Genomic DNA, 120637 nt, shown 5'->3' with positions numbered 1-120637 from the left:
CTGTATGGTCTGCACAGCTTCCAAAACATTGTCATGAAAAATGGAGTGAACATTATGCATGTTTTAATATGAGGTTCTGCAGCTTTAGGAAGTGTTTCAAACATATTCTGTCATTTGTCATGTCTATATATTTTAATCCCACATATTGAAATATGTACGAGTGTTCTTAGTGCAGATTTGTAGGTAAAAAAGGAGGCAGTCATGTTGCATTAGAAACTTGTATTTGTTTTAATTAGGTTTCTGCAGATGAATCTGCTTGCAGAATGGAGACTGAAACTAGTAATCAAAAGTAGTTTCTGCATAAGTAGTTGTTAGAAAATTTTATTGACTGAACTTTTCATCCTATTCTCAGTGCCAAAAAATCTTAAATGTTTGTGTTTTGGTTTTGATTTCTAGTGCATAGTTCTTTCCTTTTATTTTTTTTTAACTGCCATCTCCTTGTGTGGTGAATTCTAACATTACCTGAATAGTATTTTTAAAGATGGTGTGAGCAAAATAGAGCTCTGCTGTAGGTGAGTAACGGGCTTAGAGACCAGTCCAATTTGAATGAGACTTTTTTTTAGTCTGTAAGATACTGCTTGCTGATATCAAACCGCTACACAAATTGCTGTTTGTACTGGAGTATGAGGCCAGAGCCCAAGCAGCATAAACTAGCATTATTTTATCAATAAATACACACTCTGCAGCATAAATGCTCTATAGCAATACTTTTTGGAGGTACAAGTGGTTTTGTAGTTTAGGCATAAGATTACAAGTGCATAGATGTCTCATTTAGAAAGTGGATGGACACCAAGCTGGGTGTTATTACACTGATACATGGCCTCATGCCATATGAATAATAAATTTTGAAATATGACAAATTCCACTGGAACCACTCAGCTCTCCAAAAAAGGGGGATAAAAGAGAGCTTGAGCACTGGTTTGAGATACGAGTGACACTGAGTAAACTCACTTTGGTCTTGAATCTGAATTTGACCTTTAGTGGGCTAGTATATTTTTCAAATCCCTAAATGTTTAACCACAGAGCTAGAAAAACGGGCAGTAAAAATGCCTGCAGACTGTTAAGGTTTGGTATATCGACATTTATCTGTAATTCCACATCAAACCAAAAAGGGTTTCTGTTATCCAGCTGGTTATGCTGGATAATCACAGTGTTTTCTTCTGGCCTCAGTGTATGAATGAATTTATTTTAAAGAACTGTATTTGTGACTGCCCATAAATACTGTTCAAAGGTGAGCTGGCATGGAATAAAGCTATTCTCACTAGCTAAAATACACAATATATAGTGTAAGTGATATTTGTGCTCACTTAGCTTTTTATGCTCACTTAGTTTCTTTTATGTACTGGCTTCCTATTTGTTTCCCGCTGCAGTTCAAAGGGTTGATTCTAGCCATGCAGAAAATACCTTTCATCATGGTTGTCATACACATCACTTCCCCATGCACATTTAATGACATCCAATGCAAATATATACACAATGTGCATAATATGAACTACCATTTTATCCAGCTACCAATCCCAAAGTTTGTATTCCAGAGGATCAGCCATTTTGATCAAGTTTTGTTTCAACTGGTCTAACCTGCAAATTACAGAGCAGTGCACTGTAGCTGAGTAAACAAGCTATGAGAGTCTAGCTGTGACAGCAGAAGCCTCAGCCCACATGCAATGCCTTGTGGTTGAGTATATCAACCTGCAGGCAAGTGTCTGTCTCCTGGGCTCAATTGTTTCTGGCAGTAAAGGTAGTTTGGTTACTCTTTCCCATATGCCGTGTCTCTCTCGGCTGTTTCCCTGTCACCAGCTTTGAGTTAAGTGAGGTTTAGACAGGTGGTTATGCTGGTGGATGAGAAGCTTTTGACAACAGGATGAAGTGTGGCATAGCAGCATGTTTGGCATACACTGCAGGCTTACAGGCACCATGGAGGGGGGATAAGATGGATACTGGCTCAACAAAGCTAATGCTAAAGTTGGCAGACTGCAAAGTTAGTGGCTGTTTCTCCACGTTCTTGAACTCCTCAGGTCAGAAGCCTGCTACTCATGGGTGATGTGCTGGTTAATTCTAAGTAAAACAATTATATAAGAGAGAATATTACAATTCTTGTACTGTGTTATTTAAAAGGCCAGATTAGAGAGTCACTGCTTCTTTTATACCTTTGAGTCCAGGAACCTATGACACTGAATCTAAAGGAGGACTGGAGAAGAAGCTGCTGTGCACTGTTCCACCTGTTCCATTCACTCTCTTCCAGCTGCAGGGGACAATTGGGAAGCCTTAGGGACAGTAGGCTTGGTGCAGGTCTTACCATGGCATGAGATGAACTTTAGGAATAATGTCCATTCCGGTGCTGACACCTATAGACAGTGGGGAAAGTAGTGCATAAAGTGGTATGCTTTTGCCCTAAGTATTGCCTACAGTTTAGTGACTGGTGGACTAAGTCTCCAAAGCTCATGCGAAATGAAGCAGTGTCTCAGAAGGACTCTGCAGAGCAAGAAGGCAGAGATGGAAAAACTGAGCAAATCTTGGGGCATTTCCATGGAATATATTCAATACTTGAATGTGGGCTGGGCAGAAATAGTTTCTGTAAATTTCTCCATATGATTATGATGGTGAGAAGTTGTGTGGAAATCTGGTGGTGGAAGGAGATAAAAAGAAATTGGAAAGTAATTTGAGAAAACTGTTTACGAGCAGAGTGTTAAAAAGGTAGAGAAACCCAAAGCAACACGACCAGAAAACATGAATTAGCAAATGGATTATGAGCTGACCTTGTTCTAGAAGCTAAAACTGCGTAGTTTAGCAAAGGACAGAGAAAGGTCTCTGTTTCTGGATAAGAGCAAAGAGTGCTGAATTTTTCCTACCAGATGTTTTGCTTTCTAAAAGGTGGGATAAATAATGAGTTATTTTGATTCTTTTGGATTCTTAATAAAATAAGTAAAATTTTGGTTTGGTCAGAGAGTGAAAATAACATTCTAAAGGAGGACTGTAACATAGCAGCTGTGTTACCTTGGAAACAGTGTGAGCCTTTATCAGGCAGGTTGCATTAATAAATAGCTAATTAAGAGTACTTGCAACAAAGCATACATCATGTGGTATTGCATCACACTAAGTGTGTATTACCCTGAACTCTAGCTCTACTGGGACAAACCACTAGCTAGTAAAATAAATACAGGTTCAGTCATTTCAAAGAGCATTAATAACTTAAAACAAACGAGGTCAGGAGCTCTCTCATATCAAGATTGCTATGAAAGGTTGTCCAGCTCTGCCAGGTTGCAATATTGTACAAACTAGGAAAAGAAACAGGATGAGAAGAATAACATGTTCTTTTGCTTCAATAAAATATAGAAGTTGCATTTGTGACAATGCCTTACTCAAAGCCACCATTGGTTGACCAAGAAGAAGGAATCCTTAGTATATGAAAAGCTATACCATAGGTTAAACCAAAGGTCTTTCTAGTCCAGCACTTTATTCCTTTCACAAGTAGGTGTTTAGAGAAAGACTAAGAACAGGGCAGGGATTAGTTAATCAATAAAGTAAAAACAGTCTTTGAGGATCAGAAGTTTAGAGGCTTTCTGAACTTCAAATACACCCAAAAATACTTTGGTCAACCTTGTTTAAAGGTTCTTCAAGAACAACTGGCTTTTTAATCCTTCTAGATGTTTAGCATCTGAAACCATCTCCATAAAAATGAGTTTTATGAGTGTAAATCATGTGAAAAAATAGTTTCTTGGGCTTGTTTTAAACCAGTTACCCTATAGATCTTGTTTCATGAGAAACAGTAAAGAATGACTCCTGTTAACCTGAATATCATTTTATACACTCGTGGTTTCTTTTTCAACTGAAAACCCTGCTCAGAGAACTCTCTCTTCATATAAAAGCTGGGATTTACACTTTTCTCTTTCTACTCTGTCCTTTTTGAAGGAATATTATAAATGCAGGGTTCTATAGATACTGGCTGTACTATGGATTTATATAGCAGCAAGCTGTTATTTCTGTTTTTCCTAATGAGCTTATCACAGCTGTTTTGTTTGATTACCCTTGAAAACTGACTGAGATGGAGTTTTCAGAGGACTATTTAAAATGTCTCCAGGATCTCCTGCCCGAGAGGCTATAGCTAATTTATAGATCATCATACCTGCATAGTAAGAGCTATTTTCTCCCCATGTGCTTTACTTTGGTTTTTAGCAAGATTAAATTTCAGGTGCCATTTTATTAGTGATTTAGTCACTACTGTGAGATCCTTCTGCTCTTTTTTCACATTTGATTCTAGTTTTAACTACAGGCAAATGAAGAGATTCTGATTTAAGAAGATACTAAACAACACAGAACCCAACTCACAGTGGTTTCTCTCTATTTGAGAAGTGACCATTTATTCCTGTGTTTCGTTTCCCATCTACTAACTAGGTTATAACATACCACAGGGCTTCTTATGTTACCACATCACAGCAATCCTTCCAGCAGCAATGAAGCATGTTTTATGACTTGGCAAAACTCTCCTAGGGCATAACATACTTACAGCCTGCTACCCCTTTTATTTCAGAAACTTCCTGATGAGTGCACCATTGTTACTTGACTTTTATTGTACAGAAAGATATGGAGAGGCTTCTCTATTCTTGTGTAAGGTGGCAGAATTATCTTCCAGTGAATTCTGTGGAAGGCAGAAAATACTAGATTCATTACCTATAATGTAAACATACATGTAATGTCTTGAAGTGGCTCATGTGGTGACACTGTTCATTAAAGCATATCGTTCCCCAATTTCGGCCTGTCATTGTAACATTATGAAGACAAATGAAGGGGCCACATCCTTATCTCCACCAAGCAGGATTTGAGCTTCCTGAAGGAGCATTCCTTGCTCATTCCCATGTTTCCTGAAAACATGGGGAAAAAAAAATCAGAAGTAGAGTTGAGCCTAAGAATGAGGATTTTCAGGTTATGTGGTAATGGAGTTTCTTGCCATAATAAACAAAAATTGGGGAATTTTACACAAACATCTCAAGCACCAGACTTAAAATAGTTACTCTAAAATGCTTGTTTTTAAAAATGACAAAGTTCTTAATCTTTGTCTGTACTGCAAGAGTTGTGCATTATATGTCCCACCAATGAAATATCAAAATTCAAGTTTCCAGACTGCAGTGCCTTAGTATTTAACTACAACATGAGAAGTTCAACACCCAAAATTCGGGATCAGGTTGCCCAACATTTCAGCTACCCAACCACAACACATATGGTCAGATTTTCTAGAGAGAAAACTGGGAGAATCTAAGTTAGGATTCCTCCTCTCTGTGCTGATTTATATGGGAGATGTACATACCTAAATGTGTGTGGATTTGGATAGTTTGAGTAGCTTCTGAGGTGCAGAATGGAGGGAAGACATGATACTCAGTACACTCAAAAAATCTCTACTACAAAGGACTGTTGAAAACTTTCCACAGGGTTAAAGCACAAGAAGTAAGACTCAGTTTATACTTTTCAAAGACTCTCCGAGTCCCCTCCACATTTCAGGTCTACAATTATAAAATGACAAGAATAGTTACATCTCTGGTATACTGGGAAGATACACACGGTAACATAACTGAGGCACTTGTCTAAGGCAGCAAGGGTGGCAACAGAACTGATTCGTGGATCTGGGCTGACTGTACAGGATCTGCTTAGCTTGTTATGGTGGTCTTGAGGTTACATCCTTTGCTTTCAGGAGATGTGGGCTTATAATGGTATCTTTTTGAAAAGTCTGGATGAATGACATGACTGATGTGGTATGTTGATACACATCCTGCTGTGGGTTGAGCAAGAATATTGTGTTCCTGACTGCAGGGCACACCACCTACCTCATGAGTGCGGCTACAGCTGTGCTGCTGGCGTACTGTACCACGGACGGTCACCTCCTCGGTGTCACGCTCGGTGGTGACGGGGCACAGCTTGTGCGAGCCTCAGCCACACGCTTTGTGGCGCGGGCAGCCCGCTGTCCGCCGGTGTCCCAGCGCACATCCCGCCGCTGCCCGGTTGAGTGCGTGTCATGTGGCGGGCGCGTCACGGGAGGCGCGGTGCGGCCGCCGGAGGCGGTCTCGGTGTGCGCTCTGCCCCGGCCACACGCGTGGGTCTGCACGCCCGCCCCACACCCGGGCACCGTGTCCTTTGGGGTCACTCCCCGTGTCGCACGGCGTGTGCGTGTGTGTGCCGGCCGCGGGCATCATGCAGTCCGTGTGCGTGCTGTGCCTCTCCCCGTTCGCCCTGTGCCTCCGCGTGTGTCTGTGCGGCCCCCGCCCCTGCGCGGCCCCTGCCGCCGCCGCAGCAGCGCCCTGCCCCTGGCTCGGGCGGGCGGGGCGCCCGGGGGGGCGGCGGGCGGGACCCCGCGGAGCCGCGGGGCGCCGACCGCCGCCCTACTCCCCGCAACGCCTGGCGAGGAGGAGGCGGCGCGGCGGTTCCCTCGCCCGGCGCGGCCCGGCCCCTTCTCCCCCGGGCGCCGCCCCTCTCCGCGCCGCCTGTGAGTCAGGGCTTTGCCGGGCACGGGCGGTAGCCGCGGCCGGAGCGGGCGGGCAGCCTCCGCCGCGGGGCTCCATGGAGAAAGCGGCGGCGGGCGAAGGCGGCGGCAGCAACAGCAGCAGCCGCAGCAGCAGCCGCCCCACGTCGGCGGGCTCGTCCCCCTCGTCCTCCTCCGCCAGCCGCGGGCTCCCGGGCCGGGCGGCGGCCGCGGGCAGGCTGGATGGAGGCGGGGGCGGTGGCAGCAGCCCCGGCTCGGCGGCGGCCAGCCCGGGGGGCGCGCAGGCGCCCGGAGGCGGCGGCAGGCGGCGGGAGCCGGTGCTGGAAGGGACGCTCAGCAAATACACCAACCTCCTGCAGGGCTGGCAGAGCAGGTAAAGCGCCGGGCCGGCCCCGGGCGGCGCTGCGGGGCCGCGTCCTCGACCCCGGCCGCCCCCAAGATGGTGCCCGGGCAACCGGTGCTGCCGCCTGACCCGACCTCAGCCCTCCCGGCCGCCGCGTCCCGAGGCCGGGCTCCATTCCTCTCTACGCCCGCTCTCCTCCCTTTTGTTTGACTTGTTTATTTTCCCGGCCGAGTTTGGCATAAGGGCGGGCGGGGAGGTGGTCCGGCGCAGGGTCGGAGCGGTGTCCCCCGGCGCGGCCGCCGCAGGTGCGGGCGGGGGGAAGGCTGAGGCTGCACATGCTGCTTGTCCCTGCCTGACAGGGTTCCGTTTTTAAGCTCGTTTTTCTATCACGTTAGTCTCCGTCTGTGAAGTTAGCTTGGATAACTAAAGAAGGAAAAACTGAAAGCTTCCCAAAATAAATGGGGGAAAATGCCATGCTTGTGATTGTTACTATTATTTTTTTCGTTATGGGGTGGGACAGCGGAAACAGTTACCTTTGTGTTCAATAAAATAACTTAGGTTGCTGTATCCTACCTGTTTGACAAGTCCTAATTTATGCTGATACGGTGACAGGCCCAGGTCCTGCAATTTGTTGGGCGTGGACAGGCTGACGTGCATCTGTGGAAGTTCCTAGGACGGTCCGGTTTTGGTCAAGTTGTAGTGCAACATTTTTACAGATTTGGAGCCCGACTGTGGAGTTAATAGTGCTGTATTGGGTATCTGTTGAAAGCAAGAGAGAAAATTTCGTATTAGTGTTTTGCTTGTTGTTACTCCACTTTGTTTTCATAGTGGATGGATGAAGATGTGTGTCCAAAACTCAACTTTCAAATATAAGGCATCACTGTGGTGATTTTAAAGAGAAGAAAATGCTATAGAGAGAACAAGTACAGGACTAGTTACAAAGCTCTTCACAGACCTTTAAAAAAACCAAACAGAACGATCAAAACCTGGTGTTACTTATGTTAGGTGATCCCAAGCAGTAAGAATGCGGGAATGGCTGAGATCTTGATGTTCTGACCGTAAATGTAAAATATTTATAAGTGACAGAGTTGCATAAATGCCAGTGATGCTCTAATGCTGACTCGTGTGTGGCTAAATCAGTGCTAGGACTACTGTAGCAGTACTTCCTGAAGAATTTCAGGAGCTGGTCTAATTGCATACATTGGAGGCTATGCGTAGGTGTACCAGCTGTAAATTACAGTGAAAAAGTTGGGTGTGAACTGGAGACACACTGATTTCTATTAAGCTTGACTGCTTCAGCATAGACATAGAGAAGGCCCTTTACTGTCATTTGGTTACCGTAGTTCTGTTCTAGATGCACATTAGACTTTTATCTATTTGTCGGTGTATTTAGTCCTCCTGTAGTTTTGTTTAAAAAACACACACATTTTGATACCTAAAATGTAGAACTGAAATCCATGACAAAAAATTAAAAGCCTCTCTTCTCCCCTTTTTTTTCCCCCTGACACCTCTATCTCGTTTTGTAGAGACAGTAGCTCCTTTTCTGCATGTGATTTTAAGGGTTGTTATCTGAAATTATGAAATAGGGGTGATTGCTTATAAATCTTTGGGTCTAAAGCTGCCTGCTTTTTGCATTTGGAAACAGATTAAATCTTTGGTAAGGCTAGCAGCTGGAAATGGTGTGTATAGTCTGTGCATATCCAAAAAATTTTACCTGAAAACATTATGGAAAAAAGACAAATGTCACTTAAACAGTTCTACCACAGCACTTGGAAATTAATGTTGGTTTGCTTTTAGCAGTCTTTTTAAATGCTGCTTTATTGTGCTTTGTCAATTGCCAATTTTATTTTCTGTAAGTCTGGCATTTTGAGCAAGTGGTTTATGGTGACACAGAGCTTTTAGGATAAGTAACTTTTTTAGTTTGCTCACTTACTCCGTTCTGTTGATGTGTGCAGCTGTGGTTTGGGATGCGGAATCTGATACAAGTTCTAAACAGATCAGCTGAAACTTGAGGCTTACAGAAGTTGGTTTTATTATATAATGTTCAATAAATGAGTAGTGTGATCCATGGGTTTGAGCATGGTTCTCCGTTTGGCCTTCTGGATATTTGTTATGGAATGTGTTTACTGTGCATTGGAGCTCATTCTGTACCAGTCTCTAAGTGACTTCGTAGCTGGCACCTGCAGCGTATTTGTTAGCAGACAAATTAGTTTTGGATTTACTTCATTTGAAAAAACACAAGATTGTTTAACTGCATGATCAATACAACCAGATGGCACGAATATAAATAAAACGGAAAAATAAAGCAAAAACTGACACAGTTCACTTATCATGGATTTGGAATGTTCTTCTTTAAAGCTCCTTATCTATTAGCCTAAATAATTTAAATGTATTTAATGTAGCTCTTGCCGTGTGATATTGGAGTTGAAAGGCTTTCCTAGGTTATCCAACACTTAGCGTGCAAAGCAGCCCGTACAAGTCTGAAGCAATTACTGTAATTTGAATTATAATAAAGTAGTGTCACTTCTGAATAAATGTTTCTTTAGCAGGCATATGCAAGATAGTCTGATTTTGGACGAGGCAACTGAATATGATTACTGAAGCATTATGCTTCATTTATAAGCATTAATGGAAGTAATTGAAGGCCTCAAAATCGGTCAATCTGGATAGCTGCATTACTTTTTATTTTGAGAATTCCCAAGGGTTTGTTGTTTCTTAATAATGAAATCTCTTTTTTCTGCTCTAGCAGATCAGGAACAACTTGATCTGGAAATGAGTGAGGTGATTCCTCACCTTTATGACAAGCAGAAGGAAACTGTGTTTTCCTGTTTGGTTGTTTTGAAGCAGTTTGTTGTGCGATAAAGGTGTGAAGGGGCCCAGGCATTTGGAGCGTCTCCACTTAAGTCTGTAACTTTCTGTGGATTTATTCAGGTATGGATGCAGAGAGCAGAGCTTAATCTGAAACAGACTCTTTGGCATAAGAATGCTTGTGTCTGGTCTGAGACGTCAGGGCATCTGGCTGTCTTTACTATGAAACTACAAGTAATTGTGTTCTCAATTGAAGTACTGTTACAAATAATTTCTATTGGGATTTACTTGTTACGTGTGTATTGGAGGATAGAGCTTGTATTTTAAGCAGCAGTTTTGTGGATTTGATGGACAAATATGTCTCTGTGGTGTCATCTCATGTCACGCAAGACTTATTTGTTCATTAATCAATTTGAAATTATTGAAATACTTATTGCCTGTGACGTTACTATCCTGTCTTTTGACTAGATTGGCAAAATGTTGTAAAAAATCCTAAAACCCCCATTTGCCCAAGGTAGTGGGAAATTCACGGTGTCTGCATTCCCCTCTCCGCTTTTTCCCTGAAAATATGTAGTACTTACACTTGTAGGGTTTTATCCTGCAAGCATGTATAAAGTCTTGGATCATCTGCATTTGAATTGGGACTTAAATTTGGGTTTGTAATAACAAGAAATGGAGCCCTAGCTGATGGATGTTGTTGCTTTTCTGAGCTGGCCCGCTCTGTGTAAATTGTTCTCTAGCCCAGGTGTTTTCTAAAGCATTATTTTGGACTACTCCTGTTTCCTCTCTCAGCTGGGAAACATACTGTGTTACCAGCCTGCATGAATCATGCCTGACTTCTTGTCAGGCACCACCAGACTTCTTTTGGGGATTAGCTGCATTCCCTGTAGGTCAACAAAAAGTGTGCTTTGGGGCAGTCTGGGGATTTTTTGCACTCAGGATCTTTATCAGGCTCTCCAGTGCTGTGGTGTAATCTCTTTCCTTGTGTAGTTGCACAGAACAGTTGCAGTCTGACTCCTGCCACAACAGAAAGACTCTTTCTTATTACCAGTGTCCCAAGCAGCAGATAGGATACTGCCAGAAGAGCAATCAGATTTTAGTGCCACTTTAGGGGCTGATTTCACTGGCTCCCAGAGCTTTTGCTGCTCTGACTGCAGCTATTTTGGGAGGGTTTTCTCCGTATGCTGACAAAATATGTCAACACTGTATTGTGCTGTAGCACAAAAATCTGTGTGTAACTTTTTTATTATTTTTTAAAAAATTTATATATATATTTTTGTGAAACAGATTATGACCTCATAGAAGAATTGACAGTTATCTTCAAATACAGTAATTACCTCCCTCTCTGTTTTACTGAGTTAGCTAACTAGTCTTTCACAGAATTTTGTGATTGACACATCTGCTTGTGGATTTTTGGGGTAGTTAGCACCTCTAGTATTTGCCAGTTCTTCAGTGGTACCAGTCAAGTTGTTCGAGCAATGAATTGGGACATTTTCCAGTATAAAATACTAGTAGATGGTTACTGAACAAACTATATGACTGTTGTTGTTATGTACACCTATATAGCTGCAGAGAGGGAAGTCTGTCCTAGAGAAGTTAAATTTAAAGAAGCTTTGTTTTTAATATAAGAATAAACCACACTGTCAGGATTCTACCAGTAGACAGTGTCTGAGAAGGAGAAAATGGCCATGCACTTAATGTTTGCAAAGTTTGTTGAAATGGGAGTTTTTTGTGTTCGTACTGGAGTTAGATTAACACCAGCTCCTCCACTGCGTATTTTTTCATCTTAGTGTGATTCTGTGGCATGTCTATCCAGGGATTTGTGTAGTGTTGTAATACCCTCCAGGATTTATTTGCAGAGTCTGTGAATGGGGAGACTCCTTTTTTAGAAACTGGAGATGCAATATATTCTGTTTCTTCTATTGTTGGACATCTCCTACTTGAATTTTGGAACCTTGCTTATAATTTGTTAGGAATTGTGGAAACCTTAAAATTTCAAGGCATTTTTATAATATGGTGCTAACATTCTATTAAAGATTTTACTTGCAAAATAGATTTTACTGGAGACTGTTGGCCTTTCACTTGTGGGCTCTCTTTATAGTAAGAGGCAATGTGAAAAGGAAGAAATCTACTTAAACCCACCTTATTTTAGTTCTTTGGAGCAAATGATGTTTCCTGTGCTAAACACTTCGTAGCTGCATATTTTACATTACTGAAATCAAGGTGTATGTAATTAGTCTTAGATAAACTTGGAATTTAAAATGCCAGAAAGTCAGTTATTAGTAAATTCTGTTTTGGATTAAGGCACTAATCTGTTTTCTTAATCCTGAAATCTGTGTAGCAAAAATAATCACATTGAAATGTAAGCTTTCTTTTTTCTTCCTCTCCTTCCTTCACTTTCTGTTGTTGAAACTTCTCTCCCTTAACTGTCATGAATGCTCACTTAAAAAAACAAACGAAAGTAAAAAGAAATAAATCAATCTTTTAAAATGTATATCTAGTTTCTTTATAGGAAAATTTAAGTTAAGGTGTACTTTCTCTTTGTTTAGTTAGTGGCTGATTAAACCTAACTGGTTTAATGACAGACTGGTTGATTAGTTTGAATAGCTTTTGCTGTTGCCTCTAAACCAGCTCTGTTGAGAGAATGGAGGTATTTCAAACAGCAATGTCAGATAAAGAATTTTAACAAGGTAAGAGAGAGGCTGAGAAATCCATCATTCTCTGCCCTTCAGTGATGCTTGCAGGCTACATTTGGAAGAAGACAACTTTGAACCTCAGGCTGAAATTAAAAAAGATGGTCTTTCAGTTAAGGAATTGGTTTGCACTGTGGGGTGTGGATTCTGGTTGGAGAACTGCCAATGGACATTTCTCTTGTCCCCAGGCAGGTAACCCAAGCTCTTTGTTCCTCAGCTGCTTGTGTCACATGGTGTCAGGGCTGCTTATGCGTATGCAGAGGATAAATTCATACAATGGATAATAACCTAATGCAGAAGATGCTTGATGATAATGCAGGAAAAATCTGTTTGAAACAGATGAGACTTGGGCATTTTCACTCAGGCAGTATATTTGGGATTTGCAGGTGCTCTTCAGAGCTGAGCAGCAGTCTTGTACCAGAGGGGATGAAGTGACAGTCAAAATAGAGTGTGGTCTTCCTTTTACCCAGATGTCACACTTAGCTCTCAGGCAGTGCAAAGAAGTGGCACTTGGCACTAGCATGGAAACAGGCACTTGCCCTGATCTGGGTTTTGTTATTACTGGCTCATTTTGCTGCTAGCTTTTTGAATGGTGATTTCTGTGCTTAGCAAGGCAATGATAAATGTGGTTAGAGGGAGCACACATGCACTTGCTGGCTCATTTATAAAGCCCCACCAGTTTATGAATATGGATTTTGTTCATGTAGGAGAAGTGACAGTAGGTTGTTAAACTAAGTAATGTGCCTGGAGTAATTTTGTGAGTGTATAAGTATTCAAAAATTTTCCTCAGTCATTATATTTAAAACCAATTGTTCAGTAAGAATCTGTTTGGGCTTTAGCTTCTCCTAATACTATAACTTTGTTCTTTATGATGTATTTAAAAGGCTGAACCTCCTAAGTGAAAAGGTTGCTAAAAATTACCATAACTATGGCTTTTTAATGTAAAACTACATTTGTTAAATATGTATTATAATGAATGATGAAACAGAAAGCAGTGAATTTGGTTCATTGAGAAATGCAGAATTTGTTTTCCTATAATAAACTAATGTAACTTTATTTTCAGGTATCTTGGCATTGTGCTTTAGATCTTGGAGGCTTTCATGGATGTCTTCCTGAGATGTTTGATTACTTTTTGGGACATAATCCAGAGAGACAAAGTTTGCTTAGTATTTATCTGTTGCATATAGAAATGTTGCCGTAAATGCTGTCTAAATGCACTTCACTTTCCAAGATGGCATTTAATTAGTAGATAATTTAAAACTGAAGGATGGAGATTCTTAACTACTCAGTTGTATAGCACAAGCCGTGCTTCTGTTCTCTCTAGCCTTGTGTTTCTCTTCGGATATTGATCTGAGAATTTATCTTCTGGTGATAGAGGATTCTTCACCATAGCCATGGGAACAGTTTGCCCAGAGTTAATCACTACTTAAAAAACTGCCTATTGTACTTAGTGTGCCTTAAGAGTCTTTGTCTCTTCACTGAATCTCATTATGCTGGACTGAAGACACCTCTTATCACATTTGAGCTCTATGTTCATTCTTTTTGGGCAGGCCAGGTGGTTATCTTTTGTCTGTATTTGGAGACCAACGGAATTTTCTTGCTGCAAGTCAGCTCTCCCAGTAACTTTAATAATTTATCATAGTCCTGATCGTTATTCAGTGTTCCAGAGTTTTTATTTACACGGGACACCAGCACTGCGTACGCTTTCAATTGTAGTTGCACTTTGAATCAAATACAAGGATAATGTGTTTGGTTTGCTCCAACTCAGTATTTATTCCCTGCTTAAAAAGTTGAAAGACCACTATCTTTTTAGGTCTCTGTTGGTTATTTTTTAAAAATTAGGTTGTTAGATTTGCCTCATAAGTTTAATTGTTAGTTTCCACACCCACACTCTTGTTATTTCCTATTTACTAAAGCTGCAACATTCCTGGTGCTTGTTATGCCATTTTCTCTTGGTATCTGGTATACTTCTTGATCCAGGAACATATGGTATAGTACTACCCAAGTGAGTGCCAGAAGTGTCAAAATGAAGGGTAGCACTTCACTAACCTTTTTTTGTCTGGGAAGGTGTTGGAAAGGATTTCTGTGCTAGCTGTCAATCTGAAGACTGCTCTCTCCACAGTTAGCATGTTTTTGCATATCCCCCCATGATCTTTCTTGGGCTTTCTCATGGTGCGTGCAGGCCCTGTTTTTTGAGGGCAGCTAATTATTTGTTTAGGAAGACAAGAATTTTAAAATATAGTTGAGGAAAGTTATTATTAGTTGGAAGAATTATTTGACCAAAATAATCAGTAGGTTTTCCTTACCCTGAATTTTTGTGAGTCAGTTCTTTTCCAGGTGAATCCTCTATCTTGTAATTATGACCATTTTGTCACTAGATATATAATTTTGTTTTGACAGTATTGGAAAGCATGATGTTGGCTGATGATAGCCTATTTTCGTATCATCAGCAATCTTTATGGAAATTTTTCCTTCCATGTAGGTCATTGCTAAGCACTCCAAAGTCAAGTACCGATTGCCAAAAAACCTTATTAGAAATACATTCACTCAAATAACCTCATTTAGTTATATTTTGAGGCTAGCTCCATCTTTTAACTGTTTTTCAGTGTATTTAATGTGTAATTTTCTGTGGTTTGGGTGCTTCCCCATTGTTTTTGATGAAAAGGAGCTGGATGCACCAACTATTGATGAGCCTTAACCTTTTTTTGTCATTCACTATATGCTTGGTGTAACCTCACAATTTTGTTGGTGGTATCTTTTTGTTAAAATGGCAGTTTGAAATTTGGAGTATGAATCTTCAAAATAAAAGGCAGGAATACGCTGATGTGTCGTACTAATTGCTGTATGCTCGGTGCTTATTTAGGACCCTCCTGCAGGCTAATGTGGTTGCTTTTGGGTAGGAGCATTGGCAGGTGCCCTAAGAGGTACTTAACTGAAAAGATCTTAGGCTATCAGTTGGATGGTTCTAAATTGAAATCCCAAAATTGCTATTTTTACTGTGTTTTGAGTAAGTTACTACGACAAGTTCATGTATCAAGTACATATTTTTCAGTGACCGAGGAAATGGCTTTTTTCAACTGCACAGCCTTTCAGGGGTTATTTGTCTCAGTGTTAAAAGCTGTGCCTTATATAGTATGCATTTAGTCAGGTTTACAAGATTTTTTGTAAAATAAGTTGATGTTTATTTGATTTGCTTGAGAATGGACTTGGAGCACATTTAAGAGTAGTGGTGAGACAAGAAGTACATAAATGTGAGTTGGGGCTGTGTGTTGATAAAGCTTCGGTGTTTACCTTACAGAATTGTGAACCACACTCCACTTACAGCTGCGTTGGTTGGTACACCTTTCACTGAGGTAGGGCACGCACACTGCAGTCGGGGTAGTGTGTTTAACCTCAGCAGGAGGGGGGTGTGTGTGTTTTTCCAGCTTTGGAATATGGAGAAAACCTTTCTAGTAAAAGGAGACTTGTTTAAACAAATGCAGGCAAGACCAGGCATTCTGCTATTTGTTTGTTTGAATTTATGAAATGAAAAGAGGAGGGAGGAAGAGAGGAAATGGCCAGTTTCCTGTCTGTTGCCATTATTTGGAGTTGTGTCAAGTTTCTGTGTAGTGCTTTTATCATGCTGGTAGGAGGAAAATAATGAACTTAATCGTGAAGAAGATACCAAAGTGTAGACAAATAAACTCTCTCCCAGCCCAAACCTGCACAGTGGAGGAGCAAAACATTTGGTGGTGTTGGTTGGTTTGGTTTTTGGGGTTTTTATTTTGGTTGTTTTTTGCTGGAAGGTTTGCCTTCCACACCATAAAGTGTAGTGTGTTTTGTCTCTCTTTTCTTCTCCTCTCTGCTTTTCTCCTGTTTTATCTTACCTGCTTAGTGAGCTTTGTTTTATGATCGTTGTGTTCATGTATCAAACTTAATCCTATTTTTATTATCCAAGTACAAGGAAAGGGTAATTTGGCAATAAAACAAGGGAGGAAAGAAAAGAGAATGGCTGTAGAGTTTTAGAAAAGGAGTTAAAGCCTCTGGGGGATGGACTGATGGAGGCAAAGCACATGTAGTGACAGGACAAGAGAGAATAGTTTTCACACAGGGAGAGAGTAGGTTTAGATTAGATGTTGGGAAGAAATCCTTTACTGTGAGAGTGACGAGGCACTGGCACAGGTGCCCAGAGAAGTTGTGGATGCCCCATCCCTGGAGGTGCTCAAGGCCAAGTTGGATGGAGGTTTGAACAACCTGGTCTACTGAAAGGTTTCCCCCCTATGCCAGGGGGTTGGAACTGGATGATCTTTAAGGTCCCTTCCAACCCAAGCCATTCTATGATTCTGTGAAAGGGAAGAAATAGGGATGAGACAGAAGTAGATGCTCAACTGAAGACAGCACAATGCTGCTAGACCTTTACTTCTTAAAAAAAAAAAAAATCTGGAAATTGTATAACATGAGTTGAGAATGAAGTCTTGGAAAGCCAAGTGAGAATTTGCTCTTGTTTATAAATTTTAATACTGCCATTAAGATTGGCACACAAGAAGTAGTGAGGAAAGTAGTACTTTTTAAATTGCAGAATGCGTAGTGAGGATTTTTCTGGTTGTGCTTTCTTCCCTTTGCCACCTTCTGTAGCAGAGCTAATTTCAGGCAAGTAGAGGACTGATGTAAATAGCAGCCAGAGGAAGCTACTGACAGTGTCCACCTGGATGTATATTAACGTGCCAGGCTTACCTTTGCCCTTTTAAACACAGTATTTTTTATGTGGGAATTCAAGCATCTGCGATGGTGAACCTGTTTTCTTGTTGAAGTTTATAAGTATTGTTTCTTCATTTTTGATTAAAACAGTGATGATCTGGATTTTTGTAGAACAGTATTTCTATATAGAAAAATATATATGTGTGCAAAGCAGCAACCTAATGTGTAAAGGTCTTGAGAAGTAATGGTTGCTCACAAATCTAAATACTCTTTCTTCAGAAGGATCAAAGCTAATGCTCTACTTATCCCACAATATATTGATGAAACCACCCTCCAGTGGATTCTGTGGACTCTGTACATACGTTTCTAAGAGACAGTGCTGACAAGATACTTGGTAAAGGTAGCTTCATATCAGCTGTCAGGATAAAGACCAAACATAGAAACTTAAACTTCTTTTTTCAGTCAATGAATTGATAGTCCTAAGAGTAAAGGCAAGGGAAACACTATTGGATTGTAAAGTATTGGCACAGAAAGCCGAAAAGTTCCAACTATCCCAAGATGATATAAGAAAGGTCTGGTTTCTGCAAAGCTTTGTTTGAACAAGCTGGGTGCAGAAGAGCTGGAAGGAAACCAGCATGCTGATCTTGTTATCAAGATTCTTACTTTGTGTATCATATTTTCTTCCGTATGATGTGTAAAGAAAATAGTACATTGGATATGTTCGTTCTTCCCAACCGGGAAACTTTTTAGACTGTGGATAAACAGAAAAATTTTAAATGCTAGGAAGAACAAACAGAAGGGAAGACATAAAATTGAGAACTTCAAAAATTCCCAAAGTAAGGCCTTAACTTGCCTTTTGCTTCTTTTTTCTTCTGTGTGTGTCTCTCCCTATATATAGGTAGTATATGCAGTTCACAAAAATGGCATTAACATAATGGATGAGTTCTCAGCCCCTTGTACGTGACAATGAAATGAATACTTCTTGTTCAACAGGTTTTTCCAGTGAAATAATATTTTAAATGAAACTTACAGTTGGGACAAATGCCAACATTCATGTGGTTCAAGTTTGAGAATCTAGATGATAAATTATCTGCATTTTGAAAGTGAAAATAACAGCTGCTATGAACACTGCAGTAAAAACACAGAACAAATTTAAAACCAGATGTTTTATTCCATCAACTTGCACAAAAATTACTGTTGAAGTAGATGTGTTCAGAAACCTTCTATCAGGCAAATGCTATCTGGCAGTTCATGTATTCACTTAGAATATATCATAATACTTTGTGTCTAGAACAGCTATAGAGAATATACCCTCAATTAATTATATGAGAAGTACAGAGTGGAATGGAGGAATGAAGAATTGGTTTGAGGACTGGTGTCTCCTGACATCATGTATATATCTTTTTCTCCTGGAAATGAGCTTTAAACTTTTTGTTTTCCTTTCACAGGTGGTAATCAGATCTTATTATTATTAGTTTCTTCCACATAAATTATATGAATAATGTAAATATGTCCACAAGCCAAAAATAGCTAAATGACAGTGAGGCAGGCATCAGAAAGTCAGATTCTTGAATACAGAAGCTTTGTATAGGCATTATAACTCTGATGGCCTAGATTGATGAAGATAAACACGCTTCCAATAAAAGGTGTTTCAAACTATTTCACTTCTGTTTTGTTAGAAATGGTAAAGGGAAAAAAAGGCTTACATCCATGACCTTGCGTCCTTGTCAGCATTGCAATGCATTACTCAATAAAAATAAAATACTTATTAAAACTGGGTTGTAGCACTATTGTTCTATTGTTTAAACTTTTAACACCGTATTTCATGGTGATCGTGTGTTCTTAAAAAAGCCCAGAGTTTTTTTTTTTAAAGTTTTATTCTTTATCTGAAAACACCATTGTACTTCACAAAATTTGAAGCATCAGGTGTGATGCTTAACATTCCTGAGGTTAGAGTGAGGTGCTGGATCTCTTAACTGACCACATCTTTCCTCATTAAATGATTGCTAGATTAAGTATATATATATATTGTTTGTTTTTTCTTGGTGTAGTGGTGAGGTCTACAAATGACTCTCATTGATTGATTACAAGATGGTTTTCAAATCTAAACATTAATTTTTCAGTTTAGAGGAAAGTTATTTCTTGAGGTCTTTTATTCCTTGATGTTTTTAGCTGCAGACTAGAAAGTAACAGTGAAGAGTTTCTATCTCCTGGCAATGATTCTTGCTGAGGACAGGGCATTGCAAAACAAGGATGAACTCTGAAGGTCTGGCAAAGAAGTCGGTGAACTGTGATACAACCTCAGTAAAACTCTGCTGACTCAAGGCAGCTAATTGAAAATTTATGCAATAATATCCTATGATGGGAAGTGGTTATGCTTTGAACCTCATTGGATTGCATTATTGTAGTACAGTACAGTCAGTATCTTTCTTTGACAGGTTCTTGTTCTTAAAAAGTTGGCTTCAACAAAGTAGCTTCTGAATATTGAAAAGATGTCAGCTTGAAATCTAGTGGATCTAAAAATAAACTAGGAGTAGTCTTGAATATACTTGAAACTTTTTCTGCCATTCAAAAAACATAAATGGAATGCTTACCAGTCCTTAACATAACATGTACTCAGAAAAAATAAATTCTTACGTAGTATGGCAATCTTTATTAATACAGTTACATCCTTTTGTAGAGGATCACTATGTAAAATCCAATTAATTCATTTAAATTAGCTGTGTAATCATGCTATACTTCCCTGTCCACCCTTCTGTTGCCAGTACCTCTGTTCTCTTTTATTTTTTTCAAGCTATTTTGAACATCCTAAGGCATTTCTGTAATTCCATATTCTGTTTGTAAAAACGACAGTTATAATTGATGCTGATGCAAGTCCTGTCCAGTTAAGTCTATGTATACATTTAATACTTACCAGGCATCATACAGTATATCTGCAATTGTTCCACACTCAGTAAGGAATACAGTTTACTGTGCCAAGTGAGGTCATCGTCAGGGAGATGGTGCAAGGGATCTGGAGGCTCCTGGTAAAATGTGTGGTTCATATTTTTCTTTTGTATTCCTTCTTTTCTCTCTCCGTTTCTCTGTGGGATGGCACTTTAATCTAAATACGCTTTTGAGGCTTATTTCAGAACTACCTCTTCTCCTCCCAAGTCCCAAATTGCACTGGTTAGGGGAAAGTTGGTAATTTTCCCCAGAGGTGAAAGCTGGTACACCTGATCTGGGAGTAGTTCTGTCTAGCTGGGTATCTTTGCTCCTGGATGAGAAAAACACACCCAGAGACTGGAATACTAAAAACTTCTAATTCCTTGTTTTTCCTTCTGTCATTAAATAACTTGCTAACAGGACTTCTAGTTTTCCCCCAAGTCGTTATATCTTGATAGTAAAAACCCTAGTGAAAATGTAATTATGCTGGGAAAAGCACTGGCACTCTTATCCTTCTTTTCTAATTAAGATACTAATTTAGACTTGATAGTCACAAGAAGCTGTGAGAACAGCCAGGATCTTAAAGCAGAGCTTTCAGATGTGAGCAGAGCTCACAAATGTGAGAATGGGTTGCAGGGAGCAATTGATAACCTGTGGATTGTGACAGCCACGTTCAGCTGCTCTGTCCTTGCCAGGGGGTCAGGGGTTCAAACTGCTAGTTTGATTCTTCAGCTTTCTGGTAATTTTCAGTGCTTTTCCAGCCTTTATGTCCTTGCAAACCCTATGCTGCTTATGGGGTGTAGGCAGGTGATGGCTGCGTTCTGTGACATTCGGGAGTGTTTTGCTGTGGTGGTTTGTGCTGGCTGCCCACAGCCCTGCTTTGGTGAACTCAGCACTACGTGGCCTGGGGTTCATCTGTATCTCTGAGCTCACTGGTGAGAGTTGTTGAGCTGTACTGAGCAGATTCACAGCCCCTGGGCCCAAAGGATAGGTTGCAGGCATTGCACAGCTTACTTCATTCAGTGGTTTAAATGCTGTTGGCCAAAGGAAATCGTGTGACAGATAACTGTAATTTCGCTCTGCTGTGAACCTGAAGGCTGTCAGACTATTCAAATCTTGCTCAGGGCTTCCTGTAGCACACTGTACTCCTGTCCATGAAGAAAAATTATTGGAAGTGAGTGTCTCTCTGTGCTTTGACCTTTTGTAGAGGGGTCAGATGACTGTGAGAACTGGTGGGAGGCTTAGCTGGCTGCTCCTTCGGCATGGGGTTTCTAGTAGGAGTCCCTGAGTTGAGGGACGAGCTGCAGAAAATAGCTGGACTGTCTAAGCAGACTGTAGCAGCTTACAAGTGCTCATCACTTAGGTTTTTATCTTTTCTCTATGCTAGTTTTTAAATGGAAGAATTAAAGCCTTGAGAAGAGCTGAGCAGCTGCCAGCTGTAGTCTTGCTCCTTGAGCTGAACAAACAGGTTGGCAGTGGAATATTAAGCTTTTCTGTAGGATTGGAAAGATGATACGAGTCCACCTGTCCTCCTTTCCATGTTCTAAGGATCTATCTCTTTCCCATTTATTTGATCTTGTTTTTTGATACTGTGACAGCAAGTATAGGAGATGGACTGAAGAGAAGAAAACATTTGAAAGTAAGGAGATCAGATACGAAAATATTACAAGTGCTGAAAATTAGAGGTAGATGAGCTGTGACCTCAGGTTCCAGAGAGGAGGCTAATGACATGATGCTGTTTGTAGGTTTTATTCCCCTTGAGCTTAAGAATTGATTTTTCAAAAGTGGCACTTGAACAGATTGAGCCTAAGAGATGGGAATAGGTGTCTCAATTGAGGGAGCTGGAAAGCTTAGGGAAACTGTCGCTGCTAATAGAGAAAGCAGCTGGTATAGGCAAAAATATAGTGCAGTTTCTCACAGATATTTTTTTACTTGAGATGGTGTCAGGACATCAGGAACAGATGTCTGAGAGACTGAAAATACCTACTCTGAGTACTCATGTTGAGTTTTAACTTTCATTAAATAATTCCCTCAACTGGATTTAATTATTAGAATGCTGAATTGCCTGCTTTTTAGCAGAAAAAGAATTATGAAATTAACTTGGTTCTGGAAATGTGAAAACTGTTTCTGCTCTGGCGATTTATTAATTAACTCCATTTGTTCTGTGCTTACATTTTTCGTTTGTTGGTGGTATTGTCTTCTGTTAGGTACTTGGACTCTTGGATGGGTCTCTTCTGTTTAGAAGAGTATTTTACGCTTGTGAGTTGGTTTATTCCACTCCCCTTGCACCTTCTTTCTGTACACATTTGCCAGGAAAGGGTTCAAAGGTTCACTTAAATTGTGTCATGTTTATACTGCTGAAGGAAAAAATGAAACCACCTTTTGTCTTTCCCTTCACATGAAAAAAGTTCTGTTTCTTGAAATTCCTGCTATTGAATTTTTTCCTGAAATTCTTTCTGTGCATTGTTATCTGCTCGTTCATTCTTTCAGAGACTGCATAGTAGGCAAGCTGGCTACTGCAGTTCTAACAGCAAGCATGAGGTTTACTCTTAGAGGAGTCTAACAGTATGCCTAAAATTATTGCTGGTGTTTTAGTCTGTTCTTAAGAAGTTTTTTCTTGAAGTAAGTTGTGGGTCTTTTTTTTTTCTTCCTTTTTTTTTTTTTACTGTTCTTTTATATGCTGTCTGCTTGTCAGTGCTCAAAATGAAATGAAGAGTAGAGAAGGGTACCTTATCAAATGCTGCGGGGCATTTGACAGGACCAGTGTGAGTACTGAGGGGTGTGGTGAAGGCAAGGCAGTAGGGTACCAAAGACCACTGCAGAGCAGGAGTGACCTTCGAATGTCAAATCTCTGTTAGGAAAGAGACTTAAGGGTTTGTGCTCCATGAAGTGCATGAATAATACTTCTTTACAGTATTCTATTTTGAGATATAGTAATTTTTTTGAAATGTCTGTAAAAAAAAAATGCATCTCTCCATAGTTCAAATTTTCATTTGGGATATTTCTTTTTGGACTTTTCCCCGCCTGCTGTTTTTTTGCTTGAGCATTTCTGATTGTAATCTGGATGTCTCAGATACAATAACCAAGAGGAATTATTTTTCTGGGGAAGGAAGAAGTGGAAATAATGGAATCATATGTTGTCTATTTGTAGTGTCAGGTCAGAGAAACTATCAGCTAAGGAGCAGCATCTATTAAGACTGATTGCAAACAGTTAATAACATTTGAGAATAAACTAGAAAAAGACTACAAACAAGTGGAGAAGTAGAGAAGTACTTAACACACCATTGATTTTTTTAATCATAATTAGGGACAAGGGAAAAAGCTAGATGGAAGAACTCCTTAAACTACATTTGCAGGAAAGACATTGAAATAAATTCTAAGTCATTACTGAGGAGAACTTGGTGTGGTTGAGTAATTTTTCTTGCTTCTGTTTTTTAAAGCTGTAGACTTTTGGTAACTGAAGGAAAACATACTGCTAGTTGAGGAAATGGTTAAAGTGTAACAACTTTCCTTCTTCCAAATCTCCCTGTAGCATTTCATTATTATGACTGTGGAGGTTCATGAAGAAGTTTGAAATGTAGCGTAAATGTTCTGGCACTAAAAGTAAGATTTGAGGTTCCAGCTGTTAGTAGAACCAAGTCTAATAGATATCTCACAACTTGATGTTACTTCCTGTCATGTGGAAAAAAGCCTGCTGTTTTGCTATATTTGATGCTGGTTTTTACCTTTGCCTAAAGGGGGGAGCACAAACCTGACCTGAGACACTCTATAAAAATCTGAAGTTGAACTAGAAGCAGACTCTAAGAGATGTTTTATTTGTCTCATTAAGTTAGTTAAATGTTCCATAGTTTTTATCTTTTCTGGGCAGGTCATTCTGCTCTATGTCATTGATAAGCAGAGACATTGACAGCATGTTTAAAAGAATTTGATTTTGCTATAATACTGCCATTATTGGCCTAATTTCTTTAATGCCCGTGTACTAGTTTATTGCAAAAGGGAAGAAATTAAACTTTCCTTTTGAAGCTGTTGGTTCATAGCTGTTCATAGCTCAAAAGTTCATAGTTTCAGTTATGGCAAAGGAGTTATTTTTGTGTGGGAGGGTGGATTAGGTCAGCAGTTCCGAAATTGTCTTTAATACTAGCATGACTGTAACCATAGGAATGACAGCAGAAATTGTTAGGCTTTAAAAAAGTTGCTAGTGAATTTGACTTTTGTAGAGCAGACTGATTGCTTTTGTATTAAAGAATGACGTCAAATTTTATTTGAAAGTATTTACCTGCCAGCTGATCAGCCAGTATGACTCTTCTCAGTAATTCAGTAAGATACAACAGTGAACTTGACAGAAACGTATGTAATGTAATGTAGGAGGCTCTTGGAAAAAGGAGTTTCGTAATTTTAAAATGTGAGCACAGTGGAGACTAATTTGGCAGGAGTGCTGTTGCTGAATGGTGCAAATTGTTCTTACTATTGGGTTTTTTTGAATATCTGTCTAAGATTCTTGTTAGTAAAGTAGTTGTTGTTGTGGGGCAGGCTGTGTTTTCAGCCTGGGAGAAAGTAGTTGTGCATAATTACATAAAAGCTTACTTCCCAGGAATTTGGGGTAGTTGGAAGTTGGTAGTGGGGCAATAAGTGAGCTTCTCTGTGCTGTCAAGTCAAGACTGCTAAGTACAATCACAAATGCATGCGACCTTGTTGTGGATGAGTAGAATATGCACCTCATTCAAAAGAGAGAAGCAGCAATACGTTTTACTGAGGCTAAATAATAATTTGACAGAGTTAAATAAATTTGATGGAATTTAAAAAGGTTTAGCAATGGTTTGACAAGGCTCAATGAGCTTGATGGCAAGGTTCACCTTATTAATTACTGAATGGAAGAAACATACTCAGGAAAAGTTGAGTTAGAATCAAGTTAGAATGATTCACATGTAGACCAGAGATGCAATGAGTAAGGAGGACCCTCATGTTAAGACATGAGGTTCAGAGGGGACCCTCTTGCTTACATAACTCCTTGTGGAGAGTATGTGGCGCTGGATCCAATCTTAGTCTCAGACTTGGACAAAAGTTTATCTATAATGGAATTATCCATACAATGTTTATTACAATATTAAGCAGCTCTGTGGATTAGCAATGTTTCATTAGAGTTAATTCAGCATGCTATCAGTTGGTGTCCAAGAACCTGTCACAGGTAAGGGATCGCTCTGCTTTGTGTAAGGAAAGCTCTCTTGGTCAGGTAAGGAATCTTAAACCTTGAGAGGCATCCCTGCTCAAGGGGAGAGTCACCTGGCATGCAGTTCAGGGAGTGCTCCAGTTGGATCCATCCTGATAGAATATTTATGCAGTGAAGTAGTTGGCTGCTTGGCAGTAGTGTAAACTGGATCGTTGTCTTCATTTTAGCTGTAATCTTGTTATGTACTTTGGTTATTTTGCATTTTTGGGTTTTGAAACCACCTTTTGAAATACTTTTCCTGGTTTCCTTCACTTCCTTGTACCTGAGCCAGGAGCTTTCCATCTCACAGGTTCACCACAGGGCATGAGACCTACTTGTTGCTTCTTAGTCAGCGTGAACCAAATTACGGCCTGGGATCAAGTGTATCCACACAGACCTACAACTGGAAATGCTGAAAATCCAGTGGTTTCCATGTGATGCTTGAGGTTGCAGAGGAATTGATTGTTTTCCTGCTGTATCGATGACTCTGCTAAGTTTCCCTTCTACCCAAAGACTGACCTGGCTCTGTTATTCTGACTCCAGCTTTCATTACTGGATTGGCTGTACTGGGATGTGTTGCTGTGTGCTGCTACTGGGCAGTGATGGGGACAGAGAAGGGAAGGTGACAGAGCAATAGCTCTGCGTGACATCAAATAGGGGAAGGCTAGTTCAGCTGAAGTAGGTTTCTAAAGAGCAAGTCAGTAATTCATCCTTGAGGAGGGAGAGAGAGAAATTATGGCTGAACTCATTCGTGCTTTCTAAGGGCTCCTTTTTTCACTTTGCCCATCTAACATTTCATTGAGATTTTGGGGGAACAGTAGCTGCTTATTTTGCACCATTGCTGTGGACTGTGGTGTAAACATGTTTCTGCCTAAATCAAGTGGTTGGAATTTGGAGATTTAAGTTGGACTCATATCTTAATGTTTAACCTTCTTTTTTTCTCTTCATTAACTGATCATAAAGGAATGATATATATGTATATTGAGAAATACCAAAGCTACTTTCATGTATGCAGTAAAGTAGTTTTGGAATGGAATTGTTCACACAGAATGCAAGCAATGTTAAGAGGATATCTGTGCTTATTCCTAAGTCTTCATCCATGGAGATTACATAAAATGTAAATAAGATTAAATATAGATTTTGAAAGGGTTTTAGCTTCCAGGGGAGTGTCACGTTCTTCAGAATTTCATATCAGTAACTTGAACAGAATTAAATATCTCTGAGATTTGTGAGAAGTAGCAAAACCCCTCAATTTTCACCAACCTAATAATTAGCCTAATGTACGTATAATCCAGTGCAGTAAAGTGTTTTGTTCTGGATGGTGGTTGGAAGTCTAGCTATTAAAGTGCTTTTTTAGACTGCAGTGTCAAATGATTCTTCAGACTTGTGTTTATTTGGTTTTAGGTAGATTTGATGAAAACCTTTTGGCACATCCCATTGCCAGACTGTTCCGCTTGTCTGCTCCTTCATCCCTCCACTTCATTTCCTCTGTAAATTGTCTCTCGCTTGTTGGCAGCAGAGTGGTTGTAGTAAAACTGATGTTTGTCTCAAAAAAATGATGTGTGACTGTTCTAATTAATTTTCAGCAACATCTTTCTATTGAAAACTTTTAGGTTGGTGACATCTTTTTAGTAAGAGAGTTTATGAATCCTATCTAAACTTCTGTGTTTCATGTTCAAAAATAAAAAAAACAGGGAAGAAGTAATAGTGAAGATAGTTCAGTGATTTAGCTATTTAGTTCAATAATTACCATATGCAAAATAGTGCAGTTGTTAGAAGAGAGTTTACGATAGTTGCATGTCTTTCCTGTGACTGGGGTTTTTACAGTGTGTCTTAAGGCAACCTTGGTTTCCAGTAAGCAGTAAAAATGAGTTTGAAAGGACTCCAATGGCCATTTTGCTTGCACTGACATTTACTCCTTTTCGTTTGTGTGTAGGTCAACTCCCTGATGATTCCTGACTTACCACTACAGGCTGTTACTGTTGAATGTGGGACCATATTCACTCGAGCAGCATTAGGTTTTACCTGCATAGATAATTTCCCTAGTTTTTAACATGGAGACACGTAGGCCAAATAGTTTGGGCTGAGATAACAGACTCCTTTTGTCTCTGTAATTGGCTTAAGATATGACTTGAATGATCCTCCTAATTTCTGTACTCTCATTGTTAAATTGAGCAAAAAGCAGTACTTGAAAGTAGCTGAACTACTCTACAGCTACTCTAATTGAAGGTAGTCTTGTCATTTGAGCTACTTCTATTTGCAGTCTCTTTGCTGTCTGTTTTGTGGTCTGATTACCTGAATAGTTTGCCTGATATTCATGCCTGGAGGTGTTAAGCCATCTCTTGGTTTCTCATCCAGTGCTTGTCTCCTTCTCAGCTTCAGCATTTGTGCTGTTGTCCAGGGTCACTCCCTGTGCCTTTGTTGTTTGTTTCATTAATATTTCAGTCCCTGCAAGTGTTTTATCTCCAGGTGAAATCCTAACTAACATCAGGTCTGGCATAAAAGCTTGGGGTCATACTGGTTTTCTCATAGCTGAGTGCTTTTCTGTATACAGTCTGTAACTCTTGGGAGCAAAAGAGAACTCCAAAAATCTACAGATATCTGAAGGTGTTTCTCCTAGATGGGACGTAATATTGAATAACAATAGTGCTGGGTTAATTCTTAATCAGGGAGGAATGCAAGTTGTTGGAGAAGAGAGGGGAAGAGTTGGGATGTATAAATGAGGGAAACATAAACCAGCTTTACCTCTGCAGATAAGGGTTCAATTCATCACTGGTACACCATAAAAGGGAAGTGGTAATAAAGCTTAGGATGCAGCCAGTGGAAGATAGTGTGTATTAGACACAGGGTGTGTGACTACATGGGGGTTTACTGCTTCCTTCATACATTTTGTGACATTCTAGTAATGTAGTTCAGAGGACAAGCTCTAGTTGCTGGGGTGAAGGAGAGGGTTGTGGGGATATTTCAATTGAACATAAGTTTTTTGTTCAACAGCCTTTTTCAGGGGTGTTTATGTTTGGGATTGCTAAAATTTAGTAGCTGCAAATTGTAGAGAATTTGGATTATAAATGGTAGTATTTTGAGATAAAACTGTGATTTAGACCTGGCTGACTCACACAAATTCGGTGGGATGTGGTTTTCTTCCCACTCTGTTGCATGGTAATGCTGATACAAAACCAGCAATTCCAGGCTCTGAGACTGTGTGTTGTGGGGGCATTATATTAGGGGACTGAATTTGCTGCGAGTCTCTCATTATGTTTCATGGGAACCAGGCTGTCAAATGAATATATTTGATTCATTTGTGGATGTTGTAATAGCAAGTAGCAGAAAGACCAAGCAAAGGTCACATCCTCTCTAGTCAATTTGTGAAGTCTCCTGCAGGATGTGACAAGTAGCAGACAGAAATCTCCATAAAATACTGCCCTTGGTCAAATCTCACTTCATTATTGATTTGTCTTCATATATTACCATCTTGGAAGTGTGTTCTCTGTGTGTGTGTGTATGTTCCTACTCAAAGGAGAGACTGTTGAGAGAATAATACATAGTAGTGTCAGTCACTGTTGGACTCATTAGTGCTCTGAGCAGCTGCCTTCACAGTGGCTGCCTTCAGTGCTGCCTTCTTTTTGATTACTTTCCTTCAAATTTGGTGTTTAGTTTGTTGGAGAGTTGTATGTTTTGGTATGTTAGGCCAACCTCTAAGCTGTTTATTTATTCTGTATTTTTTAGAAGTACTTTGTGAAAGATGAATTGATGCTACGCACCAGGCAATTTTTGATGCGAAGTGTGCTTGCCAAACCTGTCAGATCTTTTGAAACGTATTACAGAAAATGTCAAGCAAAAAAGTGACATGTTTTTCGGAAGGTCAAATATTTCTGTATTGCTTGCAATTTTGGTGGGGTTTTGTGTTACAGAAAAGAATAGGCAATAAGATTTCCTGGCGTAGCTGGTGTAATTTTGGGAGATGTTTAAAGCTGTGTGGTGATGCAGCTGTTTGCTCAGTTATCAGTTGTGATAACTGCTAATGTGAGTAGAGAGATTTGCAAATATTAGTGTGTAAAAGCTTCTTTCACAAGCTAGGCATAATTGATTGTCTCATTGCATGTATATTTATGTTTTCTTTAAATTTCCAGTTCTTAGTGTGTGTGTCCCTTTCCCCTGTCCCCCAGTGTTTAGGTTTGCAGGGCTTTTTGTGTGTTTGCGGTTTTGGATTTTCTTGGTAGGTGATTTGTTATGAAAATGAAAGCAAATTAGTTTTTGTCATTTACTTACTGACTCTCAACTTTGGCAATAAGTTCTTCTAACAGTTGTTTCTCTTGGTATTCTTAAGGTACTTTGCAACTAGAATATTCCTTGACTAACTACATGCATTCTACTTCTTTGCATCCTCCTGAGCATGACTAGGTGAAAGCTAAACATCTAAATATAAAGCCCAAATTAGCCAGATTTTGGGATAACAGAAGAAAGTGAAGCACTTGATGTACTTTTCCACAGTTCTCTATGAATTCAAAGCCTGATGGGTACAAGCCTTGTTTATTGGTGGGATTTTTATTGCTAGTTGGGACAGTACAGTACTGCACACAGACTTGGAACAGAGAAGCAGTTGTCCATACAGGCTGCAAAGTAGGTGTCTGTAATTTTACTTTCTCAAAGGAGCAAAGCTTTGCTCCTGGGTAAAGTGGAAAGGGGGGACTGGGAGAAGATGAACCAGACAGCTTCCTTCCTTTTGGTATCCAGATGACTGCAAATAACTCCTGTGGACTTGTCTTCAGTGAGAACCAATTTAGCTACTGAGCCTTGTGTCATGCAGAGCACTGCCTTCCCCTCAGATGGGGAATGAAGTTGGTGTGTGTCTGGCTAGTTGTCTCGTGTGTGTTTCCTTCATCTTGTTTTAGAATCTCATAGAATTGTGTCTTTGTAAAGGTTAACATCCTTTCATTACATGCAGATCATTAGAAGTGATGTGTAACTACTCAGTTCTTGTTTTGTTTTAGGTCTTTGTTGTTTTTCTTATGAAGGAAAGCATATTTTCCTGCCTGGAAGCTCTGTTTTTAATCTGTGATCTGAATCGAGCTGGATAATAACATTTCCAGAATTCAAATTACAGCAGCCCGTTTATTCCCCCAGTCATGTCCCTTTTCTCTTGACCTGCAGTACAAAAATTTGCGTCTGTTTAGTTGTTAAGTAGTAGTGAATTTGGAGCAAGGAAAAGGAAGGTGGCAAGGGCTGCTAAATGACACAAGGTAGCATTGGGTAGCCAGCCAGCGTGATGGGCTGTGGGCAGTAGGTGCTGCTAATGGTGTCAAACTCAACTGTGTACCTTTTGTTTATGTTTGCCCCTAAATTGCAGCTGTTACCTCTCAGCATGGCCATGTTGTACTGAAGCATAGATGAATGTACTTTTCCACAATTCTCTATGAATTCAAAGCCTGATGGGTACAAATGGATGCATTATTTTTAGGCGTATTCTTCCTCCCTCCTTTCTAAGAAGCAACCCCTAAGCAATTCTCAGTGTTTATTCTTACTGTAGTCTCTTTTTTCTGTAAAATCTGGGCAAAATAGCCATTCCTGCCACAGAGAAGATCAGACAGTTGAAAATAATTGGCATTGTCAGCAGAAGTTGATGACCTGATGAGCTGGTCAGTAGCAATTGTTTCTTCACTGAGAAAGAAGTGACATTCTGGCTCATAAAGAGAGCTTGCTGGGACTTGACAAAACAGGAAAGGAGATTTCTCTTAATACTTTATTTGTGCGAGAATTCTGTGGATGTTAAAATCATAAAGGGCATGATCAACAAAAACAAGCTGCTCATCTATTAGCTGTGGATAATACTTCTATTTCTTTACTGCATTTTAGATGTGGAACATCTCTTAAAGTATCCAGCAAATTGTAGTTCATCTTGACTGAATTCCAATAATGCAGAAGAATTACTGTTCTAAAAATCCAGTTTTCATACAGAGATGCTCAAAGTGAGTAAAGCTTTTAATGAATACTGTGGTTCTTATGCCTTCTTATGTTAGAAAATGATAAATTGAGGAACCTCAGTGCAGAAAGGATGGTAGAGTTACTGAAATGTAAGCATGTTCTCCTGATCATCAGTCTTTAAATGACAACTTTGGAGATAATTTTTAATAATAAAGACCTTGGCTGTCAAATGTGTGCGTGCCATGCATTATCTTTCTTGGCTTGAATAATTCCATTAATTTTATGGATCAAGGTAAAGGAGAAAAAAAGAAACAGTTGTTTAAATGTGGTGTTCAGGATGTCCTAATAAGATAAAGTTTCCTAAAAATGAAATATTTCTAAGCAACATTTCATTCAGTTACTGGAGCCATAAATTTTGCTTTTCTTTGACACAGTAATTTACTTTCTATCCCACAGTTCTTACTTATTTTAAAACTACTTTTTTAAAAAAGGAAGAAAATTGCAGAATAGTTTGATTCTTTATTCTTGAAAATCTTCATTTAGAGGGTAATGGAATCACTGGAAAACGTGCTGGCAGTGACTGGGGGGAGATCGGAATGGAGCAAAAGGAAAACGTGTTTGGAAACTCAGAAATGTTGAGAACAGTGGTTGAAGAAGAAGGTAGGGAATTCTATGGAATTCTTCTATTGTGGGCTGCTTCTGTTCTTGAGTTAATTTGGTGCTGAAGTATGGAGTAGAGCATAGTATTTGTCATGTTGTCTGGAATGATGAGTTCAGCAGCCTGAGAAAGGAAAACACAAGAATTGTTACTTTTCCAATGTGGTAGGGAAGGTGATGCTGCCTATTAGGATTTTAAATCTGGGTGAATACTGTCCTGTTTCAAATAAATATATTTTATTTAAACAATTTGCATTTTTGTGGCTAAAACAAAATAAAAAGTAGATCATAAAGTATGTATTGTGAGACTGGCTTAGGAGGAAAGATGTCTCCAGAAGACCTAAAGTGGTGTTTTAGAAAGAAAAGTTCCTCTATTCATCAATGAGTTAAATAGCTAGGAAAAAATCTCCAAAAAGGTAAAACAAAGCTAGCCTGCTGTAGAAACAACCCAGCATCCCTGTCCATCCAAAAGTACTTGCTGTGTTAGGTCATTATATAATGAAAAGAATTTTATTGTTTGGAAATGATGGAAAAATGGAAGATTTTTGTCTTTAGTCAGAAGGATTTGTCTGCGCTAGTGTGCAGTATTTGGACATCCATACCAGTTTTAAACTTGAAGTCTGGGATTAGACAGAGTCTGACTATGAAGCATGGACTCCAGTGTAGGCTACCTCTATGAACCCAAGGACATAATTAATACAATACTGCTTTCCAAAAGAGTTGAGGTTGTTCTAGAAGACTGAGTCAGAAACTGAATTGTAGTTGTCCAGCTGAAAATATCTGTATAAAAAACCTCTACACGTTATGGATTCAAACTGGAAGTTGTACAAAATCTGGTCCAGAAAACTGACTTAACTGGGAAAGAAGGGTGTGAGGAGTATTCAAATTGCTAGGAATGCATTACACAGTGGAAAGATTTAGCAACCCTACATTGAAAACTTCTTGGGATTACAGAGTAGTGAAAACATGGGTTCAGATGGTTGGTTTCTGGGATATTTTCAGAATAAGGGAAGAAAAGGAGAAACTTATTTTGAGGTATTTTTTCTGTTGGGAGCATACTTTAGGGTGTGTTGTGGGTTTGCATCCAAGTGATAGCTTCAAGGAGCAGTGCACTCTGTTATAATGTGTAATTGAATGATGAAATATGTAGAAATGTGATTTATTTTTTTATTATTTACTTATCAAAGTATTAATTTCCCCTGGAGAATATGGAAATTATTAATTTGACTGGAAATGGGAAAATTAAAATTCTTCAATCCAGTGAGGTGAGTAAATTACATGGGAAATGTTCGTATGATGTGCTTCTGATACTTACGTGTGTCTTTTAAAATTTAGAAAAGAAAGTTCTCTATTGCCTCAAATCTGGTATACTGTTGAAATGTCAGTTTTTCTCATGGAAGACCTGCTTAGCTGATGTTCTTTGTTGACAGGCTCTAGTGGTAGAGCACTTCCATCTCCTGCTATACTACCAGCATTTTATCACTCCTTAAAGCATAGTCATTGCTTTTTCTTAAAGTCTTCTTGCATAGGGAACTAATAATGAATTATTGTAATACTGTATGATTATATGAGCATCTTATGATTATTACTATAATAAATGCTCATACTAGTGGAAGCAAACCCGGTTGAAGTAGTTTATTAGTACAATGTTTGACCCTTCCCTTCTAAGAGTTCAGAAGGCAGCATAGTTACACTTCCTAGCTTGTCATGCATGTTCTGCTTGACATCTTAAAATTTTTTTAAATGACTATGAATGAATGAGTGAATGGATGAAGGGCATGGTGAAACACAATGAGTGTTTAATTAAGACAGTTGTAGAATTTATAATACTTAGCATTTATGCAGAGAGGGATTTGATTTTGAAATATGGGAAGTAAAAGAGAATTAAACTGTCGTCAGGCCATATTGACAAACTCCTGGGTGGCTTAAAATGTAAGAATTCTGGTAGTGTCAGACTTCAGCTTTGCAGAGTGGGGTGAATGTTTTCGCTTGTAATTGATGTCAGTTGGTAATGGCTCTGCATTTGGTTGGAATGGCAGAGGATCCTGATGGATCCGAGGAGTTTGAGGGAAGCTGGGCCAGAGGATCAGGAAGCTTCTAGTCTTTGAATGGATTTGAATCTGAAGTGAGAAATCTATTGGCTTTTCTTTTGTGAAGTAGCCTGCATTTTCTTGCCTGTAATTTTACATGTCTCTTCTGAACTGTGCTTAAGAAGTTAAAACTGCTTAAAATATGCTTAAGCGGTGATTTTCTACCTTACCTCTAGATGGACTCTTTTAATGACTATTAATTAAAAAAAAAAAGTTATTCTGGTTTTGGAATAACAGAAAAATTCAGCTGTGTTTTGGAAATGTCTTTCAGTAACAGTTATTTCACAATTTCTCTGTAGCACTAATTTTTTGTACAAGAAGTATGACATAACTTGGCTCTGCTACCTCCTGCCTGACTGTTGTCTAAAGAGTACATTTGTTTTTGTCAGTGGTATCTGAGATTTAATTACAGAAATATGACATCATGGGTAAATGTGAGCAAGGCCAGTAGAGAAATAATGGTAAGGTGGCAAGATGAATCAGCTGTAGAGAGGTTAGTGCTGTTATTTCCCTGGTAGGCAGAACAAATGACTTTTAGAAGTTAAAAGAGATCCCTGTCCTTTTGATTCAGCTGCACAGCGCTTCTGAAATGGGACACATATCCTTCTGTTCTGCTTTATACGTGTAATGCTTTTCCATCCTCAGTTAATGAAAGACTCTGGCCTCTGTTTCTTCTGTGTTTTTGTGATGGTCTGAACTGGGTCATCGTTTGGTCTGTGATGCGAGAAAATGTTCTTGAAAGATGCTCCTGTTTTTCCTATCTCTTTGTGTTCCTCCCTCCTCCACCTCCTTTGTATGAAGCCCTGCACTGTTTGATTTGACACTTAATTCCTTATTCCTTCTCTGGGCTTTTTTTATCCTTTTAGCAGTTTTCTAAGTGTGTTATCTCCCTTCTTCTTTTGTGAGGCTATGGCTGTCTGTGCAGTTTATTCTTGTCTTTTTGTGTGATATCACTTTGTGGAAGGTGAAGAGGGGAGTTGCACATCAAACCATAACCTTTGAAAAGGAAATGCTTGATTCCATGTGATGTGAACAGTGTTGCGGCCAAGATGCTTGTGAAAAGTTCCTGGTTCTTTTGGGATAAGAAAGAAGGCAGGATACTTGAGGGTGATGTGAGGGCTTGTTGAGAACTGGTTACCTTTTTCTTTCTTAAAATTACTGCTTGATTTCTACTGGAAACATTGCTTGCTTTTACAGGCTTCTAAGACATCATCACAAAAAACCTAAGGTACAGGGCTGGTGCTGATGTTCTGTACATAAAATAGGTTGTGGTTGGCTAGAAGGTCCAGTTAACACTGCTGCTGTAGCTGTGATAACAAGGATGTGGAAGGATGCTGTCTCTGCGTTTGGGAATTGCAGAATTTGCTGCTGTCTGATGTCATTATGCTGGTAAAGGTATATTCTGTACTTGAATGGCTGGTTTCCTTCCCTGGGGTAGCTTTAAGCCAATGCAAAGCCCATTTTTGTGGAGCTTACAGTCGTTCTGGGAGTGCTTTGCTGGTCTAGCATGCAAAAGTTTCTGAGCTGAAGTGCTTGTAGTGTTTATGTAACTTAATAGATTCTGTTCTAATAGACTCAGAGGCACTTTTTTCCCCAAACCCTTTGGTCTTAATAGGAGAAAAAGAGACTTTTTCTTGCCTCTCCTCTTCTTTCCTTTTTTTTCTCCTCCAGCTGTTGTTCCTCCTTTTGTTAATTGTAGAGCTGTGCTTTAGTAACCACAGTGGTGATTTCCGAGGTAGTAACCAATTAAAAATGGCCAAATAACAAAGGCTGAAATAAATTATTTGTACCTGAACAATAGAAGGACAATGAAATTATAATGAGGATGGCACAGGTTCGGAATGAACATCACTGCATGTAAAGTCTAGACTTGTTTGCTGAGCTCGGAGATGATGGGGAGAAGCATTAGCTCTAGGGTCAAGCTACTGTGTAATTTCCTCAGGGGCATGGCATCACTTCTGTCTAGTGCTCTGTTTTTTCTCTTAAGTATGTAACAAATATTCCCAAAATGGACAAGGAAAAATGAGAATGAGCAAAATTAAAATTTACTATGAAATTTACAAGTCTGACTTCTAAAAAAAAAAGTTTTCCAGTTCTTCTGTCTTCCTCTGCAGTTAAGTGCATTGTTTTCTCCTACTAAGCAACCTGAAGAGAAAACATGCTTTGTGAGTGGGAGAGTAGTATTTTAAAATAATTTAAGAGTCAAACACAACAGGGAGGTTATGAACTGGTACAATACAAGTCAGTAAGGTAATCTGAAATGTTGACAGTTTCCTTTTAGGGCATCCTTATTTTTAACTCTGCTAATGAAAATGTGGTTGGCATTCAGCCTGCCATTCCTCTAGTCCTTCTTTGTGGTGAAGATAACCTGTAGAGGGAAGGTGAAGTGATGTGCTACATGATTAGAAAAGGGAGGCTTTCCATTTGTTTCCTGAGGGAAAGGATGCAGAAGTGCTTGTGGGAGATGGAGTCAGGGCAGAAGTGAAGGGTGTAGTGATGCCCTACCTTAAAATTCCTTGGGAGAGGATTGTTAATCTGTAAGAATTGGCAGAGAATTTGATCTTTGCTCTGATGCGAAGGCAGTGGCAGTAGAGTTAAACATAACCACGGCAAAGGAAGGGGTCCCAAGCAAAATGTCTGAAACTCTATAAATCTTAGGCAGTAACTGCCTGCATAACGTCCAGACTTACTTAGTGTGAATAAAGAGAGAAGCAGACCAGCACCAATAACCGCAGGCTGTGAAGACAATCCTGGAAATATTCTGCGATGGGAAAGGTTAGAGATATTCTGCATATGGGGATATTGTGAAACAGCTGAGACAAAATGCTTCTTTCAAAACAAAGTGGGTAACTTGAGCAAATTTGGGATATACAAAGCTACAAGAGTCTGAATAATCACAGTTTCCAAAATATTGACCTGTGATAATGTTATCTTGGAGGAACAGTCACAAATAGTATGTATTACAAATGCTCACATTAGTGGGATTAGCCAGATTGTTAGGGGTGTTTTTTTTAAGAAGCTAAGGGGGTGGCCTGCATTTGTGTGATCTTTGCTCTAGTCTGTTGAGGGTCATAGCAGACTGACCTCCATGTGAGCCAGGAGGTTGCTGTCTGTTCCCCCTTGGTCAAGGGTTACTGTTAAATCATTGTTCTGTGTAATAGCATAGAAGATTGCCAGAGGGAAATGGAATTTAGGATCTGTGCTGTTGTGAAAAATAGGTATATTTGTGGGGGGGAAAAAGTTTTCTTGGGGCTGACCCACCAACTTTGAAACACTTTTACTTTCATTTAGTGCACTTGGGCAACCCAGTTAGTTTATTTTTTGTTTGTGTGATCTTTCGGTCCTAGCTGTTGGTTTATTGCGCAATGGCTTATGTTATGAATAAAAGAATAGATCACCTATCCCTGAAAAGCCTAGCCTAATGATCAAAATAAACATACCTTATAAAATTGTGACTACAAAAATTACTTTACCCTCATTTGTATATTTATGATCTTGATTTAAGATCAATGTGTGCCCTTCTTTGGGTAAATGCATGAAAAACTTCTGCAGAAACACAATATGCTTGTAATTTCTTTCAACAGGTACTTTGTGCTGGACTTTGAGACAGGGATTCTGCAGTATTTCATGAATGAACAAACTAAAAACCAGAGCCCGAAGCCACGAGGAGCCTTGTCTTTAGCTGGAGCTATAATATCGCCCAGTGATGAAGTGCCACACATGTTGGTGGTCTACTCTGCTAATGGAGAGATGTACAAGTTAAGAGGTACAGTGCTGCTCACAGTGCCAGCTGAATTGTTCTCCTCTCCCACTCCCACTTCTGCATCTCTTCTCTCATGTCTCATTTCTCTTTTACTTCCCTGTGCTGTCAGAAAGTAGTGGCTATACAGCTCTATTATACTATACATTTTTTAAAACACAGTGGAGGAGTGACCTGGAGTTTAGTACATGTGACTTTACAATGTATAGACTTTCAGGGCTGGAAGGTACCTCAAGGTGGCTTCTGTAATCTGTTACTGTGGCATTTTGATTGAATGCTATATCTTATTTGCTTCCAAAGGAAGAAGCTGCTTTCATTGCTGTCCACAGCATAACATTTGTTTTCTAGTATTGTTCTCCCCTGCCACCACCCTGCAGATAACATGCAGTAATGAATCTGATGATGGGTCAGAGAAGGGAAAAATGTCAGTGGGAGGCTGCTAGAATGTTATGTTCTTATCAGTCTTGGAGTAATTGAGTGCACCTGTAACATGAAATTTTCCCTTCCCTTGTTCCCAAGTATAAGACAGACAATATATGGCATACAGAAGTGAAGTTACTTTGGAATATTTACAAAAAAGGAAGAAAAAAAAAAGAAAAAAAGCAGTGTTCTGATTGTAAGGTGTTGATTGATCATGATGCTTTCATATCAAAGTAATATATAAAAAATAAACTGTTATTAAAAAAAAATGACATGTAATGCACTGTAACAAAAGTATTCTTAGTTTTATACTGACCACAGTGTATCAGTTGTCCAGCAGGACCGAGTATGCAGAAGTCCCCTGTGGTACAGTGTGTTGCTCTTTCATACACAGAACTGAATTCATGAACAGCCAGGGAGAATTTCTGTTAAAATGCTTTGAAAGTTGCACAGCTAGAAATCATGAACACTTGTTGTTTCATGATGCTTTTCCATCACTTGAAATTATCAAATGCTTACAATATGCTGCTTTAAATTTAATGATGTCTGTGAATTTGATTAAAATCAGTAAGCAATTTTTATGCTGAGTCACTAACCATTAAGATACTCAATAGCAGAGGAAGTAAGAGAAAATACTGAAATTATCAACTCTGCATTGTCACTTAATGAGGAGTCCTGTAGTAGTTGTTTGTTTAAGAAAAAAAAAAAAGCCTCTCTCCTAAACAGAGTTACTATATTACACAGGAGCCATCTAAGAGCAGACAAACTCTTCAGTAATTTTTAAAGCTGGTTTTTAAAGATGTGTGTGGGGGAAGTAGTGATTTTTATTCCTGTGTCTTTGTGTGTTCATGACATGGGTTTAGGGAGAGATTTAGTTGAACTCCATTAAAGGAGCAGCACTTAAGTATCTGGGGAACTGGTAGCTTGTCTGGTAGCTGATTGACAGCTACCAGAGTGTAGAGCTTTTATGGATTCAGATACTATGGTGTGGCCCTTGTCTGTCACAAAGACAGACAAGTAAAACAAAAGTGGATGAAAAATTTTAAACAAAAATGTCATCTTGAGGTAGGTAGTTCTGCTTTTACTAATGTAAAGGAGATAACTATGAAGAAGACTCATAAGCTTATCTCTTCCAGCTGGCCATAGCCTTTTAAGTACAGGTTTAGATTTGTTGTTCTGAAAAACTTAAGCGTACTTAACGTAGCATAACTTAGGATTTATACTGCATCCTAATCAATAATTAATCTTTCCCCCTCTGCCCTGCTCTGTCACCTCTTGTGCAAAAAAGAGTATTGATTTATGTGGGATCCCCTGCATTTTCTTGTTTCTGTTCTAGCTGCTGATGCAAAGGAGAAACAATACTGGATAACTCAGCTTCGATCCTGTGCCAAACATCACAAGGAAAGTGATTCTAAGGTAAATAATTAAGAGTGAGAAGTAGCTATCAAGTTTTAAGTGGTGTAGGTGAAGAACAGCATGATCTGGATGATAGATTGACTGCTGTAATTAGTGGGTGGATGTTTAGAGGGTTTTGAGTAAAAGCAGCAAGTTGTCATTTGTCACTAACTGGAACAGGCCATCTTAATAAATAAACATTGTCCTATTTATGAGAAATTAATGAAGTGCATGGTTGAGTACCGAGTGATGTCCTGATTAGTATTTAAAAGTGTTAACTAATATTAGTTTAATTTTATAAAATTTAGTGACTTTTATTATAGGAAACTTCAGATAGATGTTAGCAGCAGTCAGTCTTCATCTTTGTTACAGAATGGGAAAGAGCTCATCTTATGAAGATTTATATTATTTACATCTCCTTGGAAGTAATTGTCCACAATTTTGTCCTCAAATAGCTAAATATTTTGGACAGGTAAAACAACTAACCATGTAGACTTGAAAAATAGCAAAATGATGGATTGAGGCTGTCTCCTACCTCTAAGTAAAAATGGCATGAATCTGTTTAAATTCTAATACGCTTTGAAAGTGGAAGATATTAAAAATAAACAAAATCCTCCATTAGAAATAAGTAATTTTTGTCTTCATTTATGGTTTTGGTGTTAATGCTAAGCCTTGCACACAAAAATTACTGCTCTTCAGTCCTTGAAGCATTTCTGTTGATATCTTTACAAGAAAAAAAAGATTGCTTTTCTCATGACTAATTGTTTGCTATATTAAGAAATGAATATAGCTGCAAGCTGAAAGGATTCCTCACTGCTCTGAGATGTTGAGAATATCAGTGTTCTGTTAACTGCAGTCAAAGTTGTGATCCTGAGTATCTTTAAAAGCTGGGCTTTGAAAAGATGAATGGTGTTTTTAGGAGACTTCCATTTATTGAAATTAGTGAAGTAAAAGCAGCCTTTTCTTGTTCTTTTTGACTGATACAGACTTTTCATGAAGCAACTGGGGTACAAATAAAACCCTTTTTGAAGGAGAATTAAGTAGCTTGAGTATTTCAGTACTTTTAAAGTTCTTACGCATGGCAATTCAATATTGTTTTTATACAGATGTGGCCCAGTACTAAGAAAGATGCAATGCTACTTGATCAGGGTACTCTAACACTTGCTGTTGATTTGCAGCTCCTGTGCCAGTGATATAAACTTTTTATACTCAATTCTCACCAATGAATTATTCCTCAGTATGTTTTCTGTTCACTTCTTAAATGCATTTAAATGTTTAGAGCATCTATAATGTAACTGTGATGAGGAGGTAAAACTGCTGTGATATGGTATGGGAGACTTGTGCAATGGCATACGGATTCTTACTCTTCTACACTCTATTAATTTCTATAATATTTCCTTAATACTGGCTTTGTTTTTATTCTTTTGCCTGCTTGTGAGAAATTATTCTATTTTAATAGCAAAATCTCATTTAGAATGGCAGTAATTTAGTTGAAGCTGATGTTTGTATAACTGAAGTTGGGATCACATTTCCTCTGTAGGTAAAAACTGTTGCACTTAGTAATAGTTTAGTAATAATTAGTAATAATTTCTGTTCAGGCTACTTTTCCACATTGAACTCCTTCAGTTAGTAGTAGTATCTTCGTATTTTGATTTGTTCTGAATTAATTAGAGTGTCAAGAGAAAAATCATGGTGTTACAACAGTGAAAATAAACAGCAGTTAGTAGTGGTCCAAAGAAAGCAAACAAAATTTTAGAAATTGTCAGGAAACAAAAGGGATAATACTTAGACTGCTCTAACTCTGTCAGTACTTGCCATGAATACTTTTATCAGTCCCCTTCCACTTCTGAAGTGAAAAATCGGAATGGGAAAAATGAAGTACCTTTCATCATACTTGTTATTCTTCTGTACAGGATGAACTCTGTGTGATGAAATTTGACTTCATTGTAGTCTTTTTTTCTGGTCATGAGAATGGAAAGGGCAAATCAGTATAGTAAGTGCTCTGCAGTGGCTGAATAGGAAGTATTTGCTAGCTGTTAATAATAATATTGGTGTGGGGAGCTTCAAAGAAAAGGAGTTGAAAACAGGCAAAACAAAGAACCAAAAAAAACCCCCAAAAGGACATGAATAGAAAGTGGAGATTATTTTGGGATGCTTTGGATGGCAGAAGTGTTTATAGTTTTGAAAAGTATTTGAAAAGCAAAATGTTATTAGAAAGTCTTGGCTAAATGAGTGGGAAGCTAGTAAATACAGAGAGTTTCTGTCACAGAAGATCTAAGGCACAGCTTTTGGAAACAGGAAGGGTTTAGAATGGGGAGCATCTCACTGGACTATTTGTATTCTTGCATAGTGACCAACAATGCTGTGGTTTGTTCCTGGTTCCTATGCTCATTGTGCAAGAAAATAAAAGGATTTCCGTGTCTGAGGGGTGGTGGACATATGTACCAGAGGAACTAAATGAAAGAGTATTTCAGATAATAGGAAGAGGGTTCTTGCATTTTTCTTAAAGACCGATGAGTTACAGAAACTTGGCATAGGAAGTTGGAGTATGGATACACTTTGGAATAGAGGTGTTTTAATTAGCTTGAACCTTGAAAATAGAAACGCTAAAGAAAACTGTTTTTCTTAGATCTGTGTTACAAATCAGGCTAGGTCACTTTTCACGTGTGAAAAGTGCTTTGTTAGTGAAGCACTTTTAATTCTCTACTTTTGTAAGCCGCAGAGCAAATAGAGGATATATATCTTCTGTATGTTTAAACTTAACAGTCCAAAAAATAAAGTGTCGGGAATTTATGTGCTTTTGATGATACCACTGATGACTCTGCTTCTTACTCCAGAAGTGGACTGTACTTGAAGCAATTTCGTGCTTACCTGTTCCTAGAAACCTTTCTTGTGACAAGATATATCTCTTGGTTTTAATATGCTTGTTTCTTTTCCCCCTCCTATCTTCTCAGTATTAGAGTATTAACAGAGAAGAATATTATACCTGGTTTTAGCATTGCATGTAGTACTAACTTGAATTTCATCTACAAGTAAGTTTAAAAACTTCTCTCTGCTTTTCTTTAAAAAGGAAGGAATCAAAAGCTTTAATGCTGCAATGATTAGACTTTGGAGGTCAGATATTGTTTACAAGGTAGTAATCCTTCACAGAAGTTCTAGAAACTAGAAAAAAAAATTTTTTTTTTTTTTTTTTTTTTTTTTTTTAAATTTTCCTCAGAGTTTCTTACTTCAAAACCACTGCCTGGTAGGAGGTAAGAGAAGCAAGAACTGCTTCATTTCTTTGTGATTTTTTTTTTTCTTTCTTTCTCTTGTAGGTGATGGTAGTTTATACTAAATGATTATTAGCATGGGAATGGAAACATGCTCTATTATATATTTTAAATTTACATAAAATAGCATTCTGCTGTTTTTAGCCACCTAACTGTTTCTTTTGTGTTTAGCGAAGGGACTGGAATTACATAGAAAGGTCTGTAATGACACAGAGAAGGGTATATGTTGGACTTACTCTGGCATAATGGAGGACTTCACAAAAATCTGTGGGTTTGGGTTTTATTAAAATAGCTCTACCATTAATAGGACTGTCATGGTGTTATTTGTTGTTCTGCTGGCAGCAGGGCTGGATCTCTTTATTCCTCCCTCTCCACGTACTTTAAGGGCTGTAGTAAGTGAAAACTGCAAGTTACCTGTCTCTCATAGTGCTGTTAGGAACAGGCAGATACTCATGTGTTCTGAGCTTCTGGAGTTTGAACAGAATCCAGAATCTGTCTCTGCTGGGAACAGCATCTGGAAAGTTGGAACCTGAGTGTGTGTGCCTAGCTTCTACAGATTAAATTCACCTTTTTCACAGGAATACTGAGATGCAGAAATTTTGAGCTGTTCTTTAGGATTCATACTCTTGAAGGAGGTAGAATGGGAAGTGAAAAATATGCAGTGATGGGTATATTTTATGTTATGCAAGTGGGATATAGTTTAAATGTGAAAAAAATAGTGGGATAATCAGGCAAGCAGTGGGAATGTTCCCAAGAATACCAGTGAAGTAACTCTTAGTGACAGGTCTTTCATACTGGAGAGAGAACACATTTTTAGATCTTGAATAGATATTATTGGAAGGGAATTCATAGAAAAACATGATAATTTGGAGGATGTTTTTCAAAGCTGAAGCTGTGTCACTGTTTCTGTGAAATACTCAGAGAAGAGCATTCCTTCTTGCTGCACTGGATCTAGATCAGCGCTGGTTTCCTTTCTTTTTCGCAGCTACTCCCTGCTTCAAAATGCTACTGAATGACTTGCTGTCGTGACTGTTCTTAAAGCTTCAGCTGGGGATTGGAGTGGTGAAAGAAATTAAATAGAGAAGTGATTGAAAAAAGAAAGAAAACGTTGTATACTAAACACTAAATTTAGTTGTATCCTAATGAATGGTCCAAAGGTGAGCTATACAGTTAATGGATGTAACACAAGCTAAGTCTCTGACTTTGTTTTAATTAAATTTTACATGGTAATGCTAAAAAAAACAGTAAAAGGAAAGTGTTCTCTGGCAAATAATTCCCATGCTGTCAGATAGTCTTAATGTTCTTCCCATGCAAGTTTCATTTCACTTAATTACAGATTGCTCAACCTCCACAAGTGCCAAATCAACTGTATTGGAAGAAATCTATGTCTGGATAGGATTGCTGGTTCTTTTAAACTATTCTAAGTGAATATTTTGTACAAGCTTTAATTAAGCATTAGTCAAATTTGAATTCAGTGATATAAAATGCTTTCAAGAAGGAGTAGGCTTATGCATAATTTTTGTGGTAACTTCCAAGAATAATTTTGTATCCAGAAATTGTCACAAGCTTTTTAGTTCTTCTGTTTCATACTCCTTTTTTCTTGAGTGTTCAATGATTGTGGCTGTAAAAGCACTACTGAAAACAAACACCCAGGTTTTTAAACCGGCTCTTAATGCCAGTGTGTCGACTGGTTGCTGGATTTGCATATAACCCTTTTATATCTCAGTGTGTCTGTATCAGGAATGTGACAGGGAACAGAACCTTTATCTTGTGAAGTAGCTTCTGTGCTCAGATGGTAACTTTCAGCTTAGGTCTGTGTTAGAATAAGGAGACAGACTCTCTGTTGCTTCAGCTTTTGGTTGGAGCTGCACAGTAAGCTAGCTGCTTAAAACTGCATGGTGTGGATTCATCTTTAAGCTGAATTCATTTGCTGATTCCGTGCAGCTATAAATTGCAGTCCAGTTCTCTTCCTTCTGCTGCCACCTTTTGTATGGGTTTTGTGATGTTTCTGGTTCTGTGTTAACTTGGGCATCAGAAACAGAAAAAATGGCATCTTACTAAGAAGGGCTTAGCTCTCTGACCAGCTCTCTGAGGAATGTGTCTCTCTCTGGTTCTCTACTTGCTTACCTCTTTGGAATAATGGTGGGAAAAAAAAAAAGTCCAAACCTGCCCCTTTCAGTGTCAACTGCAGTAGCAGTTTAGCTGTAATGTGAAACAGCACCTGCAGTAATGCCTCAAATTTAACACTTTTATCAAATCATTATGAGGCAGATGTGTAATTTTTCTCCACAGCTGGAAGAATGGCTATCATAGAACTTTCGTTTTTATTGGGTTTCTTCTTGCCTTATTAATGAATGGCCTCAGAGATACCTTTGCATTTCTAAGTGGATCATTGGCTGTGTGTTTTTAACATCTGCATGATAACTGTTTTCATAAAGCCAGATTAGTGAAAATTTTCAAGTCTTTCTCAGTGTTGTTTTGGTTCTTCTGTGCACATCAAATTGCTTTGCCTTTTGAGCTTCGCTGTTCCCTCCATTGGTATGCTTGTCTGCTTCCTTGTCTTATCCCTGACCTATAGAAGTCAACTAAAGAATCGCACTTCTAATTAAAACATGCACTGGAATCCTTAGAGTAGTGAGGCTGAGAAGGAAGCAGTGCTTGGCTGTTGATAGGTGTGTGTTTGACATCTTTTTTTCCTCCCTTTGGAAGCTACGTGAAAGGAAGAGTTGCTTCCAGAATTTTTCTACAGAAATAGAAGAAAATCCATTTAGAATTGAACATGAACTAGCTCAAATGATTCTTGATGAAGAAAAGATTTTATGGTGGAATGATTATCATAGTCTCTTGCTTAAGAAAAAGACATATATTGCCTTACTGAAGATGATGAAGCACTATGATATTCTATCAGAAAAGTTAATGCCATAGGTGGTGCTTGACAGAAATGTGCAAAACATCATAAGCTGGTCCCTTTGCAGTGCTGAAGTTTGAATGTTATGTAGATTCTGTCATTTGCATTTTAATATTTGTGAATGATTATAATGTAAATGAAGCAGAACTGTGTCTACATTTATCTTTTATCAGTGTTTGTTTACTTAGGATGCATTGGAAAAGAAGTAGATGGGAATTAAGATACTGAATGGTGGTGTCTCAAAATTGTAATTACTTTCTAATAGTATGTGACTTCCCATAGCTCTAAAACTGCATGCAGGGATTGGTTTTCTGTGCTGTATATATGCAGAGGAGTAAAGGAGTGTCATTTTGTTATTTAGTGTTTTGAGAAAAACATCTGTGGCACAGTGCCTGTGAAAATGATGATTATCAACCATAAACAGATATGACAATTCACTTCAGAAATTATTTTGTTGATCTCTGGAACATTGCATTTACTTTCCAAAATAAACAAAACTGTTTGCTTCTGGTAAATGGTGAAAAACACTTCAGCTTCTTTGTGAGCAGGAAGGGCAATCTCCAGGGAGAATGAGTCATGAAAACAGGAGTATAGTTCAAACTTACTGTTCTGTAATTCCATTATTTTAATTGTTAGGATTTTTGATATCCAAATGGAAGCATTTGGATCAAAAGCAGTATCTTTTTTGTCTTGGGGATGGACAGTCTGCTAAAATAAAAATCTTAACCCAAATCTGTGTTAGCTAAGCATACTTTAGCTAGCTTTAGGTCATAAAACCTGTATGAATGCAAGTTACAAATTAATCTTTTATTAGCTTCTTTATTATTCTTTTATTTGCTTCATTGTATTAGCAGACGAAATGTTGGTGCAATGGTAAAGTGTAGCCTCAGGAAAGAAAATTTGCAGTCCTTTTGGGTTGCTTCAGCCTGTGGATTTCTTGATTCATTATTGGCACTATGCACTAATTGTTGAAGAGCTTATGACTTCCTTTCATCAGACTTTTCACTGTCTTTTTATTTATTTAGTTGTGAGCCAGAAAGCAGTGAGACCAAAGAAAATCATATGTGATAATAATTAGAGGGGCAGATCGGTCATACGAGCAGTGCTGGGGGAAGAGCAGGGGATTAGGCATACAGGCCCATCATTGCTTTGATTTCCTGTGAGAGTGACTTTAATGACTGTTGTGGTATGATGTATAATTAGAGTGCTTTTAGCAGTGGAAAACTTCACATAGGTTTTAACGTTTTAACAAAAACGGAAAATTCTGATTTTTGCACAGCTGTGTGTCAATGCAAAAGGGATGCTTGTCATTCCCAGTGTTTAATCTCAAGAAATTCTGCAAAAGAGGAGTCAAGTATTTGGCTAGGACATAGGTGATGACAATGTGCTGTAAAATTCAAAAGTGCCTGAGGGTCTGAGTATGCAGTTCCTGGAGTTCTCTTCTGGCAGTGACAGGAAGAAGCTGTCAGAAGGAGTTGGATGCTTCCCCTGTTTCCTTGGATGCAGCAGGCACAGTGCTCTGCTGCTGTTCTCTGGGGCAGTGGGAGGAATGGAGTCCAACTTGAAAAGGTTTTGAGTCGTTATAACAGCTGCCTCCTGCAGACATTCACATGCATACTGACTGTGACTGATTTTGCAAGTTTTAAGATGCAAATGTTTATGTTTGTCTGGGGCCTTGCCTAGAGATAGCTTCATGGGTAGCCAGAGGTCCTGGTGCTAAGCTCATTTAAGGTTTGTATGTTACAGATACCCTCTAAAGAGTAATACCAAATTTAGGTGCTGGAGTATTTGTGTTGTGGGCTGGTGGAATTTTCTGGCACATTGTTTGGAAATGTTGGGTCACTATAGGTGGATGAAGGGTATAAAGGGACAGAAAACAAAGAGGTGGGGAGAACTTGCTTATAGACCTGTAGGAGCTGATCATGAACCAATGTATTTGGCTCTGATACTTTTCACAGACTGTATGTGCAAATTCCAGAATCCAGTCTCTCCGACTGGATGAGCTACATAGGATTGGTAACTATTCTGTGCTGCGAGGGGAAGCAGGGGACTCTAGGAGACTTGCTGGCAGAGGTGATATCTCCCTGGAGATCCCGTAGCTCCATGCCTTGCCCTACAACAGAGCTGAGTGTCACACGCACTGGGCAGGGGATTATGGGCAACCTTTGCCAGGCTGTGTGCTTGTGTATGTAGAGATTTGAGTCTACCTAGTGTCCCTATAGCAGGACAGCCTTCTTGAGCTGTCTGAAACTAGAGCATTCACCCATGACTGAAACTAGAGATGGGCTGTTTTTTCTGTTTTTTCTCTCCTGCTCCACTGATCCCCAAACTCCGCACCCTAAATGACTGTTCACCAGAAGTTGCTGTAAGCTGCCACATACCTTGGCAAAACTTAGGAAAAGCCATCTTAAATGCACTGTGGTCCCACAGTCTCTTCTGTCTCTAGTCACAGTTCAGGAGCGTAGGTGATGTAGCCCTGTGAGTTCTGAACTAGAGCAAATGCTGCAGGGGAAAAAATCCTGATGTGGATTAAGAGACTCAAATGATGGACATGCCTGTTTCTTGGAAGTGTGTTCATTACTTACATAACCAGTTAAAAAAAATGGCAGCTAGCTAGCAACTTTTGTAGTAATAGTTCACTATCAAATTTATGACTCAGGTGTAAATGGGGTTTGGTGAAAGGCATATCATGTTAGTTGACGTGGGAGAAAATGTAGGGCAGGAGCTGCAGTCAGCAGTTGTCTGTTGTGATCCATGGGTCAGCTGCAGATGGTTCACTGCAGCTGGAAACCCTATCTTGAGGAAAAATAGCATTGTATTACCAAATAATATAGTGTAGATACTAACTTTAGAATGTGTATGCATTTCAATTTATGAACGTATTTCTCAAAAGTGTGCGGGTTAAATAAGATTATTTATGCAGGTTTGTTTTTTCCTGAAAGCTGACTTGTTCCTAGAATACCTTCTTGATTGTATATTGGTTTTTTTGTGCATGGATTTTTCAATATATGTTTTGTGTTACTTTTGTTATGTGCAGATCTATGGCTCTCCATCAAGAAAATCAAAACATAATAAAACTCTACCTCTCGCAGAATTTTTTTTGTTTTAAGTGAAACTAATGGGCAAACTCACTGTTTTACACTGCTGCTGTTCATCTGAATTTTAGGATCTGTTTAGCTATATGAAATTAGCAGCTGTGTATTTTTATTATTGTGGTAGTATAATACTAAAATGTCAGTGATTCTCAAAGGATTTCATTCTAAAACAAAAATAACTCATATTAACCTGGAAGATAAGTTGATTTTACAATTAAAAAATTAAAATGATCTTGTTTTTCCTCTGCACCTTAAATTTAGTTTAGAAGTATTCTGATGCTAGTCAGTTTGAAAAACAAACCTTAGTGAAGTATATTCTGCTCTTATATACTAGGAGTACCCTTTTTCTGTGGAACATGCGTTTAAAAAAGGAAATTCAGTCTCTCTTACCCCTTTTTTCTCCCAAATAACTTTTCATCTGGCTCTTATTTTAACTGTAGTTATGTCTAAGCCATGCTTTCAAATGGAAGATGAATTTTAAACCTGGCAACCTTCTGTGCCCTTCTGACAAATTACACCTCGTGCTGCTTTTTTGCCTTAGAGTCAAATCCAGTTTTAATGCAATTGTGATTTATCAGCCAGGATGGATAATTTTTGAAAAGATGCTTATTATTGGTAATCTTATTGGCCATGGTAGCAAAGAATATATTCATTTCAAAAACAGTCAGACCATCATTCTTGGAAGCATTTGTAAATGTTAAGTCTAGACCAATGGAATAATAATGATTTCTATGAGATTAGCAGCTCTTTGCACACTGGCAATGTGATAATCCATTTTTTAAGCCTTCAAAAATCTAAAGTCTAGTTTTGTGTGGCGGTGGCAGAAGGATTGTGTTCTTTCTTTCCCTCCTTCTCCTTGGTAGTGCCAGATAATCTGCCTTGTCCTTTACAGTCAGTGTGGTGGTAACATGAGGCCTGACTATTTCCAGTGCTAGTTGGAACCTGTGCACCTTGGTTTGAAGTATTTTAATGAAATTACTACAGAATTACCAAAAGTGACCTGTAAGGTATAAGAAGAGAGATTATACTCAAGGAATACTTCTGTGCACTCACCAGCAGGCGCAGGAGAAGTATCTCATGTTGATGGTGACTGTCTTAGCAATGCTGTAGGTTGCCACTGTTATTTGTGCAGGGTTTGTAGGAGACGTGAAAAAGTGCTTTACCCATGGGGCTGTGTATTTACTTCACTGTCTTAAAGTGCTACTAAATGTTACTCTCTGAATTGGTTTGTGTTTCATGAGGTAGAAGTTACTCTGTTTTAACCTTACAGATGCAATCAACAGTTCAAATAGAAGGGAAAAGCTTTTTTATATTGCACTTTTATATATGATGTCCCATGGTGCTCTGGTGCTCATCTGAGCTTGATTAAGAATTGGTGTCCTGTATACCTCCAGGATGATTTGTGTTTGAGGTCTGCAGAGAACAAACGGAGATAGCAACACTGACAGAGGGTTAGATAAAAAGAGAAGAAGTTCTTTAACATCATGACTGATTTTATAGGTTGTATGTTAGAAGTATTCATACTGCAGACACTGTTGGAGATTTATTTCTGGCCTTTTTTGTATATTGGGTTTATCACAAGCTTATTCCAAAACAAGTTGATTTCTTCAAGCCATGTTTTGTCTTTTATCGTAATGTTTAATTGGTGTATGGATTGGCCTTGCCAAAATTGCATCTGATGTTGAAAACAATACTACACTGCTTCAGAAGTTCATCGAATGAAAGCATTAAGATTTTTTTTCTTCCTTGCTGTTCACACCAGTTTGGTGAATTGTAGGTCAATGGTTTCATAAAAAATATTTGTGTTGGCATTGTTGTTACTCTGTCTGCAAAATCCTTCCTAAGCTTTCCTAAAAAGTAGGATTGTAAGAACTAAGCAGCATGTTATTATGTAAGAATTTGTGAAGATTTTTGCAAAGGCCAATTTCAGGCAAGCCAAGAAACAAAGGCAATAGCTCTAATGTTTCCAAGAACATCTGTGCTGAGCAATGCGTATGGTTCAGAAGGAATAAATCAGTTACACCTCCAGATTTAGGTTTGTGGGGAAAGTTGAACAATACAAATGTATAGCCTGAATTGTAAACTATTACTAATGTAAAGGTTGCTAATACCGCAGTCCTGTTGCTTGTTCTAGAGCATCTCATCCTCACGAAGTAGAAGTTCATCTCTGCTGCCACCTGGGACAGTTAATTCTGCATCTCCAAGTGGCCAGAAACACATGAATCAAAGCGGGCCAACTGTTGTAACCATCACACATCACAAATCACCTGCAGCTGCTCGAAGAGTGAAGAGCCAGCGATCTGGTCAACTCCATGAAGTCAGAGAGGTAAGAGAGAAACATCTGCTGTTTTGCTGTAACTTGGAAGTGCTTACTTTGCTTTAGAATAAGCAATCGAGTCTGACAAGTTAAAAGATTTTCTTTGTTTCCTACTTGATGACTGCTTTGTTTTGATCCCGTTGCTGAGCAAGAGGTGGGCTTTAGTTCTGGTTCAGCTTCAGGTCAGGTGTATACTGATATTTTTATGCTGATGTTAAAATTGGTGTGTGCACATGCTTAAAAAATGAATTAGATTGGCTACAGCTCCCAGACTTTGCAGTGGTGTTTCATTACTGGGGAAAAATCTCTTTGAAGCTGTGTGCAGCAAAACCTTTCCGATTGGAAAGTGGGCCCTGAAGCATTTAAATGTAGCTGGAAAAAACTTCTTGAATAAGTCTGATGAATGTGTGAATGGAGGCATAGCTCCCCACACTCAGCAGTTTGTTGCTGTACTGCTGTAGTCTTGCCTTTGTGTCAAGTTTATATTACTGGCCTTGCAATGGAAAAATGGTTTGTGTGTATCAAAGGCATGAAAACCAAGGAAGAAAGCATGTTTCTTTTAAAGCCTGTTTGTACCAGTGTTTAGGAAATTTAACTTATACTGATTTTAGTCTGTCTTCCAGACAACAAAAATAGTACCGAGCTTTAAGCTTAAATATTATGGCAGATTTTCACAGAACACACTTTCATCTTTCATCCCTTATGATGTTTTGGTTTGTCTTTCATGTTAAGAATTTGAATAAATTCTTGGGATGTGCTCTCAGTAAAGGCTTAAATTGCACATCCTGATGAAGAATGCTTGTTTTTATTCTAGTTAACATTAAAAATGAAGAGCTCACTGTCTGAATGTCACCCACATTTTCTTTACATTATAGAAAACAAATATCTGTTTGTTTTTTACAAAAATACCCTGTCTTTGTCTACCAATCATCTCCCCCAAGTTGTTTCTAGTGTACTAAATGTATTTGCTCTCATAGGTTGAATTCAGAGTGCACTTTAAACCTATAATAAAATCAACAGTGGGAGCTGTTGCAATTTTGTCAAATGAAGCCGAGTAAGGCTGAAAGCAATTTCAAAGAGAGTATTAGTGTATGTGCTGGTCATAGTAAGTTGGGAAGGGAAAAAGCCATCAGTTGCAAAAAACGACACTTGGAAGAAATAAATACTAACCTATAGAAAAACAATGAGGTCAGGTATCATCACTGCAGAAAAGGCCAGTGAATTGCTGACTCAGTTGTTTGCAGTGTGATTCCAAAAGAGGTAACTATTACAGGACTTCAGTCTGTAATGATGGAAGGTAATGATTTTGTTCTGTTTGATGTGAGTGGTACCTCAGCTGCAGCACCAGTTTCTTTTAGAAGGCTGCAATAATAATGAAAAAAACCCCTTAGATATTGAAGATACAGTAACAGTTAAAAAAAGTGAGTGCTTTTCAGGGAGGGAAAATGGTTCTAAGATAAATGATGCATAAGCAAATTTTATAAGGCGATGTGTGAAGTTCACCTTTTTTATGTACTGGATATTTTGTGTGCGTGTGTGTTGCTTCTTAAAGAAGAGCGTAACAGTGGAGAAATTGGACTTTCTGCCTTCTATCCCAGTCTCGTGTAAAAAGTGGCTGCTGGTGTTGTTTCCATCTTGTGAAAGGATAAGTCTGTTTTTTCCAGGTTGAGAAAGCAGATTTTTTTTCAACAGCATACTCTGTGCATGTCCTTCTTCCCCTTTTTCCGGAGTGAATCCAATAGACTTTGAGTATATGATACCTGTGTTTTCAGGGAGTATCCTTGTTCCGTATATGAGTCAATGGGTGACTGTTAGATCCACCCTCCCTTGTTAACTTTATCAGTAAAGAGGTACCTCCAGAGCCCTTCACAAAAGTGCGCTTAAATCTGTTCTAATCCTGTTTTGTAATCTGAAACAATGAAAAATAGGAGTTAAAAGTACAGTAAGAGAAAGTTAATCCCTTCCTCAACACCTGAATCTTTGCTGTTTATTTGAAAGTTGTTTGGTATGATTTGGATGAAGGGAAGAGACTGCAAAAGGATTATAGATCAATATTGGTGTTCCCCTTATTGAATGATGTCATTGAAGCTTTGACATGCAAAAAAGTTTTTTTAAAATTGTTTTATAAATAGGACTGCATTAGCTAATTTTACACCTCACAAAATACAGTAGTTGAGTCAATGAAAAAAGCTGATCTGCTGCTGGAAAATGAGAGGAAGCATGTGTGTTTTAAATTTCACAGCAGTGTTGTGGTATGGTAATGCTGTGTATGAGCTCTTTGAAAAACAGTAATGCTGCAAAAAGGGGCATCCTTCCCTTGGGACATGTGGTCTTTGCTAGCTTGCACAATGTTTCTGAGAAAGTGTTGAACTTGAAATTGCTACTCAATTCTGAACTCTCTTGGTTTGGCCATATTACTTGTAAAAAAGTGAAGTGTCTCTCCATGTTGCAAAAATATACTCCTATATTTTATATAATGCAAGATGCTTGGTAATACTTGATTGGTTTTTTTCCTCTCTTTTGACTTCATAGTAAGAGTAACATTGTAACATTGTTTCATTCTGTGGTTTGTTCTGGCTGATTAAGTTTTATTTTTAACAGCATAGCGAAGTTTAGCATGAAACTAATTGTAGCAAAGAGGTCTATTTAACACCTAACTGACATGCAAAAATGTATAAATGTAGTAAATACAACTGTCTAGGTCTGCAAAATGGCACATGTAATAAATGTTTCTGTTGTAAAATTAGAATTTCACCTTTTTTCCAAATTTTGATAAGTTAAAATTGAGCATAAGTATGGAGCTTCTGACTGCTATTAAAAATTTATGTTTTAATACTTGACCTACTTCTGTATAGTGTTGAATTGAAAAGGAGCTCAGGCGCTTTACTTTTCATCATAATGTAATTTTTTATGCTGTTTAATATTGTTCTCTTAAATCAGATTTTTGCTTATATTAATTTGGTGTTAATAGTCCAGTCTACACTGATTTATGGGATGTTAAATCAAAACTAAACTTAACCATGCATTACTTTGTGAGAAATGATCTGCAGTGTGTTGCACTTTTTGCAGAATTATTGGAGATCCTCTTTATTTGGACCATAACTTAGCATTAAAGGGGTACTTTGAGCTAATTTTTTTGTAAGTGATTTTATGGTAACCTAAGTCTCCATGGTCTTGAAATTTAATTCTGTTTTTAAAACTGTGGATATTATTATCCTCTTAGAAATTTATGATAAGAGTTAAGCTTTCAGATTTCTTAACTGTAGGTGGTTAAAATCAACTGGAAGGTTAAGCCAAGTGGCCACATCACCCTTCATATTAAATTTTAGCTGTCACTGAACTAAATAATAGTGACAGAATGGTCAGAATGGTGTTTATGTTGGCTGAGAGTGTCTGACTCTTGTACAGTCTCTGGCAGTGTTACCATTGTTGTTAAAGAACCAAGTGTGTGAAGATTTTGTAGTAATTTATATTAATTATTTACAGACATTTAGAGAAATTAAACTACAGTCCAGAGAAATATTTCTTTCCACAATTTAAAAAATTCAGTGAAGGATTTTCTGATCCCTTTGAAATGTGGTGCTTGTTACAACTTTTGATGCCCTGACTAGTCATCTGCATGGGTTTCTGAACATTTGGTACAGTGAGATCCAGATTTCACAGGGCCTCCACCGGTGTGACATCTCTTTTATGTGCCAGTGGGCAGTCCCAGAACTTGGAAAGGATTGCTTTTTGGTAAGATGACCGTCCTACTGCTTCTTGCATGTCCTTTTCCATATATAAACACAGTTACCATTTGATTCCTGCAGGAATTATGCAGCTAGTAGTGGTAGTTCTTTGCTTCTTCCCTTACAGTATCAGGAAATCTAGGACTTACACCTAGGGCTTCATGGAGTGAGTTTTACCAGCAATTTTGTGAGGCTGCAGTTGTCCAATTTTATGTGGTTACTAGGAGAAGGAGATGATTCTAAAACACTTCTGAGGATTTTTCAAGTGAGAAGTGAATGTCTTCAGATCACTGTAATATTTGGATAGCAAAATTAGGAACTGTGACTAGCTACTGTTAGCAAAAACGGATGGTGTTGTCCGTGGAGAAGTGTTTGTTGTGTCACAGAATTACAGCACTGCACAGGCAGCATTGTAGGTGAAAGAGGAGATGCAGTGCTTAAACCATGTGGGGAAACATTCAGACTTGCAGGACTTCCATGTGTGTGGACTTTATGTGAAGACATACACTAAGCTGTGTGTTGATGTTAAAGCTTTGTAGTCAGTGTTCACGCTGGTAGTGGGGGAAATCTTGATGGTTTTTGACCTATGCCAGATTTTACTTTGCAGCTTTGAAAAAGTCAAGTTTTGCTTTTTATTTCAATTTTTTTGTCCTCCTTTCATTTCTCTGAAAGTGTGTACATGGAAAGGTCAATGGATAAGGTCTAATGTGAGTCCTAGCAGAAAGAATGCTGTAGCTCTAGATCTTTGGGATAGTGTTGAGGTTCTGTGAGGTTGTGCAATAAGGGTGCATGAAAAAAATTCAGCTCCTTGAGCAGGACATCATGCTTAGTGTAAAGTATGCACAAAGAACATTTAAAAATCCTGTTAACATTTTAAGTGTTTTTGACAGTATGTGTCTAATTTTGTGTAAAATTACTTTGTATAAGTGAGGAGAAATGCTATATACTAGATCATTGCTTTCACTGGCAGTTCTCACGTTGGTTTTGGAGTGCAGGAAAATGAGAGCTAGCTTTGTAACAAAGATGACCATTACATCTGCATGAGTAATAAATCAAATATTTGCTTTTAGGAGATGAAAATGATCTCATGTTCACCTAAGGTATGGAGGTAGGATGGGGTGCTAAACTGTGCTAACTTCAGTCTTTCTGGCCTGGTAATGTGGGTGCTTTATCGGGGGAGAGCTGATAACTGTGGAGTGCAGCTACAACAGCACTGCTGAAGTCTATGTTGCTGTGCTTTAGTTAGTCAGGTATAAAACTAGTTAACTAAAAACATGTCCATTTTTGTTTCTAGACATGTTTTAGTATAAAAGGTAGCTTTGTGATGTTTTCTTCATGGCAGTTTGTGGCTGATCCTTTTAACTAGAGTCTTCCTGCATTTCAGAATTAGTGTAGTAAATACACTCTAGACAGATTTCATAGTTCGACTGACCAGGGTATTTCATCTCTCATAGATACTGCAGGAAGTGTTTCAGTTTTGAAATCCAAGTGTCCTGTTTTCTGTTCATTTGAGGAAATAATGTGGTGGTACAGTGAGTGGCAATTTTGGAAAAGGGAGGGAAAGAACACAGAGGAGTAGCTTTTGTTAGTTATAACTCTCCATTTTTTCCTGGACTTGTATTTAAAATATCTTCCTGCACCCCCCCACTATACCTAATAAATTAGTAAAGGCTTATCCTATTGATCATCTTTTATCAAGTGCATCATATCATATACAAGATAAGTAGTCTTTAACAATAGGTGCTATGGATTATGCTTTAAGTATGGAGGCTAGTTGGAAAATGAGGTATGTTACTGAAGTGGTTACATCCTCATAACACTGCATCTATGCTTTGTATGTATTGTAGGTATTACACTTCCATTTGTCTGCAATCTCACTGTCAGAAATTTTTCATTTTAATTATCTGCGTGTGAAAAACAGGGAAGAATGTCTCCACTCTAAAACAGGTAATGTGAAAGTGCTTGGAAAAAACTCAAACCAGAACCAGCTGTTTCGCAGAAAGCAGTGGATACTTCTTGGCTTGAAGAAAAGTGAAGCAGAAGAAAAGACAGCAGAAAACCTTTGTGTCAGTTTTGTGTCCACTGAAGTCAATACTAAAAGTGAATGAGGCCTTAAGCCTTAATTCATTAGTTGATATTTATTTGGCACAGAACATGGTAGTGTAAGTTATACTACAGCTACTACTATTTAACTGTGTTTAGACATGCTTTTCAAATTGAGAAGTGTTGTAATACAAATTCGTGTTGCAGCTACATTTAACAGCTCAGTTGCCCCTGAGCTCACTGATACTGAAAGGGTTGCTCCCAGCTGGGTTTTAACAGGAGCAATTATGATTTGTTTAGAGGCATTAAATCTGTAACAGTATAAACCAGTTTCAAACCTAGGTCTAAAAGGGGCAGCTGCAGGTGTTACCTCTGCACTTTCTTCTGAATTGGTGCTGGCCCCAGTTCTAGAAATATGTGATCCTTGTACAGTATGAAAATACCGTTGTGAGCACACAGAAATGTTCTTCTGGCTATACAGCAATGTTTGTGTGATTGCCTGCCCTTCATCTCCCTAGACAGAAAACCAAGACTGAGAGCATGTAGAACAGATGCAGTTATTTGCTGCCTTCTGTGGCAGTTTCTTCGGAGGCTGTTTGACTTGTCTATAGATTTCTCATCTCCTGTATCTGCTTATTCTATCTCAAGTTATTACTGCTAAGATCAATAGAAGCATGTGTCCTTGGGGAGTAAATGGGATGCTTAAATCTCTGACAGTGTCAGTCTAGTACCTCCTGGAGTAGTAAATGTACATGTGCTTATAAAAATTATTCAGTTAGTAGCATTAACTGTCTTACTTTGGGGATGAGGAGATGGAAATTATTCTAATACCATAAACCAGTTGTTATTATTACATAAACATGAGCTGAATACTTCTCTGATCTCTGAACCTTTACCTTGTGTTTGCAGTATGTTTGAGGTCACTAAGAGTGCATTGAAGTAGCATCTTCCTGACCTACACTTTGTTCTGTGCATTTGATTTTGTATTCATATGAAGGTTGAGTCATCCTGGGTTTCAGATACCCAGGCAGGGAGAATTAAGGTTGCTATGGGAATCATAGAGCAAATGTTCTACTAAAATTACACTGTTTGTCCATATGGGTTATGTCAAGAGTGAACCTGGCTCATTATTTCTGATATTTCTCCCTACTGCCCCCCCCACCCCACCTGAAAAATATGAGTAGTGCAAATATGGCTTCTTTTCATGGTTTCTTTCCAGCCTGTAGTTGAGCAGTAATTGAGCATGTGCAAAGATGATAATTTTCCATCATTTAATAAATGGCAATTTATAAATTAGGGATAATACAGTATGTATGATAACTACATTCAGAGATTGCTGCAGCATTCATTTTCTTAAGCAACTGCAGAGAAGCCAAAATTATTCTTTACAGTTATTAAAACATTTAATTACATTTCCAGTAAATGGTGGGTTCCCAAGGGATCTTGAGAGAAGTCACATTTGAAGGGAATTCAGTCTCCAGTTTGTGTGCCTTCAAAACTGCCACTTAATTCTGCTTTATGTACAAAATTCAACTGGTTTATGTGCATGTGTAAAACAGCATAGCATATCATACACATGCCTGCATTTTTGGAAAACTACAGGGCTGTTTTCTTTCACAATTATAGCACAAATACTGCACTAGTTTAAAATCAAAGTTCTCAGTTTGAAAATGAAGCTTTAAAGAAAACATACCTCAGTAAATCTTTCCTCAGATTAGGGTATCACATCTCATGGTCTTGTTTCCAGTGCAGGTTTCTGGGTGGCTGGCTGGTGCAGCAGGGATTTTCACAGCAAACCCTGAACAAGGGTGACAAGGGCCACCTTCTGCAACTCTGTTTGTAACGCAAATTACTGCTTCCAAGATACATGGGCCATTTTGTTAACCCACACTTACATGCTATTTTTATTAAGTAGAAGATATTTTTGAATGTTCTCAGTGGTAATAGATGACAATGTAATATTAGGTGGCTGGCCAAGTTTCAGATATTAAGTACAGAAGGTACTTATATAAATGCTCTCAAGGAGAAAGTAACCATAGAAATGGCTCATATATTTTAAGCATACCATTAAGTTTACATTATTATACACTTTTATTGAGGGCTTACTATAATCTTCAGCTCCTTGTGTAACACCTAAAGTACTGAATGCTACGCTAAGAAACACAGGGAACATTTTGAGTTTACAACAAATGTGAATAGTAAGCACTGTAGCTCTTAGTTACTTAAAGACCTGATCTCTAACAGCTTTTGCTGCATGTTCTTACTGTAGTGCTTGTATTGCAGGTGTTGAATGCTTTGGAAACTGTGCTACATAGGTGCTTTTCAGCAGCTGCTTATTGGTTGCAATTCTGATTTCTGACAGTATGCTTTAAAAGAATGGCTAGCAACATCTCATCCAGCAAGCAAACCAGAACTACATCTGCCCGAATCTGACTAATATGCCTTAAAGTAGCATTGTATTATAGGTACTAGATACATAGCTGTCACTGATGAATTATTTTTAATTTTTATTATGGTTCATTCATTTGTCTCTTCCCTTTGCTACTTTCTAGGAAGCACAGTCATATGTTCTTGCACATACTTCTTAGCTTGTTTTTCTGGTGGTATCTACTGTGTTCTGGGATAACTGCGTACAGGTTTTCTCCTAAAACCCCAGTTATCCAATTGCAGTTTTATCGATAGGTTTAGGCTGACAGATACAAAACAGATGGATTTGTGGAAAAGTTGCTATATAAGAGTGCTTCAGCCTTACAGCGTGTCACAAGTTGGGTACTCAAAATTATGGTACTGTATGGTGAATTACTTCAGTGCGGTGAAGTTAATGATGTCAACTTAAACCAGTTGACAGTCAGCTTTTCTACATAGGGAGAAGTCAAAGGAATGGATTAGGAATGCTTTGTGACAGCCTATGGAGGTGCACTTTATGGAAGACTCAGGAATGGCAAGGTTAGATAGCCTTGATATGGACAGCTCACTGACTTCTCAGAAAATGTGAGGTGAATTGACTGTAAGATGGGGAAATAATATCTGTGCACATCTCAGAGTTTTTTAAATGATGGAAACAAAAGTCAGTTTTATGCTTGGACACTACAAGTTAGGTGGCTAACAGAGAGAAGGGGTGAAAGGGTCTAAAAGCAGTCTTGGCAAAGGGAAGATGCACTGGGACTGTCCATCAGAAGTTTTTCTACTGTATGGCATATTGGACTTCTCTGAGTGGCAGTATGTGTGTTTATATATTCCCAGCTAGAATGGAATAATAATAATAATAAAAATTTAAAAAGTTTATAGAGTTACTTTTTCCAGCACCATATGTTCTGACAGAAACCTCTGCATCCTTGAAGCTACTCATGCTGAAGTGTGTAATTTATGTTCAACTGTCCTTTTCTCTTCTGAAGACTACTCAAAGTCCAAACCTCACTTTTTATCAATTGTGCCCTATATTGCAGTAAACTGATAGAATTTTCCTGTGATTGCTGATGTTGACTTAATGGCTAGCAGCGACATTTTAGGAGCTCTTTGGAATACTTGAAATTCACAAATTAGCCTAAATTCCTGATAATCAAAATATGCTTTCCAGCTTAGGACTATAGCTGTTAGCTTCAGCAAAGTGATCTTTCTGAAGTGTAAGAAAAACTGCTACTCCGAAAAGCCCACAGAATAACATCTGCTTATGAGTAACATTTAATGACTAAAAATAATGACTTTGTGAGGTAATTTTTATAGTAAAATTGCATAAGAATAATTTCCCACAAAGTGCTTTTTATAAACTGCTCTCAATACTGCATTCTGTGGTTTAAAATAGAACAGTGTGCTTCCTGCTTGGCTAGATGGCAGCCAGTTGCCATCCAAGATTTACTTGAATCTGTGGACTCCTTCTTTCTGCTTGTCTAATTTTTTGGTTCTGGATCACTGAAAGCATGTGAGGTGGGGGAAACAATGTTGGGAGCTGCTTTTTCTCTTCCCTGTGATTTTTCCTCAAGATCCCAACACTTTGCTCTACTTGAGTTGTGTTTGCCAGTAAATGCTAAGTCTCAATAGGTGGCTATTAGTAGGCTGTGGTTAATAGAAAATCCTCAAGAAAAGGGAGCATGGTGAAGAAACCCAGCATTTACTAGTCGTTTTTGTGCAAAATGTCATGTGTTACCTGGATACGTGGAGTGTTCACAGGGAGCTGTAACACAACAGGCAAAAGAGGAAACCTGCCATGTGTCCTGCAACAGGCCCTGATTCCCAGACACCTCCCTCCAGTGGCAAAGTGACCAGTGCTAGGTTGATAATTTTGGAGAAAAATAGCTTACTCACTCTGATTTGTAGGAAAACGCAGTGCTCATTGATACAATTTGTCTGAATCACTGACTTTCACTTGTATATTTGTTATGGCAACCAGCTCTTTCTAAAAAGATTTCACTTCTCACCTAAAGACTTGTGGAGTAGCTCCATTAAACACTCTTAGACAGCTGACACTATGAATTTTTTTTATCTCTAGTGTTTCAGTACTTTGGTTTGTCTGTAAATCTTCCACAGGGAAAAAACCATGAAGTTGATGTTGTTTTGTGAGGGAGAAGTATTCTCTTTCAGATTTAAGCAGCAAGAAGGTATTCTCAGGATAACTAAAAATTTTTGGGAGGATGATAGGAAAAGCTTCCCTCCCCTCCCATTTTTTCCCCCACCTATATAATATGAAGCCACTCAAGGAAAGCTGAGTATATACATCAGAGTATTGATTAAGACTAAAAACATCCTCTAGAAACTCCAAGATCGTCTGTCTACTTAAATATTCTCTGGCAAAATCTGAACTTTTTGTCGTAGTCTGTCTGCATGGACACCAAGATCTTTTCCTCACCCTTGCCCTCAGCTGCCTTTCTGTCATTCAGAAGCTCATTTCTCAGGGGAGGAGGACAGATTGACTACAGAAAGCATGCATTTAACCTTATGTCTGGGGCTGTCATAAGGAAATGTGGTAAGGAGGTAGCAAAGGGAAGCATCTGATTTGTTTTGGCCTGAAGTAGGTGGGCTGTTTTGGTGAGTTTTCTGGAGGCATTCTCAGGGATCCTGCCAGAACTGCTTCAATCCTTTTTACTAACCATATGTGTTGCAAGGACTGTGAAACTCTCTCTGGGGTCTCTCTGTTTCCCTGATGTAAGAAGCAGACTTCTTTAGAAACTCAGAACACTCAGATTGTCCTTGGGAGTGTTTTGCATCCAAATAAAGTGTCTTCATGAAGTCCCAGAGAACACTGACAATTACAGATACCATATACACTCTTTGGTGTTTGGAGATAGATCTGTTAAATATATCCTGTCTTTCATTCTTCTGAGAAGAGAGATGCTTTTGTAAAACAGCTAGTTAGGTCAGCTCCCCTTCTTACTGAGCTTCTGCCTATTTTAAAGGGAGGAAGGGAGGAGTGTCCTCTCGTATACCTGAGCTGCAGCAGACTGAGAATTTCTTGGAAAGGTAGATTAATTTTCTTCCTGTGCTACTGCAAGGAATGTTTAAGGCTTCCAGGCTAGTCAGCAAAAAAGACTTGTGTCCCCTTTTTCCTGTCTCCCCCAAATCTGGCAGCTTTATGGACTAAAGCAGTAGTATGCAGACCTACAAAATACAAAGTCTTACTATTGTAGCTGTGCAACTAATAGCAAGGGAGCTTGCAGGTGTGATTAATAAGCTATTGAATAGTAGGCCAAATGGAAGATATCTGTAGTTCATCAAATGATTAATGAATGTTGTCTGAACAAAATAGAATTATATTACGTTGTAAGGATATACAGCAAGTGTCCAAGTTACAGAATTTGAAGATATAAAGTAGGGATTGAATATGTAAAGAATGGAGCATAGTTTCATGTTTAGTATATGAAGAAATTAACTAGCCAATTCAAAATGCTCATGACAGAAGTAGGTAAATAAGAGCTGCTCACTGGAGAGTAAACCCTGTGCTGAGGTCTGTGGAGAGCTCATAGCCCCAGGAGGTGCTGATGGCAACCAGTGGGAGAGCAGCAGATTGGTGAGAGAAGCTAAGATCAGGAAACAATTGAGGCAGCCTGCCTCCTCGACTCCCTGTTTTTCTGGTTGTCTTAGACTTGGCTTTTAGACTCAGTCCTGATGACATTTGGTGTGTGTTCTGTAAGGTTTTCCTCACAAGAAACCACCCTGTGGAGCACATGGGGAAGAGGCTGAGCACAAAAAACCAAAACAAAACCCTAAAGGAAATAATGTTTTGTTCGGTGAGACAATGAAGATAAGTAGCAACTGACTTTTCAGTTTTTTCCCTAACAGAGATTATGTGGGTTCCTGGTTAGGGAAAAGACAAAATAAAAGATGGGGTGGAGGGAGCTTGTTTTCATTCTTCTTCGAGGAAAAAAACTGAATTGTGAAAGCAGAGGCAAGGACTGAAGAAGAAATGTGCCCTGGTGATTAGCTTCCATCCTGACTGACAGAGGTGATAGTTCTGTTCATTCCATCACTTTTTGTGTCTCTGTCTGCAAATTAACATGCCAAATGAAAATTAACTTGCTCCTTTGAAGCTTTGTTGATAGGATGTATGTGTCTAAGCCTTAATAACTATTATATAACAAGTCATTCCAATTTTAACGTTCATTGTTTGCTTCATTAAAATAATTGAGGTCAAGCTGGCTGCTATCCTGAGGTGATGATAATGGAGAATTCCGTGCTTATTCCCAGTAATGGGAGGGAAGCAGTAATCAGGAAAGGACAGCTGATACGGGTGTCATTATCTGGTTCCATCTTTCCAAGACATTTTCAGTGTATCTCACTTGGTGTTGTAGGATGCTTCCTTAAAACATTTTTTGTCATTAATACAGTAATGTTCACAGAGGCTGCCTGTGGGTCTTAATCCAGATTGAAGCTTTGTGGGTAGAATTCTTTCCTGTTTACAGTTCAAGGAGGTTCTTTTTAGTCCGAAGGTCGGGTTTTATTGCGAGCAAAGTGTACAGATAAGTTACCTGTGGTCATCTGGTCTTGTGCGTGTTTCTACACTAGATGCTTTAAAAGCTGAAGTGCAAAATCATCTTGATAAGAGATTTATGTTAGCTATTGGAGTACTTCCAGCAGCAACCTCTGTTCTTACTTATTTCACCTTAGTTATATATTGAGCTGTAATTTTGTCTTCCTGGCTTGCATGCTATAGCTGTAATCCCATTTAAAGATCTGTTATGTGACTTCACTGAAGAAAAGAATGAAGTCTGTAAATCCTTGTCAGAAAATTTCTTTTATCAAGTAGTAAGATGGACACAGCAAGTGGCGTTGAGTAGTCTGAGACCTCTTCTCAGTAGTTAAGTCATGGCAAAAGTTCACTTCCTCTGCAGTGGTTATGGTTAACTCAAAACAACAGTGCATTAAATTTGGGGAAAAAAATAACTTCTACTGCATTTGTAGAAGTTACCTTCATTTGTCAGACATCTGGATTGGTGAGGTATACTTTCTGAGGTGATGGTTAACGGTATTTACAGTAGTCTTTCTGCATGTGTGTTGATACTCTTTTCTTTTTCAGAATGAATAGTGGAAAGGGGTTAGGTTTAATGGAAATCCTGTGGGATTTGTGAATATGAGCTGTATTGGTAGCTAGTGTGTCCAATTAGTGACTGGTGTGATTGCTTTAGTGACATTAGAGTTCCAGGTATCAGTATCTTATATTTTGATATATTCCTGATAGATGTATGTGTGTATGTATACCCATATGCATATACACATATATTCTACTTATACTGGCTGTCTGTTTTAACTTTCGATTTTTACAATATGTCAGTCTGTGTTGTTGATGAAATACAGGTCAAGATAGCAAGAGGGGTCCTTGCTCAAGGTCAGAATTGATGGCTGTATTAGGTTCATGTGGAAACACAATATATCACGTTTACAGTGATTTAGAAGGTTTTTATTTTTTGCGTGCAGACTTTTCTGTTCTTCATCTGCTTTTGCTTTTAAGAAAATCTATGTTTTCTATGAAATAAAAGAAAAAAATACAAACCCCTGTGAAATATGCATGTTTAACAGTGGTTAAATGTCCTGACTCATGTATCACTTGTGACTTATTCTAGAGTAGTTTGAAAAGCTGGTCTCACCTGCTGTACTTTCCCAATGTTTTCTGAAAAGTTATTTTTCTGGTACTATTTTCTAAAAAGCAAAAAACTAGTATTTCCAGAAAGTGTCTCTGTGTTTGTTTGTGTGTGTCAGAGAGAGAGAGAGACTGTGTTTTCATATTACACTTTATTAAAAAAACCCACCCCAAATGAAGCACCAACCAACTAAATCCTGCCAAAAAATAGTGAAGCAGCAAACTGGCTATTTCCCAGTCTTTAACAGCAGTAAACTTCTCACAAGGACAGCTTGACTTAGAGATTTAAGGAAGTGATGCATGTTGAATTTCTATTATTATTTAAGTGTCTAAAGGTTTTTCCACACAACCGGTTATTTTTACAGATGCTCTGTTTTTTGTACAAACACTTTTTATTGTGTTGTTTATTTCCCCATGTTTTTAATAATGGTTTTCAACTTTCATGCAGTCAATAATGGAAAGGATTGAAAAATAAAAATCACTGCATTAAATCTTTCAGAGGAATTGCCTACAGATAAGTCTGCAGACCACGTGCTGCTGGTGATGGTGTGCAGAGATTACTACCGTAGAGAAAAAGAGTTATTAACTGATGGAGCAGAATGTTTCCTTCATGAGTGATTTCTAGCACGTCACAGAGGAGCTTGATGATATAGAATTTCTGTGGGTTTTCAGCACTAAAAGAACATTTTCTTTTTTCTCTGGAGTGTTTTGGATTTTTCCTCATGCATGGGTAGGCATATCTTAATACGGACTATAAAAGGACTCAATTGTGTGATCAACACTATTTAAACTACATTTAAACAACATCTAAACTAAATTTAAGCTAAAATTGAAATTGCCCATATGTGTACCAGATTGTGTCTGGTGCAGTCTGAAGAATCTCTCTTGTGTTTTATATTCTAAAAGAGGGGTAGGATGATCTGAAGTATTTAAATCATTATGTAGAAAGACAGGATTGGTGATGCTACTTATTTTCTTGGATAGCTCCACATGGCCTGGGTGACAAAGGGAGTGTGTCTGCTTGCCCTCTGAGGTAATATGGCTGATGTCATTCTTCCTTTGCTTTGAGGAACCTGAAGTCACTGTCTTGGGAGCTGCCGCTGCGGCAGCTGTGGATTGAGTAGTTTTACAGATGGCATAAAGCTGGTGTTTGGTTTAGGTTGTTGCGAGGCTCTGTGTTAATTGGGTGAAATCCTGTAGGAGCAATAATTCTAGAAAGAAAGATGTTCTGATAATACACATCTGTCCTAGACAAACAGACTTATGCCTGTTAGTCCTGGAGTCTGGATAACAAAAGTATTTAAAATAAAATGATGTCAAAAAGCAATCATATGCTCTTACATTCAGGTGTGGCTATTCAGTTTTCTTCCTTTGAAGTTTCTGTTTATTTTTGTTGTAGGATGGGAGGAAAAATCTTAAATGGAGATTGTTGTTATACTTAATAATTTGGAATATATCCCTTTCTCTTTCTAGAAACAAATTGAAGCATTGAATAAATTCAGGTTTTGTAGGATGGTTTTTCTGCATGGGAAAGATTAGTGTATCATCTAGTATTCTAAAAAAATACTGAAGTCCTGTATGTTTTTCTTTTAGCATGGGAAATAGGACTTCAATTTCTCATTATTATTTCCTAAATTAATTTTTGGTAACTAATTTTAGCTTATTTACTGCATGAAAGAATGTTCTTTCATCTTATTATGTCTGAAATAAATTTCTTTGAAACCTAGGGTATCTCATGGCTTTTTTTGCTAATCTTCCACATACTGCGGAGATAACCCTGAGAATTAGTCGTTTCTACTTACCATTTGTTTGGATTCTTATCACATAAGTGTTTGGGTCTTACATCGTTTTGGCTATGTGTTCACAACAGGAAGATCCAGGAGGTGCAGTTCCAGCTGTGAAGGAGTAGTTAGCAGTTCCTGTGTCTGGGATTAAGTAGGGAAAGCAATCACACAGGATGTTAAGATCAGCTCTGAAGAGGAGGAAGCTGGCAGCAGCAAAAGCTGTGGATTGTATTGGAGCAAGTGGTAGGGAGGGGAGGACCTACAGAAGAAAACATCACAGATGTTTCCTGTTGCATTCTGACATTCATGAGAGGGTCATTGGATGGCAGGTTTCTTTGAATATAATGTTATCCAGGATGATTGTATTAGCTCTGCATGGCAAGGTTTTTGTTGGAGAAGGGCCGCTGATGTGGCTTCTGTGAGAAGCTGCCAGAAGCTTCCCCATGTCCGACAGAGCCAAGGCCAGCTGGCTCCAAGATGGACCTGCAGCTGGCCAAGCCCAAGCCCAAGCCCATCGGCCGTGGTGGTAGAGCCTCTGTGATAACAGATTTAAGAAGAGGGGAAAAAACTGCTGTTCAACAGCAGCCAGAGAAGGGAGGAGTGAGAATATGTGAGAGAAGCAACTGCAGAGACCAAGGCCAATGATGAAGGAGAGGAAGGTGGTGCTCCAGGTACTGGAGCAGGGATTTCCCTGCAGCCCGTTGTGAAGCAGGATGTCCCTCTGAAGCCCATGGAGGTCCATGGTGAGCAGAGGTGCACCTGCAGCCCATGGCAGAACCCTTGCCAGAGCAGATGGATGCCTGAAAGGGACTGTGAACCTGTGCTTTTAAAAGCAGGTTTGCTGACAGGATTTGTGACCCTGTGAGAGACCCTGTGCTGGGGCAGTTCGTGGAGGACCCCATCCTGGATCAGGTGAAGAGAGCAAGGAGGATGGAGTGGAAGAGACAATGTGTCATGAGCAGGCTGTAACTCCTCCTAACTGTCCCCCTGTGCTGCTGGGGGGAAGGAGCAAAAGTAGTGAAACTGGGAATGAAGTTAAACCTGAGAAGGGAGGGGGGGAAAGTAAGATTTGGTTTTATTTTCTCATTACTTTACTCTGATTGGTACTAATTAAACTAATTTCCCTGAGTCAAGTCTGTTTTACCTGTGATGGTAATTGGGTGACCTCCCTGTCCTTATCTTGACCCATGAGCCTTTTGGTTTTCAGACAGGGAGGGGAAGTGGTGGGCACTGGGTGACCAGCTAAAGTAAACCCACCACAAGAACACTGGCAATACCTGAGAATTTCTGACAGGCTAAAAGGTCTGAATCTCCTTCAAGCTTCAGGAGCAGCTGTTAATAGGGAACGCATGTCAGCTGCTTGTTCTCCTGCATCAGGCAGAAGATGGAGAAAGAAGCAAACCATGCATTTGAACTGGTGTCTTCCTAGGACGAGGCTTCTTCTTATTGAATACTTGGCAGTTAAGTTAATGCAGGCCTACTAATGCTAGAAATTTGCACACTTACAATTCCTTTTAATCCATGTAGTCCTGATGGTACTTTCAGGTTTTTTTTTATTGTACATCTATCATAAAGTTGTATTTTTGAAGTTTCAGTGCATTTCTGAGAATGTGAAGTTTTTTTGTGATATTATGAGAAGAATATATAGGTGAAGAGGAGGTGTCAAATTCAGAACAAGAGTGGAAAGAGAAATGAGTTGAGATTTGGTGAGGAGATAGGGCAAAAAATAGCCTTTGTTGTTACAAGTAAAGAACTACTACTTTGAGCTGTCTGTATTTGCAAATGGGAAGGATGGAGAATTGTAAGGTGCTAAAATAAACCCATGTAAAGGCAAAGTAATTCAAAATTAGGCAAGTTATTTCACTTTGGAAAAGGGAAGTTAAAACTTACCTTTCTCAAAATCAAAGCTTTTCATTCTGATTTTGAAACTAGCTTAGACTGCTCTTAAGTCAAACATTTTGCCTCTCCTGGGAGAAAGTAAAAACCAGACCCACCAGTAAGAGGATGATGCTATAACTGCGTGACTTAGTGGCTGTCCTGTTAAGGATTAATGTGTTTAATGAATTTTATCTTGTATGGTTTGGTGTTTTTGTGTTAGCTCCTCCTTGATTTACTCTCTGTAGAACAACTGCACTTCAGCTCTTCTGAAATCTTTTGTCAAGGTCTTTAAAAAAAATTGGCAAGCATGTAAAAAAAGTTGAGTTATTTCAATAATATATGTCATGCCATAGAGTTGATCTGTCACTTTAGAATAGGGAAGGTTCTTCATCTTTGTTCTGGTCATTCAGCACCTTAAACAGTGTGGTTTTGATCCGTGCTTGGACAGTAAGTGTTCAGCAAGTCCTAATACTTTGAGTCCTACACAGAAGTTGCTGTTCCAGATGTCTTCTGCTGTGTCAGGTTTGTAGAACAGCTGCTGGTATCACACCTGTAACATGAAACTAGGTAGTAAGGAAAAGATGAATCAAAAGGCTGCTTTAAAGCTATCTTAGGTCAGCTAGGAAACAATAGGACTCAGACCAACACCTTGTTTTGGATAAAGGTAGAATAAATCATTGATTTTATGGAAATTTCTCCTAATCTAGGAAGAATACAGCCTACAAAAGTCTGTAAAGTTTTGGGCTGGGTGATAGCTGCAAACATTCAGTTAATTTTTCAAATGTCTTCTAAGCTCCCTGATCAGTTTACCTTGTGCTCCTGTCTTATCTGCAGAAGAATATAGGTGCCCTTAATTAAGGGGGAGGGGAAATTGAAATGTTTGAAGTTTTCGGAGTTTTATTTTTGATTTTATTTTTTATGGAAGCAAATCTTGGAATTGTAAGCTGTTTCCCACAAAAAAAAAAAAAAGGAGGAAAACTAGTCATTTGGAAATGAAAATAGAACATTTCTGTCACTGTGAAGTATGAGAATGTCTGGTTTTCAATTTCACACTCTTATGCAGGATGGGAAAAGGAGAGAAGCAGTTTTCCATACAATTATATTGGTTAGTCTTCCAGGGAGATGGTCATCTTTTTTCTCCTAGCTGTTCCTTCACTTTGCCTCCTTGTGCTCTTTCCCTGAATGAGGAATACTTGCATAAGTGTGTGTCTGTGGTGTTTTTGCTTTTGTTTATCTTTGAAGCAGCCACCTTGTCTGTGCTATGGAGCTCAGGTTCACAGTGTGTGACTTCTGAAAGCAGAGCATTGCCTGGGATTCTGTGGCTGCCTAAAGCTGCGTATTGGAGGGGTCTGTGTCACCTTCTGACAGGTCTCGTTCTCTGTCAAAGGGAATTAAAATTGTCTGTGGCTTTTACTGAAGTTTTGGCCTCTGTTTTAAATGTTGATTATTAAAATGTCATGTTAACCTTCAGCAAGGCATTTGGCTAAATTTACGGGCTGCAGCAACAGCTTTTGTGTGATTCTACTCTTTTTTTGCAAGAATGGTTATTTGCATCTCTGAGTTCAGTTTCCTTTCTAGCTTTTCAGTGCACTCAACATATATTTTTTCAATCAGTCAATTTACAGTAGCGGAGGAAGGCTGCAGGAAGCTCACAATACTTGAAAATATAATAATGATAATAAAAAGTCATGAAGTTCATAATACATTTTTACAGTAGAGCAGCGTGGACAAGTGGGGCTTGAATCTTTGTTTATTATGATGTTTTCAGATATATTTTTCTGAAAGCTTTGGCTACCTCAAGTGTAAACCTGTAAGTTTTTGCAGTAAGTTTTTTGCAAGGTAAGTCTAAGAGGCTTGTCATGTACATATATCATTTCCTACAGGCTGTAAGAATGGAGAGAGAAATTTTGAACATCTCCTTTTTCTTTTGGCTTTAGGATTTTGAAAGCTTGCCAGTTTGCTTAAAGAGCAGCCTGCTCAAATACTGTTTTTACCTGCTATACAAGCATCCCTTTTATCTTCATCTGGATGGTCCAAATCTAGAAAGAGGTTAACTTTCTGCCTGGCAGCTGGTGTTCATATTGGATATGAAATAAGTACTCTAAGTTGCTTCCTATGCTACTATCTGTAAACTTAAAAGTTACTGCGTTTTGTAAAAACAGTTCCTTAGTGATGCTTGAGAAATGGATAATGCCCGTTCTTAAATTGTGATTAGATACTTTATTTAGGGAAGGAGGAAGGACAGTGTGACTTCTGAGTGTCTCAGATCACAGACAAAGGCAAGAAAATCTAAGCCTAAGTTAATAACAGAGAAGGAAGTAGAATTTTCATAGTTTTCCTTACAAAGACTTTCAGAAACTATGAGTCACTATTAAACCTACTGTGAACCTACTATTTTAAGAGACTATTTTCTCTAACATAGTCTTGACATTTTTACAGGACTTTGGTAGTCTCAAGCCCTTCGTTTTTGTAGGTGAGTATATGGTATGTTTGGATCAGAACATTAACGTCCATTTGTGGTAGTTCTTCACATTTGTCACTATTTCAATCCATAAGAATTTCACAGCTACATAGTGATATTTCCTATGACAGCAGATGTTTTTGGACCTTTACAGATCATGAGCCAAGCTGAAGGACAACAGAAGAATCTTGTACAAGCCATTGAAGCTCTCCCAAATTCTGGACCCCTTACTGCCTTGGATCAGGACTTGCTACTTTTAAAAGCTACCTCTGCTGCCACCCTGAGCTGCCTTGGAGAATGCCTGAGTCTACTACAGCAAAGCATGCATCAAGTGGGCCAACAGCATAACAGGACACTGTCATCAGGTGAGCACGAGCTCCCTTAGGTGTTAGTTCATGTGCCTTGTGGTGTTATTATGATTTGAAGCAGGCAAAATTAACCCTTCTTAGAGAGGCAAGTTGGGATGAGCAGTTCGTGAGCTTCTGCAGCTTCAAGCACTGTAGTTCATTGCCTAAAAAAAGACATGAAATGTATTGCAATCAGAAGAGAGGAGGAAAAGAGGTGGTCTTCTCAGAGAAATCCAGTCCTGAAGACAGCAACACAAAAAAAAAATGGGGCATGGAGAAGAGGTATATATAGATCTACATTCTTACTGGCAGTGCTGAACCAGCTTGGTTGTTTTGTTGTGCTCCCCCTCCTTTCTTTTTTTCTTAATAGATTTCAATCTCAATACAGATTTGTTTGATAAAAATAATACTATGCAGTGCTACAGTGAAAATAATTTTTCCAGTTTTCTGCATGAAAGGATGCTGCTGAGGTGGGTTTATTTCAGTCTGTGGTTTTCTTTGAGTCTGGAAAGAGTTCTCCATGCTTAAAAAAAATCTGCAGCAAGTTTTTATGAGCCTAAAATGTCAGTGTGATACTCCACTGAGCTCTGTGGGCATGAGCCTCTCAGTCCCCATGTACCTCAGTGTTTCCAGTTCACCCAGTTCTGGGTCTGTCCATAATGTTGAAAGTTGGACCTTTAGCTTTCTGAAAGGGTGGAGTGTTTTACCATGCATAAACTGTACTGCCAAGTCTTAAGAGCAAGAGTAGATGTGAGAGAAGCAGCAGCAGCAGAACTCTGGATATGGGGTGGCTTTTTGTGTTTTCTTCAGGTGCTTCCACAGCAATCCCCCCCAGCCTGCCCTTACTTGCAGGGCAGGATATGCCCTCAAGGCTACTGAGATAGCACGGTGGGACAGCCTCTGAAGCATTCCCATTGTGAGGAGAATAGAAATGAGAGGGTTACTTGGGAAGCAAGAAAATCATATGAAAGTGGTTCTTGGGAAAAACAGTATTAAAGCTTTTGACACCTGTCCTGTGGTACAGGCTGGCTTTCCCACGTCCAGATTCTGATTGGTTTCATAAAGGAACATGATTTTTAAAAAAATTCCTGTTTTCTTGTAGAAAATTATTTGATATAACTTTTTTTCAGAAAGAATGGTTTGTGAAACAGAGATGAAAAACATTCTTCAAAGAAAAGTTACTTTCTAGTTTCAAGGTCCCTGAAGGTTGTTTTTCATCTCAATGTGATCTAAGTGAGCTGTCAAGAGATAGATGACTTGAGGTGTACATGTCCTTGAATCTGTGTCCACATAATCCTATGTTAAATCAGTGTCTATGTTTTGACTTGATAATGGTTTTTGAGAATCTGTGGACAAGAAGAGAGAAAAGCAAGCAAAACATTAGTAATTGCTTAAAAGGAATCGCCTTTTTTTTTTTTTTTTTTAAAAAAAAGTCATGACTATGAAAAACTGAATAATAAAATCTAGTAAGTGTTTTTGTTTGTTCTTTGTAAGACTGTAAACTTGCCCGAGAATCCTTTCAGGGATCAAAATTCTGTAGCACTGGTTCACACCAGCATCTTTGGTGTAACTGTGAGAACGTGAATGCAAGCAGTTAATTCTTCAGTGTGTGCGTGGGCTTATTCTTTGGTATGGAAGTAAAGAAAAAAAAGAACTAAGAAGGAAGCTAAAAGCTGCTGAAATATTTAGTCTCTTCTCCCTGACTGAAAGTCTGTGAAATAATTTTTTTTTTCCCTAGGCCTTATTATGCAATACAGTTGCCTGAAAGAACCTGGCCTACAAGTCTTGATTACTGATTTTCCTACACACTTAATCTTTTCCAGGCGTACTTTGATAGACTTAACGTTTCTGCTGAGTCGGTAGAGTTTCAGAGTCATCAAAGCTGCATAAGCTCATACCTATTCAGAGTAAAGCCTTTAAGTAATCCACTAGCAAACTCTCATTCTGAGAGATGATCTCTTTCATTTTGATTGTGTTCTCTAGGTGAATTATTTAAATTTTATACACAGCAGGTACAACAGAAGATGACCTTTACTGTCACTGTCAGGTGAAAATGTCTCTTGTTAGTTTAGAAGCCATGTGCTCCTGTGATAGGAATTCTCAAACACCTTTCTCGTGAGATGTCATGGCCCTGTGCAATTTCTTGCCAGGTGCTTCCATCCCAGTGCTGTCTCATTACCTGCTGTGTGGTGTAAAGGTGCTAGTGGGCAGCGTGGGGCAGAATGCATAGACAGAGACAAGATAGGAATTTGATAATTTATTTTCTTGCTTCTAGCCTACAGTTCATGAAAGCAAATCCAGGCAACATAGTCTTCCTTGTGTGGAGTGTGAGAAATGATCAATTGCTTAGCTTGGGTGACTTGAACCTACCCTTGAGTTTGCTTTCCTTCAGCATCCAAGCCTCTCACTATTATGCCATAAAGAGAGAGGACTGCCTTAAAAGTAGATAGATATCTACTTAATATGCTTTCTCTGTCTCTTTCCTTGTGTCCTTGTGTCTTTATACCCAATTGTACAAGTTTTGCTGACCTCCCTGTGCGCTGGAGGCCTTGCAGTCTTACTGCCTCTAAAGCAAGGACTTAAAAGTAGCTGAGAGTTTCTGACCTAGTACTTATGGAATGCTCTCATGAAGATTATAATTAAATAGTAGCTATTTTAAACTGATTTACTGACATTTACTGTTTTTAAACAAGAAAAAAAGTGTCTTCTTTCTTTCAATGTAAATATTTTTGTTGCTTTGTTTTCCAGTAATTAGAGTAGAAAGCAAGCAGCTTGGCATTCACTCTAGTGGAATCTTGTCCAGATTCTACAATTACGTAGGTCATGACTTAAAATATTTTTATGGCATGCTTTCTAATAGAATAGTTTAAGGATGACATGATTTCTCCATTTCATGTTTCTCACAACTTGTCAGTCTTAGACCTCAAGCCTACAAACAGACATGAAGATTAAACTGAAGTCTTCAATCTTGCCTTGAAGGCTAGTCAATACATTTTTTTATTTCCACTCTGAAGATTCATGGAAGGGTTTGTGTGATTGTCTTTTTTGGAGGTACATCGACAAGAACAGTCAGTGAAGCAAAATCCTGTCTGTGTTTCTACTTTTGAGTCAAAATAATGTCAAATAATGTCAAAAATAATTTCTAGCTGTCATTATTAAAGGTATGTGCATTAATCATTGGCTAAATTCTTTGTAATATTTTTTCTTTCATTGAAAAATATGCTGGAGAAGGGTATTATTAGCTGAAAGTGTTGGTTACATATAGTGTGAGTTGAGGATGAGGGATTGCATCTCTACAAGCTTCTTTGGGTTTGGGAATTATGTTTTTTTGGTAGGATGGAGGAGAATGTCGAGGCTTTTCTTTTTGGCTAGCAATGTCACCACTTAGGTACATCTGAAGTATTTGCTGATCAGCATTAAGTGCCTTCTGACAAGCTTGAGTTCATTTGCAATGCAGAAAAGGGGCAGGTACCTTTGAAAATAAAAATGTGGAGAAGAAACTTTTATCTTTATTTCTAACTTTAGAAGTTCTAGTGTTATTTTTTTCCAACTCTGAAGCCTTTGGCAGAAGGATATCTCCAGAGCCTGTTGACTGCAATTGTTAACATTCTTCGCTCCCAGACTGAGAACAGAGCAAACTCGAATGTTTGTTTTAATGTAGCTCTACCAGCGTATGTTGTGTTTTATGTCTGTTTTTTTTTTTAATTTTAGTGTTTTGGCAGACAGAATCCTCTCTTGTAGTAGCAGCCTGCACAGATCAATCCGTTCTTTTAATCTGTGTTTCACATTAGCCATTCATTTACTGAATAAAGCATCTTCCTCATAGGAATTCCTTCCTATATTTTTCTGTCTCTGCCTTGTCCGCTTTTCCAAAGTGTAAAACGTTTCATTTTTCAAGATTTTTTTTAAAAAAAAGCCAAACTCATCCTTACTATGGATTTTCTGAAGTTCACTTCAATGTGCAAAAGCTGCTGATTTTGGCTCCCATGGAAGTAAATGGATCGGGGATGATTCTGGAGTTGGGGAAGGGATATAGTTGAGCTTTTATTCTCTATTGCCTCTGTTTTGGAGAAAATAAATGAACAGGAAAGGCAAAATCTAGATGCTTTCAATTTGTTGACAAATGACAGCTAGGAATTCTCTTGCAGCTGAGATGACAAAAGAGAAAAATGAGCAGATAAGTAAGTCCTTATTTGTGCTTAAATGCATGTTGGCAGGGAAAGGTGAGGAAAGAATACAGGGGAGTACATATTCTTTGTTACTGGTGTACTTTACTAAATTGGCTTGGTCAGTCAGTTCTCCCTTAATTGTACCCTCACCAGTCTTGCTTCTGTCAAGAATAACCAGAGCAATTTGCTGTTCTATCTAAAGGCTGATACATTATTCCTTACATGCTCTTCTTTGATTGGAAGATAACATTATTTTCTAGTCCCCACACAACATTAGCAAAGACAGTCTCATGTGAAAGGCAGAGATGCAGCTGCCATTTGCTGTTTCTGTTTCAGTGTGCTGCAGGGATTCAGCAGAGAGACAAAACTGTCACATCCATCCCTGGCAGGGGAAGGAATCCGGATCTAATATTGGTTTCTCCTCAAGGCCTACCATTGCATTGTTAAGGGGATATTTGTTAGAATATACTGAAAATATGTCATAAGAGTGTTATCAATAGGTGTTAGTTTATGACTGTGCCAGGGAAAAAAATGTAGGTAGCTTGTTTTTTGTAGTCTCCTAACCAAGACCAGAGAACTTAAAATTAGGAAGGCATTTCTTACAGAATTGAGGTAGGTGAAATAATAAGCATATTTCATGCACCAATTATCATGAAAAAGTGAGTTTGAAGGTACATCAGGTACCCAGAAAATCAAAACCAGCAAAAGAAAATTATCAGCATTGCTTAACTGAAAAATCTCCTGGTAAACCTTCTCTTTGGAGAGAACTCCTCCCCGCCCCCCCCCCCCCCCCCTGCTGTGTGCACCTGTAGAAAGGAAAGACATTTCTCCTGAGGGCGCTTGTGTGGGATACAGCCTTTTGTGCACTCTGAAATAGTGTTTGTGAACTGTAACACTGCTATAGGGAAAGGATAAGTAGGTTGTCTGGATGCTGTACTTTGCTTAGGTGCAGGTGTTCTCACGTGCCTTGGTGTACTTGCTGGCTGTGTGTTCATCACAGTGGAAACTGGTGTTGATAGGAAGGGGGAAAGAAGCTAATTTTTGGGTATTTTCTATTAGAACTCTTGTTATGTATATACATATGCTCTGAACTTTCAGAGGAATCAGACTTGGGTTTTCACTCCTGGAGCTACAGCACCAACACTGTGCAGGTGGAAGAGATCTGGCTGATTTTACTAGTTGTGTATTTGGTACGTTCTTTATAATTTTTGCATCATTTGCTGCAGAAACAGATGTTTTGTGTTAATTAGCGTAGCGCTTTGCATAGTCTAAAAGTAGTAAAGTAGCTATGTAGCTGTGAATACTTTTGTATAATTTGTGACTGCCTTTCTGGAGAATTCCTTTAGAGCTCTGAAACGTATCAAAATAGATTAGAATTTACCTTTCTGCCAGCTGTCTTTGGCTATGACTGAGAACAGAGAAGAAAATCTGCCTTTGACAAAACCCAAACCAATGAGAGCCATTTCTTCCTATTCTTACCCACCTCTGAAGATAAACTTTCTCATACTGTGTTTAGTTTTTATATATGTTTTCTTAAATCTTTGTAAGAACAGGGACTGAACTAGTGATAGAAATTTTTGAGTCCCATAAAATGGCAAAGATGGCAACTCCATTAGAGTGGATCAAATGATTTACAGATAGCAGCTCAGTCTGTGGAAAGTAAATTCCAGTAAACAACTGGATTAGATATGGCACAGATGACAGCTATACCTGTACTATTTTGTGGTAAAAATAATTCGTACTAGTGCAGATGAGAACATTTTGGGTGTACTGAAAAAATGGAAAAAAAAATCATGAGAAACTGTGATGAAGTTTTAGAAAACTAATAATGTCAGCGAAGTAGGAGCCATATTGTTGTGGCCTTTCACTTTCTACATGGAGATTTTATTCTAGTCTTTGTTGTTTTTAAGATAATTTCTAATGAGTTCTCTCATCAGACATTGCTTTTGCCTGAAAATCGAGCTGCTGTATTAGATATATGGCACATCACCCTTGGGTTGATATGAGAATGCTGACATCTCAGAGTAAGATTTGTAAAGATCATCACAGGTTCCCTGATGGCACTTTGAAACTAGGTGTGAATTTTTCTCAACTTGTTCAGGGAGATGACTTTTTATTTGTTTATATTTCTGTGCTTGTATGACGTAATATCTTTCCCTGCATATTTCTCTTCTGCAAAGTAGTCAAACTCCAGATGCACAGTTTAACAAAACAATTTTTCTCATATGCAGAAGTGTTGAGGAGATGCATGTGCTTTATTACAATTTGGACCTTAACTCTTGGCATCCTGTTGGTGTTGGCAAGGTCATAATGTGTTTTTAAGATCTGTTTAAAATTTGATTAAGCTGACAATATTTGTTGTTTTGTGAGGGTAGTATTGCCCTTAGTACAGGAGAGAAAACATGCTTGCCTAGTTCTAACAGTTTCTATTTCTCTAAGAGACTCTAAAATGTGCAGAGAAAGACAAAGAAAAAGCTCTTTTTACAATGTATTTGCACTGAAGAGGAAAACTAGTGTAGTGTTTTTAAAAATATGTTTGTGATGATGAGGTAAATGTTCACACTTAAAAATTTCCCCTGAAGTGAGGTATTTCTTCACATGGGAGCTTTTTATTGTGCTTATTTACATAAACTAGATTTAAAAAAAAAAAAAAAACCTGTTTACAGTGAAGGCCAAATAGATTGTTTGTGCAGAGAGAAAATGGATAGCCCAAGGAAATGATCGAATGACATATTTTTAAAGATTGGCATAAAGAGAAGTCAGTTCCATTTTTTTTTTTTTTAGTGTCTCTGTAATAGGAAAATAGCAGCAGTAATCCATTATTCAGCTTTTTTGACAGGGAAAACCAGAAAAATAGATCGGGATCTGTTACTGCAGAATAATGACGAGTGAGAAGCATAATTTGACAGCAGAGCCACAGACATGTTCTTCCTTTGGCAAGGGGAATTTTGTGTAATTGTATGAAATAGACTTAAAAAAGGAAAAAAAGCTCAATTTTTTTCCCCCATCGGTTACTCAGCTCTTTGAAAATAATTTTATGCTTGACTATTTACTTATGCTTTCCTCATGCTTTCTTCAGCAAAAGATGGCACCACAAAAACACCCTAAGCAAGGTAGATCTGAACTTGTGCCATGTCTCCATAACTTAGTGCCATTTTAGATGAGAGGAATGTTCTGTAACTGTTTCATCTCTAGAATTTGGTAAGAGTTCAGCTATGGGATTTGTGGCCCATTCTTTAATAATGGGAGCGTTAATGTAGCACTACACAGCATAGCCTCTCCAGATCAAACCATTTACTTCACTTAGGAGGCAATCTCTGGTAACCCTGGTGATATGGAGAGGAGAAATTGCATGTTCTTTAATGTGCTTTGTGTTGCTCTGCATCATCTTAAAAACTTGGCAGTAATGAGAGGAGATCCTCCCTGTGGCACTAGTTGTATATTCATTTACAAATCGTGATAATGACTGAAGTGCTGTGATTTTCTTATCCCTATCTCTACATTTTATAGCAGCGTGTAATTAATAGCTGAAAGTTTAAGTCCTGTGCTGAGGGCTGCTGATTTGACTGTTGAGACTATGTTTTAGAACAGTTAGGGAGGAACAAGTGTGCACTTGCCTCAGCTGATTATTCTTAAATACAGACTCACCCAGGAAATCAAGTGCCCCTGGAAATAAGGGTTTTTCTGATGCCAAATTCTGGTTGATTCATATTTAATGTGTATCTTTCTAATGAGACCTCTTTTAAACTGTGGTCTTGGGACCAGTACAGCATTTTAGTACTTAATCTAGAAAAAACTTTTTGTAGTACAGACAGAGATAAAATTCAGTTGCTAGGCTTAAAACTTTGATTTCAGGCAGAAGAAATGGAGGGTTTACTTGGAAAACTTCATAACTATGAAACTACTGCGTAGGGAATACTCGTGTAATTTCTAAGGTATGCCAGATAGAATTATATGTAAGGATTATACAGTCTGGTGGTAGAACTAACATTCATTGACTTAAAAAGACCACTGATAAGTTGGCCTATAAGATGCTTACTTTGGTTATTTAGGGTGTTTCTTGCTTCCAAAGTCAGGGATATAATTTGAGATACTGCATAAGATAGTTCAGAAAGTACAAGATCATTTGTTACTCAAGTAAAGCTGTGCATGGAAGCAGAGAAGAGATACAACTAATTTAGATCAGTAGAATGATGAGGTGAATGGAAGAAATCTATAATCTTTCTCTTGTAAGCTGATACCTATTTTCTGCTTCAGAAGGTATCCTGGGATGGCCTGGGCCCAAGTCACACTCCACAGAGCAACTGAAAAATGGTGCCCTCAGCTCCTTATCATCTGCTAGTGCCAACATTACATGGGCAATAGTTCCATCTGCAGCCCAGGATGCGCAGGCACTACAGCCAAATACTGAGGTAAGCATGCTTGGTGTCTGTAGGTTGTTGGTGAGATGCAAACCATGTGTGATGGTGGATGCTTTCACTGATTAATTATCGTATTTTGTCTTTATAGTATACTCTTTGTTTGAAGTTACTTGTGATAATGATAAGTTTCATGCAAAAGTGCACTCCAAAAACTTGAAAAATGTGTTGATATTGTTCTGTGCTTTTGCTTTTCTGAGGTACTTGTGTCAGCAAACTTTGGCGAGTGTGCAATTTCTTTCAAATCTTAAAAGCAATCAACAGACTGTCAATACACATTTCTATCTTCTGGTGCAAAAAAAACCCCTATTTATTTATTTTTCTTTCTGGTTTGAGATAGACAGGAGACTGCTTTCTTCCTACTTGTTCTTCCATGTTGCTCTTTGCTCTTGGGCATCTCTTGAGCATAGCTGACTATTCTTTGAGTTGAAAAACTGTTATTTCCTGATCCCTTTTCCTGTTAAGTGATAATGGGCAGAACTTGTCCACATCATCCTGCATCAACCAGCTGATTTGTGCTTTTGTGGCATTTACTTGGTAAAGGGCAGTTCTGAAGCATCCACTCTTTGAGGAGACACACAGCTGCGTATCAGACATCTCACGCACTGAAAATCTCTCATCATGACAAACTTCTCCAGCTTCTACTGTCTGCTTCAGTAACCAGTGCTGCCCACCAGGAAAACACTTCACCCTGAGACCCTAGAGATTATAGGGCACCTGGAACACGTGAGACCTGGAGAACTGGGAAGAAGTTTTCAAAAGAGCTGAAGAAACGAGTGAATGCTCTGGGCAATTGGAATGGCTTAAATTAAATTACATTGCTTTTAATAAAATATGTAATGACCGGAGACATCAATAAAGCTTTTTTTTCCAGTTCTTTTGTAGTATGTTGAATTGTACATAGTTCAAAACAAATCACAGATAAAGCAGATTTTTAATTTTTTCATGTGTTCCTTTGGTCCTCTGTCCTTAGAAAGGAATTTTGTATTCTGTTACTCCTGGTGTCCATTTACCAAAATGTTTAAATTTACTGTAATTACTTTTCATTAGGAAGTCATGGAATTCCTTTTTTCAGATAAGCCAAGTGTACTTCGTACAGTGTGTTTTTAAGACAAGAGGCTATTTAAGAGTATTTTGGGAGTTACTATGTGCTGAACCACTGAATTCTGTTTCATTAGAGTTTTTTAGTTTTTGTTGGGGATTTTTATTCTCGATTATCCACTGAAGCCAAATGGGATGTGCAAGCATGAACTTTGCAGCAAGAACATAAAGAGTAGCAGCTGATTTTACTCACATTAACGTATCATTTTGCAGTTGAGTTGAGCCATTAATGACATGTTTTAAATGACAAATTTTTTTATGAGTCCAATCCCCTCCTGTTTGTTTGCTGATGAGAGACACTGAGTTGTGTGTGTGGCTTGAGGTACTGCTTTGCTTGTGGAACTCATGATTTATTGAGAAGGGAGTACCCTAGAAGGGATGGATATACGCAAGGAAGTGTAGCACTGTTGATGGTACAGAATCTTCAGTGCTTTGTAGGCAGTCTTCCTGAAATCAGGAGCCTGCATTTGGGGGCCCTGGGGCATTAGCCACTAAAAAAGAAGAAAAAGAGGTTGGTGAAGAGAGGGAGTAAGATTTTTAAGTTACAAAGAGGTCAGCTCAAGGTGGTGTTTTTGGTAGAAACAGTAAATAGGAGTTTGTGGATTGCTGGAGCAACAAGAAGCAGCTGGAATCAGGCAGGTAATTTTTGTAATGTAGTAGTACATTTTAATGAGCAGAAAATTGGTTTTGCCCTGAGGAAGTGGCCTGAATCAGGATACGTTCCTGGAAGTTGTTTACAACCTGCATCTTCCCTTACACTGAGTCTGCGTGTGTGATGCTATCTGAGATTGATACTGTTGGCTCTGAATTTGAAGTGTATCTTTAAATGTAGCTGATACATTTTTCAGTTTTGATCATTTTGATGAATTTTTTTCTGAGAAACTTAACAGTTACCCTGGTAAGAATGCTATCTGAGCCGGGTAGTCACCCAGGAGATGATGTCTGACACGCCCATAGTTATCAAAGATGTTTGATTTGACACAATTTAACAGTTCTGTGTGCAGGATGTAGTCATATTTTTAAATATATTGTGGCCTTGTGTGTCCAAGGCAAGAGCTTAGATCTGGCACTGAGTAAGCACTTTACTTTCAAAGGTATAAAAGCACTGACTGTGCTAATTACTTATTATGTATAGTAACATATAAAGGCAAATGCAAATCATCACTTGTTTGTTGTTTGTTAGTAACAGTGATGACATCAGCACTGAATGAGAAAATGCTTCTAGATGTCATTAGTTGACATTTTGTTGAAGCTGAATGCCCTGATTTCTTTTTTTATTTATCTGATAGCTTCTTTTAGAAGAAAGGAAGAATCCACAAGTGTCATTCAAATGAAGCTTATTTCTCTTAATGATTTTCTTTTTAAAAAACCCAACTAGGCACTAGATAATCTCCATTTCTTGAAGATGCTGCTGGGGTATTAATGGGGCTCAACTTTCCAAATATACCTGCCAGAAGAAATAAGCCTTGCTTTTACAGAAGTTACGAGATGAGAGTGCTAATTCCTGTATCAGTACTATCAAAATTAATTCCAATCTCCTCTTTGACTGGGTCTAGATTTTTATTTAAAAGAAACTGTAATTTTATGGTATAACCTCTATGTCTTAGTGAGAAGCTATACCCCAAAGGAACGGGGGAGAGCTTTTTGGCTAACTCTCAGTGTAATATAGTAAATGTACTGACCAAACAAATTGTGAATTGACCTCTGGTCTGAAATAGAAAATGCCATTAACTGGCTAACCTTGAGGAGCAGCAGACTCACCTGCTTATATTGTAGAGTGTTATTTATAAGGAAAAGATAGTTTTAAGTATGTGGATCAGCAGTGATTTTAAGAAGAAAACAGATGTTATGTTGGGGCAGAGGTGGGTGTGGGTGACTGCTGAGGAATCTTTCCCATACAGCTGCCTGCCAGTGGCAGCAGTTTCCTGGCAACGTGACTGAGTTGGCTGAGTGTGTTTGGTGATAACTGTGTGAGTGTGTTTGGTGATAACTGTGCTAATTCTCAGCACAACATTCAAACACTTCTCAGGTGTGCATTAAGAGGCATCATTAACAAACCAGTAACTGGTTTTTATATGTTTATGAAGAACTGTGGATCTTTATGAATCTCTGGAATAACAAGGTCCATCTAATGCAATTTTCTTTGAATACTTAAGCATTCTTGGGGGATGTAGAAAATTCTGGAGCTGAGTTTAGATGCCACATGTAACTCTAGTAAAACTTTTCTTTTTGGTTTGTTGCACTGTCAGGGTTTCAGGAATGCAGTTTCTTCTTTGGTAGAAGCTAAACATTATTCAGCCAAATACAAATAGGTAACAGGCTGTTCTTATGTGTGGTCTGAAAGGGAAGGAATAATTTTCTTTGGATCTAATAGTTCAGTTAAGAATTATTTTAAAAATTGTTATAATTTAAAAATTGTAGCTACATCTGCAATGTAGCCCTCTTCATGTGATTTTTATGCCTTAAAATGCCATGCCAGCTGATTCTTCCCATCCTGTGGATCTGGTCTCTGTGCAGTCTCCCTGCTTTCCTGTCCCTAGCTTTCCCTTGCCTGTGTGCATGAGCAGCTGTACGCATGCTCCAAATGGAAGTGTCTTTTTAATGGGATTGAAGTTTGAGCTCTGTAGGATTGAGCCTTTAGCTCTGATTATCTAACTGCTAAACCAGGTTTTAATTGTGATAGTGATTGCAAGGGCAGGTTATTAAAGATATTTTTGGTCCCCTGGATGATCTGAACCTTGATGTTTTCAACTGTAAGAGGGAACTGTTCTATTTAGAGGAGGTACTGAATTGTTTAATATTATAAGTTTATGTATTTTTTTTTTCATTTCTTCAGGTGATAGTTTCTTTCAAGCTGTAATTTGTTTTTTATCTGTACATAAGTATATCTCCTAATATGACTTTAGAATTTTAGACTTTAGAGCTATTACAGAATGTATTAGAGATGCTAATAAATAATTTAAAAATGCTCATGCAATTTTAGAAACTAAGCAGGATAAAAGAAATTATTTCTTCTTCAATGTTACCTCTATTTATCTGTGTCTTAGCAGATGTGCCCAGGTCTGTGGATTGTTTCCTGGTATAATTTGTTTCTAGTGTTTCCTAATTCCTTTTTGTACTTGACAGAAATGTGTATAATTGATGTTGGGAGATGAGCTTAGCCATGAACAGAGAGCTCTAGCCCCAAGTGCAGTAATGGAAGAACAACAGATCAGGATGGGCAAGTAATGTTTGCAGCATTACAGAGAGTCCCTTTTCACTGTTTAGTATAGACATTACAGGATTTCTCAATGTGCTCTGCTTTTTGTCCTCTGCACGATTAAGTACTTTTCAGGCTGAAGAGCACAGTGAATGGCCTGTAATGATTTAGCTAAATTAATCTCTAGGCAAAGATGGTACCAGTTAATCCATTCACTATGCAGACCATCTAAAAAATGAAATCTGAGGTAATCAATTGAAGGTATATTTAAGGATAATGAAGGGAATGTATATTTAAGGATTAAATGTACAATTAGACTAAAAGTGGAATTAAATGACCCTAAGCCTGCTACAGCAGCACTGACAATGACTAAGATAATCTAGCTAATTTTGATTTGGTTTTTTTTGCTAGCTTTCTGGAATAGCTACTGTGTCAGCAAACAGTCCTCTAGTAAAACTGTTTGTGCAAATAATTAATAAAAATTTTATCACCAGTCAAACCCACTGCATATTATTGAATCACTTCCACCTCCAAAATGCATGTGTTCCAGCTGCTATCTATGTAATTGAGAGTAATATGCCATGTAAAAAAAAAAAAAAAAAAAGCTTCAATACCAAATCTGCTTCTAATTTGAATAAACACGAGGTTCTGATTCATGTGGAATTCAATAATTACTAGTGGAAGTCAGTGAAAACTAATCATTGGAATATAAAGAACTTGGGTTCCCTTGCCATAAGGCTTAGAAATTAACTCTAAGTGGATCGATGGCATACTCTATTCAGTATAAAACTTGTGTCCCTTGCTAAAGGAACTCTGAAGTCAACATTAATTTTATTTTAGGATTTCTGATTTGTTATGTGCCAGTTAATTTGATTTGTGCTGTCAGTTTTATTTCTTAGTATGTGTATATATGTGGGTTTGGCGATACTGCCCATTAGAAATCTTATCCATCTCATTAAGGCTCTCAATTACTTACCTAGACCTTACTAAGTTGAGCTGAACTCTCCTCCAGGGAAAGTTTGTCTCAGGTTGGCATTGCTTTATCTTGCTTAGTGAAACAACATCCAGACTGGCTTCAGCTGTTCTGTCTGGTCTTGCTAGAAAAAAACCCGGGGTTTTCAGCTTGTGGTGATGAACTGTAGTGGTTCTTTATTTCAAAAGCCCAGAATGTGGAAACAAATCCCAGCTGTGATAACAGAATTTAATTCTAAAATTTGTCTCAGAGGAGGAGTTGGAAGGAGCAGGTGAAAAAGGCAGAACTCTTCCACATTATAGAGAGTCTTCAGTCTGAGGTGGACCAAGCGATTGATTCATCAGACTAAACAATTCTTAAGAAGCTTTTCAAGCAGAGTGTTTCACTGGCCTCAAGAAGCTAGACATATAAAAGAAGACAATCTTCTAATTTGTTTCACATATTGAATGTTCTCCTGGTATGATTTATAATGATTTGGTTTTCTTTTGAAATACTTAAGGGTTTTTACTTGGGTTTTTTTGAGTTTTGTGTGTTTATCAGCAATGTGAATGTGTATAGTGGATGAGCAAAGAAATTGCAGGAAGAGTCGGGGTGGTTTAATAAATATGTCGTCCTGGGGTAAGACTGTTAATACTGCTTGTATTAACATGTCTTTACCATTTCTGTCCTCTTAGAAATATGCTGACATGTGATACTGCATACAAGAAATCGCACTGTGAGAACTGGATTTACATATAGATTGGTATTGCAAGACCAGATGATTGTAATGGTTAAATTTGTAGTTGTCCATCTTTTTGTGCCCTCTTTGCATATGTGAGTGGTGTATTATTGACTAATGTGGCAATATTTTTCTGCCATAAATTTGCTTAGCTAGCATACAAAGCGACATAAAAGAGAATTACAGCTGCTAAATGACTTCAGCTCTGTTAATTCCTAACTTTTCAGTTACTGGGCATTGCAGGCAGAATCATAATGGAATCACAGAGTACCCTGGCTTGAAAGGGACCTCCGGAGGTCCTGCAGCTCAACGCTGTGAAAGCAGCGCTAATCAGGTCAGCTTGTCCAGTCCAATCCTGGACACTTCCCACTGGAGGTCCCACAGCCTCTCTGCACACAATCTTGCCATTTCTCTAGGGCTTTTGTCAATGGGGGCAAAGGGTTGTTTGATGAGGGAAGGCATCATACTCAATGTGCTGTACTGTCTGGTGAGCAGCTAACAGGGACCTGTCTTCTGGAACCCTTACCAGAAGGTGTTTGTCCTCCCCCTCTTCATGGGAATATGAGGCCTGAAGAACCTCTTCTTCTTGTTTCTCCGCAAGGATCTCTAGAGAGGATGCCTTGTAATATAGGGGGATGTCTAAAGTGTAGCTTTCTGCCAGCCTTTCCCCCCGTGCTACTTCCCTGCACGAACCTGCAGCTCAGTGCAGTCTTTTGTCTTTAGCTCCCCAGAAGTTATCAACATGAGATTTTCAGACCCCGTGTAGTGTCTTGAAATGCTGCCTGGACAGTGACTGGAATCTGTCCTGCTGCACTCTGTGGTTTGTAAGCTTGTACACTTATTTTGCATAGTGTCAGATTGTTTGAAGCCATCTTGCTTCTAAAAAATGTAATTCACAGAATAAAACTGAATATGTTTCAGGAAATTGTTCTTCACTAGTATCTGTATTGCATTAGGAATAGGTTTTGTTAAAATTGTTTATGATGTGTGATACTCTCTATCTTATGGTTGTGATTTATGCTAGCCTTCAAAGTTTTTTTTGCTTTAATTTAGGACAAGTCCATGGGGCTTTTCTCCTTGCACATTTTGTTTTATAGTCTCATGTGACTATTTCTTCCTGATGATACCAGTGATGAAATACCTTTTTTTCCCAGTTCTTACTGAATTTATGCAATACTGCAAAGTCCTCCTGTATTTTAGGATTCGGTCCTCAGTAGTTCAGTAGCCCTCATTTCATGAAAGGTGCTCACAAGCATGTGTGGGCTGGTACTGATACTTAATCTTCCCCTGTGGAGTCTGTGCTTGGCAATTAGCTGCTTTTCAGCCTGTTTTCAGAATTGACTTCCTTAGGTTTATAAAGATCGATTTTTGTAAGAGGAATTGTTTTATGAAGAAAACGTGAATATGTGGGGAAAAAGTTGTCCAGCAAACATTATTTGGTGCATATATACAGGATTACAATGCTGTAGGTAATCCAGATGAGGATCTCTGTATAACAGGATGTTTAGTCACTGATTGGTTCTTTATTTTTAAACATAATCACTTTCAGAGTTAGCTTTGAATATTATTCTCTGAATGCTTGCACAGGCTATACTGCAAGATAAACATAGATGCTCTTTGTTTCATGTTACATGCGTTTGTTCCTATTCTTTAAACAAGAAACCAGTCCTTTTTCTTCTGAAATCTCGTATTATCTGGTCCTCATCACTGCTACATTGTTCTGTTCAGCCCTAAATATAGTCAGAGGTCAGAATGAAACACATCTGCAGTGTAGGAAAAGGAAGCTTTTCTGAGCTTGTTCTTTATTGATGAAAAGACTTCTGTTCCCAGAGATACTCCTTCAAAACATTAACAAAAAGGCATTAGCTCTCTAAATGGTGAGTATCTGGATAATGTGCTTGTCTCCAGATGCCTGACAGATTGTTTTTGTTGAGAAGGAAAAAGATTACAGACCTATTTGTCACCTCAGGTAGAGGTTTTGTGATCATTTTTTTTGCTCGCATTGTCTGCATGTCAGCCTGTCTATGCAGTATTAGTATCAAGATGCATTTCTGCTTTGCTTGCTTGCTTTGCAGTGATGGGGTATCTCCTGGAGAAGGATAGGTATTTCTTGGTTCAGTAGATGTCTCTGCTATTACATGTTGTATCCAATTGATCTTGTGTGATAGACAGATTGCTTGCATTGCCACACTTTGATCCTTGCGCTTGTCCCTAGCTGGAGAGATTTTCTGAACATCAAGTGTGTTTAGCATATTCAATGAAAAACAACCCCAAGCAACAAACCACAAAACACATACAAATTATCCATACACACAAAAAAGAGATGTTTTAATCGTTGGTGGTCCAAGTTAGAAGAATTTTATTTTCTCTGGAGACCTGAATTGCCAAACACATACAAGAAATTAGTTTCTGGGCACTCTCTAGACATTCTTTTGTGATGTAAGCTTTTTCTACCAAATAATACCTGGTTTGACCTATTAGTGCTGAATGATGTATCTGCAGTTACATAAATGCTTTGACCCCACGCTGTCAGAACACAAACTCAGATACAGCAGTTACTTACCTGTTCAGATAGATAGGCCTGGATTATTTTTCTTAGTATACATAGTTTAAGGTAAGTAGAAAATCTGCTTATTATGCCATTTTTCCTTTGTTATATGAAGGAGAAAGTAACTGTCTTGCTGATTGGTTCTGTATGTAGATGACAAAAACCAAGTGGTATTCTTGCTTGCCAGGGTGGTGGTGTGTGTAAGTTATGGGGTGTTCACTTTTTTGTTGTAAAATCCTTCTCATTTGGTTCTCATCCTCTATTACTTGCTTCGATACTTTAAAAGTTAACTTTAGTTTTGGTTCATCATTGTTAGAGCTAAGCTCTAATGACAGAATGCTGAGAGAAGTGTGATTGTGGGTGTGTGTTTTGGGGTTTGAAAGGGGTGGGTTCCCCCTTGAGGTGGTAGACTTTTTGCATTAGAGGAAAGAGTTCCTATGAAATACTCAGAGTAAATTTGAAAAATGCAGCTGTGCTGAGCCTGTCTGTTTTTCTACCTTGAAGAAATCTTTTTCAGGATGAAATGAAGGTGTACACAGGTAATGAGTTTTGCTCTTTAAATTCTCCATTTAAGATCTTTGCTTCTGAGCTCGTTAGGTGGCTTTGAAACGTCTGACCTTGAACATTGGGCAGCCTTAAGTCTCTTTGAAAGTCACTGTAACTTTGGTATCCAGGTGCCAACATTACAGTGGGCATATTGGATGTCAGTGTGTTCGAGGTTTTATCTTTGATCTGCTCATTCTTTGCAGTGATCGGTCACAGATGCCACCAGATGCAAAGCATAAATAAGACTGCAGTAAGATGGAGGCCAGGGCTCAAGCAATGACCTGACTTCACCACCACTTTTGCAACCTCATTTTTCACCTTCCTCTGCTTACATTGTGTGGTGGTAAATGTTGAGAAGAGTATTTTCTATTTTTTTTTATTTGAACTGTTCTTTAAGAGTAGAAAAGCTTATATAAAGTGATACAGGAGCTTGTTGGATATTAAAAAGTTTTACTGCCTTATAGTTAAGATTAGGTTTGATAATCTGTAAGCGACAATGCATTTGGAAGTTAGAGAAGTGGTGAGTGGATGAGGATGATTTCAGGAATCAGTCCTCACAGTGTTTCAGACTTTGTTTTATTTCAAGATTTAGGTTGAAGTAAACAAAGTTTCTATAAGTTCTGTTTAATTTTAGTTTTCTATATGGGAATGATTCCTCCTTTTAAAGCTTACAGTGAGTTTGTGTGGCAAGATTTTGGTATTGGAGGGGGGGGGGCTACAGGGCGGTTTCTGTGAGAAGCTGCTGGAAGCTTCCTCTGTGTTCGACAGAACCAGTGCCAGCCTGGCTCCAGGATGGAGCTGCTGCTGGCCGAGGCTGAGCCCATCAGTGATGGTTGTAGTGCCTCTGGTATAACAGACTTAAGAAGGGAGAAAAAAGGAAGAACAATAGCAGAGAGAGGAGTGAGAATGTGAGAAAAGCAACTGCAGACACCAAGGTCAGTGAGGAAGGAGAGCAAGGACAGGAGATGGTCCAGCTGCTGGAGCAGACATTCTCCTGCAGCCCGTGGTGCAGACCATGGTGAGTCAGGCTGTCCCTCTGCAGCCCATGGAGGACCCCATGCCAGAGAAGGCTATGACCCTGTGGAAGCTCATGCTGGAATAGGCTCCTTGTAGGACCTATGGATCCATGGAGAGAGGAGTCCATGCTGGAACGGGTTTCCTTGCAGGGCTTGTGACCCTTTGGGGGACCCATGCTGGAGCAGGCTGCACCTGAAGGACTGTACCCTGTGGAAGGGACCCATGGAAGAGCAGTTTGTGAATAACTGCAGCCCATGGGAAGGACTCACTTTGGCAGAGTTCATGAATGACTGTCCCTGACAGGAGGGAGTCTGTGCTGGAGCCCGGGAAGAGTCTGAACTGGAGTTGCCCTGAGGAAGGGTGTGAAGTACTGACTGCAAATCCCATTCCCTGTTCCCCTGCAGCACTGTGGGGAAGCTGGTAGAAGGTAGTAAAGTTAAGACTGGGACGAAGTGGTGAGGGGATGATGTTCAAGATGTGGTTTTATTTTCTCATTGCCCTGCTTTTATTTGATTGGTAATAAATTGAACTAATTTCCCCAAGTCAAGTCTCTGTTAGCCATGAGGTAATGGGTGAGTGATTTCTCCCTGTCCTTAACTCAACCACCCATGAGCCCTACATTGTATTTTCTCTCTCCCCCCCTGAGAAGGGAAGTGAAAGAGTGGTTTTGGTGGGCACCTGGCTCCTAGCCAAGGTCAGCCCACCAAAACAGCACAACAATATGCTAGTCCGTATATAAAATACTTTAAAAAGTACAACTTTCTGGACAAGCTACATTTGAGATTCAAATCAGTACTAATGAGGGATGGGTGCATTGAGCTTGCATGTTTTTTTGTCAGGTGCATGCTACAGCTGGTAGTAAGTGCAATTAAATGTGTTGTGCCCAATGGAAGAAGAAAAGACAAGTGGAGCATGCAAGTTAGTGCAGTTTTGTCATTTCTGATGCAGTGATAAGCTCTGCAAGAAGCTAACAGCTCATTATATGTTACTGCTTTGGGGTGTTCTTACTGTATGTGCTTTACAAGAAGAATTCTAACTTTAGTATTGAAACTGGTGAAAATCTTGTGGGGCCAATTTCTCAAATTAGTGTAAATGTGCTAAAGCTCCCTGACCTTACAGAGTTATATTTAATCTTACACCCACGGAAAACCTGCTTGCCAGCTCTCGAGTTACACAAATGCAAGTGTAAATGATGCTTGCAAACCTATGTCATTATTGAAGAGAATCTGAAAATCAAAATGAGGCCTTTGACTTTCATGTGCAGTACTAGAACCAATGATAATTAGAGGACTGCGGGAAATACAACAATCCTTGTCTAGTCTGAAGATGGTAATTCTGTTTAATATTGCTTCTAACTTATTCTCTCTTTCTCTTGATGCAGACATGTTTTATACAGTGACGGTTTTTTTACAATCTTTTGCATTTTTTTAATGTAGAAGGACTTAAAGAATACTTCTCTTGGAATATTACAGAACGATACATTTTTATCTGGATGTTTAAAGTTCCTAAGAGTCATCCTCTTGCTCCTGACTGCAGTGCATTTTATAGTATATAAAAATGTTTTCATGCCTAAATGAAGATTCTTACAGTATTTTTTTGTAATTATATGAAGAATATGAGGTCCTCAGTGCGTCCCTGTCAGGATATACGTGGTCTCCACTTACTACCATGGTGGAGGAAAGACTGAGTTATGCTATGCCTTCTTTACCTTGGCCTTTACTGGTAACAGATTTTTGGGATCAGAGGGGAAGTCTGGAGGGAGACTGACCCTTGGTGGAGGGGGAACAAGTTAGGCAGCACTTAAGCTGCATATATATAGCTCCAGGGTCTCTAACAGGTTATGGAGTTTGGGAGAGGTTCATGAAGACTAGAGGAAAGTGAATGTCATTCATTTTTTAAAAAAGGGCAAGAAGGAACATCTCTGGATGCTCTGGTAGTATCTGGGGAGCTGCAGGTTTGTCAGCCTCTCCTTTGTCCCTTGGAAGGTGGTGGAGCAACTGACCCTGGAAAGTATCTCCAAACATATAAAGGACAAGAGGGAAATTAGGACTAGTCATAATGGATTTACAAAGGGAAAACCACGCTTGACCAACATGATGACCCTCTACAAAGAAGTGACTAGCTTGGTGCTTTTGGGGAGAGCAGTGGATGTTTGCTTTAATGTTGGTAAGGTTTTTGACCCTTTCTTCCCTGATATCCTTACAGACAAGCTGACAGGGTATGGATTAGGTAAGTGGGCAGTGAGGTGGATTTAAACCTGAACAATCCAGGCCAGAGGGTTGTGATCAGTGGTATGAGGCCCAGTGACAGAACAAGAGGCAGTGGGCACATGAAAGTCAGTCTGAACATCAGAAAATGCACTTTTGCCGTGGAGAGAGAGTTGAACACTGGCATGGGTTGCCCAGAGAAGTTGTGGAGTCTCCATCCTTGGAGATAATCAAAACTTAGCTGGACATGGTCCTGGGCAACTGGTTCTGCGTGTGCCTGCTTGAGCAGGGTGTGGGACAAGAAGACCTCAAGAGGTCTGTTCCAACCTAAATGAGGCTGTGATTCTCTATGTTCCATTCTTCCCCTCCAACAAATAAACAAGATGAGACCCAGGTGATTCTTGACAGCGTTGTTGCATGAAACGGTTTGTGAAATATGTTGGAAAATGAAGCTCTGAGCTGTGTATCTGTATTAATTACCTAACAGTTAATTTCCAGCACAGCAGTTAATTTGAAAAATTAACTTGTGGAAGAAGCTTTAGAAGGACGGAGGCACATTTGCCCTTTCACAGAAGTGTAGCTTTTGACTCTGTGATTCTATCCCAGGCTGGTCAAAGTGTCTTTTTCCTAAAGGCATTTTTTTAAAATGCAGGATGTTTCCTTCAGAAACAATTTCTTACCCTTACAGGTTTCATCTGTTAAAAAAGAATCAGCATGTTTTCTGGTGGAGACTGCTGACTAGAACATCCGTTTTGTATCCCAGCAGATGACCTCTCTAAATTAATCGATCCCAGTTCTAATGGGGTGACCTGTTTAAAATAGCTCTCTGCCAGTGTGTATTTTCATGTCTTTGGCATTTCAACTTTGAAGTGCATCTCTTTGTGGGATTTTTAGAAATTATATTTTATTTTCTCTTCAGATTTTTCTGAAAAATGCTGGTGCTTCAGCCCAGTATTGGAAACTGATTTTGATTAAAGTGATTCTAAATATACGCCCCTTTTTTGTGGTTGTTTGTAACTGGTTCAGTATTGGATTTCTCAGGGTCAGCACCTAAGCCAGGCTGTGCTGTGCACAGCTGTATTTGTTCCCAGGCTGGGCAGGGCACAGCTCAGTAGCTTCTACATTATGCTCTGACCACACAGGAGTGGAGCAGGTCGCTGCTTTCCTAGGTCAGTTTTGCAGTTACATTTTACAGGAGGAGATAAAAAAAAAAGTCTTGTGTCTGGTAATTCAGAAAATCTGCCGTTAAAGGATAATCACTCAACATAATCCTTTGCATTCTGCTGAATGCTTACACATTGGATACTACTAAACTGCATGCTATTTTCATGGAAAGAAAAAGAATTAAAGAATGGCTGGACTTCTATGACACTTTAAAGATACACTAACTTTGTATTTTGTGACTGCGTGTCCACTCACATCATGTGGTGCTTACATGTTGGTTAAAGAAATATGGGTTAGTTAAAGAAATATGGGTTAGTTACAGCACTATTTGTTAGTTAGTTTATGTGCTCCTAAAAACCTATTTAATAGTACCTAGAACAGCTAATGAGGAGAGAGGGAAATACAGAAAGGATATTGCTTGCTGAAGATGACTGCGCTTCAGTTCCTGTAACAAAAATTGTAAACTGCTTCCTTAAATTCTTTTCCTTGGAAAGTGAGAAAAGAGCGGTTGTCTGTATGTCATTCACTGAAGGTCACTAGTATGTTGATGAATGTAATAGCAGAGTTGCAGGTTTTTTGTGACCTTGCACAAGTCCTTAGAATAGGGATAGTTAAGTTAATTAAAATTTTAGTCTGCACAGTGTGCTTACTAAACACTACTGATTCTAATGTTACATTGTACTCATCCTCCCTGATGAGCAGAAAGGCTTTCATTTACAGCAATGCAAATGCTGCTTTCCTGAGCACCCAAAGTGTCCATTGGGTGGCTTGCTCTGACCGTGGATGTTTTGTAGGGTAGCAGAGAGGCAGTTTCACGGAATATTCTGGAGTTGGTTGCTATTTTGTTAGTAACAATTAAGAGGCAAGGAAAACCTATTTCATCAAGAAAGAAAGAAAGGATTTTCTGGCCCTGGGTGAACATGCAATCTTTGGGAGAAAAAGAAAATTCTTAGTATATGATTTAGTCTGCACACTGGTAATGGGTAATTTGTTTTCTGATGCTGTTAACAACTTAAGGCTATGCAGCTGTTATATGTTCACGTAAAAGGGCGTTACCTGCTAGCATGTTCTCTTTCTGTCCTCTCTCTGTCTCATGCTTGTGCACACTCACACACATTTGTGCCCCTTCCCCTCCCTCCTGGAGAAGCACCGATCAGGATGTCCTCTGGGAACAGCAGCACCATTTCCCAGTTGGAGCTGCGTGCAGTTAAGCTCACTGATCTCAATGCCATGTGACTGGAAATGCAAGGAGCAGATTGCCATCCGGTGCACACTCTCCAAGCCCTCAGATAGAAAAAAAAAAAAAAAAAAAAAAAAAAGAGGGGGTGGGAGTGAGGAGGGGAGGTTCCCTTGCTTTTTTTGTAGCGCTCTTAATTCCTGCTGGAGCTTGTTTGCCGCAAGCTCGGTTCATGGCAGTAACAGAAGCAGCAGATTCTGTAGCTCAGTGCTCTCAATGAGGTCAAGCTGGATCAAAGGGAAGCCTCCTGTGGAAGCATCTCCTGTAAGTTCTGATACTGCTCTTTCTGTGCTCCCTCCAAAGAATCGTAGCCTGTACAACTGAGCTGGGCTTCGGTGCTTTATGCCTCCCCGACTGATAATTTTGTGTGAGGTTGTCAGGGTTTATGTTAATTGAACTTGTCAGTGAGGCGTTGGTTGGATAATAATGCTGTGCATTTTAGGAGAAAAGGGCTTATCGTTCTCTCCTTTTATTTTCTGAGGGAGTGGGAAGAAGAAAGTATGGTTTTGTCCTTTTGAAAAGCTCCAAGCTGTTGAGGTTACAGCTCACCAGATCCTGTTTTATGTAATCTACATATTCTACTTTCTAAATAAAGCAACTGTAAAGTGTCTTGCCGATGTCCTTGGGTTTCACCAAATAGCTATTCTTTTAGGAATATCGACCTAAACATCTATGTAATCTAAGAAAAAAAGAGAAAGTACTTTATTCAAACCTTGGAAACCTCTGTAGTAACTGAATTTCAAAGAAACTCCCCTTTCTGCAGTTCACCTGAGGGGTCTCTAATGTGATCATGCAGAAATACTCCTTTGAAACCTAATTCTGGATATCAGCTGGTTTTAGTGAAACTTTCAGTTGCGTAGGCTTCCACAGTGAGATGAAGAATTTCTTGTTTTATGTAATGAACTAGCTGTTTCTGCAGAAATACCATTTAACATGAAAGCATGCTAACTTTTGCAGGGAGTGTTGTCTCATTTACAGCACGGAATCTTTGGGCAATAATGACATGCTGGGCTGTAATTTTTCGTCTACATAACCCAATTTTTTTTCCCTTGAAGTACAAAAAGCTTACTTGAATACATATCTGGAAGGCTTGCAGAGTGGTTTCAATGGATTGAACAAAGTAACTACCACCTGTTTGGATTATTGTTAGTAATACACTCTAAACCCTGAGGAAAAATAAAATATCACAAGTCATTAGCCTTTTTGCTGTAAAGTTCCTCTTGAAGGGACTGGCATGGTGCCTGTCTATTGATATTCAGCTTGTATTTTTGGAAACTCAGCAGCACTGGCATTGTGCTGTGAGGTGGTGAAGTGTTGCAATAGTCATAAAGAGTTATGGCTTGGGTCTATTTCCCAAAATCTAATGTCTTTGGGTTTTTTGCAGAGGTGTGTTCTTTAATTATAGTTGTCTTTTTATCTTCTTTAGTTAATATCTTGACTTTCCAAACTATCTGACTTTGAAATTGGATAGAGAAAGGAAAAAAAATTGTGTGAAATCGGGTCATGCAGCATCTATGTACGACATGAATATTTGCTGGAGAGATTTGTGAAACAAACTTGAAGACTTCTTCTCAACTGTGTACTTCTATTTAATGAAAAGATGACTTACTACTTAAATATGCTGTGAGTTTTATCAGGCATCACTGCAATATAAATATGAGAAGAGAATGTGTAAATTAGCATCTCATACTCAGTAGTCTCATTCTGAGAAAAGGATCAAAATGCTTTATGAACCCATCACTGCATTTTTTATTTATTTTGAATTTGTATCTTTTCTTGATTTTAACAGAGGCTGTCTTCAGTTCCATTGAGACAGCTCCATTTTTAAACATATACAGTGGGGGAAAAATTCCTATTCTTTATATTTTTGTCCAGATGGTGACGTTTCTTTTCATTTCAGCATTCAGCTTCTGAGTTGATCCTAGTTGAAGATGAAATGACAGATACTGAAGATAATGAAGAGGAGGATTTAGGAGTCATGGATGATCAACGTAGTGTAATTCTCCATCTCATCTCTCAGCTCAAACTTGGCATGGACCTTACCAGGGTATGAACACTGTATCTCTTTTATATTTGCTCATTAGTGTTTCTTCTTTTCATCTTTCTCTCTGTGTGTGTGTGTGTGCGCGCGCACATCTGGTTCTTGTGAGTGCATTTTGTCCCTGTGGACAGGGAAGTTTTCCTCTTTATAGAAGTGGGGTCCCAGAGAGCTGTGGACTGCTGTCTCTTGCTAGGCAGGCTTTCACATGAAGTGACCGCATTAGATATTTTAGAGATGGAGGGGGAGGGGAAGAAAAAAGAAGAAAAATCCTCTGAAACTCTTGCTTATTTTTTTGCAAATCTTTCAAAGTAACCATATGTTGTGTATGTAACCCACAAGTATCTCATGGTGCTCTGGGGGTGTGAGGAACAATAATGGCAATTGTATGGATGAAGGACATACATGTTCACATTACTGCTTTGTGGATTGGATTCAGTTTAATCGCATGTCAGCTTCAAAAAAATAACGTATGATGGTAAAGAAATTACAGTCTTCAGTGAATCAGTTCTTGTCTGTGTTGAGCAGCTCACCAGTTTAACCTGTGCATTCTTCCAGTCCTAGAACCAGTATTGTCACAAGCTTATCCAAACTGATATGAGCAAAGAAGTTGCAGTGTCTGAGAAATTTTCCCATAAGTCCATAGAGTTTTGGAAATGAGGTGGATGTTAAGGAAACAGGGAATGCTTCTTTTTGAATAGTCTGTGTTCCAGAAACGTTGTCATGGGGTTTAATAAATAATCAAGCAGATTTTTGTTAATATACGGAATATCCTTTCCTTCTGCAATGGTTTTCTAGTTAAAAATCCCCCAAATAAAACCCCTGTAATCCACTTTTCACAAATAAGAGCTCATTCTGACACTCTCCACAAATAATACAAAGTTTGGGAGGACCAGAGAATTTCTCTGGCACATGAAGTAGCTTTGCAGGAAGTTGTTCTCATGGGCATTTTGATATTCTGAGGAGTTTATCTGCTTCTCTTTTGGTCTTACATATTAATCAAGAACTGTAACTTTCTTGCAAAATAAGGTTTTCTCAATATAGTTTTTTCTGCTGCCTCTGGAACAATTGACAGAGTTTTAAAATAATTACATTTTTAAGACTGAGCAATCCTGTGTTCTGTTGCTGAGTAGCTGCACAGAAATTAATGTTTTATTCTAAATAGAACAAAAGTTTCATCATTTCATTTTGAATAATTTATACCTGACACTTTTTAGTATGTCTGGGGTTATATACAGTTCAGTTTTGGTTTTGTTTTTCTTACATTCTTGCTTTTTCTCAACTCTTCCTCTTTTCTATGTTGGTTTTCTAAGGCTGTTTGAGTCTATTATAATGTTCAAACTAGACTAAGATTTCTTATCCATGGTTCTTCAAAACATTTTGTGTTTGGAAAAGAACAAGATTTTTCTTTCCTGATTTCCACTGTCAGCTTTTTGTCACGGTGGAGTAGGCAAAACCTAGAGACACACAGTTAATGTGAATAAGAGAAATTCCTGTGAATAAGAGAAGTGTACAAGAAAAATATGAAGGTAAATACATACATGATATCCCGTTTCTTATGTAGTGTTCTTAGAGCACAGTTTCTAAAGATAATGGTAAATGTTGAAATGAGAAGAGAAACAGGCATATGGCACAGTTAGATCTGTCTGCAGTCTGTGTGATGCACGAATACACATATGATAAGTATTAATGAGACATGCCACATGTGCACATCACTTTTCTGCCCATTTTGAGGATTAAAAAAAAAATACAGGACAGCTGGCTGCTTTTTTTATCAACTTTGCTTACTGACATGAGGCCCTTAGGGCCATTGACATGTGACGGTAAATCTGGGTTTGTTGGCTGCACTTCTTCCCATTTTTCATTATTCCTCTGAAAGTCAGGTTTTGGAGCACCTTCGATGCTCATCACCTTCTGCTGGAAGTGGCACAGTAGTTGCTGATGTGAGAGGATGTTTTTACGTGTTTCCATTTTCCTGTGCCTTGGTTCATTCCATGAGCCACGGATTGCTGCATGATACTCACATGAACAAACAGTTTTTTCTGAGCCCTTGGTGGCTTTGGGTTCTGGATGCATGAGCATTACCTTCACATTCCATATCAGAGGAAACAGCATCTTTTCCTTATGTTAGCCATGGCCTTTCCTTATGTCAGCCATGCTGTGCTGACAGCAGTTTCCCACAGTGAAGATAGACGCATTTAATGTCGTGGAGGTGCTTCACTTCTGGAATGTGTCCTACTGCTGTGCCTTTTAGTGAGGAGTTAGAGAGTAAAAATTATTGCGAAGGAGGATACCTGCAGTGAAGTATCAAATCTATGTGGGGATTTGCTAGAACAGGGCAGACTCTATGGTGGCCAACTAGGCTTCAACAGCTGCTAGAGAGAGTTGGATGGGGAGCAGTTCACAGCAGCAGAATGTGGTACAGAACTGATACTTCAGGCTGGGATACGACTTTCAACCTCATTTAAAACTAGACTTGCTGGAGAAAAAACCAAATTTCTAAGTTGTTTGTTCTTTAGACTTTTAAAAAGTGAAAAATAGTGCCAAAACCCACTGACAGCCTTTGCTGGCAATTGGCATTTAATGGATTGCAGTTAATGCTAGCAGTTTGTACAGACGGGTGATCACTCCCATGCAATCCCTCACCTTCCTTACACAGTTTTAATATGTGCTAAAAATAAGGGGTTGCCATTCTGTGTAAAAGGGCTGCCAGTAATTCTGCAGAATGTCAGCCTGTTGTAAATTAACATTGTGGTGTGTTTACGATGCCATAAGTTTTTACTTTGCTTGCCAATATACTTTTACCTTGTAATTTTAAAATATAAGTGGCATGAAAATAGCTTGTTTTATTTCCACAATGACACCGATGACAGTGAAAAGAAAGCTTTTACACCTTGGAGAGAAGGGTATCCTCAGCATGAGGTACCTTGGTTGGATTTCTGAAAAAAGTAGGGAATGGTGCTGACACCCATGTTTTTCCTCACAGTACGTAGTAGTGGGGATAAAGATCTCTGTTCTTAAGGAGTCGTGCTCATTTTTCTCAGTTGCATTCAGATCTAATTAAGTGAATTCAAACCTAGGAGGTTATAATCAAGTTTTGAACCAGTATTGTCTTTTTAACCTCCATGAAAATGGAAGAATGCCTCTTAAACTGCTTTCTTTTCATCTGAAGCCTGAGAAAGAATAAGAGTAGATTATTCTAGCATTTTAGAATGCAGTCAGGAGGTCTTTTGCTTCAAATTCCAGCAACTTGGTATTTATTCTAGACAGTTTCTTTTGTCCAATTGGTTGTCACACTGGCATTGTCTCAGAGGAAATAATTAGTCAGTTTTGACTCCTTATGCAATTAAAAAAAAATTCATAGTCATGTCCAAAGCCAGTATAAAGAACATAGGTCCTAAGTGTATTTTTCTGGACACTTCATTCTGTCTGGCTGCAGAAGAGTTGAAAACCTCATTCCTTTAAAAGCTAGAGTGCTAGCACAAGTGCATGACAGCCCAGTGCTGGCAAGAAGAATGCTGTACACTTCCAAATTTGTTTATTTCTATTTTTCTTATTTCTGCAGAAATCAAGATAAGGCAAATTAAAAAAAAATCGATTGTTTGGTTTTTTTTTTTTTTTTTTTTTTTTTTTTTTTTTTTTTTTTTTTTTTTTTGCTGTGTTAGTGTGTGGTGGTGTTGCATATTGAAACTTTGAGGCTATGAGATTATATAGTAAAAGGCAGTGTTTTGTAGGCATATTTTTTAATACTGCAGTTGTGTGAGCTTTAAAACTCAAGTATTTTTATTTCATAGTTCTGCTTCCTTGTGTGGAAACAATCCAGTTGCTGAATGGATCCTTTCCTGCCACAATTAAGGGTGTAGTTTCCAGCTTAGTTGGGCTTTTAAAGCAAGATCATTTGAGCTGGAGTTCAGGCCTTATTCAGAATTTAAATTGATTCTTGAAACTCCATAATAAGAGTCCAGTGATTCATCACATCTCCTTTAGTGGCAGTGTTGGTGAAGCTGTAAGCAAAGCACACATCTAGGAGGAGATACCAAGGCTCTGTGACCACGTCAGTGGGATGAAACCACGGCAGTCTCAGTGTTGTACCATAAAATCTGCATCATCTGAAGTATGGTCTGCAGTTTTCTTCTCCTCTATTTGTGCCAATAAAAGTCACTGTCTTTAGAGGCAGGCACTTGGACATAACGAGATGCAGAGTGCTGTTTATTCAAATGAGTTTGCCCTTTCAAGTCTCTGCAGTGAACTCACGATAGGCACTGCTGGTATTTCTAGACAAGTTATGAGAGATTTTTGAATATGTTTTGCTGTCACTTTCCCCTCTGATAACCTGATCTTTTAGTGTACAATTTATATGAAAATGAGATCCTGAATTGAGGATCTCAACTGCTGAATTGCATTTTTTTAAAGATTGTATTGGATAATGAATATTTGGTCACAATGAGAATGCTGCAAGTAAGATGGAATTATTTAGAGAGCTAACAATAAGAAAATTTACTGGCTTTCCACTTTGCCTTCCAAAATTTTTGATTTCACTTTTGAAAACCAGTCTTCTCAGCCCATCACTGTTACACCACCATAAGGACTGTAGGCTGCCTTTAGCACTCAATAATCTGACACACTGTGTAAAATTAAGGTCCTCCATCATTCAGGGCCTCAATAGGTTGGTAGCAGAAACCATGTGGAGTCCTCAAGGCTTAGAGAGGAGAGTCAGAGGAATATTACAGATGGAGCTTTGCTTGATTTATATCTAAACTTGTAAAAATGATTAGCCTATAAAGGACCATGTGTGTGTAAATATAAAATACAGAAGGAGAGAGCAAACAAGCAGATAAGTTACCAAACAGAGCAGTTCTCTCTTTTTGCAGGGAGGTTCTGTGACTTGCTGTGGAAAGGCTCTGTTTGAGCTGCTGTGACTGGAATTCTTGTTCATGTTTACAAGTTCTCTTTGAGAAGGGTTGAATGATTAATAAAAGTTTGACAGCTTCTTTTTCATTATCCCTAGGACCCGAAAGGACTGATCTGTGCTTTGGTCCCAGTTAGAATAGCAAGCTGGGGCAGCAGGGTGAAAGCAAATGTGTTTGTGACATAGTGGCTCCCTGCCTGCTGTAAATAACCCTTGCTTTTGGGAAAGGGAAAAAATAAATGCAAGAATTAAAGAGGAAAGCAGAAGAATTGCTGTCATAGAGGACAGCTGTTGGTTTGCATCTGGCATCATTGAGCCACTTGGATTCACGTAAAATAGATTTGTGTGTGCCAGAAGTTCCTTTTGGTCATGCGAGAGCAACCTTTGAGCTCCCCTGGGACAGTCCTGCACAAAAGAGGAGCATGAGGGAGAAAGAAGGGAGAGAAATTATGGTCTGTAGCCCTTGTTTGTCTTGCAGTGCCCTTCAGGATGTTTCACTGGAAGCTTCTAACAAAGTGTTACTGTGAAGTGAGTGACTTCGGCAGCATCTGCTAGAGAAGGCACTTGAGACTCTATCCAAATCACTTGGGGCTGGCTCCCTCCAGGGCAGACTGCCTAGTGCTCAGCCCCAGGTTTTTTCTGGGCCCACGGGAGCCTCTCTAGTCCCAGGATATGAAAGCAATGGTTTGTGCAGTTTTTATTTCAACTTGTGTGAAATAAAGCAAAGCCATGCAGAGGCCCACCACAGTAACATGGTACCATCTAAAACTGAGGGAATGTGCCGTGGGCTTGGGGGAAACAGGAGATCTTAGGGATGGCATGGGATTTGACTTGGGAGTTGTGGGGGGGACGTGACAAGGGATGACACTCTAGGGCAAATGGGGAGTGTTTTCTTGCCTATAGCCTCTTGGGAAGGGTCATTGGAATGGTTTTATACTTGGAAATAGACCTGAGATTTGGTTATGATTTGATTATGGTTGGATCTCCTTGGGTTGGTTTGTTAGAGGCTGGAAGGAATCTAATCTGTGTATACTATACAGGGGTAGTCAGGGGCCCAGGAGTGAAATACGGAACACAGATGTTTGACAGAAGGGATAGATGTCTCCCTTGCATTCTCCACCACTTAGAGGTTGGTGATATGTATGTTCGTATAAAATACTCATCTTCTAGTGGTTTGGGAGGGTGTGCCACTCCCATTTTGGAGGGTTATGATTAGTTTGGTTTGTTGATGTTTGATGTAGATTGGTTTATATCAAAGTATGTTTTAGTGTCCTGTAAACAAGGAAAACAATGGCTGGTTTGTTAACTGAGAGGAGAGGAAAAGGTGGATTTCCATGTGAGTGGAACAGCCCATCCTTTTGTGAGCTGCTCTTGAAAGTCATAATGACATAGGAAGTAGCGTGCATGGGTATCGAGGCCACTGCTTTTTCCTTCACTCATTATTTACACTGCAAAGAAAATTAAATTGTTGTGGCATGGGAGAAAAATATGCTATCTGGAAATTTGGCAGGGTCAGAATTACAGCTGTCCTAACTGTTCTCTTCCCCCCTTCCCCCCCCCGTAGTGTGATCACAGGGAAATCATATCTGCCTTTGTCTGCTTTGCATACAGGTAGTGCTTCCAACATTTATTTTGGAGAAAAGATCCCTGCTGGAGATGTATGCAAATTTCATGGCCCATCCAGACCTGTTTTTGTCAATTGCAGCTGGAGCCACTCCCGAGGAAAGAATTATCTGCTTTGTGGAGTATTATCTAACAGCTTTTCACGAAGGCCGAAAGGGAGCAGTTGCCAAGAAGCCCTATAACCCTATAATTGGTGAAACGTTTCATTGCTCGTGGGATGTGCCTAAAGATAAAGTGAAAGCATTCAGAACTAACGGTGCCTCCACGGTTTCTAAGGACTCAGCCAAGGAGCTTGGCCAGGACCAGTCCACGTGCTACAAGCTGAGGTTTGTAGCTGAACAAGTGTCTCATCACCCACCAGTATCTTGCTTTTACTGTGAGTGCAAAGAGAAGAAAATGTGTGTGAACGCTCACGTATGGACCAAAAGCAAGTTCATGGGCATGTCAATAGGTGTTTCTATGGTAGGTGAAGGTAAGAAATGTGCTTTTATTCTGCTTTTTTTGAGCCAATATTTCTGAGTGTCAGTGGAAATCCAAATGTTTCCCTGCTTGCTCTCCCTCTGACCTTTCATTTGAACCTTATGACTGTTTGCTTTTGTGAAGTTTGGAATTAAAACTGTAGGGTTCGTATAACCTTTTGCTGTGCAGACAGAATGTGAAATGCACATTACATGTATAAATGTGTGCTTATATTGATGAGAGTCTGTTAATATATATATGGCCAGACCTCAGATATAATTAAATTACAATAACAAATGACAAATGATAGTATATTCTGTGAGAATATTTTTGTTTGTGTTGTTCACTTTTAAAGTAATACGGGATTTGGTGTTCACAACTGGAACAAAGCAATGAGGAAAACTGCGTTTTTACATAAGCCTGACATTTATTTTTCATAGCTTCTGCAGAGAAACATGATTTCTGTAGTGTTTGCAAAGTTAGTGTATTTTCACAAGCTTTCTATAAAGTCACATATAGAGGTATAAATCCTGGTTTTATGTATCATATATATGCAATCTGCATTGTGATAAGTCTTTGGCTCAACTTGAGTTCAGAAATATGGGGAATCATAACAAATCCTTAATGGGTTATCTGAACTAATAACACACCTGTACCAGTGTTGTCACTGACACTTAATGCAGTGAGAAAAAGCAATTTACTCCCTGTGGCCATTTGAGGGTAACATCCTATGTATGGATTTTAGTGTTTTGCCTTAACTAGTTTTTAGACTGTAGTCTCAGAAGTATGAAGACAACTTGCTTCTTTTTGTCACCATTATGTTTAATACTATGATATTTAAGGTAGTGGAAAAGTGGAGTGGGAAATGCAGTGATTTGGTTTTGCTTATTAATAGCAACAAAATAATTATGGTGAAAAAATACAGGTGTCTTCTGCTATTTCCACTATCTAAAACTAAAGACCAGCATAAAGGACTACAGTAGCTCCTTCTCTGATGGCAACATATTCTCTTTTTAGTAGAAGAGATATGAAACCTCCTTACTGCTGGTTTTGATGTCCTTGTGATAAAGTCTATCTTAGCACGTCTGTTTCCTTCTTCCTATGACTTAGGTGTTTTGCTTTGAATACAGAGTTGAGGAAGTTGGGAAGGGAGTGTCAGAAGGGAAATTGGTCTTTCTGTCTGTCTCCTGCCTATACTACTGCCAGCCTGAGTCATTGGCTTAACATTCTGCATTTTTCTGGTACATGTTAATTTCTAGTACTCTTTTGCTCAGTGAAGGGAAGTATTTAATGGAAATAAAATGAAACACAAAGTCACTTATGATTATGTAGGAGTAGGGAAATTTCTTTCTTTTGCTGCTAGCGCACACAGTTCCCTGGGATTGGGGCTGTCTACTGTGGGGATTATTTAAGACTTCAAAGTCCTGATGTGTCCTGGTTTTGAGAGAGAAAGGGTCTATGAATTAACTGCTTACTCACCCCAAGGATTGTTTAATGTGTGCTTGTGAGAATAAGTTCTTCCCTATACTCTTTCTTTTTTTCATGCTCCTGAAGATACCCCAGGAGGGGAGGCAGGCTTTGGGGAACATCTGCAGTCCCAAACTCTTTTATTCCAAGGTTTGCTGCTGTCCTTATGATGGGTGTCCTGGGAGGAGGTCTGGGTTCACCAATTCATAGTTACCATTCATCTTTTTGTTCATGTAAGCAGAGCAAAAGCAGGGACCTTCATGGTGACAGCATTTCTGGGAAGTGATGGAGACATTCTAGTGCAGCCCAAGCATTTCTGTTGCATGTCGAGGACTGGTAATGGCAGCAAGAAATTGTACCACCAAGGCTTTTCCATCATCTGAAAACAGCCAGCCTAAGCCTGACAGCCTCAGTTTAAAATGCTGGTTTTGCAGTGCAGTTCCTCCACTTGAAACTGCACTTTCTTTAATTTCTTTGTTTATTTATTTTAGGTCCAGGGAAGTCTTCCTGATTAAGATGGTGTGTGGATTTGTCAAACTGTGGAAAAATTAGAATCTACTGCAGATGCTTCTTTCTTACGTGCTGCAGAAGTATAAATTCTGTAGTAGGCTGAGGTCAGCGTGAGTACCAGGGAATTGATTGCTGAACCAAAAAAAAGGAACTGATGGACTAAGTGTGGGAAACCTAAGTCTGTATTTACATGCCTAGCAATGCAGGGCCTGATAATTTTTTAGTGTGAAATACAATTTGGAGATTTTTTCCTTGTGTTTAGGGACATTTTGGAGTTGCAACATTTCATAGGGGGTGAGTTAGTCTGGCAAAGTTAGTGAGTTAGGCTGTGGAAAGGAGCTGTTAGTCAGAAGGCATCTGAAGCTACTTAAGGTAGGTAGAAACTAAAGTTAGCTCCTTGGAGAAACTTTCACACACCAAGGTTGGCTAGTAAGGTTGTAATCTTACTTTAAACTGTTAAAAGTGAGTTTCTTGGGAATGAAGTATCACTGATCCTGCTTTTGATGAAGGACAAAGTAACATCTCATAGATCATCAAAATCTCTGGGTTTTGATTGTTGTGGGGTTTTTTTGCTACTGTGCATTGCATGACCAGAATAATCACGTGCTGTTGTTGGGATTTTGTCTTGTCCCTTTCTCGTTTTTTTTTTTTCTAAATTTCCCCTTATTATGAGCATTCAGTCCTTTCTTGCCTGTTGCTGGAGTTAAATTACAGACATGTGGAGGCCTTTGACTTTTTGTAAGATCAGTAAGGAGTTTAAGTGTGGCATCATGTTACTTGAAAGTCAGTTTCCTTGATACCTCTGATATACCTGTGTCCATTTGGAGACTTGTGTTAAATAATCATGGTGTTGGTTCAATATTAGTTTCATTATACTACAGATTAAATCAGTACTAATCAATATACAAGAGGGAAGAAGAATCCTTCCAAACAGAGCATCAGAGAACTGTAATTAATGATTTTGATAATTTAGTCGTAGTGAGTGACCATCTTGTTCTAGTCAGATACATCAGAACAGCTGTGTTTGACCTGGTTGCCCAGAGAAGCTGCCGATGCCCCATCCCTGGAAGTTTTCAAGGCCAGGTCGGATGGGGCTCTGAGCAACCTGGTGTAGTGAAAAGTGTCCCTGCCCACAGCAGAGGGTTTGGAACAAGATGATTTTTAAGATCCCTTCCAACACAGGCCATTCTGTGATGATTCTGTGATGATGACCAGAAACTTCATTGTGGCCTAATGTTGAATACAAGCAGCTGCGGTGCATTTTGAAACATGGCTCTCTACTGAGCAATTCTGTGTGTGTCCTTCCAACAGTTCAGTGAAGCTTTTTCTACTGCAGTTGGCTATTTGCAGAAATAAAGTAGTACTGAATTTTTGGAGCTATGGTGTGTAAGGAATATGGTAATGGTAATGTGTCTGTGGGGGCTTTGAATCATATTTTTATAGAAAGTCCTTAGATATATAGAGCATGTTGCTTTTTATTAGAAGCTGATATAGAATGTCATAGAAGTACAAAGGCTTATAAAGGAATTTAAAGAATTAGGGGATTTAAGGATGGTATGGTCTTGGCACACAAAGGGTACAGCTCAGTATCTCAGTGGTGTAACTTTTTGTGTATGTTGCACCTCAAAGTGACTAAGATTTTTTTTTTTCTGTTGGTGATTTTTGTTTGTTGATTCCAAGTAAGAATCAGTTGCAGAGATGCAGAACAAATGGGAGAGCACTGCTGGGAATCCATGTGAGGAGCTGTTTTATGTGCTAGCCTTTCTTTATCTCTGGTTATGAGGGGTCTAAATCTGGCTTGCTGATGAAATGCTGCAACTTTTTCTTTGCTGTATAACAAAACCCCCATTCTTCAGAGTAGTCAGCACTGAGTTTCCTCTTGAGAAAGCCACCCTGAACAGAAAAGAGTATTTTGCATAAAAGAACTTACGTTTCATATGCAGCCCCTAATTCTGGTTAATGTTAATTATGTACTAATGAAAGAGTGAGGGGGGAAATGAGGATGTAATGAATAGGATCACATTAAGATTTAAATTTGCAAAGGATGTGAAAGCCAGTGTAAATATTTAATGTTTTTTTATGTGGTCCATAGAATCTTCAAATGGATACTGGTTATAGGGTAAGGATGCTGTGGTGAGGACACCTCAGTGTCAGCTGTGCCTGTTCCTTTTCTGCTCTTGGATTTTGGTCCAGAGCAGCAAAATCCAACAGAAAGTGTCATCTTTGATTTATGGGTTAATTTTGTAGAGAGCATAAAGTACATTTAAATGGATTGCTCTGTATTGTCAAGTGGCTAGTTACGTCTGGTGTTTTCACTTCTGCTATTTTAAATGTTTTAAAAATTAGTGAGGTGTAGGCTTCCAAAAATTATTTTTCTAAATTGAAAATCAACTTGAAGGGATTTGATAGGTGGGTAAAAGGTTCAGTGCTTTTTCTAGGGTAAGTTTAAAAGAAAGCAATGAATGTTTTTGTCCTCTTTTTTTTTTTTCCTTCTGTTAGAATACATGTATGTGTAGGTATTAACAGATGCACAGGTTAACAGGTCTATAATTTCTAGTAGTGAGAAATTAGTGACTTTTCAATTTACCAGTCCCAAAGCTTGATTGCTCCATGCAATTAGAGCTACCTAAATATTTCCCTAAGTACTCATTTTTGTGTTAATATTTTTTAGCCCAGTGTTTTTAGAACAGTTTTTCTGTAGCATGGCACTCATTACTTAATTTAGCAAATGGCTCCAGTCTTTGAAAAATGAGCAGTGCAACACAGCTGGCTGGAAGGTTTGAGATATTAAGAGCCCGGTTCTGGCATCTCCTGTTTTCCTGTGGGGATCTGGGCAGTTGGTGATGCACAATACCTGTGTGGGGTCATCCCACACATAACTTACTCCTCTGTCTGTGTTAGGAGTAACACAGACAGGGTGAAGAGCTTCTTAAACAAGGAAACTGCCCTAGGCCCCGTGTGCCCCATGTGCCATTTGCTGTTCAGATTGATCTCCATGCAGGCAGTGGGAAGCATTAAATCCCACATGTCTCTCCTGCAGCTTATTGATCCAGAGCCTCCTCTGGGTTTTTTTGTCAATATGTATTACTGGGAAATCAATTCACAAAGCTGCAGCATCAGTGAGGGACATGTAAGAGTCAAACTGGGAAAATGATATGCCAGGACCGTCCGCTTCCTTTAATGCAGGCTGAGGAGTCGTGGATGGGGTGTGACTCTGAATACATTGCTGTAGTAAAAAGGAGGAGTAAATGGTGTTGAGGACATTTCAAGGAGGAATTTCAATATTTTGAACTTGTTTATAAAAAATTCACCCTTCTGTGTAGCTTTTTTTCTAATAAACTAGATTACTAAATCCACTGTTCCTCCCAGAGTACTGGTCTGGTGCATTCTTCCATATGTAATTGTTGCCTATAAATACTTTAGATTTTTTTTTTAAAGGAATTGGGAGTTTTTGAAAGAATGCTTTGATGTGAGAGGAAAAAACTAAAATGGGAAAATATTCTACAACTTTTCATGGGTATTTACTTATAGTCATTTTCAAACTAAACATGGATCATCCCTTACAGTAGGGAAGCAAGGGAAGAAAAATGGCCTGCGTGTTTTCCAGCAGTTGTTTTTAAAGATCAGTTGCAATGTAATGATACTTTCAAGCAGATGTTAAAATTACACATTGTAAAGTAACTTAGCTTTCAGTTAATTGGTTTTTAATTTCTCAAGATTGGCACTTGGCAGGGTAGGGTGTTAGTTCAAATTGGGGTACCTGTTAAAAATGTTGAATCTCAGTGTAATTTTTGACTTCCTCTCCCCTAAAGAAGCACAGGTCTCTGTTGAGATGTGGTGGTGCAGCCACGGTGTTTGTGGTGCTTCACTTAAACGAGGTTTTGTATGTGGGCTCTGCAAATGATGGAATGCAGAACAGGTTAATACTAAAAGTTGTGGGTATTTCAGATCTGCCCTTTAATCTCTTTTAGACTATAATTATGGAGCTGGAGTCATGCTTCGAGTGAGATAGCATTTCATTAAAAAATGTATTTATTCAGGTGTTTAAGGAATTCAGAAAATACTCTACCAAGTGCTAAAAATACTGCCAAGAGAGCCGGGTTCAGTTTTTAATATCTAACCTGCTGTGGTGGTTAAATATTTACATTGAAGGTCACTGCTGCTGTTTGCTCTCCATTTTAAATGTGCTTGGCAGCATTGCAGCTCCAAGTCCCTCCCACTCAAGTAGGGAGAAAAAAGCTATTGATCCCATTGGGGGACAAAAGCAAACCTATACTCACCCAAAAGGAAAAGGGTGCACATACAGGGATGGTCAGAGGAGGATGGCAGATGGAGAGAGACTTTTTACAAGGGCATGTAGTGACAGAAAAAGGGGAAATGGCTTTAAAATGAAAGAGAGTAGGTTTAGGTTAGGTATTATTTAAAAAGTCTTTACTGTGGGGGTGGTGTGGCACTGGAACAGGTTGCCCAGAGAAATTGTGGATGCCCCATCCCCGGCAATGTTCAAGGCCAGGCTGGATAGAGCTCTGAGCAGCCTGGTCTAGTGGAAGGTGTCCCTGCCCATGGCAGAGGGGTTGGAACTTGCTGATCTTTAAGGTCCCTTCCAACATAGGTCGTTTTATGAGTCTACAATTGTTCTTTATTAACTTAATGCTATTATAGCACCCATTTAATGAGTTTGATAACCAGAGTCGTTTTTTGAGTAAAAGTTCTTCCTGGCTGCATGTCCAGGATGAGTTGGGTAGTTCAGCATTCCTGCAGTGTGTTCAGCTTGGACTTCTCTGCAGGTATGGAGCTGAGGACGCTTGAGGCAAAATGTGTGTGTGTGTGTTCCAGTTGTGTCCTCCTGGCCTTTCCCTGCTGGTGAGGGTTCAGCACATGAAAGGGGAACTTGTAACTTGCCAAGATGAAATGGTTAAAGGTCCTTTTAAAGACATGACTTGTCTGTGTGCTTTTGCATTCCCAGCTCCTTGTGTCAGACTTGCTGGAGTGGAGATGCTGGCTGTGTCACTGCTGGCAGGCTGAGGTTGCAGAAGTTCTGAGAGCAACTGCATGAAGCTGTTCTGGTTTGCAAATGTTTTCCTGTGAAATAGTTTCAGAAGACAGAAGTGTCAAATTGCAGAGCTTCCTGTGCCTGCATTTAGTTTTCTTAGCTTGAGCCAGTATTCAAGATCATGGTTCTGTTATAGCTCTGGGCTTTTAAATTTTGAGTGTGTTTTTGTGTTTTTGTGTTTTCATGCAGCATTAAAGGCATATTTTCATATTGGCAGCAGTAGTGTTGTGTTCCTATTTAATGCTTTTTCATCATTAAATCTGAGATCACTTTGAAAAAGTAGTGTTATTATTCCCTTAAACAGATAGATTAATCCATACCACTAACAGTGTGTTCTTCCCCTGCCTGCCCCAGGGTGAAGGCAAATGGGCTCAAGCTCATCTTGTTTCTAAACAGATACTATTACTATGTCAAAATAACTTTCCTGCTTTTTTTTTTTTTCAAATATTTCTGGGTTCTGAGTGCTTCCTGTGATGGGTTATTTTCAGTCCCTGTTGTGAAAAAATATTTTCAAAGCTGTCATTTTTGCCTTTAGGCAGTTAGTAAATGGGACACAAAAGACTGTAAAACTCTGATAAAAAATACACTGCAGACATTTGGCATGATTTAATTCTGCGTGCAAGGTTTATGGTGCTCTTTTCCTGGTCTTATGTCCTGTTATCCTGAAGACCAAACTACAGTTTTTATGGGGATAGAGTTGTATCTGTAGCCCCAGGGGAAGCTGCAAAGGTTTGATCAGGAAAGCTACTTTCTTTGTGCAACTTCCAAGTAATGTTGAAAAACTGCTGCTGTTGTGTGTTTAGTTACAGCCTCATACTGCTGAGGGTGGAGGAACCTTTACAGAATGAGATGGAATTACCAGTAGTTTTTTCTGCCTGGTAGAGACATTGGACTCGGTGGTAGTAGAGCAGTGGCCGTGCTGGCCCCTCTTTGATGATGCAAGATTTTTTCAAAGCCTGTGTGAGAAACGAGGTATTTGGAAATTAAGGAGCAAATTTAGTGGGAGATTTCTAGATGCCGTGTTTCCTAGCTGTACCCATGGAGACTCAGAGCTTTTCACTCCTACCAACTAAGGCATCAAGAGGAAATTAGTGGAGGATGTGGCTGTTTCTAACTGAGTGGAGAAGTGAAGAGTCCTTTGGCCATGCCCATATTTTTTCTGGAGGGAGATTATGATATGACATTGAGGGAGCATCTGAATTTTCAGTATGGGTTTTTGCAGGGACATTTTATGTTTTTCCAGCATTTAACAGTAATACAAAGTAAGGAATCCAGTCAGACTTTCTGAAAAGTTGTTTGGTACCATGCAGGAGCCCAGGGTACACAGTCAAACTGGGTGCTTTTGAAAATGCTTGTTGGAAGAAACTTGTTCCAGAGAGCAGAGTTTCTTTCTTAGCAGACAGTGCCCTCCTTCAAGGAGAGCTGCACGTTGTGCTCTCTGTGGATGTGCATTTTGATGGTGGTAATTTGGTCAGTGACCATCAGGTCTTATCAGTGAACCTTTTATTACCTCACTTTCACCTCTTCCTGTGTAGGTGTTCTTCACTTGCTGGAACACGAGGAAGAGTATGTCTTCACCCTGCCCAGTGCCTACGCTCGCTCAATCCTTACCATCCCGTGGGTGGAGCTTGGAGGGAAAGTCAACATCAATTGTGCCAGAACAGGCTATTCTGCCACAGTCACGTTCCACACCAAGCCCTTCTATGGAGGGAAGGTCCACAGGTATGGGAATTACTGTCTTCATCTTGTTTACCTGCTGCTGGATTTCAGGGGAAAGACTCTTGGGCATCTGTTCAGTTCTTCTGTTGCAGTATTTTATAGACAGATAGCTGAAGTTCTTTTCCAATTAGTGCTGGAGATGACTTAAAGCTTTAGGGCAGTTTATTGTAGCAATACATATTATGTTGTTTAACTGAATTGGATGTATTTTTCTCATTAAAATAAAGTGAGTGTATCTTGCCAGCCTTTGTTGCTTGTAGAAGTTGCTGTTAAGTGCAGGATCAGAAAAATGCATGTGGGAAAGGCAATATTTCTGCTATACCAGCTGCTGCTTCTGTGTGAGTCTTGTAGATGAACTGGTGTTCCAGGTGGAGCTCCCAAAAAGAGGAGAGAAGCAAAAGTTTCACTGCCCATAGTGGTAGCTCCCTACTGGGAACTCCCAACTCTGCACTGAAATTCCAGATGGTGGAAATGTTATTTACCTTCTTTGGTTCCCCTTCACTAAGGGCGCAAAGAGGTCCTGTGCAAGACAGCCTCCTGTCTTGCTTCTGTGATCAAGTTGATGTCCCAGTCATTAACATCAGACCCCTTTCTTGTTCAGAGGAGACTGTGTTTTTGCATGGTTACCTCTGTTTTCAGATGGTGTAACTATTCTTCCCATTTTGATGTTGTGTTCAGGCACATGTCCACATGGGGCTGTTTTGACATGGTTTTTCTCTAAAAGTTGTAGATTAAAAATTGGTGCCATCAGGGTGAGTGGAAATTTGGTGAAATTGTGCTGTATTACTTTAGTAATTGAAAAACTTAATTGAGTTTACAGATTACTTTCTAAAGCACACTTGTGCATGCTCATAGATACACACAAAACTTCTCTCTGCATTTTGGTTTTCCAGTCCTACCTGCCTGTTTTGCTCACTCAGTTCTTTGACTGCTGAGGTGGCTTTAGTCATTGCCTCTCAGCAGCTGAGAAGTGAACTTGCAGAGCTAAAGAAGAAAACAAAGATAGCCCGAGTCTTTGACATGGGTCTCTGACAGCACTATGTTCAGGTGTGAAAGTGTCATGTATTGAAAATGTCACATGAATGTCAGGGATTGTTTTTCAGACTGCTGAGGTCACCATTTGGCTCTGGGTTGGAGTATCAGAGTTTTAAGTTGGCTTACTGCTGTACTTCACTAGAATGTCATCCCAAAGCTATTGCTGTGTTAGAAGAGCTTTCCTGGGATGAGTCTGTCTTTTTTGGAGACAGCATCACTACTTTGCTTGAATAATTGATTTGTAGAGGTAGAAAGCTGCTTGTACCCTTAGCAAGGTAATGCTTTCATGTACTGATAATAAATGGTACCAGTTATTTCTGTGGTCTTTTTTTCCTTGCCCCTTGAATCAGGGTTACAGCCGAAGTGAAGCACAATCCAACAAACACCATTGTGTGCAAGGCACAGGGAGAATGGAATGGGACCCTGGAATTCACTTACAGCAACGGAGACACCAAAGTGATTGACACCACCAAACTGCCTGTTATCAGGAAAAAGATCAGGCCCATAGCAAACCAAGGGCCGCTGGAATCGAGGTAAGGGCACAGGCTTTGCAGTACTCTCCTTCTGAACCTTGGGTGGTAACAGAGCATGGAAGCCAACTGCAGTTCCCAGTGCTGTGGTTTAAAAATGCCTCACTTCCTACAGCACAGAAATCTGGGCACATAGAGCTGTGTATTGGTTCCTTGGAGTATAAATTACACTGTAGTGACGAGTACATAAATTTTGTAGATGGGGAAAATGCCTGTATGTGTTCTAATGAGCATCTGGAAAATGATAATGTAGTGTTTTCACCTGCTTTTTGGAGTGATTGCAACATGGTAGGCAAATGAGTCAATTTGTTGCAAGTAATTCAAACTGGCATATATATATATATATAATGTTGCCTATAATTTAAACAGGTATTTCGTGTTTTATATATTTTAGAATATATATTTGTGTAAAAGTATGTAAAATGTGAGGCAGTGGGAGATATAAAGACACACATACAAGTAGTTTTGAGGCTCTCAGCACCTACATCATGTGCCTAACTCTGACTATGTACATTAGAAAAAAACGCGCTCTGTATTCACTGTCAATAACTGTTGATGCTTATCTTCAGAAAAATCAATACTTTAATTGAATTTAGGAACATTTTATTGGAGGACTTAAAAATATGAGTTAAACTACATTTTATTATCTGTAAATGTCTTTTTATTTTACAAGGATGTCTTGAGTCATTGTGCAGGGTCAGATACAATTTGTCTGCTTTCTAGACTGCTCGCTTATCCACAAACTCATTTTTCTTGTGTACTGTGGAACATAAAGATTGTAGTAAATAAGGAAACTAGTAGCTCTTCAGTGTATTTATTGTATTTTTTAGATACTAGTAAGCAAATTGCATCCATCCAGTGCCTCTGCAGGATCTGCAGTTTATCAGATTGTAAACACAAAGTCATTTAAACACCCGTGGACATACGTGAAAGCTGTGGTTGATTTCAGACAGAGAGCACTTTGGATTAGATATTAGGAAGAAATTCTTTACTGTGAGGGTGGGGAGGCACTGGAACAGGGTGCCCAGAAGCTGTGGATGCCTCATCCCTGGCAGTGTTCAAGGCCGGGTTGGATGGGGCTCTGAGCAACCTGGGTTAGTGGGAGGTGTTCCTACCCATGGCAGGGAGGATCTTTAAGGTCTCTTCCAACCCAAACCATCCTATGAAGGATTTTTCTCAGTGCTTTTCTGGGCAAAGTTTCTGCTAGGCTGATATGAGGCATTGCATCTGAGTGTGGTCAGCTGTGTGAGAAACATATTTAGCTCTGTACTGGTAATTATTGTAACTGGGAATACAGAGCACAGACCTAGAGGGGCTCCCAAAAATCAGTTCTTCTGTTAGTGACCTCATTGGACCAGTCAGAGTCCCAATTCAATGCACTCTTGGGTTTTGGCTGACACTTCCTTTAATTCAAAAATTTACCTGAAAAAAAATGCAGAATTAAATGCCTGTCATTTGGGGGGTGGGGGAACATCAGTAAGGAATGTGAACTGGAAATGGTAAAAATAAATCCACCTGCTTTGAGAAGAAAACTCAGGTGGTGAAGAGTCAGATTGCATGGCAAAATACTGGGAGCTGAGTGAATCTGAAAATTTGGTCCACAAACTTGATGAATATCCTAGGAGAGTGATAATTCCCAAGCTGTGGGACTTGGAAAACCGGCATGGATAGCGTGGCCTCAGCCTGCTGCTCACCAGAGTGGTGTCCAGCAGCACTGGGCTGTGGCAGAGCTGTTCTCACTCTCCCTTGTGCTTCTCCCTGGCCAGGCACCTGTGGCAGCACGTCACCAACTCTCTGAAGGAGGGGAACATCGATGCTGCCACGGAGCACAAGCACCGCCTGGAAGAGAGACAACGAGCAGAGGAGAGGCAGCGCACGGCACTCACAACTCCCTGGAAACCCAAATACTTTGCCAAAGAGGTACTCGGAGTCTCTTGGTTTAGAGACCCTTTTAGCAAGTTCCTGCACAGGGATGAGTAAATGTCTGTGGATTTTTGTCATGGGCCAGTGTTGTTATGTACCACTGATTGCTTAAATTCTTTTGACAGAGTCTGGCTCTCGAATGAGAGCAGTGGATTTTTCCATGTCTGTGTTGTTCACTTTCCTTCAGTTAGATTGATTTTGATCTGGATTTTTGGTATCTAATGTTAGGCACATAAAGCAATGTGTTTTTCTGTAAAATCCAGCCCTTTTCAAATGCTGCATTCTCACATCCCCTGTTAATCTTAGCATACTAAAATGAGCACAATCTAGGGAGATTTGTCCAATGTAAGTAAGCATTGTCATCCTAAACACAGTCTTGAGTTTCATCTGTGTGAAAGGAAACAGATTTTACCCAGTTCATCTTTGCCCTTTCTTGGAGGAAAGGTGGAGGGGAAATGAGACTGACTGAGGTTATTGTTATGTTAGCCAGTATGTGCAGCTGTTTAAACCAGGATCTCTTGCATCTTCCCACTGCTTCTCTTCCCCCTTGTAATTTTTCCCCTCCCACTCACATCACTTGTCAATTCATTAAACACAGAATTTTCAGGTGACAGGGATGCCTTCTTGCTTGGTCTTATTTTAGCTTTTGTGTGGACATACACAGATCCGATATTTATAAATCTTGTTTGTAACCTCTGCTTAATTTTCTTGCAGGGCGATGGTTGGCTGTATGTGAATCCTCTCTGGAAGACCCATTGACAGGAGAGAGCAGTTGCCTCATAACTTTACCTGAAAGGCATTAAAATGATAACAGTACGTAACTTCAGGATGTCCTTGGATAGGTCCTGATCCCAGAAGATCCCCATGTGAAGCTATGTACTGTGAATGATGCATCTCAAAGCAACCACGAGCTCGAGTTTATTCAGGAGCCATTTTGTGTGTGCAGATCCACAGACACAGGCACAAGTCCCTAAGTACACACGGTGTGCATGTGTTCTGTGTGTTATTTACACTCCATGTAAACAGTATCAACACCAATAGCAACTCAAAGACCTTTTCCTTAAAGTGTTAGGGCACAGAGCTCCGGCTGGACTCGGCCGGGGTTCCCTGAGTTGTGTGCTTGCAGGATCAGGCCCTGTGCTAGTATTTAAGAAAATACTTTTTTATTAGTACTGGTTAAGGTTTTTCTATTTTTCACTTTTGCCAAAAATGTTTTGCACTTAAAACGTGACGCGTCTCTTAATGGCAGTTGTTCTGTCTGAACAGTCACCGAGTAACTCACTTTGACATAAGAATGATCCACTAGCTGTGCTCGCTCCGGGTTGCTGAGTTCAGGGCATGTTTCCTGTCACTGATGAGTGTGAATTTCCTGCCACCCTGTAAGAAGTAGCAATACCTTCTCCAGAACATTGTTCTTCACACTAACGTGTTGTGTCCTTGCTGCTTTGTCTGTTCATGCTCCAGCTGTTCAGTCGGTCTCTGGTCACCACCCCTGAGCCAGCTGCTCTGGTAACTTTGATCTTGCTGCGTAATGTTCTCTGGCTGCTGTCATCCCAACACTTCTGGCTTACATGTTCCACTAAATGGGATTGCTTCTGATAAAACTTTTGGATGAGCAGAGATGATGTAACTAGCCTTCCCAGATGTATGATTTTCTGATGTAAAAGTAACGATTTAGTAAATTATTCCACTAAAACAATAACTTTTTGAATGAAATAAATTAAATGGGATACAATTTGTTTTGTAGAGTAAAAACAAAAATTAAAAAATCCTGTAGCTTGATCTTGCTTTGTAAGGTACCCATTGTGATACTGACAAAGTGGATTCTAGAAGTGTTAAGGCTTTGTTGCTTTTTAGTTTATATTTGCTGAAAGTGAAGATGTTTTTGAGAGAGGTGGCAGCAAAAGGCACATGTAAAATGTGCTCAGTGCTTCTTTCCACAGTGCCCCGTAAAGAAACCACTGCATTTCTAACACACAGTAGCATGGATGCCTGTCTGTAGAGCTGAGTAATTTTGTGCCTTTTGTCTGCTTTGTTAATACACTGACTTATGCTTTATAGATACTACATGAAGATACCTAGGTCAAAGCACTGCTCACATCTGTCCTTGTGCGTCCTGCATTTTGTTTTTTTGGTAGATGCTAAAATCTCTTGAGCAGCTCGGAAGGCTGAGCAGAGGAGGTGTGTGCACAAGGAAGCATTCCATTAGTTGTTCCTTTGGATTTGAACTTCAGATCTCTATTTAATGAAGGTGTGGCTACTTTTTCATCCTAAATTAGTCATTAGTCTTCTTGTCTTTTTTTTTTTTTGCACATTAGAAAGATTCATGTTCTAAATGATTTAAATCCTATTTTTTAAAAAAAGTGGATTGTATGAGCTTGGTTTTGTAACTGACACTTTTTTTTTAAGAGGAAAAAAAAATCTTATTTTTTAGGAATAGTTGATGTAATAGTTTTCTGTAACAAAACCAAAATGATGCTGTTGTAGTAATCACTGAACTGCTACCAAGTATCATCAGAAACACGTGTACTTTATCATCTGCAAGAATTCACTTTATAACGGACCCACTCTTGTTCTAGAGGTTAGTCTGATAAGCACCTAAAAGTATTCCCTACAGTTTGTAGTATCATCACAAAGAATAATTGAAAAAGCTGGCTTAAACACATGGAACATCCTCCCAGAACTCTTTCACACACCAAAGAACAAGACACATACTCACTAAATAGCCATTGCAAACCTCTGTGTGTCAGGCATGCAGGCCTGGGCCCCTGAAGGAGTAGATCTCTTTCAGCTGGGATGGTGTGACTGTCGAGGCTACAGCGATGCTGTAGCTGTTCTTTTAAGGAGAAATTTGAATAATTTTCTGCTTGTAATTTATTGAAGATTTCTCTGTCTGCATGGTTGGTTGTTTCTGCATGCCGAGGACATTCCACTTGTGCTCTGATCAATGTTTAGTTCTGTTCTGATGCTATGAAGAATCCCCTGATGCCATTACCACTGCTTCTTTCCCGAAGTAACTTTGGAGACACAAATATAAAAGTCCTTTCAGAAAAGATCCCATCAGTGAGATTCCAGAACAAGATTCACAAGTGTCATTTTATTTTTCTGATAGTATGTGTTCAGTATATTTTACAGGACTGAAAAGTAAATATTCATAAGCCTTATTCTGTAGGTCATTCCAGTAGCTGTCTTGGAATTGCAAGTAAATACTTTCCTTTTCAAGTAGCCGATGTACACTGAATTGTAATGTAAAAACTTCCATGTACTTCACTTTTTTTTTTTTTTTGTGCACACCTGTAGAAAGCCTATGCAACCTTTTTCTTTCTTAAATTAGAAATGTTCAGAAAGAAAATTTATACCTTTATCATTTAAAAGATGCTCTGGCAGTCTCTTCTGATTTGCCTTCCTTTCATAATTTGTGAATTTAAAATGAGAATGCTCATGAATAAAAGATTTGTTTCATTTAGTAGTGGGATGCCCTTTCTCTTTCCATGGAAGCCTTTAGTTCAGTGGTGTCAGTCCCTGACTGTCCGGGAGCTGTGTACAACACCTGGGCACCTCTGAGCTGCCTGCATGGTTCCCATGAAGTGATTTGCCAGCTGAAGCCGGGTTTGTTGTGGGGCTTTTCTGCCCTGCTTATTCTCCCAGACACTCTGGAGGTAAGTTTTTTGTTTAAATTGGACAGCTCTACCCAGGGAAAATGGGGCTGGGCAGCAACACAACTTTAGGAAAGGCTGGAGAACATTTGCCTCATTTTGGCAAGTAAAAAGGAAATAGGTAAAGTGTCCCCTTTGCTTCTGAAAATCCCATTTCATTGAATCTTTATCACTAACAGAGATTCTTGATTCAATACCTTTTAAAACACAACTCTACATTATTGCAGCATTTGGACACTTGCATGAGGAGGAAAAATGTTCATAGAGGAATCACACAGATCGTGGTCAGCATTTTTCAAGTGTTAGATAATGCCCTTCTGGTTTTCTTTAAACATTCATCCACAGTGTTGGAAACGATCTTGCTGGAACACTCCGTTTTTATGCAAAACGGAAGAACAACACTGCCTGTAAATAGGGCAGGAAACACGACCCAGTCCTGTTCTTGCCTTCCGTGGCATTGCTTCAAGGCCACATCTTGGAGCAGTTTATACACTTGGGTTAAAGATCTGAGGGAGTTTTAGTCACAGCCAGGTATGATTTATTTTCAGTTTTTACTCATGGTGAGACTGGTATGTACCAAGGGCTTTGTCAAAACATTCAGCTGCTTTTTCAAGAGTAAATCTATCAGGATATGTAATTAATGACTTTTCTCCCTGTTATGAAATTACTTCTGCAAGTCAAAATATTTCTTCTGGGATTATCAACAGCACTGCCTGCCTCACTGCTCCCACCAGCAATGATTAAGATACAGAACCTATGCAGTATTGACTTACAGACACTTGCAGCTTTAGTTCCTTAGCAACTGCTGACCTAAGCCTGGCTCATGAGTTTGTTTGTTTTGTTTTGTTTGCTTGCTGTGGTTTTGCTTTTTGTTTGTTTTATTGGTGGTGGTGTGGTTTGGTTTTGTTTTTTTTTTTTTTACTGTCTTGAGGCTATTATGCTTCAAAATTTGGCATAATAGAACAACAAAAGGATGGCTGGAATGAAGGGAAGAAGCTAGTCTGGGAGGTGTGTTTGATGAAGATGGAAGATGCTGGTAGAAGCACTGGTCAGGTCTTCCAATCTTCCAAAGAAGAGGTAGGAGTTAGATTAGCTGTGTGATTTTAGGATCCACGTGTGTAGGTTTCTGAGGAACCAAGGAAGGTGAGACAGTGC

At 39.1% G+C, this 120637-nt stretch overlaps 1 protein-coding gene across 1 annotated transcript; it reads left to right on the top strand.

Annotated features, from left to right (window-relative positions):
* Nucleotides 1-6524: 6524 nt before the first annotated feature.
* OSBPL10 (oxysterol binding protein like 10) lies at nucleotides 6525-116945 on the top strand. Its single transcript, XM_082295745.1, has 12 exons — nucleotides 6525-6842; nucleotides 37375-37556; nucleotides 39307-39386; nucleotides 50772-50963; nucleotides 71071-71281; nucleotides 79690-79844; nucleotides 96461-96607; nucleotides 103119-103602; nucleotides 112155-112341; nucleotides 113724-113906; nucleotides 115670-115823; nucleotides 116541-116945. Exons 1-12 carry the CDS (start codon nucleotides 6547-6549, stop codon nucleotides 116583-116585), a joined length of 2316 nt encoding a protein of 771 aa, XP_082151871.1. The 5' UTR covers nucleotides 6525-6546; the 3' UTR covers nucleotides 116586-116945.
* Nucleotides 116946-120637: the final 3692 nt, after the last annotated feature.

This window comes from Coloeus monedula (assembly GCF_965178545.1).
Source record: "Coloeus monedula genome assembly, chromosome: 1".
NCBI lineage: Eukaryota > Metazoa > Chordata > Aves > Passeriformes > Corvidae > Coloeus > Coloeus monedula.
This window is presented reverse-complemented; position numbering and strand designations above follow the sequence as displayed.

Coding starts and splice junctions, on each gene's coding strand:
- OSBPL10 (XM_082295745.1), top strand. CDS start 6,547: ATGGAGAAAGCGGCGGCGGGCGAAGGCGGCGGCAGCAACAGCAGCAGC. Junction 39,387..50,771: donor ACAAGGAAAGTGATTCTAAG/GTAAATAATTAA, acceptor TGCTTGTTCTAG/AGCATCTCATCCTCACGAAG. Junction 103,603..112,154: donor TGTTTCTATGGTAGGTGAAG/GTAAGAAATGTG, acceptor CTTCCTGTGTAG/GTGTTCTTCACTTGCTGGAA.